The following is a 144,179-nucleotide window of genomic DNA, read 5'->3' as shown; positions in this document are numbered from 1 at the left end:
TATGTCGTCGGGGTCACGTCGTAAGTGATGCACATCCAGCATCACTTGACATATCGTAGCGTGTGACAGCTATGAGTGAGTGTGAACGAGCAAAAATACTCACCTTATCGTTGCTCGTTGACACGTCGCTCATTTTCAAAATATCGAACGTCCTTCTGCGCGCAGGTTGTTCGTCGCTCCCGAGGCAGCACACATCGCTCTGTGTGACACCCCGGGAACGCTGAACTGCAGCTTACCTGCAGCCGCCGGCAATGCGGAAGGAAGAAGTTGGGCGGGATGTTTACATCCCGCTCATCTCCGCCCCTCCGCTTCTATTGGACGGCCGCTGTGAGACGTCGCTGTGACGCTGAACGTCCCTCCCCCTTCAGGAAGTGGATGTTTGCCGCCCACAGCGAGGTCGTTTGGAAGGTAAGTACGTGTGACGGGGGGGGGGTTTACAACATTGTGCGACACGGGCAATAAATTGCCCGTGCCGCACAAACGATGGGGGCGGGTGTGATCGCAAATGCGATCGCACGATTAATTGCAGCGCGTAAAGCAGACTTTAGAGTAACTTACAAATTATTAGGATTCAGCTCTGCTTGCTAGTTTGAGAAGTCATCGTGTGACCAAGTATGCGACATATATTTTTGGTCACATTACAATGAGCTTTTCATCCGCTTCTATCAATAGAACATTCCCAAAGGTAAGTGTATAAATAATATTAATAATATATATAATATATAATAATAATATAATGATCTTTATCAATTTAGGAGGCACATTTATGGGGTTGGAGGGGGCATTATTATAAGGAGACACCGATGCATGGGGTCACACGCTGACAAGATGTATTGGATTGAAAGATAATAATATTCATTCATATAGCGCTATTAGTTTCACAGCACTTTACATACATTTGTAACACTGTCCCCATTGGGGCTCACAATCTAAGGTCCCTATCAGTATGTCTTTGGAGTGTGGGAGGAAATCGGAGGAAACCCACACAAACCCGGGGAGAACATACAAACTCCTTGCAGATGTTGTCCTTGGTGGGATTTGAACCCAGGACCCCAGTGCTGCAAGACTGCAGTGCTAACCACTGAGCCACCATGTTGCATGTAATAACAATATCTTTGGAGCCAAAAGGGTTGAGGTTGAGGCAGTAGTGCATTTGTTATGGGCGGACCTGGAGTGTAAAAGTACCAGTGCACCGACCCCGGGCCAGGAGTTCTCAGGAAACTCTGGTTAACTACCCGGCTCTGGCTACTCGGGTAATTAAAAAAAAATTGAGGAAAAATAAAGAAAAAAAAGGGAAAAGCAGGTGCGTTATACCTCTCAGTCTCCAGTGCGGCTGTAACACTATTTCCAGGACGCTCATACTATTTCCAGGGCAGCTCATTATCTTTTGAAGCATATGCACTGCTTCCCCCACCCACCAACAGTCCCAATGTCTGTGATTGGTTGCAGTCAGACAGCGCCCCCACCCTGTGTGATAGCGTGTCTGACTGCTTTCAATCGCAGACATTGTGTGCATTTCTATTTTGGTGTAAAAATAAATAAATACATTAAAAAATTGGCGTAGGGTCCTCCCATATTGTGACACCCAGCACAAATAAAGCATATGACTACAGGCTGCAGCCCCCAGGTGTATGCTTATCTTGGTTGTGTATCAAAATTAGAGGGACTGCATGCGGCTTTTAAAAAAAATGATTTCAATAAATAATTAAAAAAACTGTGTGCAGTCGCCCCAGTTTTGATACTTAGCCATAATAAAGCTGACAACTGTGGGCTGGTATTCTCAGCTAGGGGAGATGTATGGATATTGGGCTCCTCCAGCATAAAAATAGCAGCCTGTATCCATTAGATGCGACAATCATTAAACTTTACCTAGCTCATCCCGATTGCCCTGATATGGTGGCAATCAGGTCAATAAGAGGTTAATGACAGCTCACAGCTGCCACTAAGCCCTAGATCAGTAATAGGAGGAGATCCTCATTGACTAATCTGTAAGTGAAAAAAAGTAAAACATAAAACACAAACAAATTTCTTTATTTGAAATAAAATACAATAAACCCACCCACAGTCTTTCTCCTTTATTAACCCCCAAAACACCCAGTTCTGATGTTATCCACACGAGGTCCCATGACGAGTCCAGCTTTGCTACATAATGAAAGCATAGTGCGTGGGCACAGAACAAGTCCGCATGCTGTAAACTTCAGTCAGAGGCTGACTGACCCACAGCGATTAGCGGTGACATCACTCAGTTTGTTTGTGGTCACAGATAGAGGGTCCCACAATGCGGTTTTGAAGAGATAGCGATGCAGGTTTTTGACATGACATGCATTATTTTACCAGAAGATGTAGATTAGATCAAAGAATATTGTGTATAAATTTCAGCACCAAATCTGCATCTGTTGGTAAAAAACACTGTTTCAGTGTGGTTTTCTGCCAGGAGATGCAAATTTGGAGCAGAAATCTGGTGCAGACATTTCAGCACCAAATTTCCATCTCCTGGCAGAAAACAGCACCGAAACGGTGTCAAAACCATTTTTGTGTATTCTTTTTGCCAAGACATGCAGATTTGGTGCTGAAATTTACACACCATATTCCTGGATCTAATCTACCTCTTCTGGTAAAATAACGCATCAAAACATGATGTGTTTTTGATGCGTAAGTGATGCGATTTGTTGCCATCGCATCAAAACTGCATTATTTTGATGCAAAATATTTATTCTATACTGTATGACTTCGAGTAATTCTGTTATATGTTAAAACCCTCAGGCCACATTCTCTCATTCGTGTGACATTTTTATCAGACGGCATACAGACTCCTAGAGATTCATAGATCCATTCACATATCTGTGAAAATCACAGAGACGAGAATGAGATCTGTGAGACTCAGAGCAAGTGCTGTACTGATCCGACTATGAGGAATAGCACATACTCCATGGGTCTGTGGGCTGTCTGAGAAAAAAAAGTCAGGCAGCACAATGACACCACACGGATGCAGGATTGTAGCCTTATTATGTATAGCATCGTCCATTAGTATTTAGTGTACTCACTATGTAAAGCGCCGTTCTTAATTACATAGTTTCACCTTTTATTAGGTATAACATTGTCCCTTATTAGCATCCTCCCTAGTTACGGTATGTATGGGGCTGTCCCTTATTATATAGTTTCCTCTCTTGGTATGCATAGCACCATCACTTATGTAGTGTATTGTCATTACTTTTGTTATTCACAGCGCCATCTCTGTTACTTACTCCTCTCCTGTTAGATATAAAATGACTTCTGATGGAGCAGCATCTGACCAGAAGCCCAGTCCATCAGAAAAGAAGCCTTACCATGTTCTATCAGCAGTCATGTCATTTTATATCTAACAAGAGAGGACACTATGATATATAGACAGAGCACTAAAAATAACAAAAATGGCAAGAATATCCAGTATATAAAGGACGGTGCTGTACATACTGTAACAAGAGAGGTACTATGTAATATATATATATATATATATATATATATATATATATATATATATATATATGTATATACACACATATATTTATACATACATACAGTACACACCAAAAGTTTGGACACACCTTCTCATCTCTAGAATGACTGTTAAGAGGAAACTTTGTGCAGCAGGCCTTCATGGTAAAATAGCTGCTAGGAAACCACTACTAAGGACATGCAACAAGCAGAAGAGACTTGTTTGGGCTAAAGAACACAAGGAATGAACATTAGACCAGTGGAAATCTGTGCTTTGGTCTGATGAATCCAAATTTGAGATCTTTGCATCCAACCACCGTGTCTTTGTAGAAAAAGTGAACGGATGGACTCTACATGCCTCTACATGTTCCCACCGTGAAGCATGGAGGAGGAGGTATGATGGTGTGGGGGTGCTTTGCTGGTGACACTGTTGGGGATTTATTCAAAATTGAAGGCATACAGAACCAGCATGCCTACCACAGCATCTTGCAGCGGCATGCTATTCCATCCGGTTTGCGTTTAGTTGGACCATCATTTATTTTTCAACAGGACAATGACCCCAAACACACCTCCAGGCTGTGTAAGGGCTATTTGACTAAGAAGGAGAGTGATAGGGTGCTACACCAGATGACCTGGTCTCCACAGTCACCAGACCTGAACCCAATCGAGATGGTTTGGGGTGAGCTGGACTGCAGAGTGAAGGCAAAAGGGCCAACAAGTGCTAAGCATCTCTGGGGACTCCTTCAAGACTGTTGGAAACCATTTCTGGTGACTACCTCTTGAAGCTCACCAAGAGAATGCCAAGAGTGTGCAAAGTAGTAATGAAAGCAAAAGGTGGCTACTTTGAAGAACCTAGAATATAAGACATATTTTCAGTTGTTTCCCACTTTAGGTATTTCATTCCACATGTTTTAATTCATAGTTTTGATGCCTTCAATCTGAATCTACAATTTTCAGAGTCCTGAAAATAAAGAAAAATCTTTGAATGAGAAGATGATTCCAAACGTTTGGTCTGTACTGTGTATATATATATATATATATATATGTATATATATATATAGATATATTTCTATATCTGCAGCTTTGTCACCATAGAAGAAGGGGGGACCCGGCACAATTTATTAGACAGGGGCCCCAAGCTGTCAGTGTCCACCCTTGTATTTAGGTAAGGTTCTTTTGTATAACAGGAGGGATTAACTTTGTATTTGAATAGTGATTGCATTTGGATCATTTAGTTGTTTAGTTTATGCCCTGTACTCTATTTATAGCGTTTTGTTTGAAATTGAATGCACTATTTGAGAAAGGCTTTGTTAGCAAAAACACGTCATTTTGATATTGTAAACAACATTTGGACATTGAATATATGGGATAAAAGCATCTATTCAGAGGTGGAGAACCTGCGGCCCCCGGGCTAATTCCCGGGGACCGCAGTGGTTGGGCAGGCCACCGCGTCTTGCCAGCTGCCAACCCTTTAATTCCCCATGTGCACCGCGACGACGAGCGTCCAGTATTTACTACTGAACACTGGTCAGTGCCAGTGTGCTCAGGACTTACTTTGTGGGTGGGGTTAGCGCTCTGCGCTCCTATCCCACAGAAGAAGAGCAGCAGCAACATCTTCACTGTGTGCACGGCCTGCCCTCCTGTGCTGTGTACCCACCCTTCGGTGCTGTGTGCCTGCTCCCCCTGTACTGTATGCCCCCTCCCAGGGCTGTGTGCCCCCCTCCCATGGCTGTGTGCCCATCCCCAGTGCTGTGCCCACCTGTGCTGTGCCTCCAGTGAGGTCTATGCCCTCCTAGCAATGTCTGTGCTCCATAAGTGTTGTCAGTTTCCCCCAGTGCTCCCCTAGTGCTGTCCATGCCCTCCAGTGCTGTCCATGCCCCCCAGTGCTTTCCTTGCCACTGTGATGTCCGTACCCCCCACTGATGACAATGCCCTCACTGATGTCTGTGCCAATAGTGATGTCTGTGCTCGTCCAGTGATCTCTGTGCCCCATCAATGTCGGCGCTCTTCCAGTGCTCTACATGCCCCCAGTGATGTTTGTGCTCCTCCAGTGATGTCTGTGCCCCCCTAGTGATGTCTGTGCTTCTCCAGTGCTGTTTGTGCCCCCCAAGTGATGTATGTTCCCCCCAGTGGTGTATGTGCCCTCTAAATGCTGTCTGTGCCCCAAAGCAAAGAGTAGGAACACACAAACAGTTTCACTTTAGAAAGATCTGAGACTCTGAAGAACACGGTCGCAGGAGAGAGTGCTTGAGAGCTTTTCCTGCTACAACCAGGCAGACTGTAAAAGAGCAAGAGGCAAAAGGTGGAGCTAGTGAGACAGAGGAGAACATGGTAGCTGAGGAGCTGAGGCCGAGCCCAACCTTTCCACAGTGCCAGCACAGTCAGGGTGCAGAGCCTTGGGGTAGGACATACTCCATGTTAGACTACCAGAATCTGCAGAGGATGGGGATTCCAAGTCCCTTTGCTCACCACCCATTTTCCCGGAGCACAGTGACACATTAGGTCCGGGGTCCAGATCATAGTCGGGCCCCACGGACAGGACCCGCACCACCCGGCGGGACACTTTACAAGAACACCAGGCGATCCACAAGTAAGCGCAGAGGAGGAAGGTCTCACACTCCACAAACACTGGTGATTGCTTCTGATTTACCCAGGACCGGCTGGAGCCCATCGCAGTGGAGAGTGGCACCACTGAGGCATGAACTGTGAGTAAAAAGAACTTTGAACCGCAGCCCTGGTGTCGTCTTTGCCAGCGCCACCGTTCCGCACTTTGGCGCCACAAGCCATCCCCACCAACTTCATTTTCCTGGAGCGCACTCCACCTGCGAGGAGCAGAACCATCTCGGTTGCGACAGTACCATCCGGCACAGAGGACAGCGAATGCAGCAGCGGCTAATCCCTGGCCACATACCGTAGGTGGCTTCACAACAAACATCCACTTCTTAATCCCCCTTTTATTGTGGACACCTTGGGGCACGAAGCCGGGCAGGGCCACCCATGACATCTCCTGACCCTGATCGGCCCGGCGACGAGTAAAGGGTTAACCCCCCTGCCAACTGGGTGCTACATTTTGGCGGCACGAACAGGATCTCGTGCCCAGGCCAAAAACCTGGGTACTGTGTCCCCTACAGGACTGTGTCAACTGTTTATGGAAAACAGGATTTTGTGCCTTGTGAGTTTACCGGACTGTGACTGTACACTGGCGTCCATTGCGAAAAAAAGGACAGGTGCCATGTGTACCCAAAAGGACTGGAGGTGCCTGCCCTTTGTGGGTGGAATTGCATCAGGGCGCAAAAATCCATGCCCGCCCTCTACACGACACTTACCAAAGGAGCCAGGAGCCCCACCTCCGCAGAAAGCAGGAAAAGATGGGATAGTGGCATGGACTGATCAGGTGCGAGCCACGGTGAGCGCCGACCGGGGTAACCAGAAGCACAGGGTAGAAGCGATGTGCTCCCCTGGCTGTCCAAAAGCAACTCCGGCGACGCGGCCCACACTGCGACCAGCTGCCATCGTTATCCCCAAACCTGGATGCCTGGAGGGCCCCTGGAGCATCATTGAGAGGCTTGTAAATATTGGACTGAAGGGTATACAGTTATTGAGAGAATTGATCATTTTTTTTTTCCTTCTCTTTTTCCTCTCCTGTTTAACAAAGTGGATCTCTGGGTCACTGTGAGATGTATGGCCAGGACTGCCTTTGTAAACAATTAGCACCGGTTTTGTTACGGGGGGACCGGCAGATTAGGACCAGGGGGTATATATCCCAATCACCAGTCGGGGCCCCCCGTGCTCCAGATGGCAATGGAGCTGCTGGCACCCTGTGGGTTAGGCGGAGACTATAGAGCTGATGACTCAGAGATAACCCAGGAGACCTGGGAACCGGTCACGTGTGTAGGGACATGTCAAACTGGACGACAACCCAGTTAGCATTTCGGTGGAGCGGGCGCTACTCCGACCACGTGTGTAGGGAACACGTCAGGCCGGATGGTAACCAGTTAGCGTTGACCGAGAAGACCGCTGCGACAGCGGCCACGTGTGTAAGACACGTCAGGCCGAGCGGTCCTTCAATTAGCGTTTCTGGTCACCACTCGACTGGCCACGTGTGTGAAGGACACGTTAGACCACGTAGTCACACCAGTAGCATTTGACTGGGAAGCCAAGGAGAGAAATAGGGTTCACACACCCAATCCAGGAACACCCTGTTAACTTCACATGGGTTTTGGAATATGCTGTCCGTGACAGGTGACACAGCAGGTATGCTGTCCGTGTGCGTAGAGAACACAACCGGACAAGTAACGCAACAGGTATGCTGTCCGTGTGCGTAGGAGGCACAAACAGACAGGTGACACAGCAGCCGCAGTCCAGTTAACGCCACTGGACTGCTATAGCACAACTGGAACGGCAGCAAGGAAGCACGGCGCCTGACCCTGATGTGCCGAGCCACGAATCTTGGCGTGAAAGGCACCATTCGCCTAGCCCTACCTACCGCTTCCAACAAAGCTAATGCCACTATGAACTCTAAATGAAGACTGCGCACCTCCATGTTGTCTCCAGACCCTTTTATAACCTGGGTCCACCCCAAACCTAGGGTGGAACCACCAAGGTCCAATAGCAGAGTGCCATGTCAGCAGCGACATCACCAGCGGCCTATCCGGAACCGCCACGTCATTGATGACCTCATGGCAGCCACGCCCCAAACACTTCACCAGTCATCGTCTGACGACCAATGGTGAGGTGCCAGATCATAGGGGCGGGCCTCTGCCAGCCAGTCCGGAGTGGCCACGTCATCAGGACACCTGACACCCTCTGCCCTATCAGGGCCTGCCACCTCACGGACATGCTCAGTGAGGTCCTTACAGGACCTAGCCTCTGATGCACAAAGTGCCTGAGCATGCTCAGTAGCCTGAACAACAGACTCAGAAATCAGACTATCTGCATGAGCATGCTCAGTAGGAACATCCCAGAACTTGGACACAGCACGAAGTCCAAGTACCTGTGCAAAGAGGCTGTTAGGATTAATTGTGGGAGCATGCTCAGTAGCCTGAACTGAGGACTTAGTCTCAGAAATGACACAATCAGGCTGAGCATGCTCAGTAGGCAAAACACCAGACTTAGACTCTGGCTGGGGTAAATCGGCGCATGCATGCACACTAGCCGACTCTCCACACTTAGATGTGGTGGAAGGAGAAGCCAACTGGCGACCCGAGGCACGGCCAAAAACGGCAGCCGGCGCCTGGGCGCAACAGGAACCGCAGCAGGCTGCTTGCGGCTATGGTGGCACCATGGACTCTGCTGATGAAAAGTTTGATTGATGCTATTAATGTACAGATATAAAGTTTTGATGTGCTATTTTGCTCCGCTCTTCTGCTATTTTTCTGTACTGCTTCTCTATACTTTTCGTGTAAAGTGTATAAGGATTTATAGAACTGATAGGAGTTAGGAAGATTGAAACGTTGATGTGATATTGCCTCCCATAAAGGGAAGAATGTTTAACCTGTTGATATGCATGACAAAAATTGCGGTATACTCTGTATTTTGTTTTGCAGACCTGGAGTGCTGTGATTCGCTGTGGGGGAATGTGGTGCCCCTGAGGCTCAGTCGTCACAGTGTATTGCATCTGACTTAAGGTGCAATGCTCATCTAGGTAAGAAGAGGTTAATCACTGGTGTTTTTCACTTATACAACATCCAGCCTGTGAGTCAGACAGTTACACAACTCAGAAAGCCAGCCAGCTTGGGAAATTCCCGGTTGCTGGGACAACCACTAGTGAGTCACCAAAAAGGTGGGGGCTGTACTGAGGGAATAGGAAAACACACAAACAATTTCACTTTAGAAAGGTCTGAGACTCTGAAGAACACGGTCGCAGGAGAGAGTGCTTGAGAGCTTCTCCTGCTACAACCAGGCAGACTGGAAAAGGGCGAGAGGCAAAAGGTGGAGCTAGTGAGACAGAGAAGAACATGGTAGCTGAGGTCGAGCCTAACTGTTCCCACAGTGCCAGCGCAGTCAAGGTGCAGAGCCCTGGGGTAGGACATACTCCATGTTGGACTACCAGAATCTGCAGAGGATGGGGATTCCAAGTCCCCTCACTCACCACCCATTTTCCCGGAGCACAGTGACACATAGGGTCCGGGGTCCAGATCACAGTCGGGCCCCACGGAGAGGACCTGCACCACCTGCATACGGGACGGGACACTTTACAAACACCGGAGTCCCCAAGTTGCTTCAAGCCACGGGGATCCACAAGTAAGCACAGAGGAGGAAGGTCTCACACTCCACAAACACCAGTGATTGCTTCTGATTTACCTGGGACCGGCTGGAGCCCATCGCGGTGGAGAGCGGCATCACTGGGGCATGAACTGTGAGTAAAAAGAACTTTGAACCGCAGCTCTGGTGTCGTCCTTGTCATTGTCGGAGCCGCTATTCCGCGCTTCGGCGCCACCAGCCGCCCCCAAAGCCCTCATTTCCCTGGGGCCCGCTCTACCTGCGGGGAGCAGAACCATCTCGGCTGCGACATTACCATCCACCCGAGAGGACAGCGAATGCAGCGGCAGCTAATCCCTGGCCGCATACTGTATGTGGCGTCACAACAAACATCCACCTCTTAATCCCCCTTTTATTGTGGACACCTTCGGGCACGAAGCCGGGCAGGACCACAAGTGACATCCCCTGACCCTCATTGGCCTGTCAGTGAGTAAAAGGTTCATCCCCCTGCCCCCTGGGTGCTACGATTATGCCCCAGCATCTCCTGTGATGTGTATGCCACCAGCATCTACTGTGATGTACATGCCCCCTGTGTTTCCTGTGATGTATATTCCCCCAGCGTCTCCTGTGATGTGTATGCCGCAGCCTCTCCTGTGATGCGTATGCCACAGTGCCATCTGTGAGATATACATCACAAGAGATACTGGGGGCATATACATCACATGAGGGGCTGGGGCATACACATTACTGGTGATGCTGATGTCATATACATCACAAGAGAGGCTGGGGAATATACATCACAGGAAGGGCTGGGGGCATATACATCACAGGAGGGGCTTGGGGCCTATATATCACAGGAAGGGCTGGGGCATGTATATAACAAAAGCGGCTGGGTGATACACATCACAGGATTGGCTGGGTCATATTCATCACAGGAGGGGCTGGGGGCATATACATCACAGGAGGGGCTGGATCATATACATCACAGGAGGGGCTGGATCATATACAGTGGGGAAAAAAGTATTTAGTCAGCCACCAGTTGTGCAAGTTCTCCCACTTAAAAAGATGAGAGAGGCCTCTAGTTTACATCATAGGTAGACCCTAACTATAAGAGACAAAATGATAAACAAAATCCAGAAAATCACCTTGTCTGATTTGGCAAGATTTCTTTTCCAAATTATGGTGCAAAGTAAGTAGTTAGTCACCTAAAACATGCAAGCTTTCTGGCTCTCACAGACCTGTAACTTTTTCTTTAAGAGGCTCCTCTGTCCTCCACTCATTACCTGTAGTAATGGAGACAGAATGCTGAGTTGCATCCAAAGAACACCATACCTACTGTGAAGCATAAGGGTGGCAAAATCATGCTTTTGGGCTGTTTTTCTGCAAAGGGACAAAGACGACCGATATGTGTACATGGAAGAATGAATGGGGCGATGTATGGTGAGATTTTGAGTGCAAACCTCCTTCCATCAGCAAGGGCATTGAAGATGAAACGTGGCTTGGTCTTTTAGCATGATAATGATCCCAAGCACACTGCCAAGGCAACAAAGGAGTGGCTTCATAAGAAGCATATGAAGGTCCTGGAGTGGCTTAGCCAGTCTCCATATTTCAACCCAATAGAAAACTTTTAGAGGGAGTTGAAAGTCTGTGTTGCCCAGCGACAGACCCAAAACATCACTACTCTAGAAGATATCTGCATGCAGGAATGGGCCAACACACCACTAATAGTGTGTGCCAACCTTGTGAAGACTTACAGAAAACATTTGAACTGCGTCATTGCCAACAAAGGATGTTTAACAAAATATTGAGATGAACTTTTGTTATTGACCAAATACTTATTTTTCACCATAATTTGCAAAACAAATCTTGCCAAATCAGACAAGATGATTTTCTGGATTTGTTTTCTAATTTGTCTCTCATAGTTGTGGTCTACCTATGATGTCAATTACAAGCTTCTCTCATCTTTTTATGTGGGAGAACTTGCAAAATTAGTGGCTAACTAAATACTTTTTTTTCCCCCTACTCTACATCTCTTCTGATGTATATACAGCAGTCCCAGAGTCTCCTATGTGATGTATATGCCCCAGACCCTCCTGTGATGTATGTACAGCAGTCCCAGTGTCTGTTATGTGATGTATATGATTTACTAATCCTATTATCACAAAGAGTTGACTACACTCCTGACCAAGACCAAAAATTAACCACCACACCAAAGAGAAGCAGCTCTGGCCACCACAGTAGGGGTGACTTAATTAATTGTTTGACCAAATATAGCTGGGTAATTTTCACATTTATAATTTTGTGTGGCCCTCAAAGGTTGGTAGAAATTTCCAAATGGCCCCCGGCAGAAAAAATGGTCCCCACCTCTGATCTATATTGATCCACTGATGAAGCATCTTCTATTGTTATCTATACCTGCTCTTTTTACATATATATGATATTTTAATCATAAATGTCATGTTTTAATACTCACATTGATGCTTTTCTATGATTTATATTTAGTGAGGTATTTTAGAGTTCGGATCCGAGTTGCTATTCTGTAATAAATTGGTGAACGAGGGAGTCTTCATTCAAATAAACTATTTATCCCTCCTGTGTGTCTTTTTTACTTTACACTTGTTGGGTTAGTAATAGGGTGTTCATTACTAACTCCTAGTCTTGATGCCAACTGTTAATTCACAGCACACATAAACCCCAAAAATGTTACTCTCATTGCTATCGAACAAGGGGTAAGCGTCAGATTTGTCGCATCTAATGAATACGCCACTTCTAGGGCTGCTGTGGGCTGCTATTTTTAGGCTGGAAAAGACAAAATAAATGTGAGCTTTCCCAGCCTGATTGTACCAGCACGCAACTATTTGCTTTACCTTGGCTGGTTACCAAAAATGGAGGGGACTCCACTTTTTTTTTTAAATTTATTTATTATTTAAACATGGCTAAAAAACACCCTTTAGTGCCTCATGAATGGCAATAAAGGGTGCAAGTGTACAATATATAGGGGGGACTTACTTTGCTTTTGTCAACTTCGGAGGACAGTGTGTGCTGAGCTTCGCGTCACTGGGTCCTATTTAGACCCAATGATGTGATACGGCGGCCAGTCACATCCATAACAGTACTTGACATGGCTTTGATCACTGCAAAAGTACCCACTGCCGAAAAGCTTGTTGAGTGGCTGCTCTGTAGCCTTTCAGCAAATTTTATTAAAAAAACAGACCATAGGAGCCAATTCAGATGATGTATGTGCACACACAGAATGTGGCAAACCCTCCTAGTAAAGATGGCCGCAGCCCAGGTGCACAAAGCTGATGATACAGCCACTCAAACCTCCACACTAAAGGGGAGGGGCAACTGTTTAGCATAGAACATGCACACTAATAAGGCTTGCATTGGGAGGCCGTCATATAGACGATGAGTGAGATGCACAGTGTCTTTACTATAACCTATAAATAACGCCAGAAACCTAGGTCAGGCGGGCTAATAAGCATAAATATGAAAAGAGAAAAAAGGAGTACTAAAGGGCCAACCATAATATCAATAATATCAAAACCAATGCCTTATGGTATCAAAAATATGAACAAGTTTATTGCACATTAAATCAAACAATGGTAAAATCATGTAGAGTAAAGAAGAACATGATAAGCAGAAATTCAGTCCCAGATAAACATTCCCAGGTAGGAGGACATTTGCCCAGATTAATAGTATAGCAATATGGGTAAGCAGCACCCTGAAAGTATCAGAAGAGGAGAATTTCCTCATAATACAGGTACATAGATAAAACAGAGCTGCTTACCTATTTAGATAAAGTGCAAGGTGCTAGGTCAGTGCCAGGGCAGAGGTCCAAATGACAAATGTGAGAAGCTCCAATGCGTTTCGCTGCGTTGCTTCTTCGGGGGGCTATTTGTGAGTGGTATGCACAGTGAGATGAGATGCACAGTGTCTGAACTGCAACCTATAAATGACGCCAGAAACCTAGGTCAGGCGGGCTAATAAGCACTACATGTTTTCTTTTTTTGAAATATTGATCATTTAATGAACACAGAAAGGTCAGATTTTGGCAAGACAAAAGTTTTGTCGCCCACAGAAAGTAATGTGAACTTCAAACAAGTAATTAACTTCTATTACAAAGATATGTTGCATAACATTGGTGAATGAAGTTGTGGTGCTATTAGAGCCATATTTAATATTTTGTGTGACTTCCAAGAGCTTGAAGGACTGCATCCATGTGGTTCAACAATGAGTCATACAATGTATTGATGAAGTCATCAGGAATAGCAAAGAATGCAGTCTTACATGCCTCCCAGAGTTTATCTAGATTCTTTGGTTTTGTCTTCCAAGCTTCCTCTTGCTTTTTTTTTCCAATTTAAGATTTTATTGATTTTCAAAGGAATTACAATATTAGAACATACATCCATGCTGTACCAAATGATACAAATCAGAAATCCAAAGTCAATGCTACACCAAGCCTTCGCAGACTTTGTAATATTCTGTGGCTAGTAGAAATAGTACATGAATAAACATTTAAAACCTTAGATGATAATAGAACAAGAAGAAGAGATTAAGTTGAGTGATAGTCACAGAATCCAAAGAAGGAGGGGTATTTCAGAGGAAGGAGAGGAGAGATAGAAAGCAGGGTGAGGCGACCGGGGCTGATGCATTGTCCATTGAGCTAAGATTTGTCGAGAGGATGGTGTGTACTGTCTAAAAGAGAAAAAGCCAGAGTGCCCCCAATCCGGAGATTAAATTAGTTCAACAAATTTCTCACTGGACAGGAAAGACTCCCATTGGAACCACTTAGTGGCTGTCTCCACTGTTTGCCCTCGTGATTGGGCCATCACCATTTCCATGCGGTGGATCACATTTACCTCTGTTACCCACTCATCCAACGTCGGGGGGGTAGAGTCTTTCCAGCGCCATGGGACCACTGTCTTGGCGGCCTGAAGATGGTGACCTAAGATAGATTTTTTAAAAATCTTTTCCGATACGTTAAAGATATACAGTAAAGCTGCCTCCGGGCGACTGGGCACTACGATCCCTGTGACCTCTTTTATGGCTACCAGTACTTTGCTCCAAAAGACCGACAGGCCCGGGCAGTGCCACCAGATGTGAGACATGGTGCCCCCCGAGGCCCCGCAACGCCAGCACGTGTCCGGTATTTCGGGGCACCACGCATGAAGAGACGCCGGAACCCTGTACCACCTGGAAAGTATTTTATAGCTGGTTTCTTGCATCCTAGTGGCAACTACCGACCTGTGGGTCAGGCGGAAACAACGCTCCCATTGATTCCCGGGAATCGTTTAGTTGAGCTCTAACTCCCATGCTCTACAAAAGCGAGGAAGCGACACCTCTGCTGCACTTGTCATAAGCTTGTACACCCTTGATATTGCATGACGCGTGTCGGAAGGCCCAGTGCAAAGGTTTTCAAAAGGAGTTTGGGGTGGGGGATGAGCCCTGATAGTGTCCTGGGAGGTTAGAAAATGCTTGAGTTGAGCATACTCAAAATTAAATCGCAGTTTGAAATTCCGGCCCTCTACTATCTCCAGAAGTGGGATGAGATACCCGCCCGGAGCCACCCGATTTAATCTCAAAGGATTCAGTTTCGTGCTTCCCAGAAAATTATTAGATGATGCTCCCGGTAAAACTCCGGGTTATCGGTTAGTGGCATAAGGGGCCCTCTAGGCTGGATCATGAGATTCCGTGATGACACAGAGTGGACCGTTTTCAATGTTTGTTTAATACTATAGGACATCTCAATCTTATGCTTGGTGAGGAGCGGCCAGGTCTAGGGCAGGGTCGGTAATGATAAGGGGCACATATCCTGTGCCAGGCAGACCCAAAGCTAAAAACCAGTATTATGTAAAAGGTCCAGGATCCTGGCATGAGCGGCTGCCAAGTAGTACCGCCTACAGTCAGGTAGTCCCGTCCCTCCCGCACTCTTGGTCCTAGTTAGGACGCTACTCCCTATACGGGCACTCCTTCCGGACCAGACAAATCGACTGAATATGCGCTGCATCTTGGCCCAATAGGTTGCTGGAACATAGACCGGAACCGTCTGTATCAAGTACAGCAATCTCGGCAGAGCCGTCATCCTGAGCGCGCTGATCCTGCCGAACCATGAAAGAGTGCCCCTGTGCCACCGGGCTAAATCACCCTCGAGCCGTGACAGGAAACTTTGGTAGTTTAATTGAAAGAGCCTGGACAAGTCAGATGGGATCTTGATGCCCAAGTATCCAATACTACCGTGGGGTGGTCATCTAAAGGGAAAGTTTGGTTTTATAACATTCACAGTTGTTTGGGGTAGAGAAATATTTAGGGCTTCTGATTTATCAAAATTGATTTTAAAATTGGACCACTTGCTAAAGCGGTTCAGTTCCACCATTAAGGACGGGAGAGAGGTGATGGGGTTACACAGATAAACAAGGAGATCGTCAGCAAAGGCAGAGCATTTATGCTCCCGGTTGGCGATCTTAATTCCCCTTATGTCCGGGTTGGCCCGGATGGCCGACAACAAGTGTTCCATGACTAAGACATACAGTAAAGGTGACAAGGGGCATCCCTGCCGGGTCCCGTTTCGAATGGAGAAGGGTTTCGACAAAGTGCCATTAATCTTAAGGTGAGCAGTCGGGGTATGGTATAAAGCCATAATTTTAGATGTGAAAACCGGTCCCAGGCCTATATGGTCCAGGGTCTGTGCAAGTGACTGCCAGGAGACTCTGTCGAAAGCCTTCTCAGCGTCCAAAGACAGCAACATCAAAGGCAGTTGTTTAGTATGTGCGTGTTGAATTAAATCCAAGATTTTTATGGTGTTGTCCCTTGCCTCTCTACCCGGGACAAACCCGACCTGGTCAAAATGGATCAGGTCAGGAAGCAAAGGACCAAGTCTATTTGCTAAAAGCTTGGCATAAATTTTTAAATCTACATTAAGAAGTGATATCGGTCTAAAACTACTACACACCGTGGGGTCTTTTCCAGCCTTACTGAGTAGTGAGATGTGAGACGTGGTGGAGTGGGGCGGAAAGGGAACAGAGTCCGAAATCGAGTTAAAGGAAAGGAGCATTAGGGGCGCTAATTGTTCCGAAAAGGATTTATAAAATTTGGCGGGGAATCCATCAGGGCCAGGACTCTTGTTTCCAGGAGTGTCGCGAATCACTGCCAGCAGGTCCTCCAGTATAAATGGACTGTCCAAGTTGTCAATTATAGAGCTATCGAGACATCTAAAAGGTGAGGGCATTGAGGGACACTCATCACTCGACCTGGGGGGCTCGACAGGTAAATTATATAACTTGGAATAATAGTCGTGAAAAGTATTTGAGATGTCTGGGGTGGCATAGAATATTTCGTCGTGTGGTTTCTTGATGCAAGGTATGAGGGTATGAGCTCTTTCTTCCCTCAGCGCGTTGGCCAACAATCTGCCGGGTTTGTCCCCAAACTCGTAAAACCTCCCCCTTCCCACCTGTATTAATCGCTGATATGAGGAATCAAGCAGTTTTTTAACCTGGAACCTAGCTTGTAAAAGGGCTTGTAGATTTGTGGCCGATAAGGCTCGCTTGTGGATGAGCTCCAGTTCAGAGACCTTATGGAGAGCTTTTACTATGTCTTGGGCCTTTTCTTGTTTGATTCGGGACCCGTGTTTAATAAAAATACCTTGTAGGACACATTTCAATGCTTCCCACTTATATGTGGGGGCTGTGTCATCTACTGAGTGGTCCTCCATGAACCTTGTAATAGAGGTCTGAATGTCAGTAACACAAAGCTCATCCAGTAGCAACGACTCATTCAGCCGCCACGACCCTTTTGGAGCCGAAAGAGAGGGGATCTCTATCGTGCAATACACCGGCGCATGGTCTGAGCACAGTATATTATCCATTCCCGTATGTTGGATCCACGGGAGCGCGCTATGTTGTATTAGTATGTAGTCAAGACGACTATAGGAGTCCTGAGTGTGGGAATAGAAACTATAGTCTCTGTCCGACGGGTGTTGTATTCTCCAGGTGTCGAACAGTTGAATGCGCAGTAGAGCTTTATTGATACGTTTAATGGTGGTGTATGCAATACTAGATTTCCCTTTGGAGTTATCTAATGTGGGGTCGAGGGTGACATTAAGGTCGCCACATAAAATCACCGTGCCCTGTAGCAAGGGGATCGAGACGTCGATCAGACGGGAAACAAAGCTGTCCTGTTTTTGATTTGGGGTGTACGCATTAATTATTGTGAAAATGTGGGTTCCCACCCTCAGTGAGAGGATAATATATCTTCCAAGACTATCTGTCGTGCACTTTAAGATTTGATGTGTGAGGGATTTATGGATGGCTATTGCCACGCCTTTGGAACAGGAGTCTGGGTTGTCCGAGGATACCCATGTCTGGTAATATTTATTTTTAAGAATAGGGGTATGTCCTTGTTTGAAGTGTGTCTCCTAGAGGCACGCTATTCTCACCTTCCGTTTATGAAGATGATACAGTATCTGTGTCCTTTTCTCCGGAACATTGAGGCCCCTGGCATTGAAAGAAGCGATGGTTAGATCCGCCATCTATAAAAGAATAATACATTAGAGATATGTAAGAGAGGGTATCGAACACGATCAGCCCGGCCACCGAGAATAGAAAGAAGGGAAGACTGGAGGTAGGTAGGATGTTGCAGGGAGAAGAGGAAAAGAGAAACGAAAACAGGGAGAACATCAGGCAAAAGAAACCTTGCACAGTAAACTAAATCCGAACAAATGTTCCTAGGGAACATATCCGCCTGATCTAGGCAGGACAGAGGATCCCGACCTATTTGGGGAAAAAGGATGTCAGACATAACCAAGCAGAGCTCCGTGCATGCTAAAAACATTAAAGATAACCACAGAAACCGGCAACAATATCAAATATTCATGTAATATGGGCGATGAATAAACTCAGAGGCAGCATGCGAGAGTCAAGTGACTCAAATAACTGTAAGAGGCATAAGTCATAAGAGCGCCACTGAGCACATCTATATCGGTCACCGAGGGCGACCCGCCCCACGACCCCGCCTTTCTCTCGGAGGCAGCCCCCTGCCGAGCCCAGGAGGTGGAGTCAGTCTGGAAGAGGTAGGCCGTCCCCTAGGTACCCACTGCTGGAGTAGGGTAGTCGGCCAGGTTGCAATAGGGATTGTAAGCAGATTCAGGCTCTTAGTAAAAGCCGGGAGGTCTTCTGGGGATCGCAGGACCATCCATCGGGAGTCCTTCCGCACTGACAGGGAGAATGGAAATCCCCACCGAAAGCATCAAGAAGGCGCTTAAGGGTCGCACGTTGGGCCAGGGTGTGGCGTGAGAGATCCGGCATTATGCGTATGGTAGAGCCATTAAATGACAGGTTCTGTTTCCTCCTGGCTGCTTGTAAAATGTCCTCCTTTATAGCAAAAAAGTGCACCATGCACACGACATCTCTCGGACGGGAATCATCTGGATCCGGAGGGCGTAGAGCCCTATGGGCTCTATCAAGTTCAAGGGGAGCTCCTGGTGGCCTTTTTAGCAGATTATTAAAGATGGAACGAAGAACAGCAGGTATGTCAGGGGCAGCGATAGATTCCGGAAGACCTCTAACTCTTAGATTGTTCCATCTGTTTCTGTTTTCTAAATCATCTACATGTTGTTGAAGGGAAAATGGTTGCTTGGATTGGTTTTCCACAGTCTCTTGAATAGATTGAATAGACACCTGAGAATTTGATTGTTGTTCAGTCTGGGTGTCTACCCTGTGAGTAAGTGAGGAGAGATCCTGCCGTAATTGGATGAATTCTTGTTTACATTCCGCCACCACTTGATTAGCCAATGCTGCAATGTCGTTTTTGGTGGGGATCGCTTGTAACAGTGACCGCAGGTCTGCCAGAGAAGCCGGGCAGTCGTCGCCCATCGAGGTGGTGGTGTGAGACATATTGGGGTATGCATAGAAAGATTCCTGATGGGCTGGACCATATATTAGTGTTTGCGTACTTTGGGGGTTCTTTATATCGTCCCACATTTGTGGCATAGACATGTGACGAATTGGGGGTGTTCCCAGTACCCTGGGCCCTCCATTCATGGGGATCAGTGTGCCTTTTTCCAGGTCTCCGTCTGCGGCCGTCGGGCTCCCAGCCCAGCAGGATCCAGAAGACCACCGATCTGGGGAAGAAGGGGGTGCTTCCCTCTTGGGTAATCCCCAAGACTCTGTGGCAACCCCCCAGGGATCATGTGACCCTCCTCTGTTCACAGCTCCCCCTGAAGGTCTTGTGGCCCCTGGTGAGGATGCATGGCTGATGGCGTTGCCCCCCTCTCTGGACTGAGCCCCACTCACCAAGCCCTCCCGCGGGCCCTGTACCTGGGTATTGTAGCTCAGCAGTCCATCTGGGTTAGGTGCTGCTCCCTCCTCACCTCTGATCGCTGCACTAGTGCTCGCAGATGGGAGCAGTGGTGCCTGGCGTGCAGCTCCTCCGTGCGGCGCCTGCTTCTTTAGTGCCCGGGCCTGCAGCGGTGAGTCATCTTCTGGACCCGAGCACACGTGCGTCCTGTGCCTGCACGCCTCGCTCCTCACAGATTCCCCGGGGCCGGCTGCAGGTGAGTTACCCGGGCTACCCGGATCCCGCAGAGTTCCAGCGGAGGGCGAGACAGGCAGGACGGCCGCTGCGGGCGACCCGTCCTCCCGCCCTGGACTGCCTGTCAGCAGCTCTGAAGCGCGGCCACCATCTTGGAATGGCGCCGCTGCCGGCACCGCTTCTCCCACTGCGGGGGGTCCTTCGGCTCCCGCCGCCGCGTGTCCTCTAGAGGGTCCCTCTAGGTCACCGGGGGACCCTGTTGCCTCACCCCTTCTCTGGGTCTTCGGGCTTGCTGCCCCAACGGGCACCGGTGCAGGGATCCCTTCAGGCCTCGCAGGCCGCAGTTCTCTCCCTGGCTGAGGCACAATCCCAGGCTCCCGGGACCGGGTGAGATAAGCCCCGATTGTGCCCTGGGACGCAGGGGGTTGCCCCGAGGTGCTTGGCTTGTTTTTTTTCGTTGTAGATTTGCCCATGATGTATAGTAAACCGGCCTTATGGAGGATTATTTAGAGGAGCTCTAGCAAGCAGCGTCCTCACTCGGCCATGTCCAGCTCCGCCCCGCACTACATGTTTTCATCTCACGTGATATGCACAGTGTCTGAATTATGGCCTATAAATGACGCACAACAACAGGCCAGGCGGGTTAGTTAGCAGTATATGAGTGCATACCACATGACGGACTCACCATTTAACCACCTGAATTCAGAAGGTCCACACACATCCTGCAAAAATAGATAAAATGTGCCATACCTAAAATAGTGAGATATTAGTTGATATTTTGGCCCAAAATATGTTAGCTCGCAATCCACGTCACGTCACGGATTTTCACACTTGCGAGTCCCTACACTAAATTATTTGGAAAAGCCACATAGAACTATATAAAAAAAAACAGACCATAGGAGCCAATTCAGATGATGTACGCACACACAGAACATGGCAAACCCTCCTAGTAAAGATGGCCGCAGCCCAGATGCATGAAGCTGGAGATACAGCCACTCAAACCTCCACACTAAAGGCGAGGGGCGACTGTTTAGCATAGAACATGCACACTAATAAGGCTTGCATTGGGAGCCCGTTATATAGATGAGTGAGATGCACAGTGTCTGAACTGCAACCTATAAATGACGCCATAAACCTAGGTCAGGCGGGCTAATCAGCACTACATGAGTGCATCTCACATGGATACGCGATATACACAGTGTCTGAATTATGGCCTATAAATTACGCACAACACCAGGTCAGGCGGGTTCGTTAGCACTATATGAGTGCATAACACATGACAGGCTCACCATTTAACAACCTGAATTCAGAAGGTCCTCACACATGCTGCAAATTTTATTTAGCATTTGAACAGCATTCAAACTCCGAACTCGACCACGGACTTCAGTGAGAAGTCCATGTTCGAGTACCAGACACTAGATGTCCGGTATGGGAGTGGAACTTTACAGTTCAGGTTCGCTGATCCCTAGTGTTAAATTGTCTTTCCAGTATGTATAGCAGATGCTCAATGGGATTGAAATTTAGGGAATTTTGCCCTTGAGTTAATACATTGAACTCTTTTTCTTATATTTGTCAATCTATTCCTGAGGCTGGGGCCACATGGGGCACTAGTGCGATGCTCACATGACACTCGGCTTGCGCTGGCAGCACAGCAGAGCCGAGTATTATGCTAGTATCCCTGTGACTGACGTCCGACCGTGCGAGCGGACCTCTGCTGCGGGGGCGGGCTGGCGCTGCGGAGGGGCAGGCCAGCGCTGCAGAGGGGCGGGCCGGCACAGAGGAGGGGAGGGAGGGATTTCTCTCCCTCTTTCCTCCGTTGCCGGCAATTGCGATTCTCGCTCTGCACACGTGGTACACCGGTGTACCGCGAGTGCAGTGCGATTTTTCTCTCACCTTATTCACTTGAATGGGTGCGAGAGAAAAGAATCTCGCATTACAATTGCAGTATGCTGCGATTGTTTTCTCGGTCCGATTAGGGCTGAGAAAATAATCGCTCATGTGCGCTGACACACAGGCTAAAATTGGATTTTCTCGCCGTGTGGCTTAGGCCTTATAGTGTAAAAAGGAGAGCAGTGCCACCGCCATTGGATAGTTCCATTGTGATGAAGGATTTAATTTGTCTACAATAATGTTTATGTAGGTAAGTCATGGCCAAAAGTTTTGAGAATGACGCCAAAATTATATTTTCACATGATCTGTTGCCCTCTGGTTTTTAATTGTGTTTGTCTGATGTTTACATCACATACAGAAATATAATTGCAATCATATTATGAGTACCAAAAGGTTATATTGACAGTTAGAATGAGTTAATGCAGCAAGTCAATATTTGCAGTGTTGACCCTTCTTCTTCAGGCCCTCTGCAATTCTACCTGGCATGCTCTCAATCAACTTCTGGATCAAATCCTAACTGATAGCTGTCCATTCTTGCATAAGCAATGCTTGCATTTTGCCAGAATTTGTTGGTTTTTGTTTGTCCACCCGTCTCTTGATGATTGCCCACAAGTTCTCAATGGGATTAAGATCTGGGGAGTTTCCAGGCCATGGACCCAAAATCTCTATGTTTTGTTCCATGAGCCATTTAGTGATCACCTTTGCTTTATGGCAAGGTGCTCCATCATGCTGGAAAAGGCATTCTTGGGCGCCAAACTGCTCTTGGACAGTTGGGAGAAGTTGCTCTTGGAGGACATTCTGGTACCATTCTTTATTCATGGCTGTGTTTTTAGGCAAGACTGTGAGTGAGCCGATTCCCTTGGCTGAGAAGCAACCCCACACATGAATCGTTTCAGGATGCTTAACAGTTGGCATGAGACAAGACTGGTGGTAGCGCTCACCTCTTCTTCTCCTAATAAGCTGTTTTCCAGATGTCCCAAACAATCGAAAAGGGGATTCATCTGAGAAAATGACTTTACCCCAGTCCTCAGCAGTCCACTCCCTGTACCTTTTGCAGAATATCAGTCGGTCCCTGATGTTTTTTCTGGAGAGAAGTGGCTTCTTTGCTGCCCTCCTTGAAACCAGGCCTTGCTCAAGCAGTCTCCGCCTCACAGTGCGTGCAGAAGCACTCACACCAGCCTGCTGCCATTGCTGAGCTAGCTCGGCACTGCTGGTAGTCCGATCCCGCAGCTGAAACAGTTTTAAAATACGGTCCTGGCTTTTGCTGGTCATTCATGGGCGCCCTGGAGCCTTTTTGGCAACAATGGAAGCTCTCTCCTTGAAGTTCTTGATGATGCGATAGATTGTTGACTGAGGTGCAATCTTTGTAGCTGCGATACTCTTCCCTGTTAGGCCATTTTTGTGCAGAGCAATGATGGCTGCACGTGTTTCTTTAGAGATAACCATGGTTAACTGAAGAGAAACAATGATACCAAGCACCAGCCTCCTTTTAAAGTTTCCAGTGGTGTCATTCTTACTTAATCATGACTGATTGATCGCCAGCCCTGTCCTCATCAACACCCACACCTGTGTTAACAATCACTTAAACAATGTTAGATGCTCCTTTTAAGGCAGGAATGCAATGATGTTGAAATGTGTTTTGGGGGTTAAAGTTCATTTTCTTAGCCAATATTGACTTTGCAAGTAATTGCTGTTAAGCTGATCACTCTTTATGACATTCTGGAGTATATGCAAATTGCCATTAGAAAAACTTAAGCAGTACACTTTGTAAAAATTAATATTTGTAGCATTCTCAAAACTTTTGGCCATGACTGTACATGATAAAGTATAATTTTAGGTTTTGAAAGCAAAGATCCAAAGTTTTTGAGCAGAGCATTTCTCAGAACATCACAACTCTGTCACTGCACTGACTTGTATTCAGGTCGTTTTGCATCCTGGTACCATCTTTTCCCAAACACACACACACACACACACACACAAACACACACACACACACACACACTAAGGAAAACAAGAGTTGGATGGAAGTACAAAGCAACTGGAGTACGCTCCACAACTGCACCAAGCAAAAAGCACAAGTAAGCACAACTTTCACCAGAGAGAGTCTGGGACACCACACTGACCAATGCAGAATAAGCTATAGCTTGCATGGGTAGAAGAATTCCAACAGTATAACTAGGAGGTGAGGAGATGTGACAGGTCTCTCCACAACATGCAATTAAAGGAGCAAACAGGCTAGCAGAGATTAACTCTTGCTAGTCTGCCTGTTGTGCTCGCCATGCGAGCATGGGGTTAGTGGATCCACTGGACTGAAGGTACCAATTGATCACTGGTTTGAGAAGCAAATTAGATTGGCCGCCAAGTCTTCATTAAAGCCACCAGAGGGAGCAATAGACACACACGCTGGTAGGTAGTCAAGAGAGGGCAGCCCCAGGGGATTAACGATAGCTCGGCAGCTGGTGCCACGGATACAAACAGTCTCTGGTTGTAGAAGCAGCAGCAGCAGCGGGTATCATTGGAGGGGCTGGAGAAGAAACTTTCAGCAGTGGCAGTGGATATCGTAGAAGCGGCTGGTGTGGATATTTGAAGAAGCGGATATCGTAGGGGGCGGCCGGTGTGGATACTTGCAGCAGGTGGCATGATAGTTACAGGTGCAGTAGCGGACTTGTCATGCACTGAAACACAGATAGGTGTTATGCTCGCAGGGCAAGCACGAGGTTTGTTGGCCCACTGGACCAAAGTTACCGATCACTGGCCTGGAGGAGTGAAATGGATCCGCTGTCGAGTCTTCACTACTGCCACTGGAGGTGGTGATAGGCACACACACTAGTAGGCAGCCAACAGAAGGCAGCCCCAGAGGATCAACAGCACCTCGCCAGCTGGCGCCATGGATACAGTACAGTCTCTGGTTGTAGGAATGGCAGCAGCAGCCGGTGTTGTGGGTTCAGCCAGGATGGATAGCTGGCTTTGTCAGTAGCAGCAAATGTGGATACTTGCAGCAGTGGATATTGTGGTAGGTGGCTGGTGTGGATGCTTGCAGCAAGTGTTGCGGGCGGCGGGGCGCTGCGCTTGCTAACGCTCGGGTCCAGCGCTGCTGCTGCTCGGTGGCTCGAGCGGTGGGCCGGATCCGGGGACTCGAGCGGCGCTCCTCGCCAGTGAGTGAAAAGGGGGTGGTTTGTTTGGGGATTTAGTCTGTGACGCCACCCACGGGTTGTGGTGAAGCTGGGCACCACCGCTGCTGGCGACGGGGATCCCGGGAGCGATGGTAGGGAGCAGCTGGGATGTTGTTTTCCCCCTCTGTGGGTAGGGGTTGGTGGTCCCAGGGCCCGGTGATGAGACGGGGAGGCAGGGTCGGTGAGGTGCAGGGTTGCAGGGACAGCATGGCGCGGTGCCGGATGGCACATGTGTACTCACTCAGCAAGAGATGCCCAAAGTCTCCGTTAAACCAAACGGCTGGATGGACGGGTCTCGCAGCCGGCTGCAGTGTCTCTCCCCGGACAGGTGATGGTGGCTGTCTCTCCCTGCACCTTTGTGTACTGAGTTGACTCCAATGGCTTCCCAACAGTAGTCCGCTCCCCGGTGTATAGATACCGGAGGAGCCCGTTTTGCCTGCAGGCGCTGGCCCTTGGATTTCTAGCCGGTGGCTGTGTATCCTCACGGTGTGAGCGGTTCAATCGGGACTTGGTGGTTAGGGAACCCCGGGGGTTCCTGTCACATTCAGATTTGACTATTGACGGCGGCTCCAAGCCTGGTCGGGGTCCGATGGCCCTGCCTGTGTGCTTACCGCCCAGCCCCGGTCCTTACGGCTCTGCGGAGTTCCACCACCTCCTGCAGACGGCCACCACTGTCTGCCAACAATGCTGTCAGTGCCTGGGCTCCTATCCAGACATCTGCAGTACGTGACCTCTCTCTGTCACCTCCTCAACTGATCTGATGCTTTTCCCGCCTCCAGGCCTGTGAACTCCTCGGTGGGTGGGGCCAACCGCCTGGCTCCGCCCCACCTGGTGTGGACATCAGACCCTGGAGGGAGGCAACAAGGGTTTTGTGTCTGACTAATGTAACTGTCTGGGGGTGTGTGTGTTTTGTCTGTGGCTACCTGGCTAGTCCAGGGCGTCACATTCGCCCTTGGTGAAATGCAGACCATCCGCGGGCTGCCCGTCCATCACTGGTTTTATTTTTCAAACCGTAAAAATATAAATAACATGGTAAAACGGTAAAGCATAAAAGATAAGCATACTTTAGATCCTCTTAAACGTTACAACACACATCAACATTTTTAATAACGGACGGACGGATGTCTTCCGCTCTCCCACCCAAGCAACCTAGCCCTGATGCTGCCCCTAAGAAGTGGGCAGCACCCCTTTACCCTAGTCCAGGTTCAGGCTGCCCGAGCGGGAACGGGTACGGTAACTCGCACCCGACTGTCACTTCAGGGGACCCCACGTCCAGGGCGGACCCCTGACCCCCGGAGGGTCGCCACCGGTTACAGTAGTGGCGGGCCTGGGCCAGCTCTTTCCTCCAGGCCAATCCTCCAAATCAGCCTCTCCGGAGGCGGCAACGGTATCCATCCCACAACATTATTGACAAACCCACATGTCCGTGGGTGGCCTGCTAGTTCTCGGCCATGTTCATGAGGAGTTTCTCATGTGGGTATGGGGAGTTAACTGACAACAGGGACAACTCCAGTCCCAATGTGGACGGTTCTCTTCTCGGACGGTAATCTGGTGATTTTTCGGATTGATTCATTTTCATTTACTCACATATTTACACAATCAACAGGTTGCACCCCTAAATGTCGGTTTCCCTATACCTAAGCGGGGGCCTACCTAGGTTGGAGCATGTGGACCTTCGGGGCCCAATGTCAGTAGTAACAGGCGAGGGGACAGAGGAGACAACCTGTTCCTCTTCCTGTATATCGTGTGGGGCAGGCGGAGACCCAAGGGGACTAGGTACAGGTGCAGCCCTGGGCACTGGTTCACTGGCGGTTACTTCCGTCTCCTTTTCCTCCACAGGTTGTGGGAACATTATTACCGGAATAATCACCGCACCGTTCTGCGTAGGCCATTCTGCTGGGAAATCACCCATCACTGTGTGGATCACCTCTTTTTCTTTCTCCCCGGTTGGTCTGGGGGCCGGGACTTCAGCTGCCACCGTCAATGGAGGTGGACACCTCTTCAGGTGGTCCCTGGAAACCGTGGCCGAAGTCTTCCCCTGGTCACGACTAATCTGGTAGGCCTTCTCATTCTCCCATTCAGTGGGTTGTATGACATACGGGGTTTTCTCCCACTGGTCATCAAGCTTATGGGTTCTTCTTTTCCGTTTTAGCACTATATCCCCAGGCTTAAAGGGACCAGCTGGAGCCCGCTTGTTGAAGCACTGTTCTTGCTGTTCCCGGCTCCGACACAGGTTCCTTTCCACGTACTCCTGGACCTGTCGGTACTCCGCTCTCCGCCGGGTGTCCCAGTCAGCAGTCGAAGGAAGGGCCTCTGGAGCTTCCAAGTCCATTTCCAGGTCCACCGGCAACCGGCCCGGTCGGGCTCTCATTAGATACGCTGTTATTGTACATGTCTATCAGATCAGGCAGCTTTTCTGGCCACAGGTTCCGCTCTTCCAACGGTATCACCTTGAGGAGATCCAGGACCAGGTGGTTCATCTTCTCACACATCCCATTAGTCTGGGCATGGTATGGTGTGGTCCTGATCTTCTTACAACCATACAATTGGCAGAATTCTTGAAACACCTCTGCTTCAAAGGCTGAACCCTGGTCCCTAAGTACCCTCTCCGGGTATCCGTGCGGTCGGCAAAAGTAGGCCAGGAATTCCCTAGCTGCGGTACGGCTAGTCAGATCTTTGACTGGGACAACCACCATGAATCTTGAATAGTGATCTATGATGGTCAGGGCATAGGTGTACCCACTTCGGCTAGGGGTGAGCTTGACGTGGTCCAGAGTGACCAACTCCAGCGGTTGATGGGTAATGATTGGTCGTAGAGGGGCCTTCTGGCTGGCTTTGTCCCTTCTTCTCAGTGCACAGGGACCACACTCTCGGCACCAAGCCTCTACAGACTTCCGCATCCCACTCCAATAGAACTGCTCTCTCAACAGCATCTCCAGCTTCTTCCACCCAAAGTGCCCGGCACCGTCATGGTAAGCTTGTAGAACTGCGGGCACGTTAGCCTGAGGAATCACCAGCTGGCAAACCTTCTCATGAGTCTTCGGGTCCCGATACAGCTTCCCCTGGGAGAGGTGCAGCCGGGCTCGTTCCTTCCACAGCCGTTGGGCCTCGGGAGGAGCGTCAGGGTCCATTCCAGCAGAGCCTTGTTCAATCATGGTCTTGACCAATTGGACGGCAGGTGCTTGGTCCTGGGCTTCTCGCCATCCCTGACTGGGTAGCGGGTCCAAGCTCACCTGTTGCTGCGTGACATGCAACTTCTTGACTGGTGGTCAGTGGAACGCGGGCAACTCGATTTCTTCGAGGTCATCGTCTTCTGATCCTTCATCCGGCAGGAGGGGCATCCGGGATAGCGCGTCCGCGTTGGTGTTCTTGCGGCCGGCTCGGTACTTGATAGTGAAGTCATAGTTAGACAGCCTGGCCACCCACCGCTGCTCCAACACACCCAGCTTGGCCATGTCCAGATGGGTTAATGGATTATTGTCCGTATAAGCGGTGAACTTTGCTGCTGCGAGGTAATGGCGGAACCGCTCGGTAATGGTCCACACCAGCGCTAGGAACTCAAGCTTGAAGGAGCTGTAATTCTCAGGGTTCCTTTCTGTGGGCCGGAGTTTTCTGCTGGCGTAGGTGATCACTTTTCCCTTCCGTTCTGGACCTGGAACAGGTCTGCTCCCAAGCCTACATTACTCGGTGTAGAGGATGAATGGGAGGCTGTAGTCGGGGTACGCCAGGATTTCTTCCCCGGTCAAGGCCGTCTTCAGCTGGCGGAAGGATTCTTCATACTTCTCTTCCCACACCAACGGGGGTCCTGGGGCTCTGCCGCCCTTGGCCTGTCCCACGAGGAGGTCTTGCATAGGTGCAGCCATCTTCGTGTATCCCTTAATGAAGCGGCGATAGTAGCCCACCAGGCCCAGGAACTGTCTCACCTCTCTCACCATGGTCGGCCTCGGCCAGTCCTGAATGGTAGAGATCTTTTCGGGATCTGGGGCGACACCCTCCGCGCCCATCACATGTCCGAGGTACTGCACCCTGGGCTTCAGTAGGTGGCACTTAGAGGGCTTCAGTTTCATCCCATATTTGGCTAGGGGCGCGAACACTTCAGCCAGATGTTCCAGGTGGGCCTCGTACGTTTGGGAGTATACGATCACATTGTCCAGGTACAGTAGGACCGTTTCGAAATTGAGATGCCCCAGGCAACACTCCATGAGCCATTGGAAGGTTCCAGGGGCATTGCACAGCCCAAACGGCATGCTGTTAAACTCGCAAAGTCCCATAGGAGTGGCGAATGCAGTCTTCTCACGGTCCTCTGGTGCGACCGCTACCTGTCAGTACCTGCTAGTAAGGTCCAGGGTAGAGTAGAAGTTAGCAGTTCTCAGCTCAGCTAGTGACTCTTCGATACGGGGGAGAGGATAGGCATCTTTATGCGTGATCTGGTTGATCTTCCGGTAATCCACACACATTCTCATGGTGCCGTCCTTCTTCTTTACCAGCACCAGTGGGGCTGCCCAGGGACAACAACTATCCCGAATGACCCCTGCCTCCTTCATGTTCCTCAACATGTCTTTGGCGCATTGATAGTGTGCTGGCGGAATGGGCCTATACCTCTCTTTGATGGGTGGATGTAGGCCTGTAGGGATATGGTGTTGAACCCCCTTAATCCTCCCGAAATCTAACGGGTGTTTGCTGAAAACCTGTTCATACTCCTGCACCACCCTGTATACCCCCTCTTTATGATGCGTGGGTGTGGCGTCAGTGCATACGTGTAGTTCCTGGCACCACTCCTCTGACTGTTCAGAGGGTGTATGGTTACTGGCAGGGGATGCTGAGGTAGGAGGGACGGCTTCGTGAATGGTGTGAGGGTCTAGGGTGAGCAACTTGGCAAGGGTAGCATAACGGGGGAGCCTGACTTCCTCCTCTCCACAATTCAGCACTCTTACAGGCACTCTCCCCTTTTTAACGACAACCACCGCTCTGGCTGCCATCACCGTGGGCCAGTGTTCAGAAGGCGTGGGTTCCACCATCGCCGGGTAGTCACGCCGCTGGGAGCCTACTGCTGCCCTGCACCAAATCATCATCTCACTTCGGGGTGGCACTACCAAGGGGGCCACATCCATCACCCTTACTCCACCAATCTTTCCACCAGTTGAGTTCACTTGATGCAGAAGGGCCCGGATCTCACGCTGCACAGCCCTCTGTCGGCCTCCTCCTGCTGTGGCGGCCAACTGCTGCAACAGACTCAGCACCTCACTCATACAATGCTCCATGACATTGGTCCCTAGGATTACTTTTGGGTTATGGTCACTGGGTTCATTCATCACCACAATCATCCCTTGGTTCTTTAACTCCGCACGTCCCACGGTCAGGGTCACTTGTTTGTATCCCACCTGGGTTAGAGGGAGTCCATTGGCTGCGACAAGGGTCAGGCTATCATCAGAAGGGTCAAGTTCGTCAGTACCCCAATACTGCTGGTACAGTGTATATGGTATAGTGGTTACCTGTGATCCTGTGTCCAAGAGGGCCATGAGCGGGATGCCATCCACTGCCAGAGGGATGATGGGGCGAGCTCCGACGTACCGGTCTCGCCAATCGAGGGGGCCATTGGTGTCTACTCCTGAGGATTGGCCCTTGGCCCCAGGGGATGCTCGTTTAACGGGCACCGCCTAGAGTAGTGGCCAGGCTTGCTGCATTTGTAACAAATAGGAGGCCCATACCGTGAGTTATTGTTCCTTCTCCGCTGCATCCAGGGGACGACCTCCGGGCTGTCGGCGAGCTGGATCCTCCTTGGGGGCTTGACTCTCGTCGGAAGCTGCAGTGCGGTGAGGATCTTGGCTAGGTCTCCATCCATGCGGCGGACCTGGGCAGCTAGCTCCTCCATCATCCCGACTGGCGCTGCAGGGGCCGGTAGAGCCAGGAGAGGAGGTGCCACTGTGATGGGAGTGGTTTCAGCCTGCCATGGGGCCGCCTCAGGAGCGTCTGGCGATGGGGCCTGCAGGGCCTTGATGGCCCGCTCCTTCAACACTGCAAAGTCCAGATTGGGGTGTTTTAGGGCCCACAGCCATAGCTGCTTGCGGTCTTCCGCAGACCCCAGCCCATGCAGGAATTGTTCCACTAACATCTTATTGCTATCCGCATCATTAATAGTGTCCACTCGCTTCAGCGTACGGAGGGCTGTTTATAGACGCAGGGCATAGTCTCTTATATTGTCCGCAGGCCGCTGTCGACACTGATAAAACTGCATCCGCAATTCCGCTTCCGTGCGGGTCTCAAAAGCGATTTGTAGTTTCTCGAAAATGGTAGTCACTGAGGCCCGGTCCGCGTCGGTCCAGGTCTCCGTCTCCTGCTCAGCCCTAGCACTACCGCTGCCCGTTGCCAATCAGTCAAGGGATATAAATCGAGGACCGGGCTAATCTTTTTCCGGAACACCTGCAAAGCATCAGGCTTCCCATCGTACTGTGGTAGCCAGGTAGCACTGGGCACATAGGGCAGGGAGAACGGCATCACATGGGTGACCGCTGGGGCCGCGGCCTCCCCCGCTCTTGTGGCCAGAGCATGGGCTATCCCGTTTCCATCTACGGGCGCTGCTGCGGCTGCGACCGCCACTCCTCCGACGGCTCCGTCGGGCGTAGACATCTTTTTCCTGTCCCCCCTTGGTACTCTTTAGCACTTCCACTTGTTGGGGGCAGGGCTTCGCTTTCGCGCCTTCCCTGCTCGGGGAAGACGCTTGAGCGGGAAATCTTCTCGCCAAAGATGGCGGCGCTTAAAATTTTTCGTCTGGACACCGCCGGCGGAGACCACAAGGCGCACTTCTACTGGTAAGTAGATGGGTAGGATCCTGTTCGTGACGCCAAGTTTTTGCAGGCGGCAGGGCACTGCGCTCGCTAACGCTTGGGTCCGGCGCTGTTGCTCGGTGGCTCGAGCGGTGGGCCGGATCCGGGGACTCGTGCGGCGCTCCTCGCCTGTGAGTGAAAAGGGGGTGGTTTGTTTGGGGATTTAGTCTGTGACGCCACCCACGGGTTGTGGTGAAGGTGGGCACCACCGCTGCTGGTGACGGGGATCCCGGGAGCGATGGTAGGGAGCAGCTGGGATGTTGTTTTCCCCCTCCATGGGTAGGGGTTGGTGGTTCCGGGGCCTGGTGGTGTGACGGGGAGGCAGCGTCGGTGAGGTGCAGGGTTGCAGGGACAGCGCGGCGCGGTGCCGGATGGCACGCGTGTACTCACTCAGCAAGAGATGCACAAAGTCTCCGGTAAACCAAACGGCTGGATGGACGGGTCCCGCAGCCGGCTGCAGTGTCTCTCCCCGGACAGGTGATGGTGGCTGTTTCTCCCTGCACCTTTGTGTACTGAGTTGACTCCAATGGCTTCCCGGTAGTCCGCTCCCTGGTGTATAGATACCGGAGGAGCCGTTTTGCTCGCAGGCGCTGGCCTTGGATTTCTAGCCGGTGGCGGTGGCTGTGTATCCTCACGGTGTGAGCGGTTGCCTTCAATCAGGACTTGGTTGTTGGGGAACCCCGGGGGTTCCTGTCACATTCGGATTTGACTATTGACGGCGGCTCCAAGCCTGGTCGGGGTCCGATGGCCCTGCCTGTGTGCTTAGCTTCACTCCGTTCCCCGGTCCGGTACCGGTGGGCCACCGCCCAACTCCGGTCCTTACGGCTCTGCGGAGTTCCACCAACTCCTGCAGACGGCCACCACCATCTGCCAACCTTGCTGTCAGTGCCTGGGCTCCTACCCAGACACCTGCAGTACGTGACCTCTCTCTGTCACCTCCTCAACTGATCTGCTGCTTTTCCCACCTCCAGGCCTGTGAACTCCTCGGTGGGTGGGGCCAACCGCCTGGCTCTGCCCCACCTGGTGTGGACATCAGACCCTGGAGGGAGGCAACAAGGGTTTTGTGTCTGACTGATGTAACTGTCTGGGGGTGTGTGTGTGTTTTGTCTGTGGCTACCTGGCTAGTCAGGGTGCCACATTAGTGATGGCAGATATCGTAGGAAGCAGACAGCATGGATAGTTGTAACAGTGTATTGAAATGCTCTGAAACAGTAACAGCATACACCACAATTACAGCTGCAGAAGCACTGAGGACCAGAAAACTAGCAATGCATAGAACATGTTGAGCTGAGCTGAGAGGCACTTCTGGGTCTGGGCCCTTTAAGAAAATGGGTGAGTCCATGTGCACACCTTACAGGCATTCCCAGGACACCTGTGTGTTGTGTGCAGGCCCTTGGAGACAGCATTATGGACCTTGGACAAGTTAGCCACCACTGGGCACCTGGGAAAGTGAGACAGCCAGCATGTCCACCAAGGAAAGAGGGCAGGGCAGCATAGGGACACCAGTATGGTCATTACAGTACCCCACCTTTATGCTCCCCCTTTTCCAAGAACCTCTTGAGGAGAAGAGGGGCATTAATATTCTCCCTTGGCTCCCATGACCTCTCCTCAGCAGCAAACCCTTTTCAGTCCACTAAGTAGGGTTCACCTTGGAACCTTTTCACAGCGAGGATAACTTTTACCTCAAATCAATTTTCATCACTGACCGGAGGAAGCTAGGTACCTGGATTCCTATAGTAATGGCTCAGGATGACAGATTTGAGAAGGGACACATGGAACTCCCCTGGGTGCATAGGGAGGCCAGGAGTTTCAACTTGTAGGATACACCTTAATCCACTGGAGCAGCTCGAATGGACCGATAAAGTGGGGACCCAACTTGTAGGAAGGCACCTTGAGATGGATGGATGTGGAAGAGAGCCACACCTTGTCTCCGGGCTGGAAAAAAGGAACATGTCAGCGTCTCTTGCCTGCGTGCCTCTTCATACGGATGGAGGACTGCTCCAGGGAGGACTTGGTCTCTGCCCAGATGTTGGAGTCTGTATTGATGAGGGAATACGCCACTTTATTGCCAGAGGTGAGAGCGATTGGGAACAGGATTTTGGATCGCTTTCCATAGACTAACATGAAATTGAGACTTGGCAGAGGATTCACTCACTTGATTGTTATACGATACTTTCGCTGAAGGAAGGAACTTGACCCTGTCACCATAGTGGTCAGTGACCGCAGTGCTGCAAGAAGTTCATCAGGATCTGATTCACCTGTTCCACTTGGCTGTTGGACTGCAGACGGTAGGCCAATGAGAAATCCAAGGGGACATCCAGTAGCTTGCAGGTGGCCCTCCAGAATCGAAATGTAAACTGGACCTCTTTGTTGGACATGAAGTGGAGCGGTTGATCGTGCAGTCGAAGATCTGCTGGATGACGTGTTCATTGAGCACTGGCTCAGAGGGCAATCCGAAAAACAGTGTGAAATGTGCCATTTTTGAAACCCTGTCTTCCACCACCCAGTGGTACACTGGTGGTGCAACCAGAGGACTTCGGTAGGTCGGTGACAAAGACCTTTCCAATATGCTGCCAAAGAGCAGATGGCACAGATAAAGGAAGCAGTTGCCCAGCAAGAAGCTTCTTCAGTGATTTGCTGTGGGCACATGAGGAATAGGCTGAAACAAACTCCAGAACATCTTGTTGCAGCATATATAATGCTGAGAGATCAGCTGCAGGGACTTCTACTCTCCAGTGTGGCCGGCCAGCTTGGAGGAATGACCCCACTGAAGAACTTGCTTCACGTCTACTTCAGCAACAAATGTCTTACTGGGTGGAGCATGGGACATGTCTATAAGAGCCACTGTCACCATCCTGGAGGGCACGATAATATCGGCCGACAGAAATTGCCACGACAGCACATTGGCTTTGACTTTTTTCTTCTCCTTGCAGAAATGCAGAACGAAGTTGAAGTGGGCAAAGAATAGCGACCACCGGGCTTTTCGCGGATTCAACATCTGAGCTGACTGGAAATAGGCCGGATTCTTGTGGTCAGTGAAAATGATGACTGGATGCACCACTCCGTCCAGAAGGTATCATCAACCCTCCAATTTAATCTCCAGCAGTTCTTTGTCGTCAATTGAGTAGTTTCTCTTAGCTGGAGAGAAGGCCCCTGAAAAGAATCTGCAAGTTACAGTCTTACCCGTAGCTGACTTCTGTGTGAGGACCGCATTGGCATGGAGGATAAAGCATCCACCTGCAGGATAAACTGCTTGCTAGTCTCTGGTCTATGCTGCACTGGGACCGAATAGAAGGCCTGCTTCAGGGAGGTTAAGACGTTTTCTGCTTCTGGGATTCACGCTTTTGGATTTGACCCATAGTTGGTCAAGGCCAAGATGGGAAGAACAAGGGTCAAGAACCGCGGGATGAACTACCTATAATAATTGGCGAAACCAAGGAACCGCTGGATCGCTTTCAGCCATTAGGACGAAGCCAATTTAGTAACGCTGACAGCTTGTCTGCATTCATCCTTAGGCTGTTATCCAAAATAATCTAGCCTAAGAAAGGCAGAGAGAGCTGCTCAAAGGGACACTTCTCTTATTTGGCATATTGATTGTTGTCACTTCTGCCGGAGTCACACGGTACGATATATCGGGCGATATGTCGTCGGGGTCACGGATTCCATGACGCACATCCGGCATCGTCAGAGATATCGTACCGTATGACACCTCCGAACGACTGTGAACGAGCAAAAATATTCACCTTATCGTTGCTCGTTGACACGTCGTTCATTTTAAAATGTCGGTCCTCCTTCTGTGCTCCGGTTGTTCATCGTTCCCATGGCAGCACATGTGACACCCCAGGAACGATGAACACAGCTTACCTGCATCCCGCCGGCAATGCGGAAGGAAAGAGGTGGGCGGGATGTTTACGTCCCGCTCATCTCTGCCCCTCCGCTTCTATTGGCTGGCTGCCGTGTGACGTCGCTGTGATGCCGAACGTCCCTCCCCCTTCAGGAAGAGGATGTTCGCCACCCACAACGACATCGCCCGGGAGGTAAGTACGTGTGACGGGGGGTTAACGATTTTGTGCGCCACGGGCAACTAATTGCCCGTGATGCACAAACGACGGGGGTGGGTACGATCGCTCGTGCGATCACACGATAGATCGTCCCGTGTGACACCGGCATAAGTCTGCAGCACCTGACGAACATTCCTCCTGTGTGTAGGCAGGTCTGTTGAGAACACAAGAATTTTCTCTAGGTATACCATCACACATGAGCTTCAAAAAAGAAGGAATGGTGGCAACTCACTGGTAGATATGAAATGGCAAATTTATTGCACAAACTGCGGCATAGTTACAGCAAACACGGGGAGGGGGGGAGTGCAGGAGTACATGTGTAGAGCTGATCTCGGAATATATCATTGACAAATTCCTGGAAGACCGGCGGGGCATTACTGAGCCCAAATGGCATTATCCGATACTCATAGTGGCCATCACAGGTATTGAAAGCCATCTTCCACTCATCACCCGACCGTATTCGGACTGCTGTATGAAATTACCATTGGCACCAGAGTCTAGTAAGGCCATCTTGCAGAACCGTGATTCACTATTGGTTACGGACACAGTCATATATAGGGATAAAGAGGACTTGCTCTCGCCCAGGGTAGCCTCTCCTACCAACTTTGGGCTGGGTAGTTTCCCGGCTTCTTAGGACAGAAGCAAATCAGATGTGTGGAGCTTCCGCAATAGAAGCATCATTCACTAGTGCGACAGATCTCACGGCGATGACTACCCGGATTCATTTGATATACCTCCAGGGCTAGCAGGAAACAACAGAGGTTTCTGGTAGCGGCATGATGGGCCTCTGGAATGAAGGAGCCAGGCATTCTTGGAACCAAAGGTCGATGGTAATAGCCAGTGATACTAGTTCGACTAGAGAAGGTGGCACATCTCGACTCACCACCACGTCCTTTATTGTTCCAGACAATTTCTCCCAGAATACAGCCACCTGTTCTTTGTTATTCCAGCCCAGTTCGGAGGACAACTGTGCAGAGCCGGACGGCATATTGGCTTACGATGAGGCTCCTTCAGTGGAGTCTGAGCAGCGAGGATGCGGCCGAAGAAACTCGACTTGGCTCGTTGAACACCTTGCAGAATGTCTTCAAGAAGACCGATAGATTCTGGATGATTTGATCACTTTGCTCCCAAAGTGGGCTAATTCAAGCCACAGCTTCGCTACTCAGGTGCAACATCATAAAGGCCATCTTGGCCTGATCCAAAGAGAATGGATGAGACCGCAGCTTGAAGTGCAGGGAGCACTGGTGGATGAAGCCCTTGCATAATTGGGGATCACCATCAAACCGTGGAGGGGACATCAGACGGAGAGAGGTACTTGGGAATGGATTTGCTGCTGGAGTAGGAAACGCAGCAGGTACCTCATTCAACAGAGACATGGCTGAAAAATATGTGTACAATGACCGAAGTTGAGTCAGCATCTGATCCTGTTGTTCACATTGCTGGGCCATCTCTTGCTGCAGACCGGCAAATTGACCAGGGCCGGGACCAGTGGTATCCAAGGTCTGGGGAAACTTATGCTCGTAGGATGAGCACGGGGTTAATGGGTCCATTGGACCGAAGGTACCTATCAATGGCCTGGAGGAACAAACTGGATTGGCCGCCAAGTCTTCGCTACTACCACTGGAGGTGGCAATAGGTACACATGCTGGTAGGCTCCGAGAGAGGGCAGCCCCAGGGGATTAAAGTTACCTCAGCAGCTGGCACCACGAATACAATACAGTCTTTGGTAGTAGGAAAAGCAGCCAACAGCCAGTGTTGTGGGCTCGGCTGGGATGGATGGATGAGGTAGCAGAGGCCAATGTGGATACTTGCAGCAGTGAATATTGTGGTAGGCGGCCGACGTGGATGCTTGCAGCAGTAAATATTGTGGTAGGCGGCCGACGTGGATGCTTGCAGCAGTAATGGCAGATATCATGGGAAGTTGATAGTTGCAGCAGCAGAAGACTTGTAATGCATTGAAACACAGATACAAATCATTAATAGTATACAGCACAATGAAAGCAACAGCACTGAGGACCTGAGAACTAGCAATATATAGTACTTCTGTGAAGCCCCTCAGGTGTTGTGTCGGTGCATTACCTTCAGGGACTCCACGTGGATGGAACAGTCTGGTCACAGGTAAGATGTCTTCTTAGGATTGTCGTGATGCCACTCTTGGTATTGCGGTCAGTGGGGACCGCCACTGCAGATTGAGGGGTGCCTGGGGCTGATGGTGGGTGCAGTCAGTTGTAGTGGCCTCCCGAGAGTGAGGCAAGCCCCAGGACCCTGTGTAGGTGTGTGGAACCACAAGGCGCAGAATGACTTAGGCACAGTCCAAACAGTCTTTCAGGGATTTTACTCACTGATGGTGGCAGGGTGAGTAACCCGGGCGAAGCTGGGATGAACCAGGCTGGAACCAGGCGTCCTTCAGGCTGAGTTGTGAGGGTGGCTACTGACTGGCCTTCTCTAGCCCTTCTGTTGTTTGTGATGACCCCGACTTGCAGTCCCTACGGGGGTCACCCAGGGAAGTTGCTGTTTGTGCTCCCCTTGTTTTGGCCCATTTGCTTGTAGCCTGGATCAGGTCACTCCGGCTGCTTGCCTCCTGTGGACTATGGGCCCTCTCTTTGCTACGTGGCTGAAGACTCAGTGGTATTGTCTTGAGAGTCTGAAATGCCTCCTCAGGTAGGTTTGGCAGAAGAAAGATGAATCTATCTCTGCACCGGGACCTGTTACCTTTTGCGGGCCTGGTACCTCCCCAGCAGTCCCCTTACTCTGCCACCCGTTTGCTCTCTCTTTAGCCTTGGGTGGATTTCGGGTGGCACTACTAGGTGACCGATCTCCCCCGTCAGTAGTCACTGCGCGGACGCTGTTAGATTGCAGCAGCTCCAGGGCCCTCCGTCTGCTCTCCGTGAGCTCCACAGTAAACTGGCTCACTCGTGGGTTCTGCACGTCTGCTCTGTCTGAGCTCCACTTCCCAACTCCTCACTCCTCAACACTCTGCTTCAGACTCTTGTTCCTCCTTCTCTCCCTCTCTCCCTCTCTCCCCACTGTGCCTGCCTACGCCACCTAGCAACCAGGCTCTCTACCACACCCCTTGAGTGGACATGGAGGCCACGCCCACTCCTGGAAGCTCTCAGGAGTCCTCCCAAAGGTACATGTGGGAGACCTGATTACTATGCGCCTGTGTAGTCACACCTTGGTCAGCCTTCTGGATTACCTGTATTGTACTGCCCCCAGCATGGGTGCAGTACTCAGTGGTGCCTGACCAGGTCAGGGGCGCCACACTTCCCGGGGATGGGGCAGCCACCGCTGGATGACTGGGAAGGTGAGAGAGCTGGCATCCCTGCTGAAGGAGGGGGGCAGGACAGTACAGGGACACCGTTATGGGCGTTACAATTGGAGATGATAGAACGTGAGATTCGGTGTTAGGTTTTAAGCCAAACACAGAGTTTTTAAAAAAAAAAACAAACAAAAAAACCAAACCAGTTTGTGTGCTTTGCATATGACCTTCACTCGCACAACGATTGCTGTGCTCAGGTTCACTCGGTGCTCTGCCCATTGCAAACCTCTTGTAGTGTTCGAGCGGCTCACACTGGGAGTAACAACAGCATTATTAAATGTAGTGTGCAGCTCAAAAAAAGGGAAAAACCCCTCTCACCCATCTCAGGAAGTGATCTGCTTATGGCTGGCTGCATGTGAATGAAAACCCACACTGCCAATCAGTGACTTCCATTATGGTTCGGGCCAAGTCAGAACCAGAGGTGGTATGGATCAGCTGCAGGTGCCAAACCGAACTTCCATGGGTTTGCTCATCTCTAGTTACAATAGGAATCAGCAACAGCACACGGCACAGTAAGGGGAAGGTGCCTTAAATACCTGATGCCTCTCATCTGAACTCAGAGGCACTTCTGGGTCACAGTGTACTGACCCATTAAGAAAAGGAGTATGTCCATTTGCACACATTATCGGCATTCCCACGAGGCATGTGTGGCGTGGAGACAACAGCAGGGACCAGGGACAGAGCAGTCACAGCTGACGGTGAGAGCGCCGGTGTCCCCACTCGGGGAGGGGGCAGAGCAGTGTGGGGATGCTGGTACAGGCGTTAAACTGCCTATGAATCAGAACACAGCAGGTTGATGCCAGAGTGTGTTTGTGTTGATCCCAGATACCATAGAAACCATCGGGCGGAGTGTCAAAATCTGCATGCTAAACAGAGTCCATTGCCGTCATGACAGTCAGGGAAGTTTGTGCAAAACCCGTGTGACACTGGCGTTCCACACAATTCAGCCGACCAGGCCACCTTCTTCCATTACTTCCTGGTACAGTTTTGATGCTCTCATGCCTGCTGTAAGTGCTTTTTATATAGGCCACTGGTGCCAACATACCAAGATTGTGGGCAATCTGACTGATATGAAGCAGTACAGCCATATAGACAGCAAGCTGCAATGCCTTTTTATACAATTTGCTCTATAGTAATTTTTATGTGGCATCAAAACAGACAGGTTAACATGTCCCCAATTTTGGTCCAAGGAAGGAAATACGTCACAAAACCTACTGCGTTGAAGTTGCTCTGACCAAGTTATCATGTCATCACATTTGGCCCTAAGTCACTCAGATGACTCTGATGATAATCCTTTCAAAACATCAATTTCAAGACGAAGCTTTGAATCTATATTTTTTCATCTGTCAGTAACTTTTTAACCACTTCCTGCTGTCAAAGCTAGTATCAACTAAGTACCCTATGGTATTTACATGTACTATTACTAATTATTCAATTACTATAAGGTATTTGCTTATTTGTTTATAACTCAGGCTCTGTCTGTTAAAGGACACAGTATAAGTATGCACCTACACATTGCACTTATACCAACAAATGTTCCAGCACAATTCTTTTTTTTTGCTTTAGTATTTTGTACTTTATACAAAACAGTGGCATGGCTTCCTTCTTTTTGGACTGGGCATATTTTAATATAGATTTACATGGCTTACAGCAAGATGGAATTGCAGCTGTATATTGCTCAGGCCAAAAGACTACTACTACTCGAGCAGGATACAGCTAAACCCCCACTAGGTGGAGGCATCACAGGTGCAGGGGGAGCCAATCACACTCACTTCCAAATATGGAGGAGGTGATTGCTGGATGGTAAAACTGCACACTAGTGGCTTGCATAGAGCACTGTTCACACTAGCAGACGCACAGTCACAAACCCGCAGTCTATTAGGTGACGTCCATACTATTAGATCAGGCGGGCTGCCAAGCCGTACCCCCACTGCGCGCTACATAGGGACAGGAACTCTAATAGCAAGGCCCAACAAAAAGGGGCCTGGCTGTATCCTGTACAAAAAAATATATGAGGTTTTTTGTTAGCATTATGGCCATAAGACGTAAGCCTACAACCCTCGTCACGGGAGCCTCATGCTTGTAGGTCCCTACATTATATATAATATAAAAAAGCAAAAAAGAATATCATTACTTACAGCAAGATGGAATTGCAGCTGTATATTGCTCAGGTCAAAAGACTACTACTACTCCAGCAGGATACAGCTAAACCCCCACTAGGTGGAGGCATCACAGGTGCAGGGGGAGCCAATCACACTCACTTCCAAATATGGAGGAGGTGATTGCTGGATGGTAAAACTGCACACTAGTGGCTTGCATAGAGCACTGTTCATACTAGCAGATGCACAGTCACAAACCCGCAGCCTATTAGGGGACGCCCATATTATTAGATCAGGTGGGCTGCCAAGCCGTACCCCCACTGCGCGCTACATAGGGACAGGAACTCTAATAGCAAGGCCCAACAAAAAGGGGCCTGGCTGTATCCTGTACAGTAATAGTATGGGCGTCACCTAATAGGCTGCGGGTTTGTAACTGTGCATCTGCTAGTGTGAACAGTGCTCTATGCAAGCCACTAGTGTGCAGTTTTACCATCCAGCAATCACCTCCTCCATATTTGGAAGTGAGTGTGATTGGCTCCACCTGCACCTGTGATGCCTCCACGACATATAGTGACGTGAACTACAAGAATTGGGGTCTGACCCGATTGGGTAAACCTTGTCGCAGTGGGATGACGCTTACACTTTTTCGACCAAAATAGTGTCCACTAAGTACCCTATGTTATTTACATGTACTAGTGATATTTAAATGTTTATTTATTCACTAAATAAAGGGTATTTGCTCATTTTATTTTGATCTTAGGTTCTGTTTGTTAAATGGCCACAGTGAATGTGCACCTATATATTGCACTTATACCAACATACAGTTCTGTTAATGTTGATGATTATGGCTTACAGACAATGAAAACCCCAAATTCGTTGTCTCAGAAAATTAGTATAATTACCACAAAACACCTGCAACGGCTTCCTAAGATTTTAAAATGGTCCCCTAGTCTGGTTCAGTAGGCTAGACAATCATGGGGAAGGCTCCTGACTTGACAGATATTCAGAAGGCTGTCATTGACACACTACACTAGGAGGGTAAACCACAAAAGTTCATTGCTAAAGAAGTTGGCTGTTCACAGAATGCTGTATCGAAGTGTGACGCCCTAGCCTATCAGGTTGTCACAGGGTATTGTGCAATCTGCCCTTCTGCACAGTATCCACTCCTCCTTGGTTACGGATCCTGGTCCTTTGGTGTTGATAACAGCTTAGCCAGTCAAAATCCTAGGAACACTTTGCACCGAGCCAACCAGACACACCATTGGGGGGGCCTGAAGGGAATAGGGCCGCCCACATGGGGGTTGGTAGGGGAAAGTGAGAAAGTGACAGATAAGTGAAACAGGAGTGAAAGGAGTAGGAGGTGGAAGGTGACTCTCTGAGAGGGAGAGGTCACCGGTCTGGAGCAGGGCTCCTGAAGTTTACTAGGTAGCAGACGTTAGTCTGGGCCTGGTAGGAGCTGGAACCCCGGTCGCAGGGGATCGTGTCAAGGGGCACTGACTGCCGAGGAGGGCAGCCGGCGGCCTTGAGCCATCACCGGGCAGGGGCCAGGGCACGACGGGGTACGTGGACCCTAGGCCGGGAAGTAGCTTCACGCGTCACAGTAATTTACCCGACGGGGGTGAAGACTTCAAGATTCATCCCCAACCCGCTCCAATATCGGGGGACTAGCGCACCAATGGGATAGGACTTTCCCAAATTACAGTCCAAAGAAATCCTACGCGTGAACCCTAAGAGCAAGCTCACTCCGTTAGCCATACGGGTGAGCGGGACCCGAAAAGTTTCAAGCTTGAGGGTCCAACTAGTGAGAAGGTGCCACGGAAAAGGCCACAGGCTAACAGTAACACCACGGGCACGGACCCACACGTGCTCCCTCCATGCTGCAGGGATGCTCAGAATTTTGGTTTACAAGCTGTCGGAGTTGTTATTTTTGGACTGAGTGAGTACGCTGAAAAGCCTCTTTTCCTCTACCCAATGGCATTCCAGTCACCAACACCCAATGGGCCCCGGGGCACAAACCCCTTACCCACGGAGGGGTTAAACATCCTGCTGCTACACCATCGTCACCGGGCTCCCCAACAGCAGCGGTGGTTTCCTACATTACTACGCACCGTGGGTGGCGTCACGAACTTACACATCCCCTTTACATACCTAACCCCTCTCTTTTGATATCGAGTGTCCGCGCGAACCCCCAGTTCCGGAGACCCCTCGAGTCACCGCGGCTCCGTTTCTGAGCGGCTCGGCCGCTTGCACGGGGGTGGTACAGAAGCATATTAACGGAAAGTTGAGTGGTAGCAAAAAGTGTGGTAAAAAAAGGTGCACAAGCAACCGGGATAACCACTGGCTTGATAGGATTGTTAAGAAAAGGCTATTCAAAAATTTGGGGGAGATTCAAAAGGAGGGGACTGCTGCTGGAGTCAGTGCTTCAAGAGCCATCCCACACAGACTTATCCAGGATATCCTGATCAGGGCAGATCAAAGTATGCCTGTGGTGGACCTCAATGCCAGCCTGTGTGAATGACATAGTATGCGTCATGCACCCAGGCATCAGAAGAATGAGGACAAAGGTGGCCAAAAGAGGAGGTACCGCACCTAGAGAACGGAGACACCCATTTGACCAGTTGAACTGACCATCTAGGTGAGTATTATAAAGTCATATTTACATTCTACACAGCAGCCTGGGCTCTTATATACAGCATGTGAGAATGCTGTATATAAGAGTGCACTGTTGGTGGCCACAGCTTATAGGCCCCAAATCTGGTGACAGGTTCCCTTTAAGGGCTCTGCAAATGGAGTCCACAAACTATTCTAGGTTAATCTGTGCTCCAAAAATCAAATGGAGCTCCTTCCCTGCCGATCCCTGTGGTGCGGCCAAACAGTACTGTAGAGTCATATGTGGGGCATCACCACAATCAGGAGAAAATATGTAAGATATTATCTGGCCCTTTGTTACTTATTTCTGTTAGGAAAATTGGAAATCTGGGGTTAAAACAACATTTTAGTGGTAAAAATGTAATTATTTTTGTTCACCGCCCAATAGTATAATATTTTGTGACACAACGATGATGTCAATAAAGTAGTATACCCTACAGTTTGCTGCATAATTTTTCCTATTAGCCCTCATAAAAATTAAAAACTTGGAGGTAAAACAACATTTTAATGAAAACTATTGAATTATTCTTTCCTCACCACTCAATGGTATAAAATTTTGTGACACACCTGTGGTTTTAATATGCTCACTGCACCCCTAGATGAGTTAATTGAAGGGTGTAGTTTGTAAACTGTGGTCGCTTGTGGGTTTTTTTTTTCTGGTATGTAAGGGGCTATGCCAATGCGACATGGCACCCCCAAACTATTTCAACTAAATCTGAACTCAAATATGATGCTTCTTCTTTTCTGAGCTTTGCACTGAGCCTGAAAAGTAGTTTTCAACCACATATGGAGTATCGGTGTGCTCAAGATAAATTTCAAAACAAATGGTATATTTCATTTTCTCATTTAGGAAGGTTGAACTAGATGGACCTAGGTCTTTTTTTTCAACCTAAGTAACTATGTGACCCATGTGAGTATTAAAATTTTGGTGCAAAAGCAACATGTTTGTGGGAGAAATGTATGTTTTGATTTTCCCGGCTCAATGTTATAAAATTCTGTGATGCACCTGGTTCATTAAAGTGCTCACCACACATCTTGAAAACTTCATTGATGGAGCTAATTTCCAAAATGGGGATCACATATGTGTTTTTTGTCACTGTTTATGCACGTCAGGGGATTTCCAAATGCGACATGGAGTCTGCTAATGTTTCCAGTCAATTTTATGCTCCGAAAGCCAAATGGCGCTCCTTTACTTCTAAGCTCTGCTATGTACCCAAACAGTAGTTTTCTACCACAAATGGGGTATTAATATATTCAGAAATATTGATTATCATATTGTATGGTACACTTGCTCCTCTTACCCTTTTGAAAATTAAACATTTAGGGCAAAAGCAACATGTTTGTGGGGAAAAAAATGTATTTTTTAATTTTCATGACTGAACATTATAAAAAAAAATGGTTTTGTAAATTTTGTTGGAAAAATGGGAAATTTCTGATAAACGTTCAACCACGTATGTGGTGGAAAACTACTGTTTTGGCACATGGCAGGGCTTGGAAGAGAAGGAAAACCATGTCCTATTTGAAAATCCCTGGAAATCCCTCCCACAACAGCAGAAACTCCCAGAAATGAACACTTCTTGAAGACTTCATTTAGGTTTGTAGTGAGCAATTTTAACTCTCAGGTGCTTCATGGAATTAATTTCTCCTGAGTTTGCCAATACCCCATACGTGGTTGAAAATGATTTTTTGGCAGTTAAGAAATAATCAGAGCACTAATACCCTTTTAACTTCCCCTGCAGCAAGATTTTCAACAAATAATACCCTTTATTTGCTCATAAAATAATAATAAATAAAAATAATAAAAATCTGCGCTAGTAAAAAGTTGTGTTTAATAGAACAATAATTACTACAAAAATATAAAAGAACAATGCTGTCACCACCAGTAAATAGTTAATCTAGCCTAGAAGACATTTTAAATATCAAATGACTAAAATGTTAACAGATGATGTACCTTACAGTGAATGTTTTTTGTGGGTTGAGTTTAATGCTGTTAGTGGTAATTTGGGTACAGAACATTTTGGATCAGTTTATATTTATCCTGTGCTCTATGATGAGCACTTACATTAGGGCTTCCATCTACATGTCAAATTCAGGTGAAACTCCGACAGATCCATTCACTAATGAGGCAGCAGAGTTAATCCAGACTCCATTTGGCCTCTGTTCAGTGGTGTCCCTCTTTTCAAAGGTGCTGACTGCACTTTTTTTTCACGCCTATAAAGACGCGTAAAAAGATGGACACTGCCGGACCACAGGCCATGCTGGAGTTCAAAGTGACTCCCTTTACTGAGATTTACCCTTAATCCCTGGTGTAAGCACTCAGTGTAGAGTGCAGAATCAATGTGAACAGCACCTTACTACAATCATTGGAAGGCAGAATGAACAAATCAACAGCAGTTAAAGAATTGGCTTTATTTATTTATTTTCTTTTTTTACGCCATTGACATTGCGGAATAAATAAGACGTATTGATTCCTTAGGTCATTACAATTACAGTGATACCAGATTTATTTACATTTTTTAGGTTTGGCTACTATCACACTAAAAAACACATTTTTACAAAATAAAGGTTTTTGGCATCATCGAATTCTGAAGGCTATTATTTTTTAATTTTTCTGCTGACAGAGCCATATGAGGGCTTGTTTTTTGCAGGATGAGTTGGAGTTTTTATTACTACCATTTTGGGCAACATAATATTTTTTGATCACTTTCTATGAAGCAGAATCACGAAGAAAAAAAAAATTCTGCAAATGTTCCCCCCCCGTTATTCACCATATTGTAAACATAATAAGACAGCTTTATTATTTGCGTAAGTATGATTACATTGACAACACAGTTATACTTTTTGTATGCTATGCTGCTTTTACACCATAAAAAACATTTTATAGAAAAATTAATTGTTTTTGCATTGCTGTATTCTGATAGTTATAGCTTTTTATTTTGTTGGTGACAGAGCTGTATATCAGCTTGTTTTTTGCAAGACAAGATGGTGTTTTCAGTTAAACTTTTTTTTCTATATATATATATATATATATATGACTTTTCAATCATGTTTTATTCCACTTTTTTTGTCAGCTGTATGATAAAAACAATAGTTTTTGCAATTTTTTTCGTGTTCATGGAAGGGGTTAACTAGTGTTTCAGATTAATAGACTGGGTTGGGATTTATAGACTTACTGGACGGTAGTTGTCTGGATCCACCCTCTTACCTTTCTTAAATATCGGTACCACATCAGCAATCCTCCAATCCTGAGGCACCAACCCTGTTACAAGCGAGTCTAAAAAGATGTAAGTCTGTCGATTACGGAGCTCAATTCCCTCAATATTCGTGGATGAATGCCATCTGGCTCGGTGGAATGTCAATGTTTAAATTACTCAGACGCAGGCGTACTTCTTGTGTTAAATTAGTTATATTGGGTGGTGAACATTGATTTTTAACTTGCTGAATGATCCCTGGAACAGTCAGTTCTTTGGTGAACACTGATGAGAAGTGCCTGTTTAATATCTCAGTCATTTGTTTGTCCTATATAACTAACTTGTCATTATATTTTAAGGGGCCGATACTATCCTTTGTTTTCCTTTTTGCATTAATGTATTTAGAAAAGATTTTGGGATTTATTTTTATGTCCTTGGCGATTTTTGTTTCAGTAGCTAATTTTGCTTGCTGGATTTCTTTTTTGCATTTCCTATTGATATCTTTATACTTCTGAAATGCTATTTCTGTATTCTCAGCCTTCAAGTTTTTAAACGCCCTTTGTTTGTGTTTTATTATACTTTGTATAGTCTTATTTATCCATAGTGGTTTCTTTTTATTCCTGGACATTTTATTACCAGAGGGTATAAGTTTTTTACAGGACTCTAGTAGTATATCTTTAAACTTACCCCATTTATGTTCGGTATCCCCAGTTACCATAACATTTTCCTAATTTACACATTTAAGCTCTTCCCTTAATTTTTTTAAATCAGCTTGCCTAAAATTCCAGGTTTTAACATTTCCCCTTTTAAATGTTCTATTGAATATTACATTAAAGCTTCATATAGGAGCGCCGCTGTTTGCCGTCCGCATGTCCTGTCCTGTCCTTTTGTTATAAGGACTGACTCTCGATACTCCCCTGACGATTATCTTTGTATATGAAACGCGTTGGGAGAACAAGGACATCAGGACCTCTATCTCCTTAAGGGGACCAGGTGCTAAGTCCACTGAAATAGGACCACCGGGACGCCCAGGAGGATTTGAGGATCTTTGATAGGGGTTGGATCGCCGTCTGATGTGGTGAGATCGTTCCATCCTCCTCTATCTGTATTTAAGGGTTCCTGGACCTTTTTTGATACCGTGGTGGTCCAGGCCCCAAAGGGGTGAGCTGTCCCGGTATATGTTTTGGCACGGGTCAGCTTACCTACTGTTGTTATCTGTACAGGCGCTGTCCTGGGCTTGATGGTACCCCTATACATGCTAAAGGGGATTTTTTGTGTTTTGGTTTTAAGATAACTAATGTGGAGGAAGGCTATACCTGCTTCCGTTTTAATAGGATTTATTAAAAGTTAAATTTTAATACTCTGTACCCCGTCCTTGCTGCTTTTGCTTAATTCACCAGTGTGGTACATTACCAGTAGCTATATAATTATTATGCAATATGTAGTTCCACAAGAACTACCAGTAGTTTCCAGAAGATTCTAGAAACAGGTGTGGCTAGTACTATTACTTTTCTTTATTTTTCCTTTATTTTTTTTTTATTATCTGAGTATTATCCAGATCAATACCCAGAATTCCCTGAGAATCCGGGCCCAGGCCCGGCACTTAACTACCTTTGAACCTGCACGGGTCCGAACTTTTAAAGTCCGGGTCCGCCTATCATTAGTTGCCTCTGATTCTCAATGCGATTTAGGACTGATCATTGACTGGGCCATTCAAACACATGAATATGCTTTGATTTAAACCATTCCAATGTAAACACTGAAGAAAGTAATCCAGCTGGGTGCAACAAGAGTTTTGCTTTATTTGTGCATAGACAGACAGTGCACACGCTAACGTTTACGCGTTTCTGACTTAACAGCCTTAGTCATAAGCATAGCTTTTGCTATTTTTTTTAAAAACATAACCCTACTTTATTCTTTTCTAAAACTTTATCCCTAACCTGTCTATGGTGTTCCTTGGTTTTCATGATGCTTTTGATCTTTAATGTTCTCAAACAAACCTCTGAGGCCTTTACAGAACAGCTGCAGTTATACTGGGAATAAAATACACACATGTAGACTCAATTTACTAATTACTAAGATGACCTCTGGAGGCTTGTGTTCACTCAGGATTTTATTTAGGGGGTGTCAGACTACAGGGGGCTGAAAACAAATACATGTCATAATTTTCAGATTTATATTTGTTAAATATTTTGAAAACTACACGTTATTTACTTTACACTTCACAAGTAGAGATGAGGACACATTTTAAACCTTTGTTCGCTTTACCTTGCAATCAAAATGAGCCGGGTAAAATGCCAGGATTGTCACTTCTAATGGATGCAGCAACTCTGGGCAGCTACAGGCTGCTATTTTTAGGCTGGGGGGGGGCCAATATCCCTGGATCGCCCCAGCCTGAGAATACCAGCCACAGCTGTTAGGCTTTATTTTGGCTGGGTACCAAAATTGGAAGGGACCGCACGCCAGTTTTCGAAAATATTTATATAAATATTTTTTTGTTTTTAAAAAAGCCGCATGTGATTCCTCTTATTTTGATACACAGCCAAGATCAGCGCACAGCTGGGGGCTGCAGCATGTAGCCTTGGGTTTTTTTCTGTGCTGGTTTCAATAGATGGGGGGACCATACGCTAATTTTATTTATTTGTTTATTTTATACCACGATAGACCCGCAAACAGAGTCTGTGATTTCAACCAATCAGCGATGCCGGTGGGCAGGGAAAGAAGTGAATATGGATGAGGGATAATCAGCGGCCCTGGGAGTACAGCGACGAGAGCAGTTACAGCTGCGGGGAGACCTTTTTGTTTTTTTACAGTGATTTCCCTGGCCAATCACAGCAATGACAATACTTTACATGGCTGTGATGGGGCCGGGTGTGGGTTTTCTGCAGTGAACACTTACAGAATATAACCGACTTTTGAGTAAAGTGTTTGGTAAGCTGAGCCCAAACAAATCGGCTAAGGCTCATACCGAATCTGAAACTGGCGAACGCGAACCGGACAGGATCACTTATCTCTATTCACAAGTACTTGCTACTTTGGTTTGGTTTATTGCATAAATCTCAATAAAATGCATTAAAGTTTGTGGATGTAATGTGAAAAATGTGAAAAATTTCAATGGATATGAATACATTTTCAGGCACTGTAATTGGTTTTTCTTGTCATATCAGTACATACAAATACATCACTTGGACAACTTCAATACCAGTGTGATCTGCAGCAGAAACGAGATCTATGAAAAGTATAAATACTTTTTCAAGTCACTGTTCATGAAATAGCAGAAAGCGTTGAACAACATATATTTTTTAATGGCATAGGTTCTAATGTAATAACAAACAGAAGAAAATAGATGTTTGTCTATTTATCTATTGTAGGCGGCCAACAGGAATGATGCTGGATGGAGTGTACAGTATATCATACCCAGAAAGTTAAGCTGGGCGAGATATTAAAAGCCGGGGTTGTGCTGGTTGGTCCAGCAACTTAATTGATGAGCCATTTATTTAATGGTAGTTCTGGGCCGCCTTTTAATGAAGTGATGACTAGGATTTGGTAGTGGGACTCAACACTCCCACAACCACTCAAGTGTGGATGGTACTGTAGGCTTAGCCAGCTCAGTTGAGGTAATTTGCTTCATTTCAGGCACCTAAAATGCTCTAGAAAACCTTCAGGAAGGCTGACAGCTTCTGAAGTAACATTATTATTATTATTATTTATTATTATAGCACCATTTATTCCATGGTACTTTAGAGATGAAAAAAGGTATATATAATAAAAACAAGTAAAATAATCATGACCAATACAAAACACATACTGGTACCGAAGGAAAGAGGACCCTGCTTGTGAGGGCACACAGTGTACATGGGATGGATGAGGATACAGTAGGTGTGGGTGGAGATGGTCGTGGGGCACTATAGCAGACTGAGGATTATTGCAGGTTGTAGACTTATTGGAAGAGGTAGGTCTTCAGGTTTCTTTTGAAGGTTTCCATGGTATGTTAGATTCTATGTTGTGGTAGGGAGTTCCAGAGTATGGACGAGGCACAGTAGAAATCTTGTATGCAATTGTGAGAAGACAAGATAAGAGGGGAGTAAAGAAGGAGATCTTGTGAGGATCGGAAGTTATGTGCAGGTAGGTACTGGGAGACTAGGTCACAGATGTATGAACAGGTTCTGGATGGCTTTGTATCTCATGGAGTCTTTGGGAAATAGGAAGCCAGTGAAGTGATTGACAGAGAAGAGAGGCTGGGGAATAGTGGTTTGTGTTTCTGAGATGGATATAACCGATGGTCAAAACTAAACACAAGTTATTGGACAGTCAAGGCACGCAAGCATCCATGGCAGCGTGAGTCAGGAGTATGATGTATTAGTAAGCGCCTAGACAGGCGAGATATTATTGTTTTTTGGCTGCTTCATTGTTTGCTACACTTTGGTGAAAATAGAAGCCTCACATTCCCTTAAGGGCTCATTCAGATGAAACTTCCGTTTGTCCTGTTCAGTTTCTGTTTTTTGTTGACCCACGGACAGGACAATCTTTTCAATGTCTTTTGTGTAGGATCGGATGGCACATGGAAGCACTTCCGTGTACATCCGATCCTACAAAAAAATACATTGGATGGCGTATAAAAACCACCAAAAAACTGAGCTGTAACAAAAAAAACTGTAAACATGCACGTTCCAAGCATGTAAATGGCAGCCTTTAGACAAGAAAAAAACAAAGAGAAAAATTGTATGACAAATACCCTGAATAATGATGAATAAAATGCAAGTGCTTAATAACAGGTTACTTAGTATATACATTTTTGCAAAAAGGTAAGAAGCCGTCCCACCTCGTCACGGTGTACCCATCTGGGACGGTCCCTAACCAACTAAAGTTAAAACCATTATATATACCTGACTTGTGTCTATCAAAACTCCAATTTGGATGGTAACAAGTGGTCAGCTGGGTCCCAGATTAAATACACAACAAAGTGGGAAGCAATTGGTTGTTCAGCCTCGTTATAAAGAGGGCTGCACCCCCAACTTGCAGTAAAGCAAGAAAGCATACAAAAAACACCAAAAATCTGAGCTGTAACAAAAAAAACAGTAAACATGCACGTTCCAAGCATGCAAATGGCAGCCTTAAGACAAGAAAAAAACAAAGAGAAAAATTGTATGAAAAATACCCTGAATAATGATGAATAAAATGCAAGTTCTTAATAACAGGGTACTTAGTATATACATTTTTGCAAAAAGGTTATTAAGCACTTGAAAGCAAAAAGTAGCTACTTTGAAGAACCTAGAATATAAGACATATTTTCAGTTGTTTCACACTTTTTTAAGTATTTTATTCCACATGTTTTAATTTATAATTTTGATGCCTTCAATGTGAATCTACAATTTTCAGAGTCCTGAAAATAAAGAAAACTCTTTGAATGAGAAGGTGTGTCCAAACTTCGGTCTGTACTGTATAATTACAAACAATGATCTTTTTCAAGTGTTTATTTCTGTTAATGTTGATGATTATGGCTTACAGTCAATGAAAACCCAAATGTCATTATCTCAAAAAATTAGAATAATTACCACAAAAAAACTGAAAAGGCTTCCTAAGCATTTAAAATGGTCCCTTAGTCTGCTTCAGTAGACTACACAATCATGGGGAAGTCTGCTGACTTGACAGTTGTCCAGAAGGCAGCACTGACACACTCCACAAGGAGGGTAAGCCACAAAAGGTCATTGTTAAAGAAGCAGGATGTGCAGAGTGCTGTGTCTAAGCATATTAATGAAAAGTTTAGTGGAAGGAAAAAGTGTGGTAGAAAAAGGTGCACAAGCAACCGGGATAACCACAGCCTTGATAGTATTGTTAAGAAAAGGCCATTCAAAAATTTGGGGGAGATTCGCAAGGAGTGGACTGCTGCTGGAGTCAGTGCTTCAAGAGCCACTACACACAGACGTAACAGGACATGGGCTACATCTAGTGTCAAGCCACTCATGACCAATAGACAATGCCAGAAGTGACTTACCAGAGACAAGGAGACAAAGAACTGGACTGTTGCTCAGTAGTCCAAGGTGTTATTTTCAGATGAAAGTAAACTGTGCATTTCATTTGGAAATCAAGGTTCCGGAGTCTGGAGGAAGACTGGAGAGGCACACAATCCAATTTGATTGAGGTCTAGTGTAATGTTTCCACAATCAGTGATGGTTTGAGGAGACATGTCATCTGCAGGTGTAGGTCCACTGTGTTTTATCAAGACCAAAGTTTGTGCAGCCGTCTACCAGGAAACTTTAGAGCACTTCATGCTTTCCTCTGCCAACAAGCTATTTGGAGGTGGAAATTTAATTTTCCAGCAGGACTTGGCACCTGTCCACACTGCCAAAAGTACCAATACCTGGTTTAATAATCACAGTATCACTGTGCTTGATTGGCCAGCAAACTCGCTTGACCTAAACCCCATAGAGAATCTATGGTGTATTGTCAAGAGAAAGATGAGAAACACCAGACCCAATAATGCAGATGGCTGAAGGCTGCTATTAAAGCAACCTGGGCTTCCATAACACCTCAGCAGTGCCACAGGCTGATCGCCTCCATGCCACGCTGCATTGATGCAGTAATTCATGCAAAAGGAGCCCCAACCAAGTATTGAGTACATTTACTGTACATACTTTTCAGTAGGCGCCAACATTTCTGAGTTTAAAGTCATTTTTTCAGTTGGTCTTATATAATATTCTAATTTTCTGAGATAATGACTTTTGGGTTTTCATAGGCTGTAAGCCATAATCATTAATATTAACAGAAATAAACACTTGAAATAGATCACTCTGTTTGTAATGACTATATAATATGTTTCCCTTTTTGTACTGAATTGCTGAAATAATAAACGTTTTGATGATATTCTAATTTATTGAGCTGCACCTGTATATTCCATTTTGCCCTCCGCTTTGTCGCTACAAATATGCTTGCCAGAGCCGTTGTTGTTGATGCTCCCAGCGGTTAACACAATCTTATGCTTGATATTTTTTTTTATCGCCTTACCGTGCCCGTTGCCTATGCCACATTTGAGTTTAGCATATAATAATAATTTTTATTTATATAGAAAAGATATTCCGCAGCATTTTGCAATTCAAAGGGGACATGTACAGACAATATATGATATTACAATTCAACAGATTCCAAGAGGAATGAGGGCCCTGCTCTCAAGCTTATAATCTTTAAGGAAATAGGGGAGGCCAAAATGTGAATAGTAAAAAGTGCTTTTCTCTTATGGTCCGGCCATTAATATAATAAATAAGGTATTAAAATTGCGCTGCATGAACCATTCACCAGCCACTATGTGCACAAGTACAGATATAGAGCATTATTAAGTGCATGGAAAGTCTGTAAACAAATGATAAAAAGGACCAGATTTGGAAGATATGTAAGAGCAAAATGGAAACCGTTGGATAAGTGAAGTGAGTTGATAGGCCAGTCTAAAGAAATGTATTTTTAAGTCACGCTTAAAACTGTTGTTATTGTGAATAAAGCCAATTGTTCTTGGTTTTGCGTTCCAGAGAATTGGCGCAGCTCACGAAAAGTCTTGGAGATGGGAATCGGAGGCATGGATTATAGAGGATGTCAGTCTTAGGAGATTAGCAGAATGGAGGGCACGGGTAAGGTGATAGTCAGAGATGAGGGAGCAGAGGTAGGATGGTGCATAATTGGGAAGGCTTTTATATTGTACTCTGTAGCGGATGCGCAACCAGTGCAATGACTAACATAGGATAGAAGCTTCGGTATAACACTTGGAGAGAAATATGATCCTGGCTCTTGCATTCAGGATGGATTGTAGAGGGAGAGTTTAGTTAGAGGGTGACTGATTAGTAGAAAGTAGCAATAGTCCAGACGAGAATGAATAAGAGTGACAGTAAGGGTTTTTGCAGAGTCAACAGTAAGAAAATGTCGAATTCTAGAGATGTTTTTGTGGTGTAGGTGACATGAGCAAGGGAGTGATCAGATGTAAGGAGTTAAGGTGGCTTTACACGCTACGAGATCGCTAAAGCGATCTCATTGGGGTCACGGAATTTGTGACGCACATCCGGCCGCGTTAGCGATGTCGTTGCGTGTGACACCTATTAGCAATTTTGAATCGTTGCAAAAACGTTCAAAATCGCTAATCGGTGACATGCCCCCCTCTTCCCAAATATTGTTGCTGCTGCAGTAACGATGTTGTTCGTCATTCCTGCGGCAGCACACATCGCTCCATGTGACACCGCAGAAAAGAGGAACCTCACCTTACCTGCGTCCCGCCAACAATGAGGAAGGAAGAAGGTGGGTGGGATGTTCGTCCCACTCTTCTCCGCCCCTCCGATTTGATTGGGCGGCCGCTTAGTGACGTCACTGTGACGCTGAACAAACCGTCCCCTTAGAAAGGAGGCGGTTCGCCGGTCACAATGATGTCACAGAGCAGGTATGTGCGTGTGACGCTGCCATAGTGATAATGTTCACTACGGCAGCGATCACCACATATCGGCCGTACGATGCGATGTCGCAGCGTGTAAAGCGGCCTTTAAGGAGAGATCTGAGTCAAAAATAACTCCAAGACAGCGGGCGTGCTGCTGTGGAATAGTGGTAGAACCACACACGTAAGTGGCTTAATTGGGTTTATGAAGGTTAGTAAAGAGAGGAAACATAGCAAGTTTAGCTTTTGACAGGCTCAGATAGTGGGAGGGCATGATGTTAGAGACAGAAGAAGATTACCACTGGTATTTTGCAGTAATGCAGAGGTGATGTCAGGAGCAGAAGTGTATAATTTGGTGTCTTCAGCATATAGATGGTACTGAAAACTAAATCTACTGATGGTTTGTCCAATAGGGAAAGTGAAAAGAGAGGGCCTAGGACTGTACCATGAGGAACACCGACAGAAAAAGGAAGAGGAGAGGAAGAGGAGCCGGCAAAAGATACAGTGAAGGAGCAAAAAAAGTTTCTTTAAAAGAACTTAAGAGTCCTCAGTAGTTGATGCCTTTTAATGGCTAACTGAAAAGATGGTAATAATAACAAGCTTTCGAGACTACTCAGGTCTCTTCATCAGCATGGTATAACACAAAATTTGAAGAGTCACATATTTATACACAACAGGACATAGAATAGTGCAGTGAAAAAAAAACCCAAAACAAGTCCTGTGAAGCAGAACTATCACTATGGCAAGGGGGCAAACTGTTGTGGCCATAAATATTGTTGTGGTTCATAGATAAGCAGTGTGAAAGTTTTATTGTCCTCTGATTGGGGTCTGGTCCGGGCTGTGATGCCCCCGGATGCTCTGAGAGCACATTTCTTAATTGATGTAAAAAGACATAAATAAGTGAAGGAACAGTCAGAGAGGTAGGAGGAGAATCAGGAGAGATCAGTGTCCTTGAGCCCAATAGAGCGGAGCATAGTGAGGAGCAGCTGGTCATCCACGGTGTCAAATGCAGGAGAGAGATCCAGGAGAATCAGCTGGCAGTAGTGACAATTAGATTTAGCTCTTAGTAGATCATTAGAGACTTTAGTAAGAGCAGTTTCAGTATAGTTTAAGGAGTGGAAACCAGATTGTAATGGTTGAAGAAGAGAATTATCTGAGCGACAGTGGATGAGAAGGGACTGGATCAAGCATTCCAGAAGTTTAGAAATGAAGGGGAGTATACAGACAGGTCTGTAGTTTGCAGCACAGTTTTGGGCAAAGGATGTTTTTTTTTTTTAGTATTGGGTGTATGCTGGCATTTTTGAAGGAGGAGGGAAAGATACCAGTTTAAATAGAAAAGTTAAATAATTTAATTAAGTGAGTGGTTACAGTCAGATAAAGGGACTGAAGGAGATGTGAGGGAATAGGGTCACTGGTACAGGTAGTAGGGTGAGAAGATGCAAGGAGCCTGGTAACTTCTGTGATTGCCTTAAAGACAGGAAATGAGCTACATGAAGTGCAGAAGGGAAGAGAATGCAAGATATTAGGAGTCTAAGAGATAATTTTCTGTCGTATATGGTCAATTTTTCTTTAAAATAATTAGCCAGCTTGTTCGTGTTGAGGTTGGTGGTTGGACCTGCACTCTTAAGGCCCCTTTACACACTGAGACTTTCTAGCGATCCCACCAGCGATCCCAACCTGGCCGGGATCGCTACAAAGTTTCTGGTGAGCTGTCAAACAGGCAAACCTGGCCAACGACGCAACAGCGATCCGGACCTGCAGAACGACCTCGCTAGTCAAACACTGGAAACGAGTGATGTGTCACAATATCTGTCAATCACTATTCTCTGTCAGTCGGTCTCTCCCTCTCGGTCTCTATTCTCTCTCTGTCGGTCCGTCACTATCTCTGTCCCTCTCTCACAGTCTGTCAGTCATTTTCCCCTCCTCTCTCATACTCACCGATCCCCGGCGCGGCGCTGCACGGCATTCACACTGCTGCGGAGGCTTTTACTATTTTGAAAAAGCCGGCCGCTCATTAAACAATTTCGTATTCCCTACTTTCCCTGCCCACAGGCGCCTATGATTGGTTGCAGTGAGACACGTCCCCACGCTGAGTGACAGGTGTCTCACTGCACCCAATCACAGCAGCCAGTGGGCATGTCTATACTGTGCAGTGAAATAAATAATTAAATAATTAAAAATAACGGCGTGCGGTCCCCCCCAATTTTAATACCAGCCAGATAAAGCCATACGGCTGAAGGCTGGTATTCTCAGAATGGGGAGCCCCACGTTATGGGGAGCCCCCCAGCCTAACAATATCAGTCAGCAGCCGCCCAGAATTGCCGCATACATTATATGCGACAGTTCTGGGACAGTACCCGGCTCTTCACGATTTTCCCTGGTGCGTTGGCAAATCGGGGTAATAAGGAGTTATTGGCAGCCCATAGCTGCCAATAAGTCCTAGATTAAACATGGCAGGCGTCTCCCCGAGAAACCTTCCATGATTAATCTGTAAATTACAGTAAATAAACACACACAACTGAAAAAATCATTTATTAGAAATAAAAAACACAAACACATTCCCTCATCACCAATTTAATCAGCCCCAAAAAGCCCTCCTTGTCCGGCGTAATCCACGGACCTCCAGCGTCGCTTCCAGCATGAAGGTGACAGGAGCTGCAGCAGACACCGCCGCTCCTGTCACCTCCACGCAGCTAATGAAGACAGCTGCGCGATCGGCTGAGCTGTCACTGAGGTTACCCGCTGTCACTGGATCCAGCGGTGGATGCAGCAGTGGCCGCGGGTAACCTCAGTGACAGCTCAGCTGATCACGCTACTCACCTCAGTTGCTGCGTGGAGCTGACTGGAGCGGCGGTGAGTAGCACGATCAGCTGAGCTGTCACTGAGGTTACCCGCGGCCACCGCTGGACCCACCACTGGTTCCACCGCTGGATCCAGTGACAGCAGGTAACCTCAGTGACAGCTCAGCCGATCGCGCGACTGTCTTCATTAGCTGCGTGGAGGTGACAGGAGCGGCGGTGTCTTCTGCTGCTCCTGTCACCTCCATGCAGCAGAGCTGGATGCGACGCTGGAGGTCCGTGGATTACGCCGGACAAGGAGGGCTTTTTGGGGCTGATTAAATTGGTGATGAGGGAATGTGTTTGTGTTTTTTATTTCTAATAAAGGATTTTTCGGGTGTGCGTTTATTTACTGTAATTTACAGATTAATCATGGAAGGTTTCTCGGGGAGAGGCCTGACATGATTAATCTAGGACTTATTGGCAGCTATGGGCTGCCAATAACTCCTTATTACCCCGATTTGCCAATGCACCAGGGCAAATCGGGAAGTGCCGGGTACAGTCCCAGAACTGTAGCATATAATGTATGCGGCAATTCTGGGCGGCTGCTGACTGATATTGTTAGGCTGGGGGCTCCCCATAATGTGGGGCTCCCCATCCTGAGAATACCAGCCTTCAGCCGTATGGCTTTATCTGGCTGGTATTAAAATTAGGGGGAGCGCACGCCGTTTTTTTAAATTATTTAATTATTTATTTCACTGCACAGTATAGACCCGCCCACCGGCTGCTGTGATTGGTTGCAGTGAGACACCTGTCACTCAGCGTGGGGGAATGTCTCACTGCAACCAATCATAGGCGCCTGTGGGCAGGGAAAGTAGGGAATACGAAATTGTTTAATGAGCGGCCGGCTTTTTCAAAATAGTAAAAGCCGCCGCAGCAGTGTGAATGCCGTGCAGCGCCGCGCCGGGGATCGGGGATCGGTGAGTATGAGAGAGGAGGGGAAAATAACCGACAGACTGTGAGAGAGGGACAGAGATAGTGACGGACCGACAGAGAGAGAATAGAGACCGAGAGGGAGAGACCGACTGACAGAGAATAGTGATTGACAGATATTGTGACACATCACTCGTTTCCAGTGTTTTAAGTCCCCTTTACACACTGAGACTTTGCTGCACAGCGGGAAACAAAGGACCAAAGAATGGTCCTGAACGATTTGTAGCGATCAGCAACTTCACAGCAGGGGCCAGGTCGCTGATGTGTTTCACACACTGCAATGTCGCTGGGGAGGTCGCTATTACGTCACAAAACCGGTGACGTTACAGCGATGTCGTTTGCGATGTTGCAGTGTGTAAAGCCACGTTTAAAGGTGAAAAGGGAATGAAAAATGTCAAAGAGTTGTTTATTATTGTTGGATAGTGAGGTGATGAAGGTGTTGAAGTAAGCTTGTTTGGAGAGGTGAACGACAGACTTCTATATTTTAAGCATAAACTTATAGTTTGTGAAATCTACCTAAAACTTGTCGTTACATTCTTTTTGGCAAGTAGGAGACGATTTCGCTACCTCCTCACAAACAATCCTATGCATGTCTGTTTTTGCATACCTGATTTACTCGTCAAATTTGACAACCATACACGACACCCCAATACAGCAGACTGTTATTGCATCTGATTTTTGAGACATAGCTACCTAGCAGTTTTTCTTCAGCCTTTTTTTCAGCAAAGATTCAATATTTTGACTTGGAAAGATTGTGAAAATTAAATATAGGGTTGTAAAAAATGTACTAAAAGAAAAAAAAAATTGACAATAGACAGGGTTTACTGAAAAAAATAAAAATCCATACCAATGTGGGAGTAGTAATACCACCATCATTGGCACTAGCTGTGGAGGCAGTAGTACTTCCAAACAGGTCCCAATTGACCTCCTTTTGCTCTGCAAGCATATTAGATGGAAGGAAGCAGAGAGTGTTATGGAATATCTAGCACTTCACTTTTTTCAATATGACGTTACGTTTCACAGTACCACCATCAGTTTGAGTCAGTGATCTTTGCAGTTCTCCTACTTCATCACTGTAACAATTAATCTTTTACATTACAGGATTTTAAGTCTTTCAATGACACCTCTATACGTGTGTTCTTCCATTCTTCCATGTAGTCCACTAAGCCACAGATGCTGAGAGCTAAGGAAGATATCTTATCATCTAGTTGATTTGTTGCATGAGATGAACAGTTAACATTTGTACTTGGATTACATGGGGTCTAAAGCTGGGGTCACACTAAACGACAGTGACAACGACATCGCTGTTACGCCACCATTTTCTGTGACATAGCAGCGACCTTGTAAGTCGCTGTTATGATCGCTGCTTGGCTGTCAAACACAGCAGCCGAAGCAGCGATCATAACGATACGCGTCGCTGTTCTGCAACATGTGCAGAGAGCAGGGAGCCGCGCACACTGAGCGCTGGCTCCCTGCTCTCCTAGCTACAGTACACATCGGGTTAATTACACGATGTGTACTGCAGCTACATGTGCAGAGAGCAGGGAGCCGCGCACACTGCTTAGCGCTGGCTCCTTGCTCTCCTAGCTACAGTACACATCGGGTTAATTACACGATGTGTACTGCAGCTACATGTGCAGAGAGCAGGGAGCCGCGCACACTGCTTAGCACTGGCTCCTTGCTCTCCTAGCTACAGTACACATCGGGTTAATTACACGATGTGTACTGCAGCTACATGTGCAGAGAGCAGGAGCCGGCGCTGGCAGCATGAGAGCGGCGGAGGCTTGTAACGAAGGTAAATATCGGGTAACCACCTTGGTTACCCGATGTTTACCTTGGTTACAGCTTACCGCAGCTGCCAGATGCCGGCTCCTGCTCCCTGCTCGCTTAATTTCGTCGCTCTCTCGCTGTCACACACAGCGATCTGTGCGTCACAGCGGGAGAGCGACGACCAAAAAATGAAGCTGGACATTCAGCAACGAGCGGCGACCTCACAGCAGGGGCCAGCTCGTTGCTGGATGTCACACACAGCGACAGTGACGGGACGTCGCTGCAACGTCACAGAAAATGGTGACGTAGCAGCAACGTCGTTGTCGTTGTCGCTGTGTGTGACACCACCTTAAGGAGATGGAACACATGATCTTAATGCCTAGCTAAGTGGATAGCTCTTTCATCTGTGATGGTAGGAGCACTGGCAGTGTAACCCAGGTGGTAATGCACTCTCAGTCAGGGCAAGTTGAGGTGGGAAGACAGCGAAGGGGTCAAGATCCTTAGGACATTTCCCTCTCTGAGACTACTGTTAGCCAAGTCAAATGCTGATGGTGGATGCTTAATAGAGTCTGAAAGCTATTGTCATGGTGGTGGCAAGACCTACGTATATGTAGGTATCTCAGGAGTGGAAATTCTTTTTGCTGTGTGAAGTTTCTGCTGGACAATAATAAGCCATTTCTGCCCAGGCTCAAATAGATTAAGAACTATGGCTTTCAGCACATGAAATGACATCACCTGCTTATTTGAGAAAAGGTCAGCAATAGGTGCAAGCCTCAAGCTGTCTTCTTACCCTCCTCATGCTTCTCTATATTGTAGGCAGGTTGCATCAGTAAGTAGTACATGTTATGTGCTGTCATCATCATTCGTCACAACCACTGCTTGTCATACTCTGATTTTTCTCCTTTTTACACTGTCAAATATCTATATCTATGTAGCAAAAAAGCAAGGTTAGCTCCCAGTTATCTGTTTGTGTGCCAACTCAACTCTCACCTATTGAATGTTGCTTTTTCACCCTGACATTGAGCTCAAAAATACATTGAATCTTAGACACCTAGAACAGCAAATATGAAAAAGTGATAGCATATGTGTTTCTGTGCCCAATTGGTCAATATTCTGAGTAATGCACCACTGCAACCAGGACAAGCGATGAAGCCTCCTTGGTTGGGTGCTAGGTCTTGTTCCACTACTAGGTGCAGGTTATCCAGCTTCTCCTATTTCTCTTCCACATCCTTTTCAATGAACATAAGCTGTGAGCCTCACAGACCATTTGTAATATTTAGATGTATACACTGTAATTGAGAGGCAACATTTTTGAAAATACTCTTTGAGATTACATTTTTATTTTATTCTGTAGAAGGTGAGTGGTGTAACAATAGAACAATATTGAGTGTGAAATAACACAATAGAAAAAGATTCCTCAACTGTACAATGACATGAGCATATCATCAATGTGGGAAACACAATCAATTTTTATAGTTTATAGGTTTTGTTTAAATGATTTGTTAGCATGATTTTTTTTTCCCAGCGGGACTTTTAGCTCTAAATTCATCTTATCTTCTTTGTGCACAGCATAGAAATGTCATTGTTTTTGCCAGTGCAATTTACTCTATGAATGAAGTAATCTGATATTATTACTTTGTATTGTAAAGTCATTATTTCATATCTTACAGATTTTTCCCCATTTTTAGTTTTATTTTTAAAAATATTTAAACAAATAAATGAATGTCTTTGTAATAATGTACACAATTTTAGGAATCTAATTACTTCCTCATATTGGCACGCACATTAAAAGGTGTTTTACCAGCATATTTAAACGTAAGTGCATCTGACTTCCCCAAATTAGTGAAATAATATTTTGTTCATCAGTGCCAATGTTAAAATTAAGAAGATGTATTTGAGACTGAGGTCCCTTGTAGTTGTCGACACATGGCCATCCGAAGTGTGGCTATGAAACATCTGCTTCATAAAAGCTGCAGTGGTTTTCCACTATATTATTAAAAGCCTTTACAAATTGTGAGTTTTTTTAAGGGCCGCATGGTTTCCACATGACCATAAAGAAGTATGTAGCATTAGTAATTTTAGAGATAATACTAAGAAACATAAATACTAATAATATATTACACTTTGCTAAAATACAAAATAAGTAAAAAAGCACCGAAAATAATAAACCTAATAGTAGAGCAGAGAACATAATTAATGCAAATGCAAATTAATTGGAAAATCTAAAAAGAATATAATTTGTATCTAGATACCACAATATGTAGCATAACAGAAATGTCATGTTAGAGATATAGAAGCAAAAAAAGTTCAACTTAAAGGGCAAATAAAAGGCAAAACACCTAAACAAGATAAAAATGGTAAGAATATACAATAAGACAGGGCAAAAAAAGCCCCCATGAGAATAAGGCCAATTCTCCCTAATCCATCTTCATTGTCTTCCTACATACAAAGGCAACTCTAGAATAAGGGAAAGCCACTATCAAAGCCAGAGCTTTATTTTATATCCTATAGATCAGGAGGGAGGCAAAGCTTTATTTTCACCTAGAGACATATATTTTATTTCTCTCTTACGGTTTTATGTGTGAGAGATGTCAAAAAGGTAAAACAGATTGCTAATGCATAGGCAAAAGGAAGCTGTTTTGGCATGCTTTGTGTCATCAAGTGTTGCAGGGGGAAGAGAGCAAAGATTTAAAGCTGATGAGAGACCCTTGGGAGGTTCTTCTAAAACATCTTTCTTCATAAATTCAAAAACACAGGCAATTCAGTAGGGAAAAAAAAAATTTTTTTCTCTCCTTAAAATAGTTGGTCCACATGGCTTTAGAAATCACATCTTTAGTATGTCCAAAAGCCTTTTATAACAATAATATTACCGTAGTAATGAAAATGAAAACATTCATTTATATACACCAGCTTTTATGTACAAAACACCTACTAATGCAAATTCAATAATCTAACATAATATCTGATCAAGGTAGACCTAATCCAGCACTCCAGGTTTAGCAAAAATAAATTACTTCTTTATTAATCCAAAAGACACATGATAGAAAAGTGAAAAGAAGAAAAATAACAATGCGTTTTGGATTGCTAAATCACCCTTACTAATGATATGATATATGGTCAAAACATTTTTTAAACTCAAATATGTGGAAACTCCATTCCATAGTGCAATGCAGTCATTAAAAGCCAATTATCATCACTAGAATTGTGGAGATAATACAGTATATAGTAAAGTTCAAAAAATTAACCTACAACATACATTCACAGAAGGTCTACAATACAAATAACAACATTAGAGCATTAATATTCTAAAGTATTCTAAAGTATTAACCCCTTCACGATCTTGGACGTACAGGTTCTTTCAATGTTGTGTCTGTCCCTTTAATGCAGGCCCACACGGTGAACCTGCTTGTTTCCCCTTATTTGCGGACTGATCTGACCAGCCCACATGTGCAGCTAATAGGTGTGGGTGGATCGGAGATCCACCCGCGCCTGTTTACCAGTTAAATCCTATTGTCAGTCTCTGACAGTGGGATTAAACACGTTTCTGTGGGGAGTGCGTCATTTTGTCCCTTTGAAAATAAAGCAATTAATAAAAATACACATATTTAGTATCGCCGTGTTCAGACATGCCCGTTCTATCAAAATATAAAATAAATGAATGTGATCAGTAAAGGGCATGATAAATGAGAAAAAAAATCAAAACACCAGAATTATGTTTTTTTTGGTTGTCTCAGCATTGCAATAAAATGCAATAACAGGCAATCAAAACATCACATCTCCCCAGAAATTATATAAATAAAAACGTCAGCTCAGAACACAAAAATAAGCCGTCACTGAGCCCCAGATCACGAAAAATGAGAAAGCTACTGGTTTCGAAAATGATGACAAAAGTAAAATTCTTTTTTTTTATAACTTTTTGAATTTTTTTCACCACTTAAAAAAACTGCTATACATATTTGGTATCTACAAACACATACTGACCTTGGGAATCATACTGCCCAAGTAGTTTTACTTTATAATAAACAGGGTAAATAAAAAAATATTAAAAAAAATTGTGGAATTGCACTTTTTTTGCAATTTCACTGAAATTGGAATTTTCTTTCCCATTTTCCAGTACAATATGGGGTGGATTGAATGGTGTCATTCAAAATTACAACTCAACTGCAAAAAACAAGCCCTCATGTAGCTATCTTGGTGGAAAAATAAAAACGTTATGGCTCTTGGAATAAAGGGAGGAAAGAAAGGAAAACGAAAAATAGAAAATCGTCAGGTGGTGAAGGGGTTAATAATTTTCAATATATCAATATGAGACTGATCATAGATATGAATTTACAAAAAATACATGTAAACATTATGTCCCATGTCTGAACAATATATACTAAATATGGGAAAGCCAATATTTAAAATACTAAAACTAACTTAGCAAGTAATATATCAGAAAAAAAACCTGGATACATTTTTTTAAAGGGAATCAACCCTTCTAAGCTGTCTATATGGGCACTCAGGTCATAGGAAGCTGAATAAAATGATACAATGATATCTGCAATCTAATTTCTTATTCCAGAGAAATCCATATTTATATTAATATTTAAATGAGCTGTTAAAATCTACGGGCATCAATCTTCCTGAGAATCTGCATCCAGAGCTTATTTTAAATGAAAGGGGGCAATATCTTTATGAGACATGTAGAACAGGAAAGCATACTGTCAGTCATTACATGTACCACAGTTGTAAAGTTCCTTTTCATATAAAATAATCTGTAGAAGCAGCTTCTTAGGGAGATCTCTGTATCCAGCTCATAGATCTTAACCTCTTATTTAATTATTAAGTTAAAAATGGATTTCTCTGGAATAGGATATCAGATCGCAGATATCAAGGCACCATTTTATTTATCATTCTTTGACCTACATTCCCAACTAGACAGCTTCGGAGGGTTCATCCTACTGACAGATTCCCTTTAAGATCTTCAGGGTGTCATGTATCAAATTATAAAATCCAAAACCTTTCAAGCTGAAATCCCCTGTCTTTTAGGTTTATTAATTTTCTCAATATAACTAATTCTAACATTTCTATCTTGAGGACAAAATATACCTGTGAAATTTTCAGCGACTCATTTTTCGGGTGGCAAATTCATTATTCTGCAAGTTATACTGTTTACATTCTAGTTTGAACATTACATTTGCAGTTTAACAGTTAATAAATGGGTTTAAAAATGTTCTTTTTTAATGAATGGGCAGATTTTAAATTTATGATGAGCACATTTATAGAAGCCTACGCGTTAGCTATGTATCTGAATAGTGAGTATTTGATAAAACATGCATGATAATATATTTCCAAATGTAATGTGTCTTTTAGATATGGAATGAGACCCTTTATCTTGTTTTTCTAGATTTATTGTCTTGAAATAAAAATGGTAAATATTTGTTACTTATTTAAATTATTTTATAAAATTCTACTGAATACTTAGTTACCAACGTTACTGGATTGCAATTATAATAATTATAATGTTTTTTTAATTGCTATTAAATATACCATGATGATGATTTTTCTTAGGAGCTATATTTTTGGCTACTAAGCATTCACGATTTATATCCCCTTGCTAGCAACTTATCATCAATGGTATTTACATTCTTTTTTACAATTCCAGTCATGTGAACAGGCTCTTAATGTCCCAGTGTACATCACACATAAGCCATGCCATATGATCTTTCAATACACAATTGGATACTGCCGTAAAACCTCCCTACCATCCCTCAAAAAGCCTGTAACTGTCTCAACAAAGGGTTGAAGAAGGAAATCAAGACACAGGCAATCTTTTCAAGGCAGTGCCTTAACCAGAATTTATATGATGGAGGGGTGAGGGACATACCTCTTTTTGGACTTATGGAAGAAAATAAATTACAGGTAGAATAGGGTGCTCAATCTACAAAAATTATTTTTCTTTCTTAGATAAAATATTTAACCTCATGTCATGTCATATTAATTGTGGCTGTTTTAAATACTTTCTATTGAATATAATTTTATCGGTTCTATCTACAGCTGAACCCAGAAGCTACATACACTATCTAAAAAGACACATCTGCAGGTTTTTCTCACTATCTGACATAAAATCAGAATAAACCTCTCCTATTTTAGGTCAATTAGGAACAAAAATTATTTATATTCGCCAATTGCCAGAATAATGAGAGAGAGAGTATGTCTTAAGATATTTTTTACTACTTTCTGTAAAGTCAAAACTTTACATACATTTCATTAGTATTTGGTATTATGACCCTTAAACTGTATGACTTGGGTCAAATGTTTTGGATATCCTTCCATAAGCTTCTCACAATAGTTGGTAGGAATTTGGGCCAATTCCTCCTGACAGAACTGGTGTACCTGAGCCATATACAGTATGTAGGTTGCCTTGCTGGCACCTGCCTTTTCAGCTTTGCCCATGAATTTTCAATTGGATTGAGATCAAGGTTTTGTGATGGCCACTCCAAAACATTGACTTTGTTATCCTTAAGCCACTTGTAACCGGTTTGGCAGTATGCTTAGGGTCATTGTCCATTTGGAAGACAAATTTATGCCCAAGCTTTAAGTTCCTAGCTGATGTCTTGAGACGTCACTTCAGTATTGCCAGATAATCTTCTTTCCTCATGATTCCATCTATTTTGTGAAGTGCACCAGTTCCTTCTGCAGCAAAAACAACCCTACAAGATGATGCTGCGATCCCCGTGTTTCACAGTTGGGATGGAGTTCTTAGGCTTCAAATCTTCTCCTGTTTTCTTTTAAACATAACAATGGTTATTATGGCTAAACAGTTAAATTTTAGTTTCGTCAGACCACAGGACTTGCTTCCAAAAATGTATTCCTTTGCAAACACTAATCTGGCTTTTTTATGTTTTTTTTGAGTAATGGCTTCTTCCTGGCAGAGTGGCCTTTCAGCCCAAGTTGATACCTTAATCGTTTCAATGTGGATAATGACTCAATCTTACCAGCTTCCATCAGCATCTTTACAAGGTTTTTTGCTTTTGATCTTGGGTTGACAAGCACATGTCTGACCAAAGCAGGTTCATCTCTGGTACACAGAACCTCTCTCCTTCCTGAGCGGCATGATGGCTGGACATTCCCATCTTGTTTTTACTTGTGCATAATGTTTGTACAGATGAACAAGACACCTTCAGATATCTGCTTAATTGGACCCAAGGATTGACCAGACCTGTCCAAGTCCACAATTCTCTTCCTGAGATCTTGGCTGATTTCTTTTGATTTTTTCATGATGCTACACAATGAAGCAGTGTGTTTCAGGTGTGCATTAAAATACCACAATAGGTGTATCTCTAATTAACTTGATGTTGCTAATAAACCTATCAGTAGCTTCCAAAGACATGACATCATCATATAGGCTGTCCCATATTTTTTAAAGGCATAGTACTCTTAAGGCCCTGTCACACACAGGAACAACAAACCTCAAATTCACTTAAAATTATTCTTTATTGATATATATTAAAAAAATGTCTTAGACACCCAGTGTTATAAACACATAAGGACCAATAGAGGGGGAGGATCTTTAATATATGGGGTCCCTATAGCGCCCTATGGGACCTGGCTCATGCCTACCAACGGAGTGTTTAACGCCATAACTGTTTTGGGCGCCCCTCCCCTCAATAAGCCCTAACAACTAGTGAATTAAAATAATAATTACACTCTAAATGGCCAGATGGTGATATTGAATTATGCAGAATATAAATTAATCTAGATATAGATTACAAAGTTAATACCCTCCAGTAAAGGAGGTTTAACACAAAAACACAACGAGTCATGTGCCAAGCCTCAGAAAAAGGTAATAAACCAATTTAGGGCAACCAATGCCGCACATGAAAGAGTCCTTCAGACAAATATATAATGGAGGGCATGAATGAAGAAAATACTATTTTTACATTCCGTCACTCAATATCCTCCCCTCTCACATAATAATTATCACGGCCATTGCTCATGGACAAACTTCATACCAAAGTTTTGCCAGAAGGACAGTGCACAATCTGGGTAAGATGTACAAATATATAATGCAGTGCCCTCAGGCAATCAGAAAGATTGTTATGGAGCAGAGATAAACATAGTGTTAATCACACTCAGGGAAAACGATATAAATTAATTACTTCCCTGAAAGGAGATGCTCTGCAATGCCTCAATGCCTCGACGCGTTTCCCCTTTTCCAAGATGTAAGGATCATCAGGAGGCTGAAAAATCACAGGTAACTGATGTGTATGGAGGAATAATCCATGGCTGTGTGACACTCAATTCAGCTACACTGTACCCTTTTTTCTGTCACACACAGAGATAAATCTTTGGCAGATCTGTGGTTGCAGTGAAATCATGGACATATTGTTCCACTTGTACACAGCCACAAACCTGGCATTGATTGTCCACAATTTCACTGCAACAAATCTGCCACAGATTTATCTCTGTGTGTAACAGGGCCTTTAGTGTATTTAAACTTTTGACTTTGCAGAAAGTAAGGGTACCTTCACACTTTAGCGATGCAGCAGCGATCCGACCAGCGATCTGACCTGGTCAGGATCGCTGCTGCATCGCTACATGGTCGCTGGTGAGCTGTCAAACAGGCAGATCTCACCAGCGACCAGTGACCAGCCCCCAGCCAGCAGCGACGTGCAAGCGACGCTGCGCTTGCACGGAGCCGGCGTCTGGAAGCTGCGGACACTGGTAACTAAGGTAAACATCGGGTATGGTTACCCGATGTTTACCTTAGTTACCAGCTCACACCGCTTAACTTAGCGTGTGCAGGGAGCAAAAGCCGGCACTGGCAGCGTGAGAGCTGCGGAGGCTGGTAACGAAGGTAAATATCGGGTAACCACCTTGGTCACCCGATGTTTACCTTGGTTACAGCTTACCGCAGGCTGTCAGACGCCGGCTCCTGCTCCCTTCACATTCAGGATTGTTGCTCTCTTGTTGTCACACACAGCGATGTGTGCTTATCAGCGGGAGAACAATAAAAAAACGAACCAGCACTGTGTGTAATGAGCAGCGATCTCACAGCAGGGGCCAGATCGCTGCTCAGTGTCACACACAGCGAGATCGCTAATGAGGTCACTGCTGTGTCACAAAAACCGTGACTCAGCAGCGATCTCAGTAGCGATCTCGCTGTGTGTGAAGTACCCTTAAGAAAAATGGCTTAAAACATTCTCTTTCTCTCTCATTATTCTGGCATTTGCCAAATATAAATAATTTTGTTAATCCTAATTGACCTAAAACAGGAAAGGTTTATATTGATTGCATGTCAGATAGGGAGAAAAACATGCAAATGTGTCTTTTTAGATAGCGTATGTAAACTTCTGGTTTCAACTGTATCTTCCTCAGATAAAATGTGGATAATGCTCTAATTACATATATATATATATATATATATATATATATATATATATATGTATATATATAGCTATAGATATAGATCTACATATACAGTCATGGCCAATAGTTTTGAGAATGACACCAAAATTATATTTTCACATGATCTGTTGCCCTCTGTTTTTTAATTGTGTTTGTCTGATGTTTACATCACGTACAGAAATATAATTGCAATCATATTATGAGTACCAAAAGGTTCTATTGACAGTTAGAATGAGTTAATGCAGCAAGTCCATATTTGCAGTGTTGACCCTTCTTCTTCAGGACCTCTGCAATTCTCCCTGACATGCTCTCAATCAACTTCTGGATCAAATCCTGACTGATGCCGTAGCTGTCCATTATTGCATAAGCAATGCTTGCATTTTGCCAGAATTTGTTGGTTTTTGTTTGTCCATCCGTCTCTTAATGATTGCCCACAAGTTCTCAATGGGATTAAGATCTGGGGAGTTTCCAGGCCATGGACCCAAAATCTCTATGTTTTGTTCCATGAGCCATTTAGTGATCACCTTTGCTTTATGGCAAGGTGCTCCATCATGCTGGAAAAGGCATTGTTGGGCGCCAAACTGCTCTTGGACAGTTGGGAGAAGTTGCTCTTGGAGGACATTCTGGTACCATTCTTTATTCATGGCTGTGTTTTTAGGCAAGACTGTGAGTGAGCTGATTCCCTTGGCTGAGAAGCAACCCCACACATGAATTGTTTCAGGATGCTTAACAGTTGGCATGAGACAAGACTGGTGGTAGCGCTCACCTCTTCTTCTCCTCCTAATAAGCTGTTTTCCAGATGTCCCAAACAATCGAAAAGGGGATTCATCTGAGAAAATGACTTTACCCCAGTCCTCAGCAGTCCACTCCCTGTACCTTTTGCAGAATATCAGTCGGTCTCTGATGTTTTTTCTGGAGAGAAGTGGCTTCTTTGCTGCCCTCCTTGAAACCAGGCCTTGCTCAAGCAGTCTCCGCCTCACAGTGCGTGCAGAAGCACTCACACCAGCCTGCTGCCATTGCTGAGCTAGCTCGGCACTGCTGGTAGTCCGATCCCGCAGCTAAAACGGTTTTAAGATATGGTCCTGGCATTTGCTGGTCCTTCTTGGGCGCCCTGGAGCCTTTTTGGCAACAATGGAAGCTCTCTCCTTGAAGTTCTTGATGATGCGATAGATTGTTGACTGAGGTGCAATCTTTGTAGCTGCGATACTCTTCCCTGTTAGGCCATTTTTGTGCAGAGCAATGATGGCTGCACGTGTTTCTTTAGAGATAACCATGGTTAACTGAAGAGAAACAATGATACCAAGCACCAGCCTCCTTTTAAAGTGTCCAGTGGTGTCATTCTTACTTAATCATGACTGATTGATCGCCAGCCCTGTCCTCATCAACACCCACACCTGTGTTAATGGAACAATCACTAAAACAATGATAGCTGCTCCTTTTAAGGCAGGAATGCAATGATGTTGAAATGTGTTTTGGGGGTTAAAGTTCATTTTCTTAGCCAATATTGACTTTGCAAGTAATTGCTGTTAAGCTGATCACTCTTTATGACATTCTGGAGTATATGCAAATTGCCATTAGAAAAACCTAAGCAGTAGACTTTGCAAAAATTAATATTTGTAGCATTCTCAAAACTTTTGGCCATGACTGTACATGTACATATACATATATAAAGCTATCTATATATATAATTGCCTTATTCTGTCTGTCTGTCTGTCTTGCTCCAAAATTGTGTCACCGTGACAGTGTCCTTACAGTGACAACTGTCGGATTGGCCGCTGGGCTCGGCCAGGCCCCTCCCCCCACGGATTGGCTGCTCGCCTTGGCCTGACCCGCCCCTTGCATGGATTAGCCGCTCGTCCCAGCCCTCCGCACGCATCGCTCGCTCCAGCGTACACCGGCTCCCGGTACACATTTGCAGGGAGCCGGCATAAGCTGACACCTCGCCCGCTCGCACCCGCCACACTCGGCCCCACCCCCGGCGGACATAACCTTGCAATGCTGAGATCGTGACGGAGCCGGTCTATGCTGGTGACCATGATACACATCGGGTAACTATAGTGCTTCCCTTAGTTACCCAATGTGTATCATGGTTACCAGCGTACACCGGCTCCCGGTACACACGTGCAGGGAGCCGGCATACGCTGACGCCTCGGCCGCTCAGCCCCGCCCCCGTTGCCACGTTGCCACGCTCGGACCCACCCCCGGCGCTGTACCACACCCCCGCGATGGAACACGATGGGAGGTGTGCAGCATGGAGGATGGAGCACGATGGGGGGTGCGCAGCATGGGAGATGTAGCATGATGGGGGGTGCGCAGCATGGGCGATGGAGCACGATGGGGGTGTGCAGCATGGGTGATGGAACACGATGGGGGTGCGCAGCATGGGGGATGGAGCACGATGAGGAGTGCGCAGCATGGGCGATGGAGCACGATGGGGGGTGCGCAGCATGGAGAATGGAGCACAATGGGGGGTGTGCAGCATGGAGGATGGGGCACGATGGGGGGTGTGCAGCATGGAGGATGGAGCATGATGGGGGTGTGCAGCATGGAGGATGGAGCACGATGGGGGTGTGAAGCATGGAGGATGGAGCAAGATGGGGGGGTGCGCATCATGGGAGATGTAGTACGATGGGGGATGCGCAGCACGGGGGATGGAGCACGAGGGGGGTGTGCAGCATGGGAGATAGAGCACGATGGGGGGTGCGCAGCATGGGGGATGGAGCACGATGAGGGGTGCGCAGCATGGGGGATGGAGCACGATGAGGGGTGCACAGCATGGGGGATGGAGCACGATGGGGGGTGCGCAGCATGGAGGATGGAGGAAACTTAGTGGCATCCTAAAAGTGGCTGTTGGACTTCATTAGTGTCCCACTGGTGCAAAGATATTTGCAGTACCTCTGCTTTGCACACTCAAGCTCATTGTTACAAAGCCATTATAATACCAAACACTGAGGAAACTTATTGGCATCCTAAAAGTGGCTGTTGGACTTCATTAGTGTCCCACTGGTGCAAATCTATTTGCAGCATCTCTGCATTGCACACTCAAGCTCATTGTTACAAAGCCATTATAATACCAAACACTCAGGAAACTTAGTGGCATCCTAAAAGTGGCTGTTGGACTTCATTAGTGTCCCAATGGTGCAAATCTATTTGCAGCACCTCTGCATTGCACACTCAAGCTCATTGTTACAAAGCCATTATAATACCAAACACTCAGGAAACTTAGTGGCATCCTAAAAGTGGCTGTTGGACTTCATTAGTGTCCCACTGGTGCAAAGCTATTTGCAGAACCTCTGCATTGCACACTCAAGCTCATTGTTACAAAGCCATTATAATACCAAACACTCAGGAAACTTAGTGGCATCGTAAAAGTGGCTGTTGGACTTCATTAGTGTCCCACTGGTGCAAATCTATTTGCAGCACCTCTGCATTGCACACTCAAGCTCATTGTTACAAAGCCATTATAATACCAAACACTCAGGAAACTTAGTGGCATCCTAAAAGTGGCTGTTGGACTTCATTAGTGTCCCAATGGTGCAAATCTATTTGCAGCACCTCTGCATTGCACACTCAAGCTCATTGTTACAAAGCCATTATAATACCAAACACTCAGGAAACTTAGTGGCATCCTAAAAGTGGCTGTTGGACTTCATTAGTGTCCCACTGGTGCAAATCTATTTGCAGCACCTCTGCGTTGCACACTCAAGCTTATTGTTACAAAGCCATTATAATACCAAACACTGAGGAAACTTAGTGGCATCCTAAAAGTGGCTGTTGGACTTCATTAGTGTCCCACTGGTGCAAAGCTATTTGCAGCACCTCTGCATTGCACACTCAAGCTCATTGTTACAAAGCCATTATAATACCAAACACTGAGGAAACTTAGTGGCATCGTAAAAGTGGCTGTTGGACTTAATAAGTGTCCCACTGGTGCAAAGATATTTGCAGCACCTCTGCATTGCACACTCAAGCTCATTGTTACAAAGCCATTATAATACCAAACACTTAGGAAACTTAGTGGCATCCTAAAAGTGGCTGTTGGACTTCATTAGTGTCCCACTGGTGCAAATCTATTTGCAGCACCTCTGCATTGCACACTCAAGCTCATTGTTACAAAGCCATTATAATACCAAACACTGAAGAAACTTAGTGGCATCCTAAAAGTGGCTGTTGGACTTCATTAGTGTCCCACTGGTGCAAAGATATTTGCAGCACCTCTGTATTGCACACTCAAGCTCATTGTTACAAAGCCATTATAATACCAAACACTTAGGAAACTTAGTGGCATCCTAAAAGTGGCTGTTGGACTTCATTAGTGTCCCACTGGTGCAAATCTATTTGCAGCACCTCTGCATTGCACACTCAAGCTCATTGTTACAAAGCCATTATAATACCAAACACTGAAGAAACTTAGTGGCATCCTAAAAGTGGCTGTTGGACTTCATTAGTGTCCCACTGGTGCAAAGATATTTGCAGCACCTCTGCATTGCACACTCAAGCTCATTGTTACAAAGCCATTATAATACCAAACACTGAGGAAACTTAGTGGCATCCTAAAAGTGGCTGTTGGACTTCATTAGTGTCCCACTGGTGCAAAGATATTTGCAGCACCTCTGCATTGCACTCTCAAGCTCATTGTTACAAAGTCATTATAATACCAAACACTGAGGAAACTTAGTGGCATCCTAAAAGTGGCTGTTGGACTTCATTAGTGTCCCACTGGTGGAAAGATATTTGCAGCACCTCTGCATTGCACACTCAATCTCATTGTTACAAAGCCATTATAATATCAAACAGTGAGGAAACTTAGTGGCATCCTAAAAGTGGCTGTTGGACTTCATTAGTGTCCCACTCTATTTGCAGCACCTCTGCATTGCACACTCAAGCTCATTGTTACAAAGCCATTATAATACCAAACACTGAGGAAACTTAGTGGCACCCTAAAAGTGGCTGTTGGACTTCATTAGTGTCCCAATGATGCAAAGATATTTGCAGCACCTCTGCATTGCACACTCAAGCTCATTGTTACAAAGCCATTATAATGCCAAACACTAAGGAAACTTAGTGGCATCCTAAAAGTGGCTGTTGTACTTCATTAGTGTTCCACTATGCAAAGATATTTGTAGCAGCTCTGCATTGCACACTCAAGCTCATTGTTACAAAGCCATTATATTACCAAACACTCAGGAAACTTAGTGGCATCCTAAAAGTGGCTGTTGGACTTCATTAGTGTCCCACTGGTGCAAATCTATTTGCAGCACCTCTGCGTTGCACACTCAAGCTTATTGTTACAAAGCCATTATAATACCAAACACTGAGGAAACTTAGTGGCATCGTAAAAGTGGCTGTTGGACTTCATTAGTGTCCCACTGGTGCAAAGATATTTGCAGTACCTCTGCATTGCACACTCAAGCTCATTGTTACAAAGCCATTATAATACCAAACACTGAGGAAACTTAGTGGCATCCTAAAAGTGGCTGTTGGACTTCATTAGTGTCCCACTGGTGCAAATCTATTTGCAGCACCTCTGCATTGCACATTGAAGCTCATTGTTACAAAGCCATTATAATACCAAACACTGAGGAAACTTAGTGGCATCCTAAAGTGGCTGTTGGACTTCATTAGTGTCCCACTGGTGCAAATCTATTTGCAGCACCTCTGCATTGCACACTCAAGCTCATCGTTACAAAGCCATTATAATACCAAACACTCAGGAAACTTAGTGGCATCGTAAAAGTGGCTGTTGGACTTCATTAGTGTCCCACTGGTGCAAAGATATTTGCAGCACCTCTGCATTGCACACTCAAGCTCATTGTTACAAAGCCATTAGAATACCAAACACTGAGGAAACTTAGTGGCATCCTAAAAGTGGCTGTTGGACTTCATTAGTGTCCCACTGGTGCAAAGATATTTGCAGCACCTCTGCATTGCACACTCAATCTCATTGTTACAAAGCCATTATAATACCACACACTGAGGAAACTTAGTGGCATCCTAAAAGTGGCTGTTGGACTTCATTAGTGTCCCACTGATGCAAAGATATTTGCAGCACCTCTGCATTGCACACTCAAGCTCATTGTTACAAAGCCATTATAATACCAAACACTGCGGAAACTTAGTGGCATCCTAAAAGTGGCTCTTGTACTTCATTAGTGTTCCACTAGTGCAAAGATATTTGTAGCAGCTCTGCATTGCACACTCAAGCTCATTGTTACAAAGCCATTATAATACCAAACACTGAGGAAAGTTAGTGGCATCGTAAAAGTGGCTGTTGGACTTCATTAGTGTCCCACTGGTGCAAAGATATTTGCAGCACCTCTGCATTGCACACTCAAGCTCATTGTTACAAAGCCATTATAATACCAAACACTGAGGAAACTTAGTGGCATCCTAAAAGTGGCTGTTGGACTTCATTAGTGTCCCACTGGTGCAAATCTATTTGCAGCACCTCTGCATTGCACATTGAAGCTCATTGTTACAAAGCCATTATAATACCAAACACTGAGGAAACTTGGTGGCATCCTAAAGTGGCTGTTGGACTTCATTAGTGTCCCACTGGTGCAAATCTATTTGCAGCACCTCTGCATTGCAGACTCAAGCTCATCGTTACAAAGCCATTATAATACCAAACACTCAGGAAACTTAGTGGCATCGTAAAAGTGGCTGTTGGACTTCATTAGTGTCCCACTGGTGCAAAGATATTTGCAGCACCTCTGCATTGCACACTCAAGCTCATTGCTACAAAGCCATTATAATACCAAACACTGAGGAAACTTAGTGGCATCCTAAAAGTGGCTGTTGGACTTCATTAGTGTCACACTAGTGCAAATCTATTTGCAGCACCTTTGCAATGCACACTCAAGCTCATTGTTACAAAGCCATTAGAATACCAAACACTGAGGAAACTTAGTGGCATCCTAAAAGTGGCTGTTGGACTTCATTAGTGTCCCACTGGTGCAAAGATATTTCCAGCACCTCTGCATTGCACACTCAATCTCATTGTTACAAAGCCATTATAATACCACACACTGAGGAAACTTAGTGGCATCCTAAAAGTGGTTGTTGGACTTCATTAGTGTCCCACTGATGCAAAGATATTTGCAGCACCTCTGCATTGCACACTCAAGCTCATTGTTACAAAGCCATTATAATACCAAACACTGAGGAAACTTAGTGGCATCCTAAAAGTGGCTGTTGTACTTCATTAGTGTTCCACTAGTGCAAAGATATTTGTAGCAGCTCTGCATTGCACTCTCAAGCTCATTGTTACAAAGCCATTATAATACCAAACACTCAGGAAACTTAGTGGCATCCTAAAAGTGGCTGTTGGACTTCATTAGTGTCCCACTGGTGCAAATCTATTTGCAGCACCTCTGCGTTGCACACTCAAGCTTATTGTTACAAAGCCATTATAATACCAAAAACTGAGGAAACTTAGTGGCATCCTAAAAGTGGCTGTTGGACTTCATTAGTTTCCCACTGGTGCAAAGCTATTTGCAGCACCTCTGCATTGCACACTCAAGCTCGTTGTTACAAAGACATTATAATACCAAACACTGAGGAAACTTTGTGGCATCGTAAAAGTGGCTGTTGGACTTCATTAGTGTCCCACTCTATTTGCAGCACCTCTGCATTGTACACTCAAGCTCATTGTTACAAAGCCATTATAATACCAAACACTGAGGAAACTTAGTGGCACCCTAAAAGTGGCTATTGGACTTCATTAGTGTCCCACTAGTGCAAAGATATTTGCAGCACCCCTACATTGCACACTCAAGCTCATTGTTACAAAGCCATTATAATGCCAAACACTAAGGAAACTTAGTGGCATCCTAAAAGTGGCTGTTGGACTTCATTAGTGTCCCACTGATGCAAAGATATTTGCAGCACCTCTGCATTGCACACTCAAGCTCATTGTTACAAAGCCATTATAATACCAAACACTGAGGAAACTTAGTGGCATCCTAAAAGTGGCTGTTGGACTTCATTAGTGTCTCACTAGTGCAAAGATATTTGCAGCACCTCTGCATTGCACACTTAAGCTCATTGTTACAAAGCCATTATAATACCAAACACTGAGGAAACTTAGTGGCATCCTAAAAGTGGCTGTTGTATTTCATTAGTGTCCCACTGTTGCAAAGATATTTGCAGCACCTCTGCATTGCACACTCAAGCCCATTGTTACAAAGCCATTATAATACCAAACACTAAGGAAACTTAGTGGCATCCTAAAAGTGGCTGTTGGACTTCATTAGTGTCCCACTGGTGCAAATCTATTTGCAGCACCTCTGCATTGCACACTCAAGCTCATTGTTACAAAGCCATTATAATACCAAACACTGAGGAAACTTAGTGGCATCCTAAAAGTGGCTGTTGGACTTCATTAGTGTCCCACTGGTGCAAATCTTTTTGCAGCATCTCTGCATTGCACACTCAAGCTCATTGTTACAAAGCCATTATAATACCAAACACTCAGGAAACTTAGTGGCATCTTAAAGGTGGCTATTGGACTTCATTAGTGTCCCACTAGTGCAAATCTATTTGCAGCAACTCTGCATTGCACATTGAAGCTCATTGTTACAAAGCCATTATAATACCAAACACTGAGGAAACTTAGTGGCATCCTAAAGTGGCTGTTGGACTTCATTAGTGTCCCACTGGTGCAAATCTATTTGCAGCACCTCTGCATTGCACACTCAAGCTCATCGTTACAAAGCCATTATAATACCAAACACTCAGGAAACTTAGTGGCATCGTAAAAGTGGCTGTTGGACTTCATTAGTGTCCCACTGGTGCAAAGATATTTGCAGCACCTCTGCATTGCACACTCAAGCTCATTGCTACAAAGCCATTATAATACCAAACACTGAGGAAACTTAGTGGCATCCTAAAAGTGGCTGTTGGACTTCATTAGTGTCACACTAGTGCAAATCTATTTGCAGCACCTTTGCAATGCACACTCAAGCTCATTGTTACAAAGCCATTAGAATACCAAACACTGAGGAAACTTAGTGGCATCCTAAAAGTGGCTGTTGGACTTCATTAGTGTCCCACTGGTGCAAAGATATTTCCAGCACCTCTGCATTGCACACTCAATCTCATTGTTACAAAGCCATTATAATACCACACACTGAGGAAACTTAGTGGCATCCTAAAAGTGGCTGTTGGACTTCATTAGTGTCCCACTGATGCAAAGATATTTGCAGCACCTCTGCATTGCACACTCAAGCTCATTGTTACAAAGCCATTATAATACCAAACACTGAGGAAACTTAGTGGCATCCTAAAAGTGGCTGTTGTACTTCATTAGTGTTCCACTAGTGCAAAGATATTTGTAGCAGCTCTGCATTGCACTCTCAAGCTCATTGTTACAAAGCCATTATAATACCAAACACTCAGGAAACTTAGTGGCATCCTAAAAGTGGCTGTTGGACTTCATTAGTGTCCCACTGGTGCAAATCTATTTGCAGCACCTCTGCGTTGCACACTCAAGCTTATTGTTACAAAGCCATTATAATACCAAAAACTGAGGAAACTTAGTGGCATCCTAAAAGTGGCTGTTGGACTTCATTAGTTTCCCACTGGTGCAAAGCTATTTGCAGCACCTCTGCATTGCACACTCAAGCTCGTTGTTACAAAGACATTATAATACCAAACACTGAGGAAACTTTGTGGCATCGTAAAAGTGGCTGTTGGACTTCATTAGTGTCCCACTGGTACAAAGATATTTGCAGCACCTCTGCGTTGCACACTGAAGCTCATTGTTACAAAGCCATTATAATACCAAACACTGAGGAAACTTAGTGGCATCCTAAAAGTGGCTGTTGGACTTCATTAGTGTCCCACTGGTGCAAAGATATTTGCAGTACCTCTCCATTGCACACTCAATCTCATTGTTACAAAGCCATTATAATACCAAACAGTGAGGAAACTTAGTGGCATCCTAAAAGTGGCTGTTGGACTTCATTAGTGTCCCACTGATGCAAAGATATTTGCAGCACCTCTGCATTGCACACTCAAGCTCATTGTTACAAAGCCATTATAATACCAAACACTGAGGAAACTTAGTGGCATCCTAAAAGTGGCTGTTGGACTTCATTAGTGTCTCACTAGTGCAAAGATATTTGCAGCACCTCTGCATTGCACACTTAAGCTCATTGTTACAAAGCCATTATAATACCAAACACTGAGGAAACTTAGTGGCATCCTAAAAGTGGCTGTTGTATTTCATTAGTGTCCCACTGTTGCAAAGATATTTGCAGCACCTCTGTATTGCACACTCAAGCCCATTGTTACAAAGCCATTATAATACCAAACACTAAGGAAACTTAGTGGCATCCTAAAAGTGGCTGTTGGACTTCATTAGTGTCCCACTGGTGCAAATCTATTTGCAGCACCTCTGCATTGCACACTCAAGCTCATTGTTACAAAGCCATTATAATACCAAACACTGAGGAAACTTAGTGGCATCCTAAAAGTGGCTGTTGGACTTCATTAGTGTCCCACTGGTGCAAATCTTTTTGCAGCATCTCTGCATTGCACACTCAAGCTCATTGTTACAAAGCCATTATAATACCAAACACTCAGGAAACTTAGTGGCATCTTAAAGGTGGCTGTTGGACTTCATTAGTGTCCCACTGGTGCAAATCTATTTGCAGCACCTCTGCATTGCACACTCAAGCTCATTGTTACAAAGCCATTATAATACCAAACACTCAGGAAACTTAGTGGCATCCTAAAAGTGGCTGTTGGACTTCATTAGTGTCCCACTGGTGCAAATCTATTTGCAGCACCTCTGCGTTGCACACTCAAGCTTATTGTTAGAAAGCCATTATAATACCAAACACTGAGGAAACTTAGTGGCACCCTAAAAGTGGCTATTGGACTTCATTAGTGTCCCACTAGTGCAAAGATATTTGCAGCACCCCTACCTTGCACACTCAAGCTCATTGTTACAAAGCCATTATAATACCAAACACTGAGGAAACTTAGTGGCATCCTAAAAGTGGCTGTTGGACTTCATTAGTGTCTCACTAGTGCAAAGATATTTGCAGCACCTCTGCATTGCACACTTAAGCTCATTGTTACAAAGCCATTATAATACCAAACACTGAGGAAACTTAGTGGCATCCTAAAAGTAGCTGTTGTTTTTTATTAGTGTCCCACTGTTGCAAAGATATTTGCAGCACCTCTGCATTGCACACTCAAGCCCATTGTTACAAAGCCATTATAATACCAAACACTGAGGAAACTTAGTGGCATCTTAAAAGTGGCTGTTGGACTGCATTAGTGTCCCACTGGTGCAAATCTATTTGCAGCACCTCTGCATTGCACACTCAAGCTCATTGTTACAAAGCCATTATAATACCAAACACTCAGGAAACTTAGTGGCATCCTAAAAGTGGCTGTTGGGCTTCATTAGTGTCCCACTGGTGCAAATCTATTTGCAGCACCTCTGCATTGCACACTCAAGCTTATTGTTACAAAGCCATTATGATACCAAACACTGAGGAAACTTAGTGGCATCCTAAAAGTGGCTGTTGGAATTCATTAGTGTCCCACTGGTGCAAATCTATTTGCAGCACCTCTGCATTGCACACTCAAGCTCATTGTTACAAAGCCATTATAATACTAAACACTGAGGAAACTTAGTGGCATCCTAAAAGTGGCTGTTGGACTTCATTAGTGTCCCACTGGTGCAAATCTTTTTGCAGCATCTCTGCATTGCACACTGAAGCTCATTGTTACAAAGCCATTATAATACCAAACACTCAGGAAACTTAGTGGCATCCTAAAAGTGGCTGTTGTACTTCATTAGTGTCCCACTGGTGCAAATCTATTTGCAGCACCTCTGCGTTGCACACTCAAGCTTATTGTTACAAAGCCATTATAATACCAAACACTGAGGAAACTTAGTGGCACCCTAAAAGTGGCTATTGGACTTCATTAGTGTCCCACTAGTGCAAAGATATTTGCAGCACCCCTACATTGCACACTCAAGCTCATTGTTACAAAGCCATTATAATACCAAACACTGAGGAAACTTAGCGGCATCCTAAAAGTGGCTGTTGGACTTCATTAGTGTCTCACTAGTGCAAAGATATTTGCAGCACCTCTGCATTGCACACTTAAGCTCATTGTTACAAAGCCATTATAATACCAAACACTGAGGAAACTTAGTGGCATCCTAAAAGTGGCTGTTGTTTTTTATTAGTGTCCCACTGTTGCAAAAATATTTGCAGCACCTCTGCATTGCACACTCAAGCCCATTGTTACAAAGCCATTATAATACCAAACACTGAGGAAACTTAGTGGCATCCTAAAAGTGGCTGTTGGACTTCATTAGTGTCCCACTGGTGCAAATCTATTTGCAGCACCTCTGCATTGCACACTCAAGCTCATTGTTACAAAGCCATTATAATACCAAACACTGAGGAAACTTAGTGGCATCCTAAAAGTGGCTGTTGGACTTCATTAGTGTCCCACTGGTGCAAATCTATTTGCAGCACCTCTGCATTGCACACTCAAGCTCATTGTTACAAAGCCATTATAATACCAAACACTCAGGAAACTTAGTGGCATCCTAAAAGTGGCTGTTGGACTTCATTAGTGTCCCACTGGTGCAAATCTATTTGCAGCACCTCTGCGTTGCACACTCAAGCTTATTGTTACAAAGCCATTATAATACCAAACACTGAGGAAACTTAGTGGCACCCTAAAAGTGGCTATTGGACTTCATTAGTGTCCCACTAGTGCAAAGATATTTGCAGCACCCCTACATTGCACACTCAAGCTCATTGTTACAAAGCCATTATAATACCAAACACTGAGGAAACTTAGTGGCATCCTAAAAGTGGCTGTTGGACTTCATTAGTGTCTCACTAGTGCAAAGATATTTGCAGCACCTCTGCATTGCACACTTAAGCTCATTGTTACAAAGCCATTATAATACCAAACACTGAGGAAACTTAGTGGCATCCTAAAAGTGGCTGTTGTTTTTTATTAGTGTCCCACTGTTGCAAAGATATTTGCAGCACCTCTGCATTGCACACTCAAGCCCATTGTTACAAAGCCATTATAATACCAAACACTGAGGAAACTTAGTGGCATCCTAAAAGTGGCTGTTGGACTGCATTAGTGTCCCACTGGTGCAAATCTATTTGCAGCACCTCTGCATTGCACACTCAAGCTCATTGTTACAAAGCCATTATAATACCAAACACTGAGGAAACTTAGTGGCATCCTAAAAGTGGCTGTTGGACTTCATTAGTGTCCCACTGGTGCAAATCTTTTTGCAGCATCTCTGCATTGCACACTCAAGCTTATTGTTACAAAGCCATTATAATACCAAACACTCAGGAAACTTAGTGGCATCCTAAAGGTGGCTGTTGGACTTCATTAGTGTCCCACTGGTGCAAATCTATTTGCAGTACCTCTGCATTGCACACTCAAGCTCATTGTTACAAAGCCATTATAATACCAAACACTTAGGAAACTTAGTGGCATCCTAAAAGTGGCTGTTGGACTTCATTAGTGTCCCACTGGTGCAAATCTATTTGCAGCACCTCTGCGTTGCACACTCAAGCTTATTGTTACAAAGCCATTATGATACCAAACACTGAGGAAACTTAGTGGCATCCTAAAAGTGGCTGTTGGAATTCATTAGTGTCCCACTGGTGCAAATCTATTTGCAGCACCTCTGCATTGCACACTCAAGCTCATTGTTACAAAGCCATTATAATACCAAACACTGAGGAAACTTAGTGGCATCCTAAAAGTGGCTGTTGGACTTCATTAGTGTCCCACTGGTGCAAATCTATTTGCAGCACCTCTGCATTGCACACTCAAGCTCATTGTTACAAAGCCATTATAATACTAAACACTGAGGAAACTTAGTGGCATCCTAAAAGTGGCTGTTGGACTTCATTAGTGTCCCACTGGTGCAAATCTTTTTGCAGCATCTCTGCATTGCACACTGAAGCTCATTGTTACAAAGCCATTATAATACCAAACACTCAGGAAACTTAGTGGCATCCTAAAAGTGGCTGTTGTACATCATTAGTGTCCCACTGGTGCAAAGATATTTGCAGCACCTCTCCATTGCACACTCAACCTCATTTTTACTAAGCTATTATACTAGCAAACTATGCTGCCATTTTAAGGGCCGTAGTTTCATTGTCCTGGATAGTTATTGTTGTTTATTCTGCTGTCAATAAAGGTAGTCCACCGCTGCAATCTACACCACCTCTCAATTTTTACTAATACATCTTTAGTGGACAATCTTGTCGCTAGCAAAATGAGTGGCAAAATGACAGATGCTGGTGGAAAGGGGAACAGGCTTGTTGGAAAAGAAAAAAAGTTTGTGTCCGTGGGGAAGGTGGCAAAGCTTCCTTAACATTTGCTGAAGATAGGCCATCTTCCAGCAAAAGTAAGATGTCTACTACTTTCCGTGGACAATCGGATGTGCTCCCTTTTTTACGAGCACGAACAACTGGAACAAAGGTAGATATAGCCCAAAAAAAAGAAAATGCTTGAATGGATCTCAAGTGGTCCAACAAGTGCCTTCTCCTCCACCTCAACAACAGCATCCAAAAAACACCAGTCCTCTGAATTGTCATCCCAATCACACTTGCTTTCTTCCAGATCTCAAGTCTCCATCCGCCCTGCACAGTATGGCGGAACAGAGATGGCTGAGTCTGCAGAGCTGTTCAGTCACACTATAGCGGTCTGCTCCCAAGTGAACAGTGAGTACAGACTAGGAAATGGTCTGCAGTGATGCCCAGAACCTTTGTGACTCAGATTCAGGCCGTGATGACCAAGTTTCTGAGCACAATGTTGACCCTTATTTTCAAGCATTGTTTACCTTAGGGAGATCAACATATCCACTGCGGAGACACCATCACGTGTTTCTCAATGCAGTGATTCTAGAGCAACGCCCCCTGGGAAGTATGCAAATAAGAAAGCCGCGGAGACACCATCACGTGTTTCTCATCGCTGCCAGGAAACTAGCCAGGTCTTTCAACGGGAAGGAACAACCACGGGAACGGCAGTCTCCAGTCAAGGAGACCACCTATACCAAACATGGTATCCATTCACAGACAGCCGTTTCGGGGTATTTGCCCCTCATCGGTGTGGAGTAGGAATCTGGCTAGTGGGGGCAATGCCTAGTAAAAGACTACTTAAGCAAGCATTGTTGACCTTAGGGAGATCAACATTTTCCACTGCGGAGACACCATCACGTGTTTCTCAACGCAGTGATTCTAGAGCAACGCCCCCTGGGAAGTATGCAAATAAGAAAGCCGCGGAGACACCATCACGTGTTTCTCAACGCTGCCAGGAAACTAGCCAGGTCTTTCACCGGGAAGGAACAACCACGGGAACGGCAGTCTCCAGTCAAGGAGATCACCTATACCAAACATGGTATCCATCCACAGACAGCCGTTTCGGGGTATTTGCCCCTCATCGGTGTGGAGTAGGAATCTGGCTAGTGGGGGGCAATGCCTAGTAAAAGACTACTTAAGCAAGCATTGTTGACCTTAGGGAGATCAACATACCCACTGCGGAGACACCATCACGTGTTTCTCAACGCAGTGATTCTAGAGCAACGCCCCCTGGGAAGTATGCAAATAAGAAAGCCGCGGAGACACGATCACGTGTTTCTCAACGCTAACAGGAAACTAGCCAGGTCTTTCACCGGGAAGCAACAACCATGGGAACGGCAGTCTCCAGTCAAGGAGACCACCTATACCAAACATGGTATTCATCCATAGACAGCCGTTTCGGGGTATTTGCCCCTCTAAGCCTTGCCTAGCCTGGTCCTTTTTTGACATAGCAAAAGATCGCCCAAATCATGTGATATGTAAAATTTGTCGTGATTCTGTTAGTAGAGGGCAAAACCTCAGCAGTTTGACAACTTCTTCCATGAATCGTCACATGAATAAATATCATATGTCCCAGTGGGAAGCTCACCGTGCTGCAATGCGGCCTAGCGGAGCGGACCATCCACCACCTGCCCCTTCCAGTACATCCGCGCGCTCTTCATCTTCTAGGACTGTGGGGACAGCTGTCACACCTGGTTTTCCACGCACAACTTCCACCACTGTAATCGCAACAGGCAGTTTGCTTGGAAGGTCGTCAGTTGGTTTGGAAGTGGAAACAAGTGCGTGTGTACAGCTCTCTCAGACATTGATAGCACCAACGTTGGATGAAGGCAACATCATGTCTACGCCTGCACTTTCCTCACAAACCTGCATTTTTCCAGGGACACCCTACTCACCACCGTCTACACACAGCAGCCAGATCTCAGTCCCTCAGATGTAGACAAATAAAAGGCCATTTCCTGCGACCCATGACAAAGCTAAGAGGTTGACTTTATCCCTCTGTAAGCTCTTGGCTACCGAAATGCTGCCTTTCCGCCTGGTGGACACACAGGATTTTAGAGACCTTATGTCTGTCGCTGTGCCCCAGTACTAGATGCCCAGTCGCCACTACTTCTCTAAGAAAGGTGTGCCTGCGCTACACCAGCATGCCGCACACAACATCACCGCTTCCTTGAGAAACTCTGTGTGTGAACGGGTGCATTTCACCACCGATACTTGGACCAGTAAGCATGGACAGGGACGTTACATGTCGCTGACTGGGCACTGGGTAACTATGGTGATAGATGGTGATTGGTCGGCTACACAAGTCTTGCTGTCCCCACGACTTGTGTGTCAATCCTCTGTCTGTCCAAGTTCCTCCACTGCTTCTGCTTCCTCAACCTCGTCTGGGTCCTCCACCTCTGCCCCAAGCCTGCCTGGTCAGGCCACCAGCAGAAGGAATCACGCACCCCTTATTACTATGCTGGCAGCAGAGCCCAACGGCATCAGGCAGCCTTTGTCTTGAAATGTCTTGGAAATAAGAGTCACACAGTGGCTGAGTTGAGGGCAGCTGTGGAGAATGAGTTTGGTAAATGGTTGTCTCCACTCAACCTGCAGCCTGGTAAGGCCGTGTGCGACAATGCTGCAAACCTGGGTGCGGCCCTTCGCCTGGGCAAAGTGACACACGTGCCTTGTATGGCTCACGTGTTGAACCTTGTTGTCCAGCAATTTTTAACACACTATCCCGGCCTAGATGGCCTTCTGAACAGGGCGCGAAAACTGTCTGCTCACTTCTGCTGTTCAACCGTAGCAGATGAGCAACTTGCATCACTCCAGAAGTCTTTCGGCCTGCCGGTTCATCGCCTGAAATGCGATGTGCTGACACGCTGGAATTCGACTCTCCACATGTTACAGCGACTGTGGCAGCACCGCCGAGCCCTGGTGCAATACGTCATGACGTATAGCCTGGGCCAACGAGATGCAGAGGTGGGGCAGATCACCCTGATGGAGTGGTCTCAGATCAAGGACCTATGCATCCTTCTGCACAGTTTCGACATGGCGACGAATATGTTTAGCGCTGACAATGCCATTATCAGCATGACAATTCCAGTCATTTTCATGCTGGAGCACACGCTAAACACTATTTGGACTCAGGGGGTGGGACAACAGGAAGGGGAAGAACTACAGGAGGATTCATATGCGCAAGAGACAACAACATCACCATGGTCCAGACGTTCATCATCACCAAGGCGGCAGGCATGGGACCATGGGGGACAGGGATCAACAAGGGCGCATGGTAGCAGGCAAAATGTTGAGGAAGGTGCAGGAGAACATGAAGAAATGGAGGACGTGGAAGACTCAGCGGATGAGGGTGATCTTGGTCAAATTCAGTTGAAAGAGGTTGGGGGGAGATGTCAGAGGAAGAAAGAACGGTTAGCACCTCTATGCCACAAACACAGCGTGGACTTGGTCCGCATGGCTGCGCAAGACACATGAGCGCCTTCTTGCTGCACTACCTCTAACATGACCCTCGTATTGTCAAAATTAGAAGTGATGATGAGTACTGGATTGCCACACTATTAGATCCCCGGTACAAGTCCAAATTTTGTGACATAATTCCAGCCATAGAAAGGGACGCACGTATGCAGGAGTATCAGCCAAACCTGTTACTCGATTTTAGCTCGGCTTTTCCACCAAACACCCGTGGTGCACGGAGTGAATCTCCCAGTTGTAACTCGACAAACATGGGACGGTCTCGTCATCTTCAACAGTCTAACCGCACCAGCAGCACCGTATCTGGTGCTGGTAACAGCAATTTATTTAATCTTTTCATCATTTTTTTAGACCATCCTTTGCAAGGCCACCAGATACAACAAGTCTGACACATAGTCAACGGCTGGAGAGGATGATACAGGAGTATCTCCAAATGAACATCAATGCCATGACTTTGCAACTGGACCCTTGCTCATTTTGGGCTTCAAATCTTGAAAAATGGCCAGAGCTCTCCACTTACGCCTTGGATATCTTGTCTTGTCCAGCTGCCAGCGTTGTCTCTGAACGTGTCTTCAGTGCTGCTGGGTGTGTGCTGACAGATAAGGGCACGCGTCTGTCCAGTGACAATGTGGACAGACTAATGTTCATCAAAATGAACAAGTCATGGATCCACAAGGAATTTACTACCCCTGTGTCATCCTGGGAAGAGTAAATGCTTGTGTATTTTGAATGTGCTTGATGCAATCTACCTGTGAAGTGTACAACTGGGGCACAAGTGCTGCCACTGAAGGGGTGGGTGTCTGTGTGGCCCAATTTTTGGAAAAAAGGGAGACTCCGCTTGGAGTAACCCTTGCTTGCTGTGTTTCTAAAAATGATCCAAGATGAAGAGATCTGGGATCAGCAAAGACTTTGCTACCTACCCCGGTGTCATCCTGGGGACGGTAAAGGATGGCGTATTTTTGAATGTGCTTGATGCAAATCTACCTGTGAAGTGTACGACTGGGGCAAAAGTGCTGCCACTGAAGGGGTGTCTGTGTGGCCCAATTTTTGGAAAAAAGGGAGACTCCGCTTTGAGTCACCTTGCGGTGTTTTACATCATTTTAGAAGGGCATGCATGCCTATATCTGTGTCTCCTCCTCTTTTTCCTTGTCCAGCTCTTTTGTTTTCGCATGAGTATATGTCCTTGTCACTTTCCCATGTGTTTGTGTTGTGTTGTGAGTTGTTTGTCACCTTTTGGACACCTTTGAGGGTGTTTTCTCTGTGTTTTTATGTGTTTATGATTGCCTCCCATTGTTTCCTATGCGGTTCGAGTGGTTCGCCGAACCGGTTCGCCGAACCGAACTCAAGCGAGAACTCCGTTCGGCGAACCGAACTCGAGCCGAACCACGGCCGGTTCGCTCATCTCTAATAACTAGTAACAAAAATTCATATAATAATGTCATATATATATTATTATAGATATTATAATAGGGTCATAATAAATATATGCACATACAGTATATCCCTGAGACATTATACACTAATCATATATGGAAATATAGTAGTCCCACTCAATCGCAGATTATATGCTATACAATCAAAGAAATGATATACTACATCATTAAGGTATATGAAAAATATATATAAAAATCATACATAAATCAGTAGAACAGAGAGGGACAAAAAGAAAAAACATATGCCAGTGTATAGTGCAGTGATGGCGAACCTATAGCACGCGTGCCACCAGGGGCACGCACAGTCCATTCTGCTGGCACGCGTGCTGTCGCCTGAACCTGCCGCTTTGATTTGCTGGTGCAGTCGCGCCGTCAGATCAAAGCTGTGTTGGAGCGGAGGAGACATTTCTCTGCGCTCTGACACTATTCCTCCCCAGGCTTCTGTGTGTTGCCTAGGAGACGGAGGAGCGTCAGTGAGCGGCGCCGGCGTAATGACGTCTTCTGGCCGTGTGAGAACCGAGGACCCAGCGGGGCACAGCGGGGGAGCGTGTGCAGGAAGGTAAGTGGTGTGTTGCTTTTTTTTTTTTTTATAACTCGTGTGCGGCTGTGCCAAGGTGGAGATGGGGGGGCAAGCGCCAGCATGAGGTGGGGGAGAACACACATGCCAGCATGGGGTAGGGGTGGGGGAATGCACATGCCAGCATGGGGTGGGGGAGGGGGAACGCACATGCCAGGTGGGGGAACACACATGCCAGCATGGGGTGGGGGAGGGGGAACGCACATGCCAGCATGGGGTGGGGGAGGGGGAACGCACATGCCAGCATGGGGTGGGGGAGGAGGAACGCACATGCCAGCATGGGGTGGGGGAGGAGGAACGCACATGCCAGCATGGGGTGGGGGAGGGGGAACACACATGCCAGCATGGGGTGGGGGAACACACATGCCAGCATGGGGTGGGGGAGTCGGAACGCACATTCCAGCATGTGGTAGGGAAGGGGGAATGCACATGCCAGCATGGGGAGGGAGGGGGAACGCATATGCCAGCATGGGTTGGGGGATGGGGAACGCACATGCCAGCATGGGGTGGAGAAGGGGGAATGCACATGCCAGCATGGGGTGGGGGAGGGGGAACGCACATGCCAGCATGGGGTGGGGGAGGGGGAACGCACATGCCAGCATGGGGGGGTGAAGGGGGAACGCACATGCCAGCATGGGGTGGGGGAGGGGGAACGCACATGCCAGCATGGGGTGGGGGAACACATATGCCAGCATGGGGTGGGGGAGGGGGGAACACACATGCCAGCATGGGGTGGGGGAGGGGGAACACACATGCCAGCATGGGGGGAACATACATGCCAGCATGGGGGGGATGACATTCTTGCCAGCATGGTGGGGGGGAAACATGCATGCCAGGATGGGGAACAATGCATGCCATGATGGGGAAACAATGCATGCCAGGATGGGGAAAATATGCATGGCAGGATGGGGAAAACATGCATGCCAGGATGGGGAAAAGATGCATGGCAGGATGGGGAAAGCATGCATGCCAGGATGGGGAAAACATGCATGGCAGGATGGGGAAACATACATGCCAGGATGGAGGAAACATACATGCCAGGATGGGGAAAACATGCATGGCAGGATGGAGGAAACATGCATGCCAGGATGGGGAAACATGCATGCCAGGATGGAGGAAACATACATGTCAGGATGGGGAAACATGCATGCCAGGATGGAGGAAACATACATGCCAGGATGGGGAAACATGCAGGTCAGGATGGAGGAAACATACATGCCAGGATGGGGAAAACATGCATGGCAGGATGGAGGAAGCATACATGCCAGGATGGGGAAAACATGCATGCCAGGATGCAGGAAACTTGCATGCCCGGATGGTGAAACATGCATGCCAGGATGGGGAAAACATGCATGCCAGGATGGAGGAAACATGTATGCCAGGATGGAGGAAACATACATGCCAGGATGGGGAAAACATGCATGCCAGGATGGAGGAAACATGCAAGCCAGGATGGGGAAACATGCATGCCAGGATGGAGGAAACATACATGCCAGGATGGGGAAACATACATGCCAGGATGGGGAAACATGCATGGCAGGATGGAGGAAACATACATGCCAGGATGGGGAAACATGCATGGCAGGATGGAGGAAACATACATGCCAGGATGGGGAAAACATGCATGCCAGGATGCAGGAAACATGCATGCCAGGATGGGGAAACATGCATGCCAGGATGGAGGAAACATGCATGCCAGGATAGAGGAAACATACATGCCAGGATGGAGGAAACATGCATGCCAGGATGGGGAAAACATGCATGGCAGGATGGAGGAAACATACATGCCAGGATGGGGAAAACATACATGCCAGGATGGGGAAACATGCATGCCAGGATGGAGGAAACATGCATGCCAGGATGGAGGAAAGATGCATGCCAGGATGGAGGAAACATGCCACGATAGGGTACATTTACCAGGAAGGGGAACATTTACCAGGAAGGGGTACATGCTAGGAAGGGGTACATTTACCTCGATGGGGGTAAATTAACCAGGATTGGGAACATTTACCAGGATGGAGGACATTTACCAGGAATGGGGTACATGCCGGGATGGGGGAACATTTACAAGGATGGGCAATATGTCAGGATGGGGTACATTTACCAGCATGGGGGAACATGCCAGAATGGGGTACATTTACCAGGATGGAGGACATTTACCAGGATGAGGTATATTTACCAGGATGGGGCCATGATGGGGACAAATATACCAGAATGTAGGAAATATATATCAGGATGGGGGACATGTTTACTAAGAAGTGGCCCAGGATGGGGGACATAACTACACAATGAAAGGGGAGGGTAGCAACTCGTACGTCCTTATGGGATTTCTAGATGTTCAGACTTTGAAATGTAGATGTGGATTACAGGGTGACATCTGATTGCATTTCATGCTAAAATCTCTGTCTAATATGCTGCAATTTTTTTCAGAAAGATCAATCCAACTGCTGTGTCTGGAAAGGGCAGGGGCTCAGCTTCAATGTGTGGTAAGCATGCACGAGCGTGATGCCCCCTGCTGAAGAGAAGAGAAGACGGCAAAGGTAAGGTTACAATCAATTATTTACATAATAGAATTGGTTGGCACTTCGGAAAAAAAATTGAGTTTAGGGCTACAGTTTGGGCACTCGGCCTGTAAAAGGTTCGCCATGACTGGTATAGTGCATATAATCTGGGGAACAAAAATTCACCATATATATATATATATCTATATATATATATATATATATATATATATATATATATATATATATATATATATTTATATTTTTGTAAGGAGATCTTGATTGAAGATGCAAAACACATAGATGAATTCTTCTTCATAGTAAGATGTTTAAGCTGAAATCAACTACCAAAAAGGCACAAGCAGCGGATAACAAGGGCTGAAGACCTATGCTAAAGTATTAAAAAGTGAAAATTAAAATCCAAAAATTAAACGTTGAAGTTAAAAATAAGAAATCCCCATATATTATAAAAATGGAACAAAGTTCATGTTCTCATTAAGACCATGTGGAAAAACAGTATTAAGGTGCCAAATCCACCTAGTTTCTAGTTGTGCCAGTTTACGACTGACATTGCCTCCCCTACAGTTGATGTTAAGCATATCGAGTCCCCTAATTAAAAACTCTCTACCATTGGAGTTATGGTGGAGTTTGAAATGTTTGGGGATCGTTTTGAGGGTAGATATGTTTGTGTGGTCACGTGCTGCCTCAATGCCCAAAATGTGCTCTCTGACCCTTGTTTTCAATTGTCCTTCAATTGTCGAGTCGTGAGTCCAATGTAGATTTTTGCACAGGAACAAATCCCATAGTAAATCACAGCCTTAAGCGGGCTTTACACACTGCGATATCGCCGGTATTTTGTCGTTGGGGTCACGGTTTTGGTGACGCACTTCCGCAATCGTTAGCGATATAGCTTTGTGTAACAGCGTTCAGCGATGTAAAATCGTCGCAAAAGCGTGATTTATCGCTAATCGGCTACACGGGTCCTAATTCCCAAAAATCGTTGTTATTTCTTTGTAACTATCGTTGCTCGTTCCTTTCAACATACTTTACGTTACGTGTGACACTACTACAGCGACTTAAAAAATTGTTGCCTCTTGCGTCATCATCGATACGGGCGTGTATGGTGGTTTAAATGTTCAATACGCCTACTTGTTTCCTATTTGCTAACGCATCTGCTCCATGATTGGAGCATAATATATATAATACGCTAGCATCCTTTTTGCGTTTCTCCATTTGGTGGGTTCATTTCCTAGGTTCATTTCGTAGTTTTTGGACGTGTCCTGCTGCCTCCGTGTCCGGCGTATAGTTTGGCGTCATTCGTCCGTGAGAGAAACTTCGCATGTGAGTAATTTTATTTTTTTTTGTTTTTTTTTTTTTTTTATTTTTGGTTTTTTTTTTTATTTTTTCTCAATAATTGTTGAAAATGTGGGTTTTTTTTTTTAAATTTATGTCTTCCTTTGTATTATAACATTTACATATGTTTGTAGTATTAAATTGGGTTTATCATAATTTAGTAAATAGCCTATATCATGACTGTATTTGTGTTTATTTAATACATTACAGTTAGATATATTATATTATCCATTATTGTATGTTATTCAAGATTGCAGGCATCCAAACTTTAAAGTTTAAAAGACGTCAAACATGACTGTGACCAATAAGAATAAGATTCATATTTGTAAAATGTTTATATTGGCAGACCCTAAAAAAATGGTTTCTTATTTTAAAAAAAACAAAAAAAACCAAAACATTTACAAAATTATTCTCTGTTATACAGGCTAAATATGCGTAGTGAGCCTGAAAATGCCGTCATAGCTGCCATGCTTGTAGCCGGAGGAGCCCTTGCACTTGCCGAGGATCATGAAATGCGATGCAGAACTAGAAAAAGACGAATTTGGGCACGCAAATGGCTACTAGAGAGACAACGCTATACACACATGCACCTTGTAAGAGACCTACAAGAGCATAACCCACATGACTTTAGAAACTACTTACGCATGACGGAAAGCTCGTTCTCATACCTTTTAGAGAAAGTCCGCCCTTATATCATGCGCAATAATACCGTAATGCGTCAGGCAGTACCTGTAGACGAGCGTTTGGGGGTGACTCTTCGATTCTTGGCTACAGGACGCAGTTTGACTGACCTTCAGTATTCATCAGCAGTGTCCCGCTCTCTACTTAGCTCATTAATTCCAGAGACATGTTTGGCAATAGCACATGCTTTACATGACTACATGCATTTGCCAAATAGTCCTAGTGATTGGGACAAAATTGCAAATACATTCAACCTATTATGGCAATTCCCTAATTGTGGTGGCGCAATTGACAGCAAACACATAAGGATAATGCAGCCACATAATTCTGGCTCATATTATTACAACTACAAGGGCTACCACAGCATTATCCTTATGGCGGTTGTCAACGCCACTTATGATTTTCTGTACATTGATATCGGCATGAATGGCCGAGTTTCGGATGGTGGGGTATTTGAACATACGGAGTTTGCATTACGGCTAAAACAAAATCAACTCCAATTACCCAATAACCAAAATACCATTGGAAATTTAAATTTTGTTTTTTTGGCGGACGAGGCCTTTCCATTACAACGTAATTTGTTACGGCCATATCCACTTACAGGCTTGAATGTAGAAAGACGCATTTTTAATTATCGTCTATGCAGAGCTAGAAGAGTTGTTGAAAATGCTTTTGGCATCTTAAGCAGTAGATTTCGTATCTTTTCCATGCCAATCAACTTAAAACTTGAATCCATTGACAATGTTGTGCTTGCATGCTGTTATTTGCATAATTTTCTCAGAAAAAGAGATGGTCTTGAATATGTTCCACCTGGCTTTGTAGATGTAGAAAATCAAAGTAATGGTGTTGTTGAGCTTGGGGCATGGCGTCAGCAAGTTAACCCACTGGATAATCTTTTGCCACAGCCACCCCTGACACGTAGTATGATGGATGCAATGGAAAACAGAACTAATTATTGTAATTTTTTTAATGGCCCAGGGGCTGTGTCATGGCAGCATGTTTATACTTAATTAATGAGTTTAGGTGCTCATTAAACATGATATTGCATGGTTGTGTTTAAATAATGTAAGTCATATTTTTGAAAATGTTTTTTTTTTTAAAAAATAATTGCCTTAAGGGTGTAAAGATTATGATTTTGAGTGGAAAAATGTTTATTGTGTTATGAAAGTAAATTGTTTGATGTTACTTAATACAACATTGTGAATATTGTTTTTTTTTTATTGTGAAAACATTTATAATCATCACAAATGAATGTATGATTGTAAACAAAATATTTCTTTAGGAAAACATATTAATGTAAATATTAACCAAAAACTATAAAAAACGAATTAAGCATTACAAGCATTCTGTCAATTAACATTTATTAATATGTTTGTTATTTACATGACATAAAACATTATGATTCAAACAATATACGCCACATTTCCTTAAATAAAATATTAAACACAAAAATTTTTTTATAAAAAATAAACAACCAATAGAAAATAACAAAAAAAAAAAAAAAAAAAAAAAAAAAACCCCATTTGCGCATACAAAAATGAGCACATAAGTATTATTAAAGTACATTACGGCGACATACAATGTTCAGTTTGTTAACATATCAATAAAGAACCGTCATGACGTCCAAACGTCTAAAGGACCATGTGACACGCCACACTGTGTACCTGCTGATCTAAAGCGAAACTGAAAGAGAAAATGTCAACCAACAAACGTGCAAAGGTCTGGGGCCAAGGGGAGGTCCAATACTTGGTGAAAAGGATGGATGCACTGGACTATATATGTGCAAAGACATATCAACGTCCTATGGCACATAAAAGAAGTGTTGTTAAAAAAATATGCAGGGGCCTGTACCGTAAATTTCATATCAGACGCACATCAACGCAGGTACTGAAGAAATGGGCTGATTTAAAGTACAGGGATAAGGAGAGAATAGAAGAAATTCGAAGTGACCTGGTAGTGATAGCTGGTAAGATAATATTTTCATCCATACATAATATATATATGTGATTTATAATATGAAAACATAACAGTTGTTGTTTTTAAAATCATTAACGGTCTGCTGTGATTTTTTAGATCTAAAAATCACATTATTTATTTTTTTTTTATTGTTTAATTATTTATTTTTTTAATTTAATGTTAACAGATGTAAATTCCTTGAATAATGAGTCAAGCCAGGCCACCAACAATAATGAAGAAAATGTTGTACAGCAGCTGGCTCCAAGCATGGATTCCAACCGTGAAAATAGCCTACACATTTTAAATGAGGAAGCAGACAGCCTTGATTATGATGTCATTTCACCATCATCAGGACATGCTGATGCTGATGTAATGTCAGAAGATAATATGGAGGACAATGGTAATGATGTGGTTTGACAAAGTTAGTACAGTGGTAAATATTTTGCTAGATGGATAAAACTCTAACAAAATGAACTTATGTTGAAATTAGGTGGGAAAGGATCAGGTTGGGACATGAGCGCATCATCCGGAGATGAACGTGAAGAACAAGTTGTCAGTAATGGTAAGTTTCATGAGTGTACAACATAATGGTCCATGTTTTTTTTTTTTTTTTTATTTTTTTTGTTGTATTTTTTTTTTAAAACCAAACGCTACAATATATACCAAATACTGACATTTGTTTTTGTTTTTTCACAGAAATAGTAACACTATATGATATTTATGTGTCTGCAAACCGACTAAAAGAAGCCTCTGCGGCGCATGATGCCCTAATCCATAAATATATTAATCAACGTCATAAATAAATGATGTTTGTTTAGGATTTTTCTATGTTTAACATGTATGTAGAAAGGTTTTTAAAAGAATATTTAAACTTAAAAATATTTTAAAAATAAAAATTTTTACAAGTTCCTAAATGATTCTAAAGTAAAATAAAAATTAATAAAAATTTTAAAACAAATGTGCGTAATAGAATCGAAAAATACATTATTTCATATGGCAGGTTTATTGTCTGTGGAATAGTTACACATTTGTTATTTTTCACAAATATGCACGAAATATCAGGCAACAGAAGGAATACAATAATAAAAAAATATTAAAAAAAAAAAAAAAAAAAAAAATATTAAATATTATAAACTACTTCTTTTTGCGTTTGTTAACCAAACTCATGCGTGACCTACGGCCACGCACACCACCCTTTTGAAGTGGTTGTCTTGATGGCTCTGCTGCAGCTTGAGGATTTTCAGGGGCATCAACAGGATCAACAGGATCAACAGGATCAACAGGATCAACAGGATCTACAGGATCTACAGGATGAGGAACATCGCCAATGGCAACATAGGATGAGTCTGTTAGTTTTTTAGCTCTTGCCAAACGTAAGACATCCTGGATTAAACATTGGGCAATGTATTTTTGGTCTGGGGTAAGTTCCCGCATTTCATCATCCACGAACATAGCAATACCAGAAAGGGGTGGTCTGTTGTGCTGGTCTAGGATGTTTTGTGCCACTCCCATCAGTTTGGTTACAGCAGTAGTAGTGTTTGCAGGGATGGTTTTTTTTTCCTTTGCCAACTTTGTGTGTATAACACATTGGATGGGCCTGCCTCAACCAAATCCACATTGGTTAATTGGCTAGCAGGAGTTTCCATTAGGTGTTCTGATGATGATTGTTGACTTGTTGTTGGCTCCTGCAATACAAAAAATACATGAATAAATAAAATTTTCATTTAAATATATTTTTAAAATACAACATTTGAATACTTTTACATATATCTTGGAAAGTATACAAATATTCATTTCATCATAATGAAACAAAAAAAAAAAAAAGTTTATGACAAATTAGGACAATAATAAAAATTATACCTCAGATATAGTCACTTCATTGTTAGCATCTGGGGGAATATCACCACCAATATTGAGGCTACTGGTTGATGGCCTGTGAAGCTCCTGGTCCCTTGTGAAATTCAATAAATCAAAATACCAGAGCGTTGGGACGTAGACATCACCAGTGCCAGCACCAGAACGTTTGGATTCCTCTATTTTGTTCAGTTCTTTCTTATAAACTGTGCGTATTGCCTGTATTTTTCTTTTCACGAGATCCTCGGTACCTTTTTGATTAGGATGGTATTTGTCATATATTACAATCATTTTAAGGTACGCATCCTTTTTAAGTTGCCTATTACTGTACTCGGGGGATTTTATTTTCCATAAGGGTGTTTGCGTCTGGTACACCTCTATGAATTCACGTAGGAATTCCTCCTTATTAGTACACATCTGGAAAACATTAAATAGGAGATAAATCAGTATAAACACTGATTTAACATATTAAAAAAAAAAAAAAATTTCTATAGAGTTAATACTATAACACATATACAGCTGGAAAACATTTCATTGGAGATAAATCAGTACAAACACTGATTTTAAGAATTGCAATAAAAACAAAAAAAAAATAAAAAAAAATATAGTGAGAAAATACTATAACACATACCTTGCTGCAAAGATTCTCAAGTCCAGATGACAGTTGTTTTCAAAAATCACTTGTGCGAGGACAAACGCAAATGGGTAGACAACAGCTGCAAGAATGAACACGCATCTGCGCACATTTATACTACCAACATCCAATGAAAATCAATAGCGCTGATTACACAAATGAGTCGAGGCAAGAAGGGGTGTAGCGAGTTTACAATTCAACTACATCAAGATGCACTTTGTGTGGGGAAACAACGCCCATATCGCCATGACACTTGGAAAACCATGTGGTGAGACCGCTACACAACGATGCTAATGTTCATCATCACATCGGGAAACGAGATAGCTTGGAAGGTGACTATAAAAGAGATTGTGACATGTGACCGTAAGCACACGACTAAAACATGGACACACAGCGATGAACACACATCGCACTAACGAACAGGGCGTGCCGCACATACGACGACATCGCGCCCGATATCGCAGTGTGTAAAGTAGCCTTTAGACTCACATGTTATTCTCTTCAAGATCTTATAGTTCTTTTTACCATTAGAGTCTACAAATATATCACATGTTAGCACATTTGGGCAAGCAACGCACCTGCCACACGGAAAGCATCCATTTATAGGCATCAAGATGTTCAAAAAGGTACTCTGGTGCTACCTTCATAGAAACTATGAACTAGGTAATCTCGAAGAATTTTAGCCCTAAGTACCGTCATCTGGGGCACCTTGGGTATAAATTTAGACAATATAGAGTCAGCTTGTAAAATTGGCCAGAATTTTTGCAAGCACGTCTGAATATTCTGTAATTGGGAGCAATAACCAGTAACGAAGCGTACTCGTCTCTCCGTTTCGCATTTTTTGGAGGAATATAATAATTCATTTCTGGAAGAATATTTTGCGTGATGGTAGGCATGTTTCAATATACCCGAAGTAAGCTCAGATGCCAGTTTCTCAAAGTCCTCATCGGTGGAGCAGATCCTACGTAATCGCAAGAACTGCCCCACCAGGACAGAATGAATCATGTGTCTTGGATGAAATGACGAGGCATGTAATAATGTATTAGTTGCTGTGGGCTTACGATAGAGATCTGTTTGTAGACAGAAATCTTGATCCCTCTTAATGATAACATCCAAGAAACTGACAGAATCGGCAGACCATTGGTATATAAGGTGGATGTTGCACCCATTGGAATTTAACCCTTCCATAAATATTTGGAGGGTCTCAAAGGTCCCCTGCCAGATTAGGAAGATGTCATCGATGTACCACGTCCAGAAAAGGACACATGCCATCGGTGACTCCTGGTCTGACAGAGGAAGGTCCCTCTCCCACAGCCCCAGGAATAAATTTGCATGCGAAGGTGCAAAAGCCACGCCCATCACAGTACCCTGGAGCTGGAGGTAGAAAGACCCCTTGAATATAAATAAATTATGCGTTAGTGAAAATTCCAATAGTCGCAACACCAGACTCACCATCTCTGAGGTCAAATTAGATGTTTTGAGAAAAAATTCAGCTGCCCTAATTCCGTCAGTGTGTTGGATGTTTGTATAGAGCAGGGGTGGGCAATTAATTTTCCCATGGCGCCGCATGAGAAATTGGGATGGTTTTAGAGGGCCAGACTAATTTAATTAACTCAGTTCTACCCAATACTGTATATAGTATATATACAATCCCTTCATAAACAAACAGGAAGTTAAACAATACAAAGATTCAATGAAAATATGGAGGACCTAATTACATCACTATTTAATGAGATGATGAACTTTAGTGAACTTGTGATTGTTCACTTTAGAAAATTGTCAACTTTAGGCTTGTTTCAGACGTCCGTGTTTTAGGTACATGTGATATCTATTTTTAACATGGATGCCACATGTACCCATGTTGTTATTTGCTGTTACTCACACATCCGTGTTTTCACATGGACCGTGTGACCCCTCATGGCCCCGCACGTACACACGCAGACATGTCTGTTTTTTCACAGGTAGCATGGGTATCACACGGATCGCACACTGATGTGATCCGTGTGACATCAGTGTGACATGTACCGGAGAAAACACGGGTCTTTTTAATTAAAAGATTTTCTATATTTACCTCTCTCCAACGATGCTGTCTCCGACTCTGCTGCTTCCCGCTCCTGACTCCCGCTCATTATACTCACTGAATATTCAGTGCCCTGTGGAGCTGGAAGCAGGTACAGCGCTGGGGACCGCATCGCTGGGTGAGTATACAGCAGAGTGTGTGTGTGTTTGGTGTATACATGCATGTGCGCTATATGTGTATATGTGCTCGGTGTATCCATGTGTGTCTGCTTTGTGTGTAAACATATGTGTGTATATGTGCTCAGTGTGGGTGTAGGTGTGTGTAGTGAGAATCTAGAAGCCAGAGCATCGCAGCGACAGCATTGCAGACTCATCACAGATCCCAATGAACTCTAATGAACCCATGAAGCTGTAGCGCGGGTGTGAGGTAAATCCGGAGATATGACGATAAATCATGATATTCAAGTATGTCAGGAAGCCCTCTCCTGGTGTCACCCCCCCTTTCCTTCACACAACTGGTTTAGCAACAAATCCCATGGCCATGTCCTGTGATATGGAAATTAGGTGGCTTAGGGACAATGGACACAGGATGACTCCCTGCCGTGACCCTGTAGTGGGGGCTGCTAGCTAGTTAGCAAGGCTATGGAAATAGCCAGACAGAACGACTCCAGTAAAAAATGGTTCATATCTCGCAAGCCATATTTCCGATAAATATGGCAACCATAAAAATGGTGTCTCTGCATGCGGACGATGCCGGCACACCCTTTTTATGGGAGCAGGACATTGGGAAATGCCCCAGGCGTGATATCAGCCAATGGGGAACTGGCAGACAGGTCATGAGTCCCCTCGTTCTGTAGCTAAATTCATAACTGTCACAATGAGAGCATTGGCGTCCGCCTACGACGCTCCCAGGCAAAGTTATGGCCCATATTCCATGTTGGGATATTGTCCATAACTCAAGCCAGGGGTGGAGCAGTGCTCCCTGTGAGGTCACGAAGGTAGGAGGGGACCTGGATTTGGCCAGGTTGATAACCCTACTTCGGCCATTTTCCAGTGTTCTTTCGCTGGGGGCACGTGTAGGAAACATCTGTGGGAGTTCCTGGAAACCTGGTCTACAGCGCCCCCCTGTGGCCAGACGCAACAAGGTAACTGCTGGAACTGTGTATGCCTGTTTGTAACCCATGCTTTGATTGTAACTGTACTCTGACATATGTATATTCTGTAGATTCCCTATTGTATATATTGTAGTTTCTAGTGTGCTTTAGGCTGATTAAATTATATAATTAATCTTGGGCTGTTCTGTTATCTCGATCTTGAATCCCACGTCTGTGTGTTCGGCTAATAGTTACCGTGAAGCGGTTGGTGGCAGCGAGTTTGTGCCAAGGATTATTGTGGGGAGGCCAGTGAGATTCGGGGAGATTTTATATATTCCGCCCGCGGAGGTCGGGGGAATATATACCCTACTCTCACCGGGGACCCTTCAATAATCGGCATAAGTAGTATAGCGGCCTCCTTGCTTATTGTCGGGCAATTCCATAATTGGCCTGACTATAAGAGGGGCGCTAGAGAGCGCGTCACGTGCTCTGTCTGTCGGTCGGGAGGTATAAAGGAGGGGTGACCCCCACTTGTTACCCCCCGATTGTGACGTACTGGTAGCCAGCGCGGGGGATTTCTGAGTGACCCCCCCGGTGGTTTGTGACATATTGGTGGCATAGCGGTGGGATCGAGATAATAGTGTGTGTGAGTGTGAGACCCATACTCCCAGACACTAAAGACTGCCTGCAGCAGCTGTGGCTGCTGGGGTCTTCAGACTAGCTCAACACTAGAGTGTCAGAGTGCAGATACTGTAAGGTGTGTGGAGGCATCAGGTGTCAGTTCTGTGTCAGTGACCAAAAGTCTGCAAGAATGTCTGATGGCACCAGGAGCAGAGCTATGCAACTGGCCAATGCTAAGGCAGGAGCCGAAGAGAGGGAGGACGGTGCTGTGGACAGCAATGAGGAGGTTGCCCACGAGTCCTCCAGGAGCTCGACGCCAGAAAACCGTTCTGCCGAGGACATTGCGCAACCTGGCACTGCTGGACAAGATGAGGAGGAGCTCACCCAAGGTTCCTCAACGAGCCAGATGCCAGCCCTCCGCTCTGAAAGGGACAGTGAATCGCCTAGCTCTGCAGCGTGCCGCAGATCACCACGTGCCATTCCACCGAGCCTGGGAGGCTCGGATAGCCTTCTTCAAATGGCTATGGCCCTTCTCCAGGCTGGAGACCAGAAGGGCTACAAGGAACTCCTGGCAGAGCGCAGGGCAGAGCGGCAGGCAGCGCGTGACGCTGAGGCTGCGGAGCGGCACGCAGAGCGTGAGGCTGCGGAGCGAGAGCGGCAGGCAGCGCGTGAAGAGCGAGAGCGACAGGCAGACCGTGACTACCAGCTGCAGCTAGCTCAGCTCCGGCCCTCATCAGCCACATGTGACCTTCGAGACACCAAACTTCCAAAGGTCCGTGTTGAGGACTTCCCAGTGCTGGAGAAGGATGGAGACTTGGACTCTTTCTTGACTGCTTTTGAACGGACTTGCTTGCAGCACCATCTGGACAAGGACCAGTGGGCCAAATACCTGACCCCCCGTTTAAGGGGTAAGGCCCTGGATATCCTTGGGGACTTGCCTGCTGAGGCAGATCAGGGCTACGACACCATCAAGCGGGCCCTGATCCAACAGTACAACCTCACTCCAGAGTCCTACCGCAAGAAGTTCCGGAGCCTACAGAAGGGACCAAAGGACTCCTGGGCTGACCACCGGCGGGCACTTGCCCGAGCTGCCGACCACTGGACCCAAGGCCTGCAGCTTTCCACCGGACCGGAGATCCTGGACTTGTTCATCACGGAGCAACTCTTGTGGAACTGCCCTGAGGATCTCCGCCAGTTCATCCGAGACCAGAAGCCAAAGGGGTCCACGGCTACAGCTGCCCTTGCCGATGACTACACCAACAACCGGGCCCCTGAGGCCAGGAGAGCGGCCACCAGCAGCACCTGGAGAGGGGGTAAGATGAATTCTGCGACTGCCCCACCTGCCCCTAGACTGCAGGGGGTGTCCCCCTCAACTCCCCTCTCCAGGCCCGTGGCGGAACCAAGACGGTGCCACCAGTGCAACCTACCTGGACACTTCAAGGCCATGTGCCCTCAGCGTCCCAAGGCCCCGGCTCCGTCCCCGTCCCAAGGGCCGCCCAAGGTGTATTGTGTGGGTGGGGGTGGTGGTAGGTCCCTGGACAGCTTCCAACCTGTCACCGTCGGCCGGTCTGTGACCATAGGACTGCGAGACAGCGCCTCGGAGGTGACACTGGTGCGGCCTGAGATGGTGTCCCCCCAAGACTTGATCCCTGGAAAAACCCTCGCTGTCTCCGGGATTGGAGGCATTGACCCGGCGCTGCCTGTTGCTGACATTTATGTGGACTGGGGCGCAGGGCGAGGGGTGAGGGAGGTGGGGGTAACTGATCGGATCCCTGCAAACGTGCTACTTGGGACAGATTTGGGGCAGATAACCTCCCAGTTTGGGCCCCAACCGAGGGCTGAACCTTCAGCCAGTACTGACATGCCTCCGGACAATGTTAATGTGTTATCTATGAATGATGTAAGGGAGGAGGGAGTGAACTCTGATATTTCTGCTTGCATAGACACCATAGACACACACACAGCTGCAGCTGTGACAGGGGAGGGGGTCAGAGAAAGGTGTGACAATGCCTCTACAAGTAACCAGCCTGTGAGCTGGGATCTGTTGCCCTCTGCAGGGATAAGCAGAGAGCAGGGTGCTGCAGGGGGAGGACCAGTGTGTGGGGTGGGGGCTACCACAGCAAATGTGGGGTCCCCAGAGATTTCACAGCGGGGTTCTGTTGCTGCAGGAGGGGAACAGGCAGGTGAGATTGGGGCCGGTCCAGGAGCGGAAGTGCTCCCAGGTAAGATCTCGGTGCATGGTTCCCCCACAACCGGGGTGTCAGGAAGCCAGGTAGGTCTGCCTGAACCGGCGACTTGGTCAGGAACGGAGGAGGAGCAGGCGCGACCCACGGTCGCAGCGGCTGTGGCCGCTGTCACCCGCAGTGGGAGTGCTGGAAGCCAAGGGGCCTCCCGGAGGTCCGATAGCTCTTCCCCTTCTGACCAAGTGGCAGCCGAGTCAGGTGGAGGCCAGGACACAGGTCCCGGGGTACTGACCGAAGATGTGACAGTCTCGTCGATTCTGGCCACATCTAGTCAGGGGTTTCAGGCAGCGTTAGAAGCTGACGACAGCCTGAAAGCTCTTAAGGAGCAGGCGGCACAGCCTCCCTCGGACTCGGACCCGGAGCGAGTGGTCTGGGACCAAGGACGGCTGTACCGGGCCACGGTCCAGCAGGGTTCACCGGAGGCGTGGCCCAGGGACCGACAGTTGGTGGTACCCTATCCGTTCCGGACGGAGTTGTTGCGGATCGCACATGAGATTCCGATGGCCGGACACCTAGGGATCGCTAAGACCAAGGCCAGGTTAAACCAGCATTTCTACTGGCCAAAAATGGGGGCCGATGTGGCTGCCTACTGCCGTTCGTGTGAAACCTGTCAGAGAGTGGGGAAGGCGGGGCCACGCCCCAAAGCCCCACTAGTATCTCTGCCAATCATCGATGAGCCTTTCAGGAGGGTGGCTGTGGATCTGGTCGGCCCGCTGGCCATCCCCAGCAGCTCCGGGAAACGCTTCATACTGACGGTAGTGGACTATGCCACCCGGTACCCAGAAGCAGTGGCCTTGTCGTCCATTCGGGCTGACAAGGTGGCCACCGCATTGCTGGAGATTTTCTCCCGAGTGGGTTTTCCCCAGGAAATGCTCACTGACCGGGGGACCCAATTCATGTCCCAGCTGATGGAGGCCCTCTGTAAGCAAGTCCAGGTGCGACATCTGGTGGCCAGCCCGTACCATCCACAGACTAATGGCCTGTGCGAGCGGTTCAATGGCACCTTAAAGCAGATGCTTAAGATGTTGGTCGACTCCCATGGGCGTGACTGGGAGCGGTATCTCCCACACCTGTTATTTGCTTACCGGGAGGTTCCACAGGCCTCAACAGGATTCTCACCGTTTGAGCTCCTGTACGGGCGACGTGTGCGGGGCCCCCTGGCTCTGGTGAAAGAGGCTTGGGAAGGGGATTTGGCCACCCCTGGAGTGTCGGTTATCGAGTATGTCATGCGCTTCCGGGACAAAATGCAGGCCTTGACGCAACTGGTACACGACAATATGGCTCAAGCCCAGGCCGATCAGAAGCGTTGGTACGACCAGAACGCTTGTGAGAGGACCTACCAAGTGGGTCAAAAGGTGTGGGTACTGGTCCCCGTACCACAGGACAAGCTTCAGGCAGCCTGGGAAGGCCCATACCTCGTGTACCAGCAGCTCAACCCTGTAACGTACCTGGTCACCCTGGACCCTGCCCGTGGAAGGCGGAAGCCCTTCCATGTGAACATGATGAAGGCACATCATGAGCGGGAGGCATGTGCGCTCCCCGTGTGCAACCTGCCCGAGGAGGGAGAAGCGGAAACCCTCTTGGATATGCTAGCCCAGGTTAGGGCAGGCGGATCCATTGGGGATGTGGAGGTTGGCCACCAGCTCTTGGAAGACCAACGGTCCCAGCTGTGGGCCACCCTCCTCCCCTTCCGGGGGTTGTTTACCAACCAGCCCGGAAGGACTGACTTGGCTGTCCATCACGTGGACACTGGGGATCATCCCCCGATCCGGCGTTCAGCATATCGGGTCTCCCTGGAGGTGCAGCAACACATGCGCCAGGAGATTGACGAGATGCTGAAGCTGGGGGTGATCCAGGCATCCAACAGCGCTTGGGCCTCGCCTGTAGTCCTCGTCCCTAAGAAGGACCGAACCACTCGGTTCTGCGTGGACTACAGGGGGCTCAATGCGGTCACGGTCGCCGATGCGTACCCAATGCCACGCATCGATGACCTGCTCGATCAGTTGGCCGGGGCTCAGTACCTGACCATCATGGATCTGAGCCGGGGATATTGGCAGATCCCCCTGACTCGCAAGGCCAGGGAACGCTCTGCCTTTATTACCCCATTTGGACTGTACGAGTCCACGGTGATGCCATTCGGGATGAGGAATGCCCCTGCCACTTTCCAGCGGATGGTCAACACCCTGCTCAAGGGACTTGAAGGGTACGCGGCCGCGTACCTGGATGACATTGCCGTCTTCAGTCCCACCTGGGAGGACCACCTAGAGCATCTAGCACAGGTGCTCAGGCGGATCCACCGGGCAGGTTTGACCATCAAGCCGGGAAAGTGTCAGCTGGCCATGAGCGAGGTCCAGTACCTCGGTCACCGGGTAGGTGGGAGAACACTGAAGCCCGAGCCTGAGAAAGTGGAAGCCATCGCATCCTGGCCCACCCCCAGGACCAAGAAGCAGGTGATGTCCTTCTTGGGGACCGCTGGGTACTATAGGAGGTTTGTTCCATGCTATAGTAGCCTGGCAAAGCCCTTGACGGACCTCACCAAGAAGAAGCTGCCCTCTGCAGTCGATTGGACAATGGACTGCGAGACGGCCTTCCGGGCCCTAAAGGACGCCCTGTCCAGCCCGCCCGTGCTACAGGCAGCCGACTTCACGCGGCCGTTTGTAGTACAGACCGACGCCAGTGACTTCGGCCTCGGTGCGGTGCTCAGCCAGGTGGACTCTGCGAACCAAGAGCACCCAGTCTTGTACCTGAGCAGGAAGCTGTTACCAAGGGAAGTTGCCTATTCCACGATGGAGAAGGAGTGCCTGGCCATAGTGTGGGCCCTGCAGCGTCTGCAACCCTATCTATACGGGCGCCACTTCATCGTGGAGACGGACCACAATCCCCTCAGCTGGTTGCACACCGTCTCTGGGACGAATGGGCGATTGTTGCGATGGAGCCTTGCGCTCCAGCAATACAACTTCACCATTCGCCACAAAAGGGGCCGTGACCACGGTAACGCAGACGGGCTGTCCCGACAAGGAGAGGTCGCGGACGGGCGCACGGGGGAACACCGGAGTGTGCTGCCCCCTAGCGCCCTCAAAAGGGGGGAGGTGTGAGGTAAATCCGGAGATATGACGATAAATCATGATATTCAAGTATGTCAGGAAGCCCTCTCCTGGTGTCACCCCCCCTTTCCTTCACACAACTGGTTTAGCAACAAATCCCATGGCCATGTCCTGTGATATGGAAATTAGGTGGCTTAGGGACAATGGACACAGGATGACTCCCTGCCGTGACCCTGTAGTGGGGGCTGCTAGCTAGTTAGCAAGGCTATGGAAATAGCCAGACAGAACGACTCCAGTAAAAAATGGTTCATATCTCGCAAGCCATATTTCCGATAAATATGGCAACCATAAAAATGGTGTCTCTGCATGCGGACGATGCCGGCACACCCTTTTTATGGGAGCAGGACATTGGGAAATGCCCCAGGCGTGATATCAGCCAATGGGGAACTGGCAGACAGGTCATGAGTCCCCTCGTTCTGTAGCTAAATTCATAACTGTCACAATGAGAGCATTGGCGTCCGCCTACGACGCTCCCAGGCAAAGTTATGGCCCATATTCCATGTTGGGATATTGTCCATAACTCAAGCCAGGGGTGGAGCAGTGCTCCCTGTGAGGTCACGAAGGTAGGAGGGGACCTGGATTTGGCCAGGTTGATAACCCTACTTCGGCCATTTTCCAGTGTTCTTTCGCTGGGGGCACGTGTAGGAAACATCTGTGGGAGTTCCTGGAAACCTGGTCTACAGCGCCCCCCTGTGGCCAGACGCAACAAGGTAACTGCTGGAACTGTGTATGCCTGTTTGTAACCCATGCTTTGATTGTAACTGTACTCTGACATATGTATATTCTGTAGATTCCCTATTGTATATATTGTAGTTTCTAGTGTGCTTTAGGCTGATTAAATTATATAATTAATCTTGGGCTGTTCTGTTATCTCGATCTTGAATCCCACGTCTGTGTGTTCGGCTAATAGTTACCGTGAAGCGGTTGGTGGCAGCGAGTTTGTGCCAAGGATTATTGTGGGGAGGCCAGTGAGATTCGGGGAGATTTTATATATTCCGCCCGCGGAGGTCGGGGGAATATATACCCTACTCTCACCGGGGACCCTTCAATAATCGGCATAAGTAGTATAGCGGCCTCCTTGCTTATTGTCGGGCAATTCCATAATTGGCCTGACTATAAGAGGGGCGCTAGAGAGCGCGTCACGTGCTCTGTCTGTCGGTCGGGAGGTATAAAGGAGGGGTGACCCCCACTTGTTACCCCCCGATTGTGACGTACTGGTAGCCAGCGCGGGGGATTTCTGAGTGACCCCCCCGGTGGTTTGTGACAGCGGGTGTCGCAGGGGGGTCATCAGAGTTCATTGGAAACTCCGATGACCTCCTGGATGTCATTGTGCTTGAAGAATACTTACCTGTCCCTGCAGTGATGTCATCAGCACCGAGACAGTCCTCAGCGGTGCTGTGTTCGGCGCTGTCACCTCGATGCTCCGGCTTCCAGGTCCTGAGTGCGGTGAATAATCGATGAATGAGAGGGGGTCATGAGCGCAAGGCAGCAGAGCCGAAGAAAGCAGGTACAAAATGGAAAATCTTTATTTCACAGACTCATGTTTTGTCCGGTACCTTTCACACGTATGCAAACAGGTATCGGAGAAATGCAATCAGGCCCTGTAATGGAGGCACGCCGCTGCAGGGGGCAGGGAGGGAGTGCGCGGTACCCGATGTAACTCCAGTACCACTCGCAGTTACAGGCTTTTCTCTGCGCTGATTCTAGGTACCAGACCCGCTCTAGTTATGCTTGAGCTCCACACGAAGCCAATGCCGGGAGCACCACAATCACACAATCAAATGTCTGCTCTCAGCAGCAGGGGCGGACACTGACAGCTTGGGGCCCGTGTGCAAGAAATTGTATCTGGCCCCCCCTTATATGGCGACAGCTGCATATATATATAAAACTAGGGGGGCGTGGCCTGGCAATGGAGGAAAGAGGACGCTGATCTCCCTTGCTCCCGTGCTCGGACAGGCCCTGGACCCCGTTTAGGAGACGCATACCCGGCTCTACATCAGCCAATGCCGGCTAAGAGAAGGAGTAATAGCGGCAGGCCCAAAATAGAACACCGGACACCGGCCCCTGCGCGCATTACAAGATTCTTAAGGAGCTCCACCGGACCAGGCCGAGTCTCTTCCTCACCTACAATGGCGGCCGCAGCACTCCGGGAGACATCCACGCCACCCAGCAACATGGAGGAAAGCGGCACTACCACACAGCCCCAGCCGCCCAGGGCCCTCCAGACGGCGGCGGTGATGGGAAAGCAGAGTATGATGGGCCCGGACGCGGCGAGGAGGCGCAGCACAGGGGAACCCCCTCCACTCACATAATGGCGGCGGCTGCAGCGCTGGGGACTCACCGTCCGAGGGACAGAGAGGAATCGGAGCAGCGTGCAGAGCAGGATGCTGAAGGCCAGGATGGGGGTAAGGCTCTGGGGAAGTCCCTGATGATGATGCGGCCAGCCCTTCAGATCCACACGGGGAATCAGCAGCAGGACTATAATAACATCCCCCATGGGGTGCCCTCTGCACAGGACACACTAGAGAATTACAGGGAGGCATTGCTCAGCACAGAGCAGTTAAGGGTCGGGAACCTTAGTGACGATCCATTTGTTACTACTGTGCACAGTTCATTGGAGGCCCTTGTAATCTCAGCTCCTTATAGTGCCCAGCCTAAACAGATGGAAAGGGGACCCCCTGTAAATGCCTTGGACACACTGGGAGACTCCTGTATAAGCGAAACCCCTTCATCCCCTGAAAGAGGAAAGATACCAGTCGCATTCAGGTCTCATCCACACAGTCCGGGAGATGGGGACACTGGAGAGAGAGGATCAGAGATATGTGTCTGGGATGATCTTAAAGCCCGTATCAGAGCGATTCCAACTAGAGAAGAAATGGAGGATTACATCACCAGAATGGAGGCTTCCTACAAAGCAGAGTCCAAGTCCATGAGAGGAGAAATGCAGCAGTTAAATGTACGCATGACAACCTCTGAGACATGCTTGGCCTCTATGTCTGCACAGCTTTCCCAACAGGCACAGGCTCTAGCGGCACAAGCTATCCAAATAGAGAACTTGACGAATCTGTTAGACGATTTAGAGAACAGGGGCAGACGTAATAACATCAGAATACGGGGTATCCCGGAGTCCGTAGCCCCCCAGGACTTGGATGCATCCTTGGGACGTCTGTTCAACTACATTCTGGACCTACCAAGGGATTCCCACTTAGAACTGGACAGAGCACATAGATCTCTAGGCCCCAAACCAATGGACAATGCTAATCCTCGGGATGTAATTTGTAGAGTACATAAGTATAAAAAAAAAGAAGAAATCCTGGCCAAAGCTAGGCAAAGGGGCTCTGTCATGTTTAAGAATACACCGATCCAATTACTCCCGGATTTGTCTAGGCACACTCTACAGAAGCGTAGGGCCCTGAGACCTCTACTGGACATCCTACGACAGAGAAATATTCTGTACTCTTGGGGTTTCCCCTTTAAATTACAGGTCCGACATGCTGGAGGTTTTCATGTGCTCCATTCTCTGCAGGATATTCCATCCTTTTGTGCAGCCCTTGGATTACCGGTAGTCCATATCCCAGTTAAGGAGTGGCCACGAGTACACAGTTTTCCCGGAGAGTCGATCACCAACCCTCTCCCACGAAGAGAGAACACTCGCAGGAAAAATCGGGGCCCACAGCTAAAGAAAGGGGTGGAAATGACATCGGCTGACCGTGAGGGGGAGTGAGATCAGCCCATCCTTTCCAGTTTTGGACATGATATTGAATCCAGATCTTGCAGGCCAGTTTAGAGTTGATTCAGAGTTTATATTGGCCAAGTTCTGACCTGAGCCATCAATCTCAGGAACATAATAGCTATTTTGATGTCTTACTAGTCAAGTTCTAACAGTTATTTGAATTTCAATGATAAGTGGGGTGAAGGTATGTCGTCGTCGAATATTGTTGTTCTAGTTTAAAATACTTCATCCTGAGGGGTCTGGGGCCGGTCCGGGAGGGACGGGCCTCTTTTGAAAGTCTACTCCCCACCGGGGTCCTACACGCTGCGGGCAGGTGTAGGTTATACTGACCCCACGATCGCGGTCTGATACTATTGTTGAGGACCTATCTTTCTCTTTTTTTCTTTTTCCTCCCCTTTCCCCTTTTTTTTTTTTTTCTTTTCTTATTTCCTTCTTTTTATTCCATTTTTCTTCATCCTTTTCTTTTTCCTTCTTTCTTCCCCTCTCTGCTCCCATTTATACCTAGTTCTATCGCTAACTCTCCTTAGTAGTTGTACTACCTACTCTTCCCTTTCTCCTTCTGCACATCACCTCCCTCCCTCTCCTTCACCCCTTCCCCCCCTCCCTCTTTTTTTTTTCTCTTCTTTTCCCCCCCTCTCCCTTGCCCCCCCCTGATAATATAATTCCCTGTTCCTTGGGGGACCTGTGGACGGGGAGATGGAGGCTCTTAAATTATGTTCACTCAATGTAAGGGGATTCAATATCCCACAGAAGCGCTTACAGGTCCTTTACTCCATGCACAAACAGAGGACACAAATCCTCCTGTTGCAGGAGACGCATTTCAAAACCGGCAATATACCAGCATTTAAAGATAGATTCTACCCCGTCTGGTTCCACAGCACTAACCCAGAGGCTAAGTCTAAGGGAGTCTCTGTAGCAATACATAAACAGCTTGCGCATACGGTCATTGATACACGTATAGATAGCCAAGGTAGATACGTGTTACTCAAATTGAGGGTTTTCAATATGGTGTTTAGCATTGCAAATTGGTATCTTCCAAACAATAACCAGGTTTCTATGTGCAGATCTCTCCTGAAGACACTGGCGGACTTCGCAGAGGGGACGCTGCTTATTGGCAGGGACTTTAATTTTACCCTAAATCCAGCAGTAGATTCCTCCTCTGGAAGGGGCCCAGGTCGGCATCGCGAGATGAGCTCTTTGAGGCGGGACCTTCATGCCCTCCAACTGATAGACATTTGGCACATTCTGAACCCACAGGGTAAGGACTATACTTACTTCTCCCCTCCACATAACACATACACTAGAATTGATCTCTTTTTGGTGGGACAGCGAGCCCTTTCTTGGCAACCGATAGCTAAAATTGGAGATATATTTTGGTCCGACCATGCTCCAATTTATTTATCCCTACAGATCCCCCCGTCACCCAGCGCCCATGGACATGGAGGCTAAATAGTAATCTTCTCAAAGATAACATATGCCAGAAAGAACTGCAGGACACAATAGAGTCCTTCGTCCAGGTACATAAAGGAGATTCAACATCTCCTCCGATCCAGTGGGAAACATTGAAGTGCGTCCTGAGGGGGGTGCTGATTAAGCACGGCTCCAGACTTAAAAAAGAAAGGACAGAGGAGGTGAAAGGATTATTGCAGCAGATTCACCGATTGGAGCTTCGGCATAAGCAGACGCTCGCCCCAACGGACATGGCAAACCTTATTCAAAAGCGAGCCGCACTTGAAAACCTTCTGGACCGGAGGTATATGTATCAGAGAGAACGTATGAAGAGATTTTTTTATGAAGCGGCAGATAAGTGCGGACGTCCTCTGGCACGTCTGCTACATCCCAGGGCTGCTGTCTCATACATTCCACATATTAAGACGCAGGGGGACAGGAACACTCACGATCCAGGGGAGATCCTTGAAGTCTTCAAATCATACTATGACAAATTATATAACATTAAGGGTCAGTTCGCGGACCTCGCCCCTACGGAGCTAGAGGAAAAAATGAGAAAATACGTAAAAGACACTGCCCTCCCCCCTCTGGATGTGTTGCTTTCTGGGGCTTTGGAGGAGGACATTTCAGAAACAGAGATCGGTGCCGCTATTCGACACCCCCCCTCTGGTAAATGCCCGGGACCGGATGGATTCACCCCGGCTTTTTATAAGTTGTTTGGAGCGCAGTTGGCCCCAATTATGGCCTGAACATTTAACTCTTTAGATGGAGAGGTTGGATTCGTTCCCCAGACCCTCGAGGCACACATTAGTGTAATCCCCAAGCCCGGGAAGGACCTAGCACATGCTGCAAATTATCGACCCATATCTCTGCTGAATATCGACATCAAACTCTTCTCTAAGATTTTGGCAGACAGGTTAGCGCCCTTGTTACCCCCGAGTATACATACAGATCAGGTGGGCTTTGTCAAAGGCCGTGAAGCCAGGGATAATACCATCAAGACTGGACTCCTGGTAGCAAAGGCCAAGCTTGAATCAATCCCCATGGGCTTATTGTCCATCGATGCAGAAAAGGCCTTTGACCGGGTCCACTGGGGATTTATGAGAGCAGCTCTAGTTCAATTGGGATTGGGACCCAAGTTCCTACAAAGAATCTTTGCGCTATACTCTGGGCCGACTGCCCGGGTCCGGATCAATGGTATGTTGTCCTCCTCCTTTGCCATACAGAATGGGACCAGACAGGGGTGCCCATTGTCCCCTCTGCTATATGTAATTGTTATGGAACATTTAGCGAATGCCATTAGGAAAAACGATGATATCCAGGGGATTAGATGTGGTTCAGCTCATCATAAAGCAGCGTTGTACGCAGATGATTTACTATTATATGTCAGCCAACCTCACACTTCCCTACCATCATTGATGAAGGAACTTGAACGATTTGGCCACTTAAGTAATTTTAGGGTCAATTTTTCTAAGTCGGAGGCCTTGAATATTTCGCTGCCCCAATCAGAGGTTAGTCGGATTGCCTCCAATTTCCCGTTCAAGTGGAAACCTGAGGCGGTGAAGTATTTGGGGGTATACATCCCGGCAGATTTATCTAAATTATATACGCTTAACTATCAAACCCTGCTAAACCGAACAATTAAAAATCTCACATCCTACAATGGATTGAGACTATCGTTGTTCGGTAGGATGAACGTAGTTAAGATGGATATTTTACCCCGTTTTTTATACATTTTCCAAACTGTCCCTATAATACCCCCAAGTGGGTTTTTCCAGAGCCTACGTTCAGCTTTGGTGTGCTTTGTGTGGGGGGGGAGGAGGCCCCGGATTGGGTTACGCTATTTGACTCGCCTGAAGGAAGAGGGGGGAGCTGGACTCCCTGACTTTAAAACATATTTCCAAGCCTCAGCTCTGGTCCGAGTACTGGATTGGACCTTTCAGAACAAAAATAAACAATGGGTACAGATAGAACAGACAGATATTCCAGTCCCTCTGGGACATCTCCCCTGGATACCATTACCAGACATTTCCATGATGGGCCCGACACCAAAATACACAAGGGACACCCTCAAAGTTTGGCACACAGTATCAAGCAAATTCGCTCCACTAAACACTTTGGGCCCCCTATCTTCCCTCTTTTCTTGCCCTTCTTTTCATCCTGGTTATCAGAAGAGCGCTTTTCTAGGTTGGAGGGCAGTGGAGGACACCCGCGTCGGAGACATTCTCGTGGATGGTAATCTGCCTGACTTTCAGGATATTAGATTGCGGCCATTGGGGAGAGGAGTGCAGTGGTTTGAGTACATACAGCTGCAGTCGTTTATCGCTACACGGGAGGCAGAGGGCCTGATCCGCAGAACTCTTACTCCACTGGAGGAATTGTTCGGAAGGGGGGACTCCCCGGATCATGCAATCTCCCTCATGTATAGGGTCCTCATCAGACATGGGGGAGCTGACAAGATAAACTACCAGCTGGCTTGGGAACGGGATCTGGGGGAGACCATCTCACAAGAGGAGTGGGCGAAAGGTTTCTTATTCAGCCACAAGATGTCAATTGCATGCTCTGCACAGGAGAAAAATTATAAAATATTATTATTAATAGGTGGTATCAATACCCGTCAAAGCTTCACGCGATCTTCCCACAGGTCTCCCAAGTATGTTGGAGATGTAACAAGGAGAAAGGCACCATGATTCATATCTGGTGGGAGTGCCAGTTGATAGAACCCTTTTGGACAAAGGTATTTGAAAATTACCGATTCATAACTGGGAGACAGGTGGTGAGCTCTCCTAAAGTTGCCCTACTTTCCATTCTGCCACAGTCAATCTCATACCACAAGAAAGACATCCTAAGATTCTGCATAACGGCCGCCCACTCGGTAATTCCAAGACATTGGAAAACGACCAAAATTCCTCCAATCACAGAATGGTATTCGGAAATGACCGATATCTACAGAATGGAGGAAATGTCGGCTGATCTCTCTGGATATGGAGATAAGTTCTATACAACCAGGAGTGAGTGGATAAGTTTCCATGACTCCACGGATTTCCATAAGCTATTTTAGGGGACCGTGAAATGGTGCGACAGGGACACTTGCTTGCGCGGAGAGATATGGAAGGAGGAAAAAGGGCTTCGGTTTGACCCTTGGTCACGGGTCCCCCGGGTGACTTTGATCCCTTCCCCCCCCCTCCACCCCCCACCCCCCACCCCCCCTGCTTTCTCTTTTTTTCCTACTTGTATCTTCTATGCTGCTCTTTACTCATTCCTATCTATAGTCTTGCTGGAGTCTTTAATCCCTCTGGAAGTGACGAACAATATAATATGTCTTAAGATATTCTGTCCTAGGGACCTGGGAAGTCCAAATGTAGTTGTTTTTGGCTACTTTCATAGTATTGCGTGAACTCAGCTACAGAAGGTCACGGAGATACGTGGGTAAAGTTCGGAATGGACGGAGGGATTTGTGTCTTAGGACACAAAGGGACATAACCAAACAGTTTGTTACATTCTAGTGTTGGAAATTTGTATATGTTTTCAATATACGTTCATGATGATTATTGTAATGATGAAAAAATACTTAATAAAAAAGATTGAACATATATAAAACTAGAAGGTGGCCCGATTCTAACGCATCGGGTATTCTAGAATTTATTGTGTATTTAATGTATGATTTTGGTTATATATATATATATATATATATATATGTTGTTGTGTGTAGTTGCCAAGTGTTTGTGTAGGGCGCTGTAAATGTTCTGGGTGTTGTCTGGGTGTGGAGGTGTGTGAGAACGGCGTTGTTTGCGGAGTGCTATGTGTCTGCATTGTTGTGTGTGTGTTGCGCGGTTTGTGTGGGTATGTTTTGTGCAGTGTGTGTGTTGGAGGAGTAGTCCTGGGGAGAGAGGGGTATAATGGGAGGAGTAGTCCAGAGGGGAGGGGAAGATAATAGGAGGAGCAGTCCTTGAGGTGAGGAATATAATAGGAGGTGTAGTCCTGGGGAGAGAGGAGGATAACAGGAGGAGTATTCCTGGGGGGAGAGGAAGATAATAGGAGGAGTATTCCTGGGGGGAGAGGAGGATAATGGGAGGAGCAGTCCTGGGGGGAGAGGAGTAGTCCTGGGGAGAGAGTAGTCTAATATGAGGAGTATTCCTAGGGGGGAGGAGTCTAATAGGAGTAGTCCTAGAGGGGGAGGAGTCTTTTATTAGGAGTTGTCATGGGGGAGGAGCAGTCTAATGGACTCTAATTCGAATTCAAAATCATTCAAATGGATCTAAGGATTCAAACCGACAACCTCTAGTAGCCTAAGCGACTAGCCTACCACTAGGCCAACCATGGGAAGGAGGAGTCTGATGCTCCATTAATTCACATAATTCTATTGACTGCGCACACAACACAACCAAACAAAAGCAAAACATAGGGCCTGGACTCCCATTCCAATGGAAGCGCATAGTCATCACGGTCCATTGGACCATGCAATTGAATGGAGCCATACAATGACCACAGGATTTGCCTGGGATTTGAACCCACTACCTCTTGTACCCCAAGCGACGAGCCTACCACTAGGCCAACGATGGGAAGTGGGAAGCTGATGCTCTGTTAATTCACATAATCCTATTGACTGCGCACACAACACGACAAAACAAAAGCAAAGGATAGGGCCTGGACTCCCACTCCAAAGGAAATGTATAGCATTTACGGTCCATTGGACCATGCAATTGAATGGAGCCTTACAATGCCCACAGGATTTGCATGGGATTCAAACCCACAACTTCTGTTATCCCAAGCGATGAGTCTACCACTAGGCCAATGAGGTGAAGTGAGAAAACCTCTATCAATGGGAGCCTGTAGTTCCAATATATGTAGATGATAAGACACACTGGCAAAAGGTCACGACAGTCTAAATTTCAATTATATCAGATGTAATAATATAACTGTGCTACATGAAGGTCATGTCAGCCCAACATAAGGCAATTATCACATAGTCTACGTTACACATTCTGGTGGCTAATTAATAACATAGAATGGAAATATTTTCCTTGTTATATGGTATCTGTAGAGGAAATGCACCCTATGCGCATTTCAGCAGGAGCCTTCTTTAGGGAAGTGATCAGGACATGGGGAAGTGGGTATATATAGGGTTACAGCCCAATAGTATGGTGAGGCTTATAGATAACATATGTGCGGCAAACCGCCGCTCCGTGATGTTAAATTCCACTGAATGTAAATCACTGCACGATGCATGCGCAGTCGGCCAAACAGGCGATCCCGCCCCCCATCGCATCATAGCTCACAAGACGCCGGATCATGTGATCCATCATCTCCTTCACCATAGAGACACAGCAGGAGGGAGGGAAAGCCCAGGCAGACCAAGGCATGCATGCAAAATCCACACACAATAGTATATAGTACCTTGTGCAATGCAGAGACGCGACATAAGGAAGTGTACTATAGAGATGAAGATAACATCTCAATAGAGTGGTATTAGGATATTGTATCACATATATGGTGAGAATTGTTCAACAAGTATATATAAAGATGTATATACTGTATATGTGTGTAAAGATTCCAAACATATAATATTAAATAGATGGTAGTATTTAACTAGTAACAAAAATTCATATAATAATGTCAGATATATATATTATTATAGATATTATAATAGGGGCATAATAAATATATGCACATACAGTATATCCCTGAGACATTATACACTAATCATATATGGAAATATAGTAGTCCCACTCAAGCGCAGATTATATGCTATACAATCAAAGAAATGATATACTACATCATTAAGGTATATGAAAAATATATATAAAAATCATACATAAATCAGCAGAACAGAGAGGGACAAAAAGAAAAAACATATGCCAGTGTATAGTGCATATAATAAAGGGAACAAAAATTCACCATATATATATATATATATATATATATATATTCTTGTAAGGAGATCTTGATTGAAGATCCAAAGCATATACAGTGCCTACAAGTAGTATTCAACCCCCACAGGTCTCTGGAGTTATCTTGGCCCACTCCTGCATGCAGATCTTCTCCAAGTTATCTAGGTTCTTTGGGTGTCTCATGTGGACTTTAATCTTGAGCTCCTTCCACAAGTTTTCAATTGGGTTAAGGTCAGGAGACTGACTAGGCCACTGCAACACCTTGATTTTTTCCCTCTTGAACCAGGCCTTGGTTTTCTTGCCTGTGTGCTTTGGGTCGTTGTCTTGTTGGAAGATGAAATGACGACCCATCTTAAGATCCTTGATGGAGGAGCGGAGGTTCTTGGCCAAAATCTCCAGGTAGGCCGTGCTATCCATCTTCCCATGGATGTGGACGAGATGGCCAGGCCCCTTGGCTGAGAAACAGCCCCACAGCATGATGCTGCCACCACCATGCTTGACTGTAGGGATGGTGCCATCCAGTCTCCAAACGTCACGTGTGTGGTTGGCACCAAAGATCTTGATCCTGGTCTCATCAGACCAGAGAACCTTGAACCAGTCTGTCTCAGAGTTCTCCAAGTGATCATGAGCAAACTGTAGACGAGCCTTGACATGACACTTTGAAAGTAAAGGTACCTTACGGGCTCGTCTGGAGCGGAGACCATTGCGGTGGAGTACGTTACTTATGGTATTGACTGAAACCAATGTCCCCACTGCCATGAGTTCTTCCCGGAGCTCCTTCCTTGTTATCCTTGGGTTAGCCTTGACTCTTTGGACAAGCCTGGCCTCGGCACGGGTGGAAACTTTCAAAGGCTGTCCAGGCCGTGGAAGGCTAACAGTAGTTCCATAAGCCTTCCACTCTGGATGATGCTCCCAACAGTGGAGACAGGTAGGCCCAACTCCTTGGAAAGGGTTTTGTACCCCTTGCCAGCCTTGTGACCCTCCACGATCTTGTCTCTGATGGCCTTGGAATGCTCCTTTGTCTTTCCCATGTTGACCAAGTATGAGTGCTGTTCACAAGTTTGGGGAGGGTCTTAATTAGTCAGAAAAGCCTGGAAAAAGAGATAATTAATCCAAACATGTGAAGCTCATTGTTCTTTGTGCATGAAATACTTCTTAATACTTTAGGGGAACCAAACAGAATTCTGGTGGATTGAGGGGTTGAATAATAAATGACACTCTGAATAAACTTTTCACAATTTAAAAAAAAAAAAAAAAAAAAAAGAAATAACATTCTTTTTTGCTGCAGTGCATTTCACACTTCCAGGCTGATCTACAGTCCAAATGTCACAATGCCAAGTTAATTCCGAATGTGTAAACCTGCTAAATCTGCAGGGGGTTGAATACTACTTGTAGGCACTGTAGATATATTCTTCTTCATAGTAAGATGTTTAAGCTGAAATCAACTACCAAAAAGGCACAAGCAGCGGATAGCAAGGGCTGAAGACCTATACTAAAGTATTAAAAAGTGAAAATTAAAATACAAAAATTAAACGTTGAAGTTAAAAATAAGAAATCCCCATATATTATAAAAATGGAACAAAGTTCATGTTCTCATTAAGACCATGTGGGAAAACAGTATTAAGGCGCCAAATCCACCTAGTTTCTAGTTGTGCTAGTTTATGACTGACATTGCCTCCCCTACAGTTGATGTTAAGCATCTCGATTCCCCTAATTAAAATCTCTCTACCATTGGAGTTATGGTGGAGTTTGAAATGTTTGGGGATCGTTTTGAGGGTAGATATGTTCGTGTGGTCCCTAGAGTTGAGCGCGGTTCGCGGTTCGGGGTTCTCCAGTTCGCGGCTCGAGTGATTTTGGGGGCTGTTCTAGATCGAACTAGAACTCGAGCTTTTTGCTAAAGCTCGATAGTTCTAGATACGTTCGAGAACGGTTCTAGCAGCAAAAAAAACAGCTAATTCCTAGCTGGCCTACCGCTGTAATAGTGTAAGTCACTCTGTGACTCACACTATTATGACATTTCAGTGTATAGTGTGCGGGAACAGCGCATTCAGATCACTGCTGTATGTATAATGGCGATCGCCATTTTTTTTTTTTTCCTTGTCTTCCTTCCCTAAGCGCGCGCGTGTAGTGGAACGGGCCGGCATGTCAGCCAATCCCAGACACACACACAGCTAAGTGGACTTTTAGCCAGAGAAGCAACGGCATGTGTGATAGGATGTCCATGTCACATGTCCCTGGTTTATAAAACCGGACATTTTCCTCCAGCACGCCATTATCTGCCTTCTGCGTCCTTGGTGTCAGACATCACTGGCGCAGCTCCTATCGCCGATACTGCTGTGTACGCTCCATACACAGCGCTGTACAGCATAGGGATAGCACTTTCTATCAGTCCTTTTAAGAGCTCATACCGGCAGGGTCAGAGCCATAGGTGACAGGTCTGTGAAAACAGAGTTTAACAGCTACACAAGATGACAGCGTCTGTGTAGCTAAGGTCAGGGATTTCCTCGCTGCATTTCCCCATTAGGAGGGATAGAAAGGCAAGCTTCCTTTCCTCTACCCAGAGACCCACAACCCTGGCACTGTACCCTCCTGCCCTTTGCACACTCAAACTCATTGTTACTAAGCCATTATACTAGCAAACACTGAGAGAACTTAATGGCATCCTAAACGTGGCTGTTGGACTGCTGTATTGCCCCAGTAGTGCAAAGATATTTGCAGCACGTCTGCCTGCATTGCACACTAAAACTCATTGTTACTAAGCCATTATACTAGCAAACACTGAGTGAACTTAGTGGCATCTTAAACGTGGCTGTTGGACTGCTGTATTGCCCCAGTAGTGCAAAGATATTTGAAGCACGTCTGTCTGCATTGCACACTAAAACTCATTGTTACTAAGTGTCACGCTCCCCGGTGCCCGTGCCACGCTCCCTGGCTCCTCTGCCATGCTCCCCGGCTCCCGGACCTCGCTTCCCCGCTCCCGGGCTCTGCTCCCCGGTCCCCCGCTCCTCAGCCTCCATGCTCCCTCACCTGCCTCTTCCAAGCAACCTGGTCCCCGGTCCCGGCGCCCGTCTGCTGTTCTGAGCCGGCCTGGCACTCCTGCCTCCTGTACACCGCAACATGCCCTGGCTTCTGGCACCCGGGCCTCACGCATGCGCATTAGGGCGCGCGCGGTCATTGACCTTTTCTTAAAGGGCCAGCGTCCTCCAACAGGATATTGAAGATGCAGGTACAGGGTATATAGGGGGTTCCTTTCCAAGTGGGCGGGGCCTGTTCTTCGTGTTTGCTAAGCTAGGAGTCAGGTCTCCTTGTGTCTTGTGCCATACTTACCTATCTCTCTTAAAAAGGAAGGACTGCGACAACAACGCCAATGAATGAAAGTGGTAAGCTTTATTAAACACAGGGTAGGTGAGTGGCGGCACAATACAAGTGAGACTACAGGTCACAGTAAGTCCAGAATCTATTAATCAATTAAGTATCAATAGAAAAATGCTCAAAAAATGAATAAGCATAATAGCATCCCTAAACCACAATTGATATAGGGGACAACAAGGTACACCAACCAGGAAGAGCTATATGAATATCACATGATGGGAGTGGGAGGCAGTATACTGATCTTGAAGTAATATAGAGCATGGTATAAGGAATTACTAATTACCAAATGCTCATGGGATATAAACAGACCTCAAAGGGCACAGATTGAGCCACACCAACCCCCACCAAGGTTATACAGGTAAGTAGACCATATTTCTAGAGATGCTTAGATGGTGGCATACCTTGAGGGGAAATCCTGGAACACGCTGGGACCTGCGTCTGCCCGACGGCCGTTTCGGCTGTCAAAAGCCTTCGTCAGGGGGAGTGGTGATGTGAAGGGACGTGCTGGTTAAAAAGAAGGCACCAACCAATCGTATCCGGTGGGCGAATTGGTGACGCATGCGATCTCCCGGCAACCAGGGACGCCACTCGCCAGCCGCGTCGCCCCTATGTCCGACACTTCCGGTCACATGACAGCCAAACGGCGGTCACATGAGCGGGCGTCACACACAGAGTTGTATCAACGCAGCCGCGCGATGGCATCACGGCGCCGGCAGCACGCATGCGTGCTCACCCAGCGGAGACGGCTGTGCACAAAAAGGAAGGGAAAGTCTGTAGCTCAGTCGGGATTGACTCAATAAAGGACATAGACAGTAATCGAGGATCCGAGCCTATGATACAGTATTAATATATAATACTGGAAAGCCCATAATAAAGTACTGATGTAGATAAAATATAGCATTACTACAATTAAATGCCCTAAAATATAACAATTAAACAGGCACTAGATGGTAACACAGGTATTGTAGTGACCAAATTCATTCAGAACCTCAATAGTGCCAAAAAGGATCACGGATACAGTTTTCCAAAATATAATACAACATTCACATCATGGGAGCTAAAGGGACTGTATATACATGTCCCCATATATGTCACATTGATAATTAATAGGTTACAGCAGGGATTCATTGTCCATACTAGGATATAATAACAGACATATATATATGATCACCAATGTGAAACTATTCAAGATCCGGATATCCAATTGATTGAAGAGGAAAAATCCACTCCTCAATGGAGATATAGTCCGTAGATGTCCTAAAGAGAGTCGATATGCAGGTAGAGTAACAAATTGTGGAATCCGGTGCACAGGATGAGAGATTGGTGTCTAAAGCGGGCTTTACACGCTGCGACATCGCTAATGCGGAGTCGTTGGGGTCACGGAATTTGTGACGCACATCCGGCCGCATTAGCGATGCCGTTGCGTGTGACACCGATAAGCGATTTTGCATCGTTGCAAAAACGTGCAAAATCGCTAATCGGCGACACGGGGGTCCATTCTCAAAAATCGTTACTGCAGCAGTAACGAAGTTGTTCCTCGTTCCTGCGGCAGCACACATCGCTGCGTGTGACGCCGCAGGAACGAGGAAGCTCCCCTTACCTGCCTCCCGGCTGCTATGCGGAAGGAAGGAGGTGGGCGGGATGTTACGTCCCGCTCATCTCCGCCCCTCCGCTGCTATTGGGCGGCGGTTCAGTGACGCTTCAGTGACGTCGCTGTGACGCCGCACGGACCGCCCCCTTAGAAAGGAGGCGGTTCGCCCGTCACAGCGACGTCGCCGGACAGGTAAGTATGTGTGACGGCTGTTGTGCGACACGGGCAGCGATTTGCCCGTGTCGCGCAACAGATGGGGGCGGGTACCCACACTAGCAATATCGGGACCGATATCGCAGTGTGTAAAGTAGCCTTAAGTGAAATATAAATATATAAAAATTAAAATCAAATACATAGACATTTAAAATAACAAGCACCCCTAAACCACGACCATCACAAAAATGAGGCATATGATATATTTTCATTGAGGCCCATGGGGTGAAGAGTTTTGAGGGTCCAGATCCACTTTGTTTCCATACGTGCCAACTTTTGGCTAGTTCTGCCACCACGAATGTTGGACTCAAGGTGATCAATGCCCCTGACTCTTAACAGTGCTGCGTTAGATCCATGGTATTGCCTAAAATGGCGGAGAATGGTTTTAAGAGATGTAGTGTCGAGGCAGTCAGCAGCTGCCACTATCCCATTCACATGTTCTCTAATGCGCACTTTAAATTGCCTTGTTGTCAAACCAACATAGATTTTAGGGCAGGGGCATGTAGCGTAATAGATAACAGCTGTTGTGGTGCAGGTTATGAATTTATTGATATGGAAAGTGTGAGTACTCACACAGCTGCTGACTGCCTCGACACTACATCTCTTAAAACCATTCCCCGCCATTTTAGGCAATACCATGGATCTAATGCAGCACTGTTAGGAGTCAGGGGCATTGATCACCTTGAGTCCAACATTCGTGGTGGCAGAACTAGCCAAAAGTTGGCACGTATGGAAACAAAGTGGATCTGGACCTTCAAAACTCTTCACCCCATGGGCCTCAATGAAAATATATCATATGCCTCATTTTTGTGATGGTCGTGGTTTAGGGGTGCTTGTTATTTTAAATGTCTATGTATTTGATTTTAATTTTTATATATTTATATTTCACTTAGACACCAATCTCTCATCCTGTGCACCGGATTCCACAATTTGTTACTCTACCTGCATATCGACTCTCTTTAGGACATTTACGGACTATATCTCCATTGAGGAGTGGATTTTTCCTCTTCAATCAATTGGATATCCGGATCTTGAATAGTTTCACATTGGTGATCATATATATATGTCTGTTATTATATCCTAGTATGGACAATGAATCCCTGCTGTAACCTATTAATTATCAATGTGACATATATGGGGACATGTATATACAGTCCCTTTAGCTCCCATGATGTGAATGTTGTATTATATTTTGGAAAACTGTATCCGTGATCCTTTTTGGCACTATGGAGGTTCTGAATGAATTTGGTCACTACAATACCTGTGTTACCATCTAGTGCCTGTTTAATTGTTATATTTTAGGGCATTTAATTGCAGTAATGCTATATTTTATCTACATCAGTACTTTATTATGGGCTTTCCAGTATTATATATTAATACTGTATCATAGGCTCGGATCCTCGATTACTGTCTATGTCCTTTATTGAGTCAATGCCGACTGAGCTACAGATTTTCCCTTCCTTTTTGTGCACAGCCGTCTTCGCTGGGTGAGCACGCATGCGTGCTGCCGGCGCCGTGATGCCATCGCGCGGCTGCGTCGATACAACTCTGTGTGTGACGCCCGCTCACGTAACCGCCGTTTGGCTGTCATGTGACCGGAAGTGTCGGACATAGGGGCGACGCGGCTGGCGAGTGGCGTCCCTGGTTTCCGGGAGATCGCATGCGTCACCAATTCGCCCACCGGATACGATTGGTTGGTGCCTTCTTTTTAACCAGCACGTCCCTTCACATCACCACTCCCCCTGACGAAGGCTTTTGACAGCAGAAACGGCCGTCGGGCAGACGCAAGTCCCAGCGTGTTCCAGGATTTTCCCTCAAGGTATGCCACCATCTAAGCATCTCTAGAAATATGGTCTACTTACCTGTATAACCTTGGTGGGGGTTGGTGTGGCTCAATCTGTGCCCTTTGAGGTCTGTTTATATCCCATGAGCATTTGGTAATTAGTAATTCCTTATACCATGCTCTATATTACTTCAAGATCAGTATACTGCCTCCCACTCCCATCATGTGATATTCATATAGCTCTTCCTGGTTGGTGTACCTTGTTGTCCCCTATATCAATTGTGGTTTAGGGATGCTATTATGCTTATTCATTTTTTGAGCATTTTTCTATTGATACTTAATTGATTAATAGATTCTGGACTTACTGTGACCTGTAGTCTCACTTGTATTGTGCCGCCACTCACCTACCCTGTGTTTAATAAAGCTTACCACTTTCATTCATTGGCGTTGTTGTCGCAGTCCTTCCTTTTTATGTCTTATATTAGCGACCTGCCTGGGTCCTTATCCCGCCATGTATGTTCATGATCCTTTCTTATACATAATATCTTGTTAAATCATGGTGTGGCTGTCGTTTCTGTTTATTACCTATCTCTCTTGTAGAGTCGCCCCCGTCTCGCCAACCGGTCCTGACGACTCCCGAACCCCGAACGGTGACTGCCTGCCACCCCGTCAGTCCCTACCATCTCCGACCCCTGGATCCGTGTGGTGACCCACCTCCTCGCTCCGTTGGTTCCGGATTCTGCCTGACGTCATCTCGGCCTCCGAACCTGAGCTCCGTCACCCGGACTACCTTCAGAGACTCTGTGGTCCCAGGGACTTCTTCACTCCACTCCTCTGAACGGACTGTCCTGCTACCTGTAGTGCTCCGGCTACCGGGCACCTTGCCCTCGGTGAGGTGTTCAGCCCAGTGGATCCACCTCCTGGGCCTACCCGTCCCCTTGGTCCTAACACTAAGCCATTATACTAGCAAACACTGAGTGAACTTAGTGGCATCCTAAACGTGGCTATTGGACTTCTGTATAGTCCCACTAGTGCAAAGATATTTGCAGCACGTCTGCCTGCATTGCACACTGCAACTCATTGTTACTAAGCCATTATACTAGCAAACACTGAGTGAACTTAGTGGCATCCTAAACGTGGCTGTTGGACTGTATTGCCCCAGTAGTGCAAAGATATTTGCAGCACGTCTGCCTGCATTGCACACTAAAACTCATTGTTACTAAGCCATTATACTAGCAAACACTGAGTGAACTTAGTGGCATCCTAAACGTGGCTGTTGGACTGCTGTATTGCCCCAGTAGTGCAAAGATATTTGCAGCACGTCTGCCTGCATTGCACACTAAAACTCATTGTTACTAAGCCATTATACTAGCAAACACTGAGTGAACTTAGTGGCATCCTAAACGTGGCTATTGGACTTCTGTATAGTCCCACTAGTGCAAAGATATTTGCAGCACGTCTGCCTGCATTGCACACTCCAACTCATTGTTACTAAGCCATTATACTAGCAATTTATGCTGCCAGTTTAAGGGCCGTAGTTGCATTGTCAGGGATAATTATTCTTTATTATTCTGCTGATAATAAAGCTAGACCACCGCTGCAATCTACACCACCTCTCAATTTTTACTACCACATTTTAAGTGCACAATCTTGTCGCAATCAACATGAGTGGCAAAATGACAGATGCTGGTGGAAAGGGGAAGAGGCGTGTTGGAAAAGGAAAAAAAGGGTTTGTCCGTGGGGAAGGTGGCAAAGCTCCATTAACATCTGCTGAAGATAGACCATCTACCAGTAAAAGTAAGATGTCTACTACTTACCGTGGACAATCCGATGTGCTCCCTTTTTTACGGACACGAACAACAGGAACAAAGGTAGATGATGGCAAAAAAAGGAAAATGCTTGAATGGATCTCAAGTGGTCCAACAAGTGCCCTCTCAGCCACCTCAACTTCCGCATCCAAAAAACACCAGTCCTCTGAGTTGTCATCCCAATCAAACTTGCTTTCTCACAGCTCTGAAGTCTCCATCAGCCCTGCACAGTATGGTGGAACTGAGATGGCTGAGTCTGCAGAGCTGTTCAGTCACACTATAGCCTGGGAATCAGAGGTCTGCTCCCAAGCTACAGTGAGTACAGACCAGGAAATGGTCTGCAGTGATGCCCAGAACCTCTGTGACTCTGTTTCAGGCCGTGAGGACCAAGTTTCTGAGCATAATGTTGACCCTTTGTCACAAACTGTAACACCTGTGGTTATAGACAATGAGGAACATACTGATGACGATGAGACGCAGATACCAGATTGTGATGACAACTTAAATATTCGGTCAGGGCAAGAAGAGGCTTCGTCTGAGGGTGAGGGGAGTGCAAACACAACAATTGATGAGGAAGTTCTAGATTACACCTACTGTCAACCCACAGTCAGGCACTCGAGGAGGTCAACAGAGGCAGTGGAGGAGGATGCAACCGACGACGAAGTTACCTTGCGCCTTCCTGGACAGAGTCGGAGCACTGGTAGCACGTCTACAACTGCATCATCAGCCACAACTCTGCCTCTGAGCACTAGTCGGGGGGGCTCAGCAGGTCGCATGCCCTCTAAGCCTTGCCTAGCCTGGTCCTTTTTTGACATAGAAAAAGATTGCCCAAATTATGTGATGTGTAAAATTTGTCATGATTCTGTTAGTAGAGGTCAAAACCTCAGCAGTTTGACAACTTCTTCCATGAATCCTCACATGAATAAATATCATAGGTCCCAGTGGGAAGCTCACCGTGCTGCAATGTGGCCTAGCGGAGCGAACCATCCACGGCCTGCCCCTTCCAGTGCATCTGTTAGGACCAGGAGGACGGGTAGGCCCAGGAGGTGGATCCACTGGGCTGAACACCTCACCGAGGGCAAGGTGCTCGGTAGCCGGAGCACTACAGGTAGCAGGACAGTCCGTCCAGAGGAGTGGAGTGAAGAAGTCCCTGGGACCACGGAGTCTCTGAAGGCAGTCCGGGTGACGGAGCTCAGGTTCGGAGGCCGAGATGACGTCAGGCAGAATCCGGAACCAACGGAGCGAGGAGGTGGGTCACCACACGGATCCAGGGATCGGAGATGGTAGGGACTGACGGGATGGCAGGCAGTCACCGTTCGGGGTTCGGGAGTTGTCAGGACCGGTTGGCGAGACGGGGGCGACTGTACAAGACAGATAGGTAAGTATGGCACAAGACACAAGGAGACCTGACTCCTAGCTTAGCAAACACGAAGAACAGGCCCCACCCACTTGGAAAGGATTCCCCTATATACCCTGTACCTGATTCTTCAATATCCTGTTGGAGGACACTGGCCCTTTAAGAGAGGGTCAATGACCGCGCGCGCGCCCTAATGCGCATGCGCGAGGCCCGGGTGCCAGAAGCCAGAGCAGGGAGCGGTGCACAGGAGGCAGGAGTGCCGGGCTGGCTCAGCGTAACCGATGGGCGCCGGGAGCGGGGACCGGGCTGCCTGGGGACCGCAGGTGATGGGGCATGAAGGCTGTGGAGCGGGGGACCGGGAAGCCTGGCATGGGAGCGGCGGAGCGTCACCCGAGAGCGGGGAAGCGTGGCAGAGGAGCCGGTGAGCAAGGTAGGGGAGCTCTTCATCTTCTAGGACTGTGGGGACAGCTGTCACACCTGGTTTTCCACGCACAACTTCCACCACTGTAACCGCAACAGGCAGTTTGCTTGGTAGGTCGTCAGTTGGTTTGGAAGGGGAAACAAGTGCGTGTGTACAGCTCTCTCAGACAGCGATAGCACCAACGTTGGATGAAGGCAACATCATGTCTCCAACTGCACTTTCCTCACAAACCTGCATTTTTCCAGGGACACCCTACTCAACACCGTCTACACACAGCAGCCAGATCTCTGTCCCTCAGATGTGGACAAATAAGAGGCCATTTCCTGCGACCCATGACAAAGCTAAGAGGTTGACTTTATCCCTCTGTAAGCTCTTGGCTACCGAAATGCTGCCTTTCCGCCTGGTGGACACACAGGATTTTAGAGACCTTATGTCTGTCGCTGTGCCCCAGTACCAGATGCCCAGTCGCCACTACTTCTCTAAGAAAGGTGTGCCCGCGCTACACCAGCATGTCGCACACAACATCCCCACTTCCTTGAGAAACTCTGTGTGTGAACGGGTGCATTTTACCACCGATACTTGGACCGGTAAGCATGGACAGGGACGTTACATGTCGCTGACTGGGCACTGGGTAACTATGGTGATAGATGGTGAAGGGTCTGCTGCACAAGTCTTGCCGTCCCCACGACTTGTGTGTCAATCCTCTGTCTGTCCAAGTTCCGCCACTGCTTCTGCCTCCTCCACCTCATCTGTGTCCTCCACCTCCGCCTCAAGCCTGCCTGGCCAGGCCACCAGCGTTCTCTCTGCGCAGAAGGAATCACGCACCCCTCATTACTATGCTGGCAGCAGAGCGCAACGTCATCAGGCGGTCTTTAGCTTGACGTGTCTTGGGAATAAGAGTCACACAGCTGAGGAGTTGTGGTCAGTTCTGCGGTCCGAGTTTAATAAATGGTTATCTCCACTCAACCTGCAGCCTGGTAAGGCCGTGTGCGACAATGTTGCAAACCTGGGTGCAGCCCTTCGCCTGGGCAAGGTGACACATGTACCTTGCATGGCTCACGTGTTGAACCTTGTTGTCCAGCAATTTTTAACACACTATCCCGGCCTAGATGGCCTTCTGACCAGGGCACGAAAACTGTCTGCTCACTTCCGCCGTTCAAGCGCCGCAGCTGAGCGACTTGCATCGCTCCAGAAGTCTTTCGGCCTGCCGGTTCATCGCATGAAATGCGATGTGGCGACATGCTGGAATTCGACTCTCCACATGTTATAGCGACTGTGGCAGCACCGCCGAGCACTGGTGCAATACGTCATGACATATAGCCTGGGCCAACGAGATGCAGAGGTGGGGCAAATCACCCAGATGGAGTGGTCTCAGATCAAGGACCTAATAAACAAGGCATACGGGAGGGCACCAAAGGTAAGAAAAAACATGTAAATGGGATCAGAAACCACTAGCACATTCTGAGCGAACAAATAAATAAACAAGAGGAAAGAAAATGTGCAAAAAGTGGGATCACCAGAAATAACAATACAATAGCATTTTATTATATCAAAAAAACATACAAAAACACAGATGTTCATTAAAAGCAATTAAAAAGCCAAAGCTTATACACATGTTTGGTGCCAATGGTATATGCCACCAAAATACACCCCACCCTCTCAACAAGCCACAGAAAACCCAAGATAATAAGTCAGGGCAAATGTGATAGCCAAAAAACTTTGCTCAATCAGTAACAAGCAGTAAGTTTAACATGATGGATAGAACTCAAACAAAACAGAGAATAATACTGCATACGATTACCTCAAAGCCACATAATGATGACCTGCCTTAAGAGCACATGTCTGGAACAAGTTTAAAGCATAACACACACCCAGAGAAATTTGCAAGGGGTAAATGGCAAAAGAATGCGTGAGAAGGGTGGGGTGGTGACCCCACGCGTATCGCTACAAACAGTTGTAGCTTCCTCAGGGGAAAGTGAGGCAAACTGTGGTAAGTATGTCTTAAGTAACCGTTTTAATCAAAGAAAATTGCTTACCAGCATGGACACGGAGGAAGAAGAGGAGTCGCCATGCAACCTAAGGACGCCGGTGGGCGCCGCCATTGTATGTCACGTGACCTGATCATGTGATCCCATGACGTGCAAACGTCCCAGCCAGAGCGCATGCGCACAAATACCGGCGCTATACAAGTACCAGACGATCCCATAAAAACTAAAGTAGGCGTACAGATATATATCATAACAATCGCAAGCCCATATTTTATGTGCACAGAGCAGATAGTACGTATGCGCTTCAGTGATGAGTTATGCGAAATTTTTTTTATTCAGAAGAAAGCCCACATAAACATGCGCATGCGCAGTATCCATAAGGTATCCCTGAGGGGACATTTCCACTTCAGTGATGGATCATGCAAGGAAAAAATACACAAAACATGAGAGCAGATCGTGAGGCACCATTGAACAGGCATCAGATGCAAAAACAGTCGCCTAGGCAGCTGTCCTATACTCGGATAATACTGGTATATCAAATATACTAATTGCGACCTGTGCCACGTGACCTGATCATATGATACTATGCCATAAGATTTCCCTCTCAAGGCGCATGCGCCAAAATACCGGCGCTAACCATACATAAAGCGATCCCATATAGAATGGGATGATCGCAAGGCACATCCCAGCCTATTAAGGCCAATATAACCTGGCAACACAAACTCATGCACTCACAATCTGTGCGCACAGACAGCATGCATTCACCAAAGAGATGTCAATGTAAATAGTACAAATCTGAATCCGATAACCCCACATATAAATGCGCATGCGCTACAACCATAAATTATCATTCAAGGGACATTTCCACCCAAGGCATAGCTCCTGCAAGGGAGCAATAAGGAAATGACCATTGTATGAGCTAGTCACGAAGTATTGCTAAGAGGGCATAATAAGATCCAATACAGACGCACAGACAGCCGTCATATATTTGCGTCATACTGATCAAATATATCCTGGTAACACAAACCCTCAATTTATGTACACAGAGCAAGTAATGTACGTGTGCACAAAAAACGGGTTGGTGGGAGGAGGCGCAGGTGGCGCTCATCACTCCGTTCCAGAGGCACGTGTCACACTGGTTTAGATACATCGACGATGTTCTATTTTTCTGGACAGGTGACCGTGTGTCCTGTGAAGAATTCATTGCCCAGCTGAATGAGAATCCGTGGCACATTCGACTCTCTTCAAATATATCAACTACAATGGTGGAATTCCTTGATTTGAAGGTCATCTTGGAGAATGATCACATTACAACGTCTCTGTTCCGGAAACAGACGGCTACTAATAGTGTGTTACACTATTCCTCTTTTCATCCGAAACATGTGCGAGATGGGATACCAAAGGGCCAGTTCTTGCGGGTACGCCGCAACTGCACTGATGTTACCACCTTCAGGAATGAAGCACAAGATTTGACTACACGGTTCATCAGGAGAGGATATCCACGGAAGGTCGTCTCTAAGGCCTTTCAGTATTCGGCCAATACTCCACGGTCCGACACGTTCCGCGGCAGACAAAGAACTGAGATGGGTACTATCAACCTGGTGACTACGTATAACAACCATTGGGATAAGGTACGACAGGTTCTCACAAAGAATTGGAATATCCTTCTCAGTGAGCCTAGGTTGATTCCATTTATCAATACCCATCCTAAATTGACCGCAAAACGTGCGAAAAATTTGAAAGATATGCTATCTTCCAGCCATTTCAAGAGACCTACAGTCTCTTTGGGTCGGGGACACAAATTGGTTGGGTCCTTTCCGTGTGGGGACTGTACCATCTGCCCCTTTCTTGTTGCTGATAGTTGTGTACATATTCGTGTTTTTCCAAGGACCATCACAACCAAATTCTACTCAAATTGCCGAAGCAGGCACGTTGTGTACCTCCTGATTTGTGAGTGTCCCAAACTTTATGTCGGACAGACCACACAGGAGCTCTGTCGCAGGATCCAGCACCATTTCTCTGACATCGGTCGAGCACAAAAGGATCAAGCTCAAGGTAAGCCCATCACATCTGTGGCTAAGCACTTTCTTGATTTACACAGTTGCTCGTTCCGGAGGGTACAGATTCTGGTGCTGGAACACGTTCCAATGAACATAAGGGGGGGTAAGATATCTGATGAACTATTGAGAAGGGAGGCGAGATTGATATACCAACTCCAGAGTCTCTCCCCCCATGGATTGAACGAGGAACTCTTGTTCACTGGCTTCTACAAGAAGTAGGAGTTCGGCCTGCATCAACAGTAGGGGATTTCCCCCAGTTTGGTGTGGTATGCCGCCCACATGGGGGATTGGGAGAGCTTGATTTCGTGCACATCAGTTGGTCTGGCTTTTCCCTTCCTTCCTTTCCCCCCCCCTTCAACCCTTTCCTCCCTCCCCAAACCCCCCCCCACTCCCCTACCCCCCCTTCTCCCATCCTACCTTTTACACAGGATTTTATTTGGTCCCCTTTTCCCTGGTGCGGGTTTGATTATGATTATGTATATTTTTCCAACATTTTAGGGTTTTGATCATGGGGGCTTGGCTGCTTCTGTCTGAATAGGGCCTGTCGACTTCGGTTTGAGAAGATTTTTTCCTGATGCCTGCATCTTGGCGTATTGATTGGAGTTTGCCTCCTTGTGTCCTCTCCCTTCGGTTCCTGGAGTTATGGGATCATCTGAACTACGGCCTAAAGTGGAGCATGTTTATTTTCTGTTGGTGAACACACTCAAGCTGCCGACCTCTTTTGAAGAGACTCGTCTAAATAGGACTTCGTTGCCCATTAAATTTGGACATTATATCTCGTTGGCACTTTTTGATATACCAATATTATGTGAATGTGTTACAGTTGTAATGTTTGGTAATGTTCCGTGACCTGCTCATGTACCGTGTTTTTTTGGGTATTGTTCCTCCATAGGATAATAACACTTCTGTGGGGCTATTTGAATTAATAATCTGCATTTCTTGTGGTTTTTTGTGCACACGTACATTACTTGCTCTGTGTACATAAATTGAGGGTTTGTGTTACCAGGATATTTTTGATCAGTATGACGCAAATATATGACGGCTGTCTGTGCATCTGTATTGGATCTTATTATGCCCTCTTAGCAATACTTCGTGACTAGCTCATACAATGGTCATTTCCTTATTGCTCCCTTGCAGGAGCTATGCCTTGGGTGGAAATGTCCCTTGAATGATAATTTATGGTTGTAGCGCATGCGCATTTATATGTGGGGTTATCGGATTCAGATTTGTACTATTTACATTGACATCTCTTTGGTGAATGCGTGCTGTCTGTGCGCACAGATTGTGAGTGCATGAGTTTGTGTTGCCAGGTTATATTGGCCCTAATAGGCTGGGATGTGCCTTGCGATCATCCCATTCTATATGGGATCGCTTTATGTATGGTTAGCGCCGGTATTTTGGCGCATGCGCCTTGAGAGGGACATCTTATGGCATAGTATCATATGATCAGGTCACGTGGCACAGGTCGCAATTAGTATATTTGATATACCAGTATTATGCGAGTATAGGACAGCTGCCTAGGCGACTGTTTTTGCATCTGATGCCTGTTCAATGGTGCCTCACGATCTGCTCTCATGTTTTGTGTATTTTTTCCTTGCATGATCCATCACTGAAGTGGAAATGTCCCCTCAGGGATACCTTATGGATACTGCGCATGCACATGTTTATGTGGGCTTTCTTCTGAATAAAAAAAATATCGCATAACTCATCACTGCAGCGCATACGTACTATCTGCTCTGTGCGCATAAAATATGGGCTTGCGATTGTTATGATATATATCTGTACGCCTACTTTAGTTTTTATGGGATCGTCTGGTACTTGTATAGCGCCGGTATTTGTGCGCATGCGCTCTGGCTGGGACGTTTGCACGTCATGGGATCACATGATCAGGTCACGTGACATACAATGGCGGCGCCCACCGGCGTCCTTAGGTTGCATGGCGACTCCTCTTCTTCCTCCGTGTCCATGCTGGTAAGCAATTTTCTTTGATTAAAATGGTTACTTAAGACATACTTACCATAGTTTGCCTCACTTTCCCCTGAGGAAGCTACAACTGTTTGTAGCGATACGCGAGGGGTCACCACCACACCCTTCTCACGCATTCTTTTGCCATTTACCCCTTGCAAATTTCTCTGGGTGTGTGTTATGCTTTAAACTTGTTCCAGACATGTGCTCTTAAGGCAGGTCATCATTATGTGGCTTTGAGGTAATCGTATGCAGTATTATTCTCTGTTTTGTTTGAGTTCTATCCATCATGTTATACTTACTGCTTGTTACTGATTGAGCAAAGTTTTTTGGCTATCACATTTGCCCTGACTTATTATCTTGGGTTTTCTGTGGCTTGTTGAGAGGGTGGGGTGTATTTTGGTGGCATATACCATTGGCACCAAACATGTGTATAAGCTTTGGCTTTTTAATTGCTTTTAATGAACATCTGTGTTTTTGTATGTTTTTTTGATATAATAAAACGCTATTGTATTGTTATTTCTGGTGATCCCACTTTTTGCACATTTTCTTTCCTCTTGTTTATTTATCAGATCAAGGACCTTTGCACCCTTCTGCACAGTTTCGACATGGCGACGAATATGTTTAGCGCTGACAATGCCATTATCAGCATGACAATTCCAGTCATTTACATGCTGGAGCACACGCTAAACACTATTCGGAGTCAGGGGGTGGGACAACAGGAAGGGGAGGAACTACAGGAGGATTCATATGCGCAAGACATAACAACATCTCCAAGGTCCAGACGTTCATCATCACCAACGCGGCAGGCATGGGACCATGGGGGACAGGGATCAACAAGGGCGCATGGTAGCAGGCGAAATGTTGAGGAAGGTGCAGGAGAACATGAAGAAATGGAGGACGAACTGTCCATGGACATGGAAGACTCAGCGGATGAGGGAGACCTTGGTCAAATTTCAGTTGAAAGAGGTTGGGGGGAGATGTCAGAGGAAGAAAGAATGGTTAGCACCTCTATGCCACAAACACAGCGTGGACTTGGTCCGCATGGCTGCGCAAGACACATGAGTGCTTTCTTGCTGCACTACCTCCAACATGACCCTCGTATTGTCAAAATTAGAAGTGATGATGACTACTGGCTTGCCACACTATTAGATCCCCGGTACAAGTCCAAATTTTGTGACATAATTCCAGCCATAGAAAGAGACGCACGTATGCAGGAGTATCAGCAGAAGCTGTTACTCGATCTTAGCTCGGCTTTTACACCAAACAACCGTGCAGGTGCAGGGAGTGATTCTCCCAGTTGTAACTTGACAAACATGGGACGGTCTCGTCATCTTCAACAGTCTACCCGTACCAGTAGGACCGTATCTGGTGCTGGTAACAGCAATTTTATGGAATCTTTTCATAATTTTTTTAGACCCTCCTTTGCAAGGCCAACAGAGACAACAAGTCTAACACATAGTCAACGGCTGGAGAGGATGATACAGGAGTATCTCCAAATGAACATCGATGCCTTGCTCATTTTGGGCTTCAAATCTTGAAAAATGGCCAGAGCTCTCCACTTACACCTTGGAGATTTTGTCGTGTCCAGCTGCCAGCGTTGTCTCTGAACGTGTCTTCAGTGCTGCTGGGTGTGTGCTGACAGATAAACGCACGCGTCTGTCCAGTGACAATGTGGACAGACTAACGTTCATCAAAATGAACAAGTCATGGATCCACAAGGAATTTACTACCCCACTCATCCTGGGGAGAGTAAATGCTTGTGGATTTGGAATGTGCTTGATGCAAATCAAAACATCCTGTTTGCAACTAGGGCACAAGTGCTGCCACTGATGGGGTGTCTGTGTGGCCCAATTTTTTGAAAAAAGGGAGACTCCGCTTGGAGAGACCCTTACTTACATTGTTTTTAAAAGGAGCCAAGATGAACAAGTCATGGTTCAGCAAAGACTTTGCTACCTACCCCGGTGTCATCCTGGGGACGGTTAAGAATGTGCTTGATGCAAATCTAGCTGTGAAGTGTACAACTAGGGCACAAGTGCTGCCACTGAATGGGTGGGTGTGTGGGGCACAATTTTTGGAAAAAAGGGAGACTCCGCTTGGAGTCACCTTGCGGTGTTTTACATGATTTTAGAAGGGAGTGCCATGCCTATATCTGTGTCTTGTCCTCTTTTTCCTCATTACGCTCTTTTGTTTTCGCATGAGAATTTGTTCTTGTCACTTTCCCATGTGTTTGTGTTGTGTTGTGAATTGTTTGTCACCTTTTGGACACCTTTGAGGGTGTTTTCTAGGTGTTTTTATGTGTTTGTGAATGCCTGCCATTGTTTCCTATGCGGTTCGAGTTCGGTTCGTCGAACGTTCGAACTCGAACTGAACTCGAGGCAAACCACGACCGGTTCGCTCATCTCTAGTGGTCACGTGCTGCCTCAATGCCCAAATGTGCTCTATGACCCTTGTTTTCAATTGTACTTCAATTGTCGAGTCGTGAGTCCAACGTAGATTTTTGCACAAGGACAAATCCCATAGTAAGTCACAGCCTTAGACTCACATGTTATTCACTTCAAGATCTTATAGTTCTTTTTACCATTAGAGTCTACAAATGTATCGCATGTTAGCACATTTGGGTAAGCAACGCACCTGTCACACAGAAAACATCCATTTATAGGCATCGAAATTAGAGTTGAGCGCGGTTCAAGTGATTTTGAGGGGTGTTCTAGTTAGAACTCAAACTCAAGCTTTTTGGTAAAAGTTCGGCAGTTCGAGTTACGTTCGAGAACGGTTCTATCAGCAAAAGCAGGGCTTTTTACAGCTACAGTGTGCAGGGAGCCATCGCTGGCAGCCAGCGGTAAGCTGGTAACCAAGATAAATATCGGGTATCCAAGCAAAGTGCTTTGTTTAGTAACCCAATATTTATCCTAGTTACGTGTGCAGGGAGCCGACACTTCCCCGCTGGGCTCCGCCCCCTCCTGCACTTGACATGTACACACACACACACATACACACACACACACTCACACTCACCTGTTCCCAGCCATGCAGTCCCCGGCACTGACGTCCTCAGTGCACATGGCCCCGCTAGGGTCCACCCACTTCGCACTTCGCCGCCTCCACACATGGCCCCGCTAGGCTCCATCCACTTCGCACTCCGCCCACATTAGCCTGCTTGGCTCCACCCACCTGGCACTCTGCACATATTACCCCGCTTGGCTCCACCCACCTGGGACTCTGCACACATTACCCCGCTTGGCTCCGCCCACCAGGGACTCTGCACACATTACCCCGCTTGACTCCACCCACCTGGGACTTTGCACACATTACCCCGCTTGGCTACACCCACCTGGGACTCTGGACACATGGCCCCGCTTGGCTCCGCCCATCTTGTACTCCGCACACATGGCCCCGCTTGGCTCCACCCACCTGGGACTCTGCACACATTACCCTGCTTGGCTCCACCCACCTGGCAGTCTGCACACATGGCCTTGTTCAGCTCCGCCCACCTGGCACTCTGCACACATTACCACGCTTGGCTCTGCCCACCTGGGACTCTGCACACATTACCCCGCTTGGCTCCACCCACCTGGGACTCTGCACACATTACCCTGCTTGGCTCCGCCCACCTGGCACACTGCACACATTACCACGCTTGGCTCCACCCACCTGGCACTCCGCACACATGGCCCCGTTCGGTTCCGCCCACCTGGGACTCTGCACACATTACCCCGCTTGGCTTCGCCCACCTGGGACTCTGCACACATTACCCCGCTTGGCTCCACCCACCTGGGACTCTGCACACATTACCCCGCTTGGCTCCGCCCACCTGACATTTCACACACATGGCCCCGTTCGGCTCCGCCCACCTCGCACTCCGCACACATGGCTCTGCTTGGCTCCACCCACCTGGGACTCTGCACACATTACCCTGCTTGTCTCCACCCACCTGGCAGTCCGCACACATGGCCCCGTTCGGCTCCGCCCATCTCGCACTCCGCACACATGGCCCCGCTTGGCTCCACCCACCTGGGACTCTGCACACATTACCCCGCTTGGCTCTGCCCACCTGGCTCTCTGCACACATGGTCCCGCTTGGCTCTGCCCACTTGGCACTCTGCACACATTACCCCGCTTGGCTACACCCACCTGGACTCTGCACACATTACCCCGCTTGGCTCCGCCCACCTGGCACTCCGCACACATGGCCCCGCTTGGCTCCGCCCACCCAGCTCTCTGCACACATTACTCCGCTTGGCTCTGCCCACCTGGCACTCCACACACATGGCCCCGTTCGGCTCCGCCCACCTCGCACTCCGCACACATGGCCCCGCTCGGCTTACCTGCGGTGATGAAGTCCCGCCCTCCCGAACTCAGCGCTGTCACTGTCCTCCATGGCCGCCGCTTGTCACATCTCCTCTCGCTGCCGACCAGAGACTGTCACTAGCGGTGACGTCACGGGCTCTTGCGATACTTGGCTGTGAAGGTAATTGAAGTCAGTGACAGTTCTGCTATCAGCAGTGCAGGAGATCGTCATCGCAGGTAATGTACCTCGCTCCAGCAGCACTTGTCATGCCCTGCAGTGACCTGGGCTGACCTATTGATGTTAGCTCAGGTCACTGCATTGCTCTCCCAGCCAATGGGGAACATTCTGTTCTTCATTGACTGAGACAGTGTGGATCGTCATGGGAACCCCTTGGATTAAAGCAGACCTGGATTTGTTTTTCTTTCTAATAAATTGGTGAAGAGGGAATGTTTTGGGCAGTGTTTTTTCAAATAAAAATGTGTTTGTCTATTTTTTTTATTACTGACTGGGTTGGTGATGTCGGGTATCTGATAGACGCCTGACCTCACGAACCCCAGGGCTTGATGCCAGGTGACATTACACATCTGGTATTAACCCCATATATTACCCCATTTGCCACCGCACCAGGGCACGGGATGAGCTGGGCCGAAGCACCAGGATTGGTGCATCTAATGGATGCGCCACTTCTGGGGCGGCTGCGGCCTGCTATTTTTAGGCTGGGGAGAGTAGAATAACCATGGACCTCCCTAGTCTGAGAATATCACACCCCAACTGTCCGCATTACCTTGGATGGTGATCCAATTTTGGGGGGACCCCCACGTGTTTTTTTTAAAAAAAATTTTATTTAATTTAAAATAACAGCGTGGGATGCCCTCAGTTTTGGATTACCAGCCAAGGTGAAGCTGCCAGCTGTGGTCTGCAGGCTGCAGCCGTCTGCTTTACCCTAGCTGGCTACAAAAATAGGGGGAACCCCACGTCATTTTTTTTGGCTAAACACAAGGCTAAGCACCCCTTAGTGCCACATGAAAGGCACCAAAAAGTGCAAAATTACAAAATGCAGGAGAGTTGGACATTATGTGTCTTTCTGCCATTTTAATGACAGAAAAGACTGATATGAAGTGTACAAGCAAAAGAAAATTACCAGAGCGCTCTACGCTGTGAAAAGCAGTAGAAAATGGCACTGGAGTGAACATGTGACCGCCTCATGTACGTTGAAGCTATGGATCTGTACCGCCCTGGGGGCTCGGCTGCTCTCCGCCGAACCGCTCGGATCCGGGCTCAGGTTGTTGGTGGCTCGAGCGCCTCCGGACCAGGGGCCACGTCGCTCTTGAAAGGGTGGGGGGTTTGGATTGGGGTGGACCGGTTTCACGGCCGGAGCCGCGGTGACCGGTAACAGTTCGTGATGCCATCCACGGGTCGTGGTGAGGTGATGGGCACCACCGCTGCGGGGGCTCATCCGGGATTGGTGGTGGGTCGCAGCTAGGTGGGAAGGGGGTTTGTTGGTCCCGGGGCCAGGTGGCAGGAGCGGGGGGTTGCAGGATGGAGGGGCTCGCTTGCGGTGCGGTGCCTGATGGCACTGGTGTACTCACGATTAAACCACACAGAGTCAATGGTAAACCAAGTTCGGTGTAGATTGGTGCCCGCAGCCGGCTGCGTGTGTCCCCAATGAGGCTGGTGATGTCACCTTTCTCCTGCACCTTTAAATTTTTTATAGTGACTCCTATGCTTCAGCAACGGTAGTCCGCTCCCCGGCTTTTGGGTACCGAAGGAGACCTTTTGCCTGCAGGCGCTGGCCCTTTGGATCTCTGGCCCTTGGCGGTGGCTCTTATCTGGAATCGGTAGGCTGTTGCCGTCTATCGGGACTTTGGGTGGGAATGAACCCCTGAGGTCCAGACCGCAATCAGTAGATTTGTCTGAGCCTGGTTGCTTCTGGGCTAGAACAGGGTCTGAGTACCCTGCCTGGGGCTCCGGTTGACTTGTTAGCTCCCCAGTTTGGGTCCGAAGGGTCACCACCCTCTTCTCGGTCCTTACGGTTCCGCAGTTCAGTCCCTGACCGGACTCTTGCAGACAGCCACCACCGTCTGCCTGCCTGACCGTTCCAAGGGGTACTAGGCTCCGTCCTAGACCCCTGACTCTCAGCTCGCCACTTTGACTCCTCTCACTACTCCTCTCCCTACTCGACTCACTTGTCCTTTCCCTTCCTCAGGCCAGCAGACTCCTCGGAGGGCGTGCCTATCCACCTGGCTCTGCCCACCTGGTGTGCCTGGCTAGACCTGAGGGAGGCGGTCAGGACTTGTTGGCTGCTGGTGCCTCACTGGGGTGGAGGGGTGTGTGGTGTTGTGTGTTGTTACCTGTGACCCCTGAGGGTCCAGGGCATTACAGATCCTGGGTAAATTAATGTATTTTCCCTCCTTCAGTTTTTTTGCAGTACGCAAACAAACGGAAGGCACACGGATGACATACGGACCGTATATGGAACAGAAACGGATGCCACACAGATGCACCCGTAAAAAAAGCGAACCGTTTTTTGCAGACCGCAAAAACGGATCGGTCGTGTGAATGAAGTGTTATTCTGGTCTGCCGTTTATAAACAGCAGGCAGAAATAAGTGAATAGCACCCCCCAGCGTCAGAAAATCTCCGGAGTTTTAGGGGGTAGCTGAGACCCTGGAGATCATGATTTAGGCCGGCTTTTCCGGTCCCCGCTCACGTGATCACCGGTATACACCATATACCGATGATCATATTACAGTAAATGATAGCGTCGGTAAAAAATTATTTATCTCCCATCTGGCATGAACAAACATGATAAATCTCCTCCCCGGTGCCCTCCGGTCCCCCGGTGTTGCCAAAGTGCCCCCCCTGAACCCCTCCTGGAAATCCAAGATGGCCACGCGCACAGCAGCGCGCCGGCCGGATTCACCCTACTCCTCTGATTTCTGTCGCATGTGCCATGACACATGCAGCAGAAAACTCCTCCCCAGGCCCTGCCAGGTCACCCCCTATAACCTCACCGGTGTTCCCCGGCGTCTCACGATACCTGTGCAGCGTTGATGCCCCGCAGCCCCCTCCTTCACAATAGACGCTGCTGCATGCACAGAGCGGCTGTCAGCTCATCTTCCTGTGTTCAGACACAGTGAGTAGTGGTTATGCATCTATAAGCTAAATGGACAGCACGGTGGCTCAGTGGTTAGCACTACAGTCTTGCAGCGCTGAGGGCCTGGGTTCAGATCCTACTAAGGACACCATCTGCAATGAGTTTGTATGTTTGCGTGGGTTTCCTCCGGGTTCTCTGGTTTTCTCCCACACTCCAAAGACATACAGATAGGGACTCTAGATTGTGAGCCCCAATGGGGACAGTGTTCCCAATGTATGTTAAGTGCTATGGAATTAATTGCGCTATATAAATGAATAAATTGTTATTATTATTATTACTGCAATGCCCTGCTCATGAGGTAAGGAACATAGTTGATCAGGAGAGCTATACTACATTTCCAAATGGAGGTATATGCTATTTCTGTTGCCCTGCTGAACGACTACCAAACATGAGAGTCCGTTATACACCACAAGAAAACATGTCTAAATAGCG

This window comes from Anomaloglossus baeobatrachus, chromosome 2 (genome assembly GCF_048569485.1).
Source record: "Anomaloglossus baeobatrachus isolate aAnoBae1 chromosome 2, aAnoBae1.hap1, whole genome shotgun sequence".
In the NCBI taxonomy this organism is placed as follows: Eukaryota; Metazoa; Chordata; class Amphibia; order Anura; family Aromobatidae; genus Anomaloglossus; species Anomaloglossus baeobatrachus.
This window is presented reverse-complemented; position numbering follows the sequence as displayed.